The sequence below is a fragment of the Excalfactoria chinensis genome, chromosome 1 (genome assembly GCF_039878825.1).
Source record: "Excalfactoria chinensis isolate bCotChi1 chromosome 1, bCotChi1.hap2, whole genome shotgun sequence".
NCBI lineage: Eukaryota > Metazoa > Chordata > Aves > Galliformes > Phasianidae > Excalfactoria > Excalfactoria chinensis.
This window is the reverse complement of record NC_092825.1, coordinates 52,484,921-52,619,455: the sequence shown is the minus strand read 5'-3', so window position 1 is coordinate 52,619,455 and position 134,535 is coordinate 52,484,921. Positions and strand designations below refer to the sequence as shown.

The following is a 134,535-nucleotide window of genomic DNA, read 5'->3' as shown; positions in this document are numbered from 1 at the left end:
TGTGAGAAGGCATATGGAGGTAGAAGAAACAGAATATTCCAAGTTGGAAAGAACCCACACAGATCACTGAGTCCAACTTTCTGCTCCACAGAGGACCACCTAAAGTGTAAGCTGTACGTCTGAGAACATTGCTAAAATACTCCTCGAATTCCAGCAGCTCAGGGCCATGACCACTAACCCAGGGAGCCTGTTTGGTGTCCGTCACCCACTGCTGAAGAATCTCTCCTAACACCTAACCCGAAGCTCACTTGGAAAAAGCATTAATTAACCTGAAAGAGCTGATGAAAAGAACTTAGGCTGGTATGAGAAAGTTCTGTCTGCAGAATGGATTACCTGAGCTCTCCCAGATATCACAGAAAAGCAGAGAGTGAGCAGAGTGACAACCTCATACCCAGAGCTCAGTGAAACTTGAGCCATAGAGGCAGACAGTAAGGTTGGTGGAAGGAACACAGCCTTGTTCTTTGTACAGAACAACCAGAAAGATTAAGTCTTTGATCTCTTGAATGCTCTACGTTATATAGCAGCTGTTTCCTAGGTGCAATAAATCTGTATGAAGGGCAAATACAGAAGGAGGAAGGAGTAGTCAAATTTATGCCCCAACTCGATGATGACCTGAGTGCAATTTAGCTAAGAAGCTTATCCCCACACAATAAAGGTGGAATCCAGATCTGAGCATCATAAAAAGAAAGTAGGGACTTTACCTTTGTAGGGACTTTTCCTTTCTCACCTGGTTTGCAGAAGCAAAATACTGTGCTCACTATCACACACTATGAGCACCTTTACTCACCTCTGCTTTGCAGACACATCATGCTGATAAATAATAGGACATGAGGAAATAGTCTCAAATTGCATCAGAGAAGGACTGAATTGGATATTAGGAAGAATTTCCACATGCAGTGGGTGGTCAAACATTGGCATAGGCTACCCAGGGAAATGGTAGAGTCCCCATCCCTGGAAGTGTCTAAGAGTGGATCTGGTATTAAGGGATATGGTTTAGTGGTAGGACTTGGTAAGTCATATTTATGGTTCGACTTGCTGATTCTAAAGGTCTTTTCGAGCCTAGATGATTCTGTGATTCTACAGTCATGCAGTGAGGGAAAAACACTCAGCAGCTTCTTGGACATAAAGTAAGCCGTCAGCAATGGGTCTCCATTTATAAGATTTCCACAGCTGACTAACAGCTGGGCTTGCCTTTCATTCTGTGTGTGTGTGTGTGTGTGTGTGTGCGTGTATGCGCCCATACAGTACATAAATGTGTACTCAGCAATGGCTTGATGAAGCCTGGCAATCATTAAAGTCCTTTGTATTGCTGCAATATACATAAATGAATGCAATTTCTATATTTTGTAAAAAAAAAAATGAATAAAAATCACTATGTTTTCCAACAAGTACTGTGATGCAGAAAGGGCATGTTGCATTAAAAGGGAAAACAGGCTACTTTCACCATTGATACGTGTATAGTTCCTTGTACACAGTAGATGGCGGTAGGAGACCACACGATTGAAATATATTTCCCACGTTCAGGGAGACGTTATTACCACTGCTAACAAACACAACAGCTTTACAGCTTTACAGGTAGCTCTAGCTGGTTTTAATGGTCAATGGGGAGATGCAACATTTAGTTTCACAGCAACTTTAATAATCAAATTAAAGGAGCCACTTGGTGTAGTTAGCAATGGCATGAGTTGCAATCCAGCTTTAGTTTTTAAGCCGCCTCCCTTGGGAACTTTCTCCTACCTCATTGCATAGCAGGTACATTTTACTCAATAGTTTATCTATCAGATTCCAACAGAGCACTGGAAGATAAGATAGACTTTATATTCATGTGTCAGTAATGTAGAAAAGTCAAGCTTTCAACATTTCAAAGCTACAGTTACCTGTACCTGGAAGCAGTGACATACCGGGTTGGTTGTAAAACAAATGAACAAAAAGATAAAGTAAATTGAAGACAGCTCCTGCATTTACTTAAAATCCACTTTTGTTTATGCATAGTAAGCCTGTTTTCAGTTATTTCACTGCCTGACTAAACAGCTGAATGGCATTTTTTGCATGTTTTCTGTGGGGTGTAGCAGTAATTGGGGCCTCCAAGCATCCATCATTTTACATGGAATTACAGAAGTTCAGCATTCTCAGTCTCAAATACTGAGCACAGATACACTTCTAAAGACAAACAGCGACAGTGCTGCATGCTTCTTCTTGTTTAGTTTTGCTTTTTTAAACAAATATAGAAAATGCTTTTACAGAGTTTGAGTACTTTATTGTTGCTAGACATCTTTAATGCAGTGGGACATTCTTACTTCACAACGTCCTCTCCCAAGATATGCTCATAAAATTCCCTGCTAAGTGGAAGCTATATTTAACAAGGCTTCTCTGATGAATGTCTTGATTTCCATCATGAGTTCTAGTCAGGGGAAAAATATCTCTGTCAGCCTACTTGTAATAGAGATATTAGCAGTTGACAGATCTCCATGTGAAGAGACCTCTTTCCTTGCTCTTATACTACATCAAATAGTTTACACAAATTAGATGATCTTCAAGTTTGTTGTGGCAATGGGAAGGATGAGGGTGGTGGCAGCATGGATTGGTAAAGTGGTCAAGGTGACTCAAATGCATAGTGGGTTGGGTAAGCATGAGAAGAACATCTCTGCAACAAGGGTTTTGCTTTGTGTAGTTTCATTTGGTAAAGGCAGAAACCACATCAATGTCTATAAACAACTTCAAAGGTTCTGTAGAGGGCAAAGGAAATTATAACTAGGAAAAAAGGAAATAATACTGGTAATGAGATATAATGTGCCTTAGCTTTGGTCTTTGCACACAGAAGCTCTTTTAGATATTTGCTCATGTTAGACAGAATCTGGAATCTGGAAGTATTTATTTTTGTCTGTCTATGGGTAACTGTGTAAAGCAATTCTCGAGTCATACAATTCAGAGGTGTCATTTTTGTTCAAACCAAACTGATTTCCCCCTAAACTTCCAAAGTACAGATATTTCAAAAACCTTGTCGGTGCTCCAATCAAATGATCTGAAAGAAGGTTTTACACTGCCAGGATCTGTCATCCCAACATTTCCAGGCTGGTTGTGTTTCTTCTAGTAATCTGTGCTAGGCTTAATTTAAATAGGCTACCTGAGAACGCTTGTTATTGCTTCAAGCATTTGTTGTTCTCTTACCCAGGATAGTTCCTCATAGTATATTTGTAAGTAGAATATTATACAGATCTGGACTTGCATTACACTTACACGTAAAATCTTGTAGACTTCACTGCTTAGAATGGTTTTTTACCATAGCTCTTGATCCTAGGGTGGAAATGTAATGTTCAAATATTCCTTCAGATGGAAGATCATTATTTTCTATAGAGTTAGGCAATCTTTGCAGATCAAAATTCAGTGAGAGAAGAGCCTTCATGTCAAGGAAAAGCAATATTGCTTTAAATCAGCCAAAATCAGAGTTCAAGTGTTTCACTGGCTTTAATGGTTAGTTTATCTACTTCTCTGCAAGTGCAAGTTCATAGGGCCTGGGGATTTTTTTCTGGATAGCTTCTTGAGTCTGTAGAAGAAGCTCTGGAATGGATCTGGAAAATAACTATTTATCTGTGAGGAGTTTGAAGGAGATGTCATGCTCTCAGACTCTGCTTGCTCTGCTCTTGTTCCTTAAGCTCGACTAGTTTTCCTATTGAAAAAATGGAAACAGAGTGTTCAAAGTCAAGTGTTCAAACCTGAGGTATACCAACCCCACAGACTGCAAAAGGATGTTGTTTTGGCTGATCTCTAATAAAATTTAATTCAAGTGCAAAAGCTATTGTGTGTAGAGATGATCACAGTGTGGCAAGATCTGAGAAGTCCCCAAGTAGCTGTAACAGTCTTTGAAGCAACTGAGGAAATGAGAGCCAGGGATCAGAAAGCATTCATTTTCTCAGGAGTGTGGAAGCTTTCCATTGGCACGGGTTCTTGTTGGTTTTGGGGGCACAGAGATGGCGCCATTTCTTATTTCTCCCTTTGTCCTCTGTCATTCTGTGTTACATAATACTCAATTCACACAAATTGTATTGGCAAACAGCTCTCTGAGTATGTTAGTATTAGGATGTGGTTTCTATGATTCTGCTCCAGAACTCATCTTTCTTCATGACAGTCAACAAATTAGCCTTACTTTCCTCCATTTTGTGGCCTCCATGCGACGCCTGGGGAATTTGAACCTATGCAGGTAGTAAGTCATGGATGTTCTCTGACCTGACTCTCTACCAAAATCAACTCCAAACCAAGATATTACCTAGAGCTGGCATAGTTGCTTAGGTTAAAATTGTTTAAACCAAATATTTGGGGCAATTATAGTATTACAGCAGAGTTTAGAGGGTGATTGCCAGTGCTGTCAAAAGGTGAAGCTGACATTTTTTCAGTATCTCTCCTTGCCAAAGAGCTTTAAAATGTGAACGTTATTATTGTATTAGTGTAGCTTTTTATTCTTGAACTGAATTTTAAACATGCTTACCGTTTCGGGTAGGCAATACAAAATCCCCTTTGCTACTTTCCTGGAATTTCAACCAAAAGGAATGGTATAACATTATATAATCAGATTTTTTTTAAAATCAACTTGCAGTTTTACATGGCATCTTGTGTTTGCTCATGGCAGCCAGAACTGAGTGTTGCCATTGAAAACAGAGAGTCATGGCAGTATATGCACTCCAAAAATACCTTCTGGTTGCAAAAATATTTAAGAGTGTTAGGCCAAAAGAGGAGTGAGAGGAAAGGAAACAAAGGCAGGATTGGAAATTGTTCATTGCAGTGTCAGATAAAATTCAACATGGAGAACAATTTGTGGAATAAAAACACAGCCCTGCAGAGCGCTGAGTCCTCCTGAGTATGGGGAGAAGATGAAAAAGGAATGACTCTCAAACCACCCCATTAAACCTGGTGAGCAGAAAGCACTGTGCATCATTCAGCTCAGGACTGGTGGAAGATACGTCTCTCCCTGCTTTCTAGAAAGAATAGACACACTGTCTCTAAGTGTGTCTTTGGGTTCTGAAAGAACGAAAGTCTCAGAAACCAAAATTCTAGCTATTCCATGGTTGGGTTACTGAACTGAAAGTATGCCATAAATCACTATACAGTTAAATGGTCTGGCAAAATGAGAAGCAGTGATCTTTTGATTTGCCTCAAAGGGAGCTGGAGATGGGTCATTATCTCTTATAATAAGTGATGTAACTTTATGACAGAATCAGCAGTTCTCTTGCATCTTTGTCACTTGCTCTTAGAACATGCAGACTCAGAACAGATCTGCTGTCTAGAAGATGAGAGAACAGGTACGATAGAGTCCTCACGTAAGGAAATGGGGGAAGGAAAAGGACTACTAGAGTTTGATTCAGAGCTGTTGGGGAAAAAAAAAAGCACCGCTTGTCCCTGACCTTAATGGAAATAAAGAGAAAAATAGAAAACTCCATATTATCTCATAAAGAATATACAATCAATGGTATGAAATGGCAGCAAATTACACAGAGGAAGCAGGAAGCACTTGTTCTCCAGTTTGCCTAGATCAACAGCTTAGTAGGTTCATAGGAATTAAGTCACCCTATAACTGCAGTCACAGGACCACAAGAAGAGGCATCCACTCACAGTGTGATAGGTCAGAGCCAGGAAGATTTCATCTGCCTGTGGGTTTCAGTAAGGAATTTGGGACAGTGGGAGACTGCTTACTTGTAAAGGTCCCCATGCATCTTCTGATGGGAAGACACCAACTAGTCTGGCAGTTCTGTTGGGAGAACGAAAGATTTCTTTTTTTGGCCAGCAAAATGGCAAAACTAGAAGAGGAGGAGCCTCTGAAATGAAAAACAGAAAAATCAGTTACATAGAGATGTCTGGAATGATCTGTTCCCATCCATCAAGTGTGCTGCCATACTTCATCCAAGCAAACCTACGGAACTCTCATCTGCACAGGAAGGAACTCTGTCAGCCTGTTGCTACTCCACTATTTAACGCAAAACACTGCTAATCTGAGCTCACTCCTTAGTTTGTGTTTGTTGATGTCTCAGTTGTTTACTTTGGGGATACTGTGAATTGTCGGTATTGTTTTCTTTAAGCAAGGGAATACATTATTCAGAAAGCACCAGACAACATCTTCATAATTATCATGAAGTCTCCTATGGAGTTTCCTGTTAACTTTCACAGTGTTTTTGAAGAAAATTCTTTTGAAGGCTTTTGTAGGCTCCTGTCCAACATATCTGTGGAGTCTGTATTTCAGCATTTAGTTTTAGTTTTCTTTAGCTTTTATTTATGGCCACTTGAGTGCCCATAACTTCCTCGTATTTTAACACATTTTTTAACCAGCTTGTCTCAGATTTGCACAGATTTGTGCAGCGTTCAGCTGATTCACTGGTAATTAAAGCATAATCATAGAGGCTGTTCTGAAACCCACTTCATTTGCAGCTTGTGATCTTCCTGCCAGTGCTGTGCATAAACACGCGCACAGAGCTTACTTTGTTCAGTTCCGTACAGCTACACCAGAACTGTGCAGAACGTGGACAGGAAGATATAGAGGCTGAAGTTTAGAGCAGATATTGTAAACAGGACATAAATTCCAGTGAAACTTCCTTTCAGGAAGCCTAGCCATCTTTTTCACTTATTTTCTTCCCAGTATTTTTTCTCTAAACCACCTCATTTTAAAGGATACAAATTAGTTTTATCTTCCTCCAACTGACTTTTCTCCCACTCCTTATCAGAACTGCAATTTTAGAACATACTGAGATGAAATGAACTTACATTATTTCCTGGTGGCTTATGAAGTTCCTAAGAGCTGGCTATTGCATGTACCTACAGTTACGAAGAGGAGAGCACACATTTTTGTAATAAGTCCTCCAATTGAGATAGAGATCCAACCACGTTCTGAAACATCCATTCCCTTGCTATCATTTCATGCTTGCTGCTGCTTTCTATTCTCCATATTGTTTGTAGCAACGCTTCTGCAGATGCAGTGCAAACTGTAGTTTTCCTCTGCCACTCAACCCTGCTCAGCTCCTTCATTACTTCCTAACATCTATTCCTAAACAGGGACAGTGCTGTTTCAAATAGGGCAGAAATGACAAATCCCACCATCCTACTGACCAGGTAGCCTTGAGATAGCTTCTCTCTCTACAGACCGTAGTGCAGCTGACATCTGGCATCCCACACAGATGGACACGCTCCTCTGCCTAATGGCTGAAATGTTCTCAATCAGTAAATACTTCAAAATATCTGGAAACTGGCAGAACACAAGGGGTCTTCTGTTAAGTAAGACATCTGCCTGCACAATAATCTGAAAGAAGGCCCTAGGTATAAAATTTATGGAGTGAGAAATTGTTTGTGTAAAGGCTAAATTGTTCAAAAAACAACTATTGTTATTAGATCTGAATTAGCTCCTCTGATGTTACATCAAACCTTATTAGCCCTCTTTTAGCAAAAAGCTAAAGTTGTTGCTTAACTTGCTGGAACAAGCCATGAATTCCATTGTTTTTCAGAGGCTGTGGTTTGATTCCCAGAACCAAAATGAATCTGATTCTTGAGCTGGCATATACCCTTAAAGCATTCCTAGATCAGGGCTCTGAAAAGGGAGAATTTGGTTTCAAAACCTTATCCACGCTAATGGGTTCCTTATGGGTGATAACGGTGCAATTATGATGGAGAATCAGACTGAGCCCAGTAGCCACCCTGTTGAGATTCATTAAGAGAAGGAGCAGAGAGTGAGGGTGCTTATGTCTGGCACTGTGAGGACAAGGAGAACTCATAACCTCTGACTGGTAACGATGGTGTTAAGAAAGATGTTTACTTGAGGACTTACTAAAAAACACTGCAATCCTGTGGAATCTTTCCACTTCACTCAGATATAAATCACATTCTGTTCCTGTCACGCTTATCTGCTCAATGTTAATTACCTTGAAAAGACCTTTGAGAGCCATTTGTAGAAAAAAACTCTGCTTATTATTTCTGGTTGATAGTTACTTATGAGGCAGGTAAACAACAGTGGTTACAGATGTCCCTTTTCATAGAATCAAAGAACCATAGTATCATTAAGGTTAGAAAAGACCACTAAGGCCATCTAGTCCAACAGTCCACTTACCACCAATACTGCCCAGTGACCATGTTCCTCAGTGCCACATCCACATAGTTCTGGGACACCTCCAGGGATGGTGACTCCACCACCTCCCTGTGCAGTCTGTGCCACTGCAGCACCGCTCTTTCCATGAAGAAATTCTTCCAGATACAAATCCTAAGCCTTCACTGGTACAACCTCAGGCTGTTTCTTCACTAACTATGACTTGTCACCTGAGAAAAGAGACTAATCCCCACCTTGCTGCAGCCCCATTTCAGGTACCTGTAAAGAACAATGAGGTCTCCTCTCAGTCTCCTCTTCTCCAGACTAAGCAGCCCCAGTTCCCTCAGCCACTTCTCATAACTCTTGTCTTATCCCTTCAACATTTCTTTTGTTCTTCTCTGCACGTGTTCAAGCAACTTAATGCCCTTCTTGCAGCAAGGAGCCCCGAACTAAACACATACACAAGGTGATGTCACACCACTGCTGTGTAAAAAGGGGCAATCACTGCATCGGTCCTACTGGCCACACTGTTTCTGATGCAGGCCGTGATACCATTGGCTTTTTTGGCCACCTGGACTCTGCTGGCCCATGTTCTGCTGGCTGCCAGTATATCCAGGTCCTTGTCTGCTGGGCACTTTCCAGGCAGTCTTCTCCAGGCACTGTCATTCAGACAACAGATCTTCCAGTCTCACTAAAGATGCATGGAGGTGGAGAAAGCAGTGAAGAAATCACCTCTGGTTATGTTATCTGTAATCCAATACTGTTAAATACTCAGCTTGTTCTTGCAGTTCACAAAGTAACAAGTGGAGACAGATGAAAAGTTCTCCTCATGCAAATCTATACTCCTGGTCACTAGAATTCATTTAGACTAGATCAGAAAAGTGTTTGTTAGACAAGTTTACAACCATACAATGACAGAATCATTAAGGTTGGAAATGACCTCTAGAATCATCAAGTCTAATCACTGCCACACCCACTACATTTATTCAAGCCAAGAAAAGTCTTCCCTGAGAACAAAGGAATTTGGGGGTGATACCTACTATCCTTAACTGTATGTATGCCAGGTTACACCTCAGCAGATGCAAAAATGCTGGTTCTTCTGGGAACGACTGTTTTATTCAGGAACAAATGGCAACATTATGAGCAGCAAAGCCTGTTCATTCTGAAAGAATACACCTAAAATCACAAACTTCAAAGAAAGTATTTAGTCCTTTTCTGTAGGCAGGCCAAATGAAGAAAATCAAACTGTAAACTCCATGAACTTTGTATGATGCTGAGATTTGTTTGTTTAAAACAAAATGGAGGAAAATAAGAGCATCTATCTTGTAACATGAACTTTAAAGTGTAAAATAAATACATAGCTAAGAAGCAGTCAGGCCCAGGAATCCAAAACAAAGTTTATTCAAAATGTGAGCAGTGGTACAGCTGTCACAATGCTGACTTTGCATTCTTCAGGTTTCAAAGGAAAGTTAAGCCCCATCACTGTTTCCATGTCCATGTAAATCCATCACCAGCTGTACCTGCAGATGCTGCACTCGTTCACAGCTGTTCATCAAGGAAGTCACCAGAATGGCAGTCGTCTTTGAGCAAATAACACATGAATAGCTGCATGGTGGTATTGTAGAATCATAGAATCATTACAGTTGGAAAAGACTGCTGAGATCATCTTGTCCAACTGACAATCCATTCGACAATCTATCACTGACCACGTCCCTCACTGCCACAGCCACACAGTTCTGGAATGCCTCCACAGATGGCGACTCTACCACCTCCCCAGGCAGCCTGTGCCAGCACATTGTCACTCTTCCTGAGGAGAAACTTCTCCTAATATCATACTTCTCCCTTTCAGATGGACACCAATATGGAGTTATAAGTTGTTAAAATTTCAGTTTCAGTTGGGAAAAGAGATTCCCATGCAGAATTTGCAGATCAGTAGCCTTCTGCAACCATCCTCAAAAGGACCGATACTACAAGCTCTCGGCAGGTAAGAACATAATAGGTAACTTGATTGCTCAGTGCTTTAACTTTTTAAATTATTACTGATTTGGGATATTTTTTCTTTCAATTGATTTTGGAGAAGCTAAGTTCATTTTGCAGTGCTTTCAGGATCACACTTGGGTTTGGAGCATGTCGTTCATGAAGCGTATTTTTCTCCCTACTATGTAATCAGCTGCAGGTAATGTGTTCTTCCAGGGCGAAGAACGCATTACCTGGAGAATACAGGCTTTACTTTTCAATATCTGTATAATTTCTTTAAAATAGTAGGTGAAAATTTACATTGTGTATTTCCAAAGTGTCATTATTCTGTAAATAAAACTACAGCAAATCAAGAAAACTGAAATCAAAATACAATTTGAGCAACGGTCTCCATTTTACCAGAGAAAGAATTCACACTGAGTATTCCCTTTCCTAGCTCAGAGGCTGGCAGGGCTGTTTTTCAAATTTGAGCAGGCACATGAACGAGGTGTTCCCACATCTGCCCAGTGTAAGTAGCAGGAAGGATGGAACCACGCTACATTTAGTTCATCTTAATTCTTCCAAACATGGCTTGGGCTGTGGTTCTGAAGAAAGAGCAGAGCTTGGAGCCAGCAGTGTCTGGAGGAGAGGGCAATCCAGTGCAAGGGCTGGAAGCAGCATGTGTCTATCTGCTCTGTGCTCCTGTTTGGTTCCTGCCGGACAGAAGGATCTATGCCATTGGTGAGAGCAGGACAAATTCCAGAGTAGGTGTCATTGTGGTAGACTGTGAAGAAAAGCCAGTCTTTGCCATGTCCTCATCCTAACTTGCACTTTTCAATGCTAAAGATGTGATACTCAAGAGAGTATTTTCTCCTTTTACTTCCATTCTTGTTCCTCCTTGCTTAGGTGTACAACAAAATGTGCCCAGATGCTTTCCTATACACCCTACAATGGGAAATGTGCTTTGGCAGGGGGTTGGCCTACGTCATCTCCTCAGGTCCCTTCCAACACCTACAATTCTGTGATTCTATGACAACATGTGGTGTGTCTGAGTAGCACAACTCCTTGACAAATTGCAGTTGCAGACCTGTGCTTACATACGTGGGGCCAGATGGCAGCCAAAGCTCTGGCAGCCCTGAGGCCTTCACTCCATGAGGACTCCTCCTGACCCTGGTGGACCTACACCAGTGGAAGGCAATCGTTGCTGTTTTTAGCAGAAACCCGAGTGCAAGAACCATAAACTGTCTGGAAAGATCCGAGATGTGGAAAATCAGAAATTCTATAAAAGTTTGGGTTTAGTCCTCATTTATTGTCACAAAACAACAAAAAATGATTCCAATCCCATCAATCCTTTCCCACTGACTGGTCTGCCATACAGCCCGGCACCTTTTACCACAGGAGTCCTTGACACGAGGTCTGTGTCAATAATTCAAACAAAACAAAAATTTTAAATACCGAGCTAGTTTTGTTTGAATGTGACTTGTGAGCACTTTTGGGCTGATTGCCATTAAAAAAGGCAGTAAAGAAGTAAAAAGGAATTTTAGATTTCTGCAGTAAAGGCAGTTAGCTCTCTTCTGTCCCACCCCCAGCCACCCTGTGCTTTTACTCCAGTGTTTGTATTACCATTTTGAGAATAAGTTCCTTATGATTTTGCTTTGTGGAAAACTATGTGCCAACACTTAAGCTTCTACAGTAAGATTTTATTTATGAGTCATTTGTACCAAAACCAGGCACTTTTGGAACCAAATGCCGCCAAGTCAGGACATCTAATAAAAACACAACTGAAAATTTAACATTAAATCTTTTCAAAGCTCCTTACAGAGATCTGACAGCAGAAAAGCTCCCATCCCTCCAGACATTTGGAATTTCACATTTTGACATTTGTTTGTTTGCCTCGCTGTATTGAAGCAGTAGGATGTGTCCGTTTCCATTTAGGTACCATGGTTGTGCTTTTACAATGCTCATTGCTTTAAACCAAGTGATGCCAAGCACGTTTCTGGAGGACTCAACCTCTAGCCACATGTTGATGTGGGACAAAGGTTTTCTCAGTGGGAGCCCCACACTTCCCTGAGAAACACTGATCATGCTGGCCTACGTTGCGCTCTCTCTCTCTGTCTGGCCATGGTGAGTGTATGGGCAAAGCAAGAGATGTCAAAAATCCAAAGGACTCACATTTGCACCACAGTGTTACACAGTCACACTTTTCCCTTGAATCTTTCTCAGAGATATGCAAATCATCCTCTATGAGAAAAGGAATGAATGAGATGAACCTGTACAACTATGTACATCAGAAAAGGTTTTTCTGGTGTAAACCAATCCATCCTTTTGCAAGCAGTAGTTCTTTCACTGCATGGATGCTAGGGAAGTTAATTAGCAGACATTGCAAATGTTGTGTTGATGATAACAAAGACTTACAGCTTTTTGAATAGGCCAAACTACGTAACACAACATTTTCTATTTGCATGTTTTAAATAAAATGCAGATTCTCTTCATCATTCAGTCAGCTTCAGTAATAAACTGCTTCTGGATTAAGCATGAATTCATCTAAAATGTGACATATGTAAAACAAACACAGGTCTCTGGACTCCTATTTTTAATTTAAGACAGGTGGGGTGAAGAAGAAAGCCAAAAGATCTCACAGCGTAAATATAAAAAGAATAAAATAATTGTATCCTCATTAAGACAATCTTTACACAATTCATAATATTCCAAAGGAAATGAGAGAATAATTGCTCTTGCAATGTTTCACACAAATCAATTACACCTCCTCCCAAGTACTTCAAAGCCTTTCAAAACTAGAAAGTTGGTTAAAAAAATTATTATTTCCAGACCTTTCCATTAAATCTTTCAAACATTTACTTTGCCAGATAAACTGAACTTGCTTGATGAAGGCAAAACTTCCACACAAAGGCTAAGAGTTTCACATTATTTGTGGAGCTTAAGCCACTACCTCTATCAAGCTCGAATGAATGACACAGAGTTGTGCTGGCTGCTGTTTTACTAGATTGCTTGTTTGTTTGTTTTTATGCTGTGTTTTTAGGGAAAAACTAACTTTAATATGTCTGTGGTTCCACCTAAGTAATTACAGAAAATGTGCTACTGTATGGGTCGGACGTCACCACTTCTGTCTTCCATTACTTGCTAATATCTTTTTTTCTCATTAGGAATGCAAGTCACTAACTGTGCTAGATGGAAAAATACAAGTTTACTGAAGACTACAACTGAGTTTTGATGATGAGGAAATGCAGCTCTAACTCATTTCCTCAAGTGCCCGCCTATACATTTGGGGATGGCCAAGATACACAATTTATACCGTTCAGGGATCCTGCAGACATGCAAAGTGGGATGCGATATTCCTCAATCCTCAATTTGCCTTTTTTTCCACTTTGTCAGCCAAAACATGTTTAGAGGATGCATTATAGGTGCCTGTGGCAACTAGGTATGTTTATCAGGGCATCTGTTGTTGCACCTTTTCATGGCTCTGTCAGAAAACTATTTCCTTTTATTTCAATTGAAGCTTTCAGTTTTCTTTCAAGAAACCCCTCCAATATTCAGTGCCAAAAAATAAAGCTTTACCAGCCCTCTTCCCAACATCTTAATTTATATGCACCGCTGCCTATTTTTTATTAGGTGCTATTTGGTATCTTTTCCACACTATCCTTCCCCACACAAGAAGAATGAGTCAATCCTTTTCTCTTGGTCTCCGCTGCTTATACGTATTAAAATTTCAAGCCAAAACCGGGCTTTGCAACCATCATGCATTTTTTCCCATAAACGTCAAGTTGCAATTTGCCAGTTTTAAAGCTACCTGTGTGAGAATACAGTCTGAAACTTCTCTGCAAAGACACTGAGATTTGGATCTTAATTTTGTACTTAAACCCTGCATTTCCACTGGGAGCCTACACTCCATAGAAATTCATTCTCCATCCTGGACGATAGCATGGGCAGCCACTGCTTTGTGGCTTTTTATAACCTGGCACATTGATGCTTCTCAGCTGAGGCGAGGTGGTCCTGACCTGCAGATTCAGTTTGGCTTCAGACCTGTCTCATCTCCTTGGACTTACTGGGTGTTTAGAATCTTAGTCAACATCAGTTGATGCTACTGTGTGATCAACTCCATGCTCTGCTCCTGCTTTGCCACCCGCCTCTGCTCCCCCTCATCCTCTCTTGGGAAGGAAACATTCTTCTGCTGCTCCTTGACAGAGGTTTCTTCTCTGACCTAAAAATGAAAACTCAATCTTCTCATAAATACATATTTTTTAAAAATATGGTCTAAACCAACTGACCTTTTCTCCCTAACTTTTCAAAGAATCCATTTTGAATGAAGGTTCTCAGAAAGAAATGATCCCAAGGATATTTCACCCCAGCAGCTGAAATGTGGCAGCTCTACAACTCTGCTTCAATCATAGAATCATAGAACAGTTTGGGTTGGATGGGACCCCAAATATCATCATGTTCCAACCCCTCACATTGGTCAGGGTTGCCTCCCTCTACATCACAGGGTAATTGATGTTGGAAAAGACTAGTCTACATCTTACAGTCCAACCACCAGCCCACCCCCACCATGCCCACTGACCATGCCTCTCAGTGCCACATCCACATGGTTCTCCAGCTCCTCCAGGGACGGTGACTGAACCACCTCCCTGGGCAGCCTGTTCCAATACCTCACCATCAGGCACTAGACTAGGTTGAACGACTCTGAAATTTTTATAAATGCAGGAAATGGAACCATGGAACAAGGAGAAGAACAAAACAGGCTACTGGGAAAGGCAGCGAGGTGTCATGAAGAAACCAGAGGAAGAAAAAGGAATCAGCTGGTCAGGTTTTCATTCCCTGGGAGACCCAACCATTCCAATCAGAGAAACATAAGCTGAGAATTGACTCAAGTTGCTGCAACAAACACAGGTTCACCACCACAGTGTAACAGAAGAGGCAGGAGCTTCAAGTGGCATGTGGTTAATCACAGAGCTGATGTACTTCTGAGAAACAGAGCTGTATGCCTCAGCTGAAAGAGCTGAACATTGTTACTACAATCATCATGGGACTGTTCATGTAAATGAATCACAAACAGAAGAGGCTTAGAAAGAATGAAGACTGTGACAGCCTGTGAATCAAAAACTAAGTAGCTGGAATGAAAAGGACACTCCTATGATGGGCTCCAAAGCTCAGTCCTTATTTAAGCTGAGTTTGAGATATATCAATGGGGAAAAGTCTTTTCTCAGAGATTTCATCCTTTGCCTTTCATTGAAAGCCCCTGCACATGCAACAAAGAAAAATCAGAGTGATTTTATTTCCAGTTCACGTATAAGTATGTCATCCTGGTTAGTAAAGATGGAGCTGACAGGTCTCAAAGCAGCAGTAACTGTCCCCTTCTTATATACCAGAGAACCAAAATCTGGAGCCTTCCTTCCTAAAAAATTAAACACTTTAAAAATACTTATTTTCTGTGCTCTGTCCTGCAGTTATTGGGTTTGTTGTTGGTGGTGATCGTGTGGTTTTTTTGCTTTCTTTTTTCCTTCTTTCAAACACAGCACACATCATTTACAGAAGGAATTACAGGTGGTTTCCTGACTGCCATCATCCAGAAGAGGAAAGAGGCAGAAGCCTCAGGATGCTTTCTATTTACAAATCCCAACCAAGATGTTTCTGTTCTGTCTCGTGCAACTTTATGGAACAGTCTTGAAAACAACCACTGAGCCACAAATCTATTCAGCTACAACTTTTCCAACATGACTACGAAATAATTCAGATATTACATGCTCTACTGTTTTGCTTTGAGATTTATTTTTCTCCGCATTTGTTTTGTTAAGGAAGGATTTTTGCAAGGGTGACCTAATATATTTGTGCATTCCCTCCAGGACCTTTGAATGGAAGTGTGAGGGAAGAGAAAAACTTTTGTGGCTTTTCCCTTCCCTGTTTCTTCATTTCTGATCTACACCCGTCCGATCTTGGCCTGCAGCTGAAGACGGACAGACCATGGTGTAATAACCACGGTGTAATGGTTTCAAAGATTCTGCAGAAGAAGGTTTCATCACAACATTCCCCCTCCTTCCCAAATCTTGAGAAACAAACAAACAAACAAAAAAGAAAGAAAAACCATTTCAGACCAAGGTGAACTGAAGCCAGGAAGTGGTTTGTGATGATGGGAAGTAGGGACACTTACTTGACAATAGGAACGATAATGTGCAACGCTATCAGCTTGTGACTTAACGAACTTCAGCAAGAAGCTTGGTTATTTTTAAAGGCGACTGAGACAGCAGAAAAGAGAATTTATGATCTCTGAAAACACCGAGGAAATCTTTTAAGTTCATTTTTTCACACCAACTTACCAGCTGGCTAAAAACAAGCCCTGCCATAATCTATTTTACTAATTCTTTTGTTTTTCAGAAAAGTGTATAACTTGTAGACCAAAACCTTATGTAGGTCACTAGGGTTGCATAAAATACTGTGTAAATGCTGCCATAAAACCAAACACATCAAACTTATTCTGCCGTAAATAACATGTGGTTACCATTTGTTTACAATTTAGTCCAGCTATCCAAACAAGCTAAACGTTTTGATAAACGTTTCACAGTCATTTTGTACAGAGTGCAGATTAGGGGAAGTATATCCCACATCTGCTCTCTCAGTGTCAGCAGCACTGCTCAGCCCTCTGGGATGAACCCAACTGGGCTGACTGGGTATGCTACTCACTGATGCACCGAGGAGCTGGTTCCACCAAAGCCATCCTTATATTTTAAAAAGAAAGGGAGAAATACAACACATTCTCTCTTCGTTTCATTTAATTCTTTATGAAAGAAGGAATTTATAGAGAGTAATGGGATTTGGGGTTGACAGCACATCATTTTCTCTGTACGCAACTGACTTAAGATCAGCAGTTATAATTTGTCTGGAGGATAAACACGGAAATATGCTGCACTGAAGAGCTGTTGGAAGTGATGTGCAGAGGGGATATGTCGGGCTGCCTGTGGAGGCCGAAGGGAGGACTGCTTCAAAGCCAAGTTTCAAATATCATCTGTTTTCACTATAACACGATGTAACAAAACAAGCCTCAGTAAAATTCTCATTTAAGTGGGAGATAATTTAATTGTTTTGCTTTTTTTTTTTTTTTTTTTTCCTTCACTGTCATCTCCCCACTAATTCAGAAAGATGTCTGGAGGATTTTTGTTTGCTTGGATCTCGGACATAAAAAAAAGAACACACAATGCTCAGGAACAGACAAAGTGTTGCAAATGGGAATGGAATATGTAAACACGTTGGGAAGGCAGAAGTGTGCACGTGAAAAGCATGTACACTGAGATGCATTTTTGTGAAGTGAAAGAATTTATATAATACGAAACTATCGAAACTATTGAAAGGAAAAAGATTCTGTTCATAATCAAATAAATTATCCACAAATGCTCTTTTCTCTCCACTGTGTTTTCATATGTAGGCCAGAGAAAATGAGATTAGGCCAAGCTATTAAATGAAGGTTGGCAACAAAGTGAATCTGCTATGTAGACTTAAAATGAGAAATCCTATCTGTTTCCTAGCTGTAAAAAGCACACGTGTTATCGGGGAAAGGACACAGACTACATGGGGAAACAACTGCTTGCAACCAACAGACGTGGAACCTGACAGGGATGAACAAAGTGACGGCCAATGCTAAATCAATCTATTACAGCAACATGATTAATCCTGGTGGGTAACTCCTCTGTGATAAGGAATCTTACACAATGACAGTGCATATCGAAAAATGGCAACGTGGCATTTAAAACTGTATAGCTGATAGTATGATTTTAACTGATACAGCTTGACTGTGTGCTCAGTATGTGAATACAATGGTAGTTAAGATGCCCAACAGAGACATACTGAAAGATAATAGCCAAGAACGTGTCAGAATGTATTTAAAGAAAGGAAAAGGGAAGTCCTCTGGGGGAAGGTGGGGCTTGAGGATCCTGGAGTTAGGTTATTGGGTCAGCAGAACCCCATTGTATATAATATGGGAAATCCCCCTAGACTGACAGTGCATCCATTACTTATCACACTGCCCTTGTGAAGGCATCTGATGAAAGAATCCAGAGACAAACATTTGGGCAAGATTGAGCAATTCAGTCCCTGGGAGAGGTGAGATTAGAAACACAGTGTGCAGTTGCCAGCTGGGGCCTGACAATGGGTAGCTGTACTTTCTGCTGTTGGTGCTGAGGCTCTTTGTAACGCCTGAAAATCCTGTGGAGGGCAACAGCACGTCATGGAGCAAAGAGACGGATGCCCAGGAGGGCAGGTCCTGGAAAAAACAGCTAGAGCAGTGTGTGCTGGTATGTATGATGATATAGACACAGTATTCAGATGGAAAAAAAACATCCAGAATAGGAGAAAGACAAGTTGTGTTATGCAACCCACTCTGTTTATATGGCAAAGTAAGTTTTTACTCCCACCTGATTTACTGAGGACTGCCTTACACAATACTAGCACACTGTGGTCCGCAGTATAAATGATTCCCAAAGAGAACTGTCCTATTGTTTCTGACCTCTCTGCCAAAGCTTCGGTCTCCACAAAATCATGGCAATACCTCTTCATCCAAACTGGTCACATTTTGAAATGTTTTCTGGTAACTGAACACTAACAGCGAGCATTAAGGGAAATTAACACAGTTTGACTTCCTAGGGAGCTCTAATACATGTCCATCTGGTTTTGATTTCTAAGATGGTAAAGGTATATTTCTTATAGAAGGGTAACAAACCATGACCCTACACCCACGGAAACACAGCTTAGAAAACCTCAGATTCTTGCAGCCAGACAGATTGGCTGCCACTGGTCATAATCTCCCTTGAGATGGTTCATTGCTCTGAGGTTCTGCTAATTGATATAGACAGAATAAAGCAAATTTATGAGGCAATCCTAGAATTGAGTCAGGGCTATACACCCAGAGAGGCCTATAGGTTTCTGGCAGATAAGAGGGTCTGGCCTTAGAGGAAAAGCATACATGGTACTTTATAACACCTCTTTCTGACATTGACTGGCCTTCTAAGATAGAATGAGACCTTCTGTGATAGGGTGACAGCACTGGTGATCAAGAAGGGCAAGTGAAATCATCTACCTTGACTTGTGCAAGGCTTTTGACATTGTCTCACACCACAGCCTTATCTCTAAATTGGAGAGATATGGATTTGAAAGCTGAACTGTTCAGAGGATAAAGAATTGGCCATGGCCAGAGTGAGTCCAGAGGAGGGCCACAGAGATGACCAGAGGGCTGAAGGACCTCTCCTACAAAGACATCCTGAGAGAGTTGGGACTGTTTAGCTTGGGGAAGACTGATGAGAACTCACTGTGATCTTCTAATGCTTGAAAGGAGCTTACAAGCAGGAGGGGGACCAAATTCTTACACACATAGATTGTGATAAGACAAGGGGAAAGGGTTTAAATTGAAAGAAGGGAGGTTTAAGTTAGATATCAGAAAGAAATTCTTCACTCAGAGTGTAGTGAGACACTGGCACAGCTTCCCAGAGAATGGTCCTCCCCTAAAGGCCAGGCTTGATGGGTTCCTGGGCAGCCTGATCTAGTGGTTGGCAACTCCGACCTGCCCATGGCAGGGGGACTGGAACTAGATAATCTTTGAGGTCTCTTCTAACTCAAGCCATTCTATGATTCATTCTATAATTGCGTGGGGTCTAAGAAGACTTGAGTTAGGGATGCAGACTTTCCTCAGCTCAAACGCTTTCTCTCTCTCCTACTCAGTTACTTACTACATCAAGTCCTCAGACTCATCAATTTTGAGAATTCTTACTCTCTCCCTTACCACAACGTCCAACTCAACATTTGAAGAGCAAGGATGGCAGAAGGCTGGAAGGACAATAACAAACCTTAACATTTACAGCAGAGAAAGAAGTCAATGTGAAAGCCAAGTCAGAGGCCAAGAGAAGTCACCATAAGAAAAACATTAATAAGCATCCCCCAACAAAGATATTTTTACTGTATTCAGTTGATATGAACTTGTCTTTGTGACATATCAGATGCTCTTGTGTGGATAGGCAAGATTTTGACATCAGTTCTCTAAAATTCACCAAAGACATCATAAAGCATTAAGAACCATTTTTCAGTTCATCAGTTATTACAAAAACATTGGCTGCCGCCTACTTTGCTTTTTGCATTTGATGATGCCAGGCACCATGCTGGGAAAACGATAAAATGCTGTTCAAGGTTTCTCAGGAAAAAAATCTCCATTGTTACTATTTGGCAGTCACTAATAACACTGTACTGAGGAAACAGAAAACGATAACACTGAGACAAACAAACACTCATTTTCTCTGCCCATCCTCCTTACTACTTCTACTCTAGCCTAAAACTGGTCCAGAAAATCACAGAATCATCTCAGCATGCAAAACTATTCCTTTTCAAAGGGATGTTGGAAATCAATATGGAGAAATCAACACATATTCTCTGTGTCCCTGAAAAATATGATCTAAACTGTGACACAAGAAATCACACACAGATTACGAACTCTGCTGAGAGAGTAAAATCAACTGAATATTACAGATAATTTGAAAGCAAAAATGATAAGCCCAATTGGTAGGAGATGTATCAATTGTAACAGGCCTCTTCTGCTATCCAACTGCTAACAGCAGGGTAATTGAAGTAATTCTCATAACTACAAGTAACATAAAGGATAAGGTTTGTTAAACAGTTGACGGCACATAAAGCACTGTTCACATACATGTAAAAACTTCCCACATCCCCTTCTTCTGATACACCCTTTTCAGCACTCAGATACAAACCCTTTCCAGTAAATTTTGGTCCCAAGCCTAGCATCCACTTTACTGCAGCTTCTGGGACAGAAAATGATAATGAAGTACAGAAGGCGATTTCTAGTTCCCAGGGAACAACACATCTTCAGACAGAGCAGCCAGCATTCATGTACAATCTCATACACTGGATCGATCATATAAGAGCTTGATTAGCAAAACTTCCTGAAAATGGGAAACACATTCTGTCACTCATTTTCAGTACGGCATGGAGTAAACCATTTTAACTTTCTGCTTTGTTTCCTTCGTAACGAACCAATCCTTGGAACTGCCTTAAAACACTAGCAAAGCTAGACAGCCAAACACAAGACAAGAATATCGAGAGCTTCCAGCACTAATGCAAATGTTTTTGGAAGCACTAACAATCTTGTAATCTAGCACTGGGCATCAATCTCTGCTCACAGTTGGTGGCAGACAACGGGACTACAGGAGCGCTGTGGTACATCTCAAATCTTCTGTTAAAGCACTCAGCAGTGACTTTTACAAGAGACAGAACTGCAAGGCAAAGTGAGTCACAGGCCTGAGCTGCGTGGTAGCTCCTATCTCACCTACGAAGTGTCCAAATGGAGACAACATCACATGAAGTATCACGAGGATAAGGTTTTGGGCAGTAGTGCCAGCATTTGATCTGCAGTTATCAGACCAAGAAGTTGCCAAATTTTCTGGGGAGCATAAAAATACATGTCCTGTTTTGCAGGCAAATGTACTGCAACACTGGACTCAATGACCCTTATGAGTCCCTTCCAACATGGGACATTCTATGATTCGACAATCCTTGAATCAGTTATTCAGGAATAAAGCTGTACTTCTTCCAAAATAAAGATAGTGATGAACTTCAGTTTCTTGCTAAATATCATCACTGGAATTCACATGTGATTCAAAGCGATGATCTTGGTGATGTTCTCTTTTTCAAAATACAGCCCATAGCTTCTTATGGTGGTCATTTAAAAAAAGTCAAACTCTGCACTTAATCACTGCTGTAAACAAGATGAACCGGGAAGAAAAACATGCAAGAGGACAAGACACGCTTTCAAAAAAGACAATCGACTTTCTTTTCAAATGCAACAGGACAACTGAGATGAAACAGATCAACAATTAAGGTGCTAAACTGGGACTTCAGGATAAAATTGCCTTTGACATTTGAGGTTTAACCATAACATAAAAAAAAACTATGTATCAAGTCTGAAGCACCTACATGCATTTAAAATGCTTGTCTTTAAAAACTAACCTCTACATATTCTGCATTCCATTACCTGCAAAATGAGAAAGACAGCAACATGAACATTTGTTTAAAAACAAACTTCATAATTTACGAGCAGTACAAGGTTTGTACTAACAGGTGCTTTCAACAGTTATTCCAGAAACAAGCTGAAGCAGTTATCATGCCTGCAAATTGCAGTATTGCCCTTGATGATGATTTTAAATCCACGTAAATTTTGGATACATTAGATGTATATGACTGGCATATTTTGTTGTACACAGTATTTTTAAGAGATAATTGCTGCTGAAAGCTTTCTGAAAATTAAAGTAGCTTGAAAACAGACTTCTTCCCTTGAACAGACTATGTATATCTGATCACCATGCAGCCAAGCTGAAATAGTCCAAAATAGACGGCAAATAATGAGCAAATTGGAATATTCCCTGCTTATAGCATTTAGCCTGTGGTTAAGGATTTTCCAACTTTCTGGGTTAGCACCAGCACACTAGAGAACTGCTATAGATCAAGAGGGACTAGCACAGCTGACATAATACAGTCCCAAACCAACCTTCCCGTACTGAACAGATTCTTGTGTCAGCATGTGTCCTTTGCTGAAACATCTCAAACTGAATTTGGCTACAACCTAAGAGCACTGGGACGAGTTGAGCAGATGAGGCTAATGGAAAGAGAGGAGTTTGATGTATTCAGAAGGTCCAAAGGCAGTGGAAGAAATATGGATGCACCGAAGGTAAAAGAGATGGCTTTATCTTCTCTTCGTTTTCCCAGTTCAATTACTTGGAATTTTACTGTAATGTGCATCATCACTTACACAGCAGAGAAAACAAAGTGGCAAGATTTTTCTTTAGGTTTCCAAAAGCCAAACGTGATCAAACTGCACCAAAGAATATAGCTACCCTGAAAATAATATCTTAAGCAATTAAATTCAGCATGCTTATATGAACAGAATTACCATTTAATGATGAATATATGAATATGTAACAACTGATGAATTCTCTCTCGTATAAAAATGGACAGTAGGTTAGGGGTTTCTTTCACTCCACATAAAAGGTAACAGCAGAGTTGTAAAAGACAACCTATTTTGTTTTCTTCAGTCTGAAATTACTTAACAGAAAAATCTTCTTCAAAATGATAACCAAAATGATAAGTCAGGTTGAGTTTTCCTCTAGTCAGAGTGCTAACATAGCCTAGGTAATACTCCAAACTCCTACTCTCAAAACTCCCTCCTTCAGCTAGAAGATTGTCACAACTTCTTTATAGCTGATCATAAAGAAACATGAATTCAAGAGTCTTCAGAAGAATTTTCCCAATTTTGTTTAAAACACAAAGGAGTAAAATAGCACTGCAACATTGGTTTACAAAACATCGCTTTTATTACACAGATTGCTTAAACGAGGTTTCAAATATAGATTTCAAAAAGTGTTAATATGTTTCTGAAATAACATCATAGCATTTGCTTCTGAAATATTTACTGCTAGTATGTTAATATTTCTCAAGTTTTGCCAAATATTATTGAATATTTTTGTTTGTGTTCAATAACAATTAACTCATCACTGAAATGCCACCTCCAGACATTTTCTAGTGCCTATTATACCTTCCTCCAACGGATTCAGGTTATATTCTGATTTACAGGTTTTGAAGAGCTTGAATACATCTGTTTGACTCAAATGGCAGCTTAAGTTACAGGAAAAAAGAGATCAGCTAGCCTATTGAAGTGACATAAATAACTAAGAGAGGAGATAGTGACTCAGTCATAAAGGCCACCGAATTTACACACTCAGAGATTCAGTTCTAGTATTTTCTTGGTCTTAGGAAGAATATGAAATACCAGAAAGTGACTGACTGCCTGGCCACACTATTCTGGTGTAATCACAATAGTCTGGGGAATTCAGATAGATTTTGAAGAATTTAATGTGGAACAAGTTATATTAAAGAAGATTCTTTAATGAAATGTCATTTTTGACTCATGCAACAGATTAACTACTTTAGAAGGAAGTCTTCAGGGCCAGTCTGGCTCCAAGCTGGTATCTTCATGTTGTTTCCCAATGCATCCTCAAAAGGTAGCAAGGTAGTTTCACCATTATATAAACTGAATTTTGACTACTTCGCTGAAAACATCAGCCAGGGCACCAAAGTGAAGGCGATTTTTTATGCTACGCGAACTGCACAGCAAAAACTCCTTTCCAACAAACCAAAAGCTCTCATTAAATGGTTTTTACTGACCCACATGAGAGTGAATAAGAAGTGAGAATCTGGTATTCTGTTAACTGTGTCCCAGTCATCTGCTTCTCTCAATGTCATTAAGAAAAACACCTTGCAGTATCTGTAGTTTCCTTCATTACTGTAACCTGAATTTGATAAATAATTACACTAAAGAGCAGGAATTTATTTAACAGATTCGTATAACCTCTAGCATGAAATCAAACAGTAGCATATACTTCAAAAATAGGTATCATAAATGTGTAGCCTAGGTTCTTTCAAAACAGAGCATCAGTGATTCGCAAACACTGTAAGATAGGTGGCTTCTGTGTAATTCTTGTCATACCACTTCAAAAATATAGCATATTTGAAGGAAAAAATATAGCAGCTTATAAGTTTACATTTTGATAAGTTACTTCAGCTAAATGCTGTAGGACAGAAGGCAGCTTAGGTTAGAAGTCCTATATAAAAACCCAAGAATGAATAGAATGCAGTCTTACAAACCTGGAGGTTTAAAGGAGCAGAATTTTTGAGGGTTTTTTTAAGGTAACTCCAGAAGAATCAGAAAGAACCTGAAATAACGAAGGATAAATATCACAAGGATATCGCAATCCATTTTCATGATGGAAAGGTTCAGGTCAAACACACTGCCTGCCCAGACTTCTCAGGAGAGAACACAGAAGATCTCAGTGCTAAGAAAAGCTGTCAGATAAATCATGTCACCCATGTGACGCACACAAAATCATTATTTGCAAAAGCTCCAAACACATTAGCACTTAACGGAGGTTTCCAAAGGCTGAAATCAGTCTCTTTAGTCACTAAAGGAAGATGCACTATCAGAATTGTCTTCCGCATTCCCATCATCTCCCCAGGCAGGTACAGGGGCGTCTGGAGTCCTGCAGGCAAGAAGAAGTGTTTATGTTGTAAGTCCTAGAAGGTGGTTGAGTAATTCACTAGGCCATGCCTTCTGCTATATTTACATGCAATTTATATCCACAGCGCTTAACACATTGTTATGCTTTACAAATGCACACCTTGTCAATGTTGCTTCACCTAGAACTGAAGGATAAATACTAGAAACTGCAACTCATTGGACACCAAAATTCTGCAGACATTGGATTGAATGCACACCTTCAAGGTTATTGGAAATTATGATAGATCACTAAGAAGCAGCAAACACTTGAAGAGAGTTGAAAGCAGGCAATACTGATTAATTCATTTTTTTTTTTTTAATCAGAGGTTGTAGGGCTGAAAGGAACATGCTGTACACCATTAAGCAGTGTAAATAGAACATGAAAAAAACAAGACAGGAAATGAACAATATTGTATCCAACTAAAACTGCAGGGATAATTTAGAGAAGCAAAGAAGAATTACTCAGAGTGGAATTTGGCTAGAACACTGGGTTAAATTTGACATGCAAGAGCAGCCATGGGATTTTTATTGACTATAAATGATCAGACTTCTAGTATTTAGTTTTGAGGAGAATACTGAAGACGGACCTCAACAGTGTGTCAAAACATTTACTTAGGGAAATCCACTGGGAATGAAGGACAGAGAAGCAAGTCAGCTACAGAACGACCAGTACTACTGACCACAGATGCTGGTTCTCCCTGGTGACTTCACTTCTATGTAATGAGTTTGACAATACAAGCAAGATTGACCCTGGTAAATTCTGAAACCAGGGTACAAAGTATACATGCATCTGTACCTGGGAAAGGGAAAAGAACCATCTTTACAGAACACAGGTTCTTATAGTTAAATGTTCTTTTTGATAAAACATTTAAAGTAAGGTAATAATTGTACTGTTTTTTCCTGTTGTTATTTATCTTTGGGTTCCCACTCTGTGTCACGCCAGAGAATTTTTTACCCAACTTCAATTGTTTATTATAATGTCTCTGCTGGATTTCCCTAAGGTACATTTAAAGTACTTATAAGCATTCTGGGACAAAAGTAAGAAGTGCATTGAAGAATTGTAAGAGAGCCTTCTCCCACCCCCCTGCACACCTCCAAAATAAATTAAGAAAGGGTTTTCTTTCTCATGCAAATACCACTTCACAATATTATTCCTTGTTGCCACGGTAATGACAAAACAGAAGAGCTGTGCAAAGACATGTGATCTGGAGAGAGCAGTGCAAGAACTCTCCTCTAGTAAGGAGAGGATGATGGCAATGAATCCCTTTACTTCAGGAGAGCAGGACAAAATCTCCTGGAATTGCAGACAGGCAAGAGAAAAAGGATAAGAAACAAAAGTTAAGAATTAGATAGACTAGCTTAATAAAATAGGCAGTTTTCAAAAAAAAAAAGGTTTTAGAAAGCTGAGAAAGGAGTGATAACAGAAGTAGAGGTAAAACAGCCAAAAGAAGAGACCATAAACATTTCATTATTAGAGTCAGCTTCTCTGTGGCCACAGAAAAAACACACAGTCACCAACAGGCAGCTGGGACAGTCTATAGTAAGTGACGCAGCATACAGCAACATGTAAACTTCATCCAGACTTGGCTAATAGGCCTGAGCCCCGTGACGACCCAAGAAATGTAGTGTGAATGGCAAGACATAATAATCAGCTTTCTTTAACAAGTTAGATAGGCATGAAAACGTTCAAATTGGTAACAACTTAAAGACAATCTGCCTGAACTTTAGTGTTTCAAAGAATCCCTTAAGATGGACTGAGACCAAACCCCAATCATATTCTGTGAGCCTCAAGTAACAGTAGTAACATTTCTGTCTTAACTCCATCTAAACCCAAACCTGAAAATCCAAAAACAGATACTTAAAGCTGATTATTTTCCTTCTCTTTTAAATCTACTATTAGAATCAATCCAAATATGAACAACTAGCATTTACATTAAAGTATGTACCAGGAATACAGAGTAAGAAATAGAACAGGTTAAACAAACATGTAGAAAACCCCCATTTGATTATCCTTTCTAAGACCTGCATGAATTCTTACTTGCATTTCTTGTTTGATCAGTAAAAATATCAAATTAGGAATAACTACTTTAGGTTTATTAGACACCAGGAAGCAGATGGGAGATAAAATGACTTAATTATGACAGTAACTCAGTTTCCCAGTATTTTCATTTTACTATACAAACTGTAAAAAGGCTTCACCAAGAAGAAGACTTTATAATACATCAGCAGTTTCTGCAGAGGATGCAAGTATTGCAAATGGTTTGGTGGCTACAGCATAAAAATGAAACTCACTGTTCATTATTTCATCATTCTTGGTTTAACACATTTTATGAAACAGTGCAATAAAACTATAGCACATCTCAAAATGTAAGATTCTAAAATCCGTGCTTTAGATAAATTAGTACTGAAAATGACTGTCTGTTCTTAGTGGTCCTTACATTAGGTTGGCTCAATCCAGTTACAGCGTTGAAATGTTGACTTTAGCTTACTTTATGTTGAGCTTGTACACTGTTTCAGAACACCCTACCGAGAGAATCTGATAATAAGCCTATTACTCCTCAGATATAAAGCAAAATAAAATAGAACTTGTTCTTATTACTCTACAATGACGACGTTTTGGCTACTAAAGTGTTGGAAGAAAACTTCTGGGACATACGTCATATTGAAAACAGTACGGTCAAAATGGCAACTGACATATTATTTGATTCCCTATTGCTAGATGCACATTGACAGATGTTACCTTGTCACTGCTGTATCCTTTTCATTGAAACTGTGCTTGGATTAGAAGAAGTGATTCTTAAGTTTGGTAGGTAATGTTCTGCAGTTTTCTGTTTGGGAGGGTGCAATATATGTTCACCTGCACTCCAAGGTTGGCATTTCTTGGGCCATGCCTCATATTAGACAACACTGAAAAGTTATCTCATACTTGAGATTGCATCCTTCATCCTATGATGCCCTTCTCAGACCACCCATTCAACAAATAGTTGCATCGCAGCCCTACTGAAAGTTACACTTTGGAAAGGAAACATTACTTACTCAAGAAGATCTGGATTTAGCCCCTCAGAAATCATTTTGTTTCGTATGGCCATAACAGGAACACCCTGTGTAGGAGAAGTACAATGTAAAACTATTGGACACAAATTAGTGAACTCCACAGGTTCTTTTGGACTCATTTTCAGAAAAAAATATATGCGTAATCACACAGTGAACAAGAAAATGGATGGATCATCTCAATTGCCATCACTATGAACCTAAAAGCGACTAATGTCTGAGATCAAAGCCCTTTATTAATTCTTCTTATCTTTACTGCAAAATGTCTCAAAAAAGTTGAGGGAGGGGAATCAGCAATGGACAGATTTATCTGTAGCTCATGCAGATAAACCCAGCATGATGAAGTTGTATCTCCGGATCAGAATATGAAGAAAACACAAAGTAGCACAAAGACAGCAGTGAGTAGCTATGCTGGAAAGACAAGAAAACTCAAGCCATTCAAGGGACAGCTTCAGTAGGAAATGCATCTTTCATTGCTCTGCAAAGGTATCTCACAGCACTGCTAAAAACTGGAAAAGTCTTTGTAAAGCATGCAGGAAAAAGGCAAACTGAACTCAAGAACAGAATCACAATTTAAAAGAGAATCCTCTGAATACAAGTACTTGTGAAGTCAGGGTTGAATCTTCTACGAGGTGCAGACAGATTTCAGCCAGCTAAGAAAAATTTCTTTTTTACTCTAAGTCCTTCCACAGCTCTTACACTTTGTTTTATTCAGCCTCTCATCTTAGATCGCACTCTGAAGAACACTTTGAGCCACACAGTCTTACAAGACACATTCCAACAAACTGTTCCTACACTTCCACTACAGTTGCTCAAAGAAAATGTGTTGCTTTGCCATCTCCTCTCACAAAATATCAGAAACACCACCTGAACCACGGCATGCCAATGCAGGGGGGTGGTGGGGAAGAGAACTGAATCTCTGATCCCAAGGGACAAAGATACTAGTGGTCTAGGATAGGCAGGAGAGGCCTAGAAAACTAAAGAATTGTAGTACAGGATTCTTTTGGCATAGGACAAACAACTTTTGTCCAAAGTAAGTAAAATAGTGATGAAGTAATTAGCAGTGATGACGAATGTTCCAGAGAAGCATGCAGTACTAATGACAGTTGCAGTAACTAACCTGGCAAAGTGAGAGTTAAGCAAGTTGCATATAGTTAGCAGTCTACCAGGAGTAGGCAAAATCTGACTCAAACAGTTGTGAGGTATTAGATTATGATACAGAATTTCTCAGTAAATAACATCTCATGCACATCAAAAAGGGGAAAGCAACAGGTGAGTATTTTATGATTGTTTAATGCATTCACTTATTCTTGGACACCAGGGATTTGGACACCACACACAGTACTGTATTAGTAAATGTTTTTTTCCCCCAAGATTGGACACTCATAGAATCCTTTACCTGCACTGAATTGCTTACATATCAGTTCAAGCCAACTGAAAACAAGATACTCTTATTTGCTCTCAATGAAAGGGAGCCTAGAATACAAACTATTAACAGTGGAGACTGCTATGCCATAATGTTCTCACTTGGATAAGTGTTTTATTCCAAAACTGTATGCATCAACATATGCAAGAATCGTTTTAAAACACAGAATCTATTATCTGATAAAGATTTCTCTTTTTAAATCAGTATGTCAACCACTAGATTTATAAACTAACAAGTTTGCTTTGTAGCTAGTGGAAGAAATTTAAGGTCACAGCTGCTGGAGAAGTCTCTTCAATACTTGCAGACTCGTAACTCAGAGGCTTCGTAGAACACATTCTCTTCAACAGTTGTTAACAGAAATAGATTTTGTACTAATCATAAAATAGAGGAATTCATGCAATACTATCTATCTTTCTCACTGCTGTAGCATCAGAAACACTGTGATCATTCATATCCTAGCACAAGCTAACTCATTACTTCTAAGACTGTTCTTGTGAGAAGTCACAGCCATCTTAACTTCTTAAACACCTTTAAAGCATCTGCTTATAAACAGAAACTCCGTATTCCTCAAATAACATTCTTCCCCTATCGGTAATTCTGCCCTATTCAGTTATTTTAATATTTGTAGCCCCAGACCAAGTTAAAATTCAATTGAATCTGAAAGACAATATATCTGAAGACTGGAAAAAAAAGTTCCAGTACCTTAATCAAAATTCCCCTTAATGCTGTACACCTTTTCAATCAAGGGAGAATAAATATGTTTATATCTGTTTATAATTCAATTAGGGTACTACAATTACTTTATCCTTCATATCTTCTTAAGTTTAAACTGGAAAATCAGAATATAATACTGCTGTGAAATAAAACAATTATTTTTAATCTAAATATTAATTATAAACTATAAACACTCCAAGCGTACAGGTCAGCTTAAAAGTCTAGCACGAGCCAACACTGAAGTCCTATCCCAGCCACCGTCCAAGTAAGGTCTGACATAGCCTAAATTCAACGCTCGGTACCCCAGCCTATATCCAGGCTGGTCCTGTGGCTTCAGAAGTGTGCAGATCCTGAAGAACCTATAGTGCAAGTGGCAACTGCACTGTAAAAGAGGTTTTGGTCCTCCTTAGTTCAGAAAGAGGTTAAATATCATTACTGCTGCCAACTACCTAGGATCAGTGTAGCAATCAAATTCTGCTTTTATCTGAGCTCTTTAAAGCAAGAATCAGTCTATGTTAGGCCAGTCAGTATCTTGGCCCCTACGCAGTCATGTCTGGTGTTTAGAATCTAGCAGAAGCACACTTACTTAAAACATACTGTGTATCTGAAGTCCTAGACTGTTCTTCTCACTCTGTCAGGACAAGAATTCTGAACATTTACTGCAGCAAACATGATACTGCTTTTGTAATGTTTACTTGAATACTAGTGCTGTGTATTTAAGAACAAAGAATTTATGCTCAACTGCACTCCATCAAAATGAGTTTGTTACAGTTCCACAGAACAGCTATCCTCAGCATAAAAGAAATACCACTTCCAGCACTAATCCTCCAATACTACAAATACTGTGGGCCATCAATAAGCGATCAGTTCAAATAAATCTTCACCTAGAAACTTAATTTGAGCAAACAAATGACACCAACTGCAATCCTCGACTGGGCGAGAAGACTAGGTTGGCAAACAGAAAAACACACATTAGTATGTAGTATGTTAGCTTGACTTTCCTACCACACTGTTTACAACTGGCAGAAGAGTCACCAGGAACTGCCAGTACAAAGGATAAATGTGGAAAGTGAGATCTTACTCCTCCAGCAGCCACCAAAAAAAAAAAGTCAAAGTAATTAGATCGTCCAACACTTTCACATCCACTTTGAAATCTGGCATCAGATCAATACGCTAACAAAGTAGTCCGCTCTTTGCCACTATCCCATCACTTGGCTTTCCAAATGATTTGTAATAAGCCAATTTGTGATTCAAATGAAAACTAAGCTCTGGAACATCATCCAAAGCACTAAACTCACCAACTGTAATAATTGCTCTGAAGAGGGAACAAAACCGTGCAGTTAGTTTTCACATAAGCAACATTTTACTATATTGTGAGTTAGTAATGTTTTCCAGGATTATCGTATACATTTAAGAGGATATTTTCCAGCAATCATTGGAAATTTAAGACAGACCTTTTTTCTTTGCTTCCAATGCTGTTTTTAGTTTTGTGGATGTAAAAAAAAAAAACGAGCTTAACAAAAAAGTCATGAAGAATCTCCTAACAATCTTTTCACTCCTTCACTTTCATGAATGTAAGTATTGAGATTATACTTATTTTCTATTTATCCATAGAAAAGAATAGGATGGAGAGGGAAACTAAATGTGCATCAGGAATAGCAGGGAACTGAAATGGGAGTAATTAAACAATTTTCTACCTCTATTTTGAGGCCTAGGAGAATAACAAACTCTCCTGCTCTGGAGTATACTGGCAAAGCTTTGTTTTGTACCCTACAGCAAATAAATCTTCAAGCATGTCTGTGTGCAGGGAACGACACCAATTCTGCCTGAGTAACTACACTTCCAGTGGAATCTTCTATAACTCCAACTAATATCACTCTGCTTTCACACATCTTCGCACCCTCAGTTACAACTTCATTAGCAGAAGTAGAAAGAACTTTGCCTGAGGCTGTCAGCAGGAATACATTACATCTTACCATTTCTTCAAAAAGGCATGCTAAAAGCATGCAGTTGGCTCCAAAAGTAACGCCTCCTATTTATTTCCATGGAATTAAGGACACAAAAAAAGGACACAATAACATTGATTTGATTAAGCAAATTCTCAGCTACAAAACACTGTTTTTCAATGTCATTAGCTGTGCCTTTTTTCTTTTCCCTTTAACCAGCAATGAACAAGAGCCTGCATTCCGCACTCTTATGAATCCACAAGGCTGTCCAGAACATGACTTGATGACTTGTGCTTCACAACATTGTTACCACTCAAATGCACCACTCACTGCCTCACTGCGCTCACATCCACTGCTTGGTCTCCATTAACATTCAGTTAGAATTGATAAATGTAAATGGATACCATTTTTCCACACAGAGGAATTCAGTCACACACCTTTGCTTCACACACACTTTTGTATCAGGCACCATTTTGTCAGACTGCCCCTCTGCCACCATCTGTTGCACAGCAACAAAATTTAACAGAATATTGGCGGGAAGGTTCAAACTCTACTACCATATCACCACCATCTCCTTGTGACACTGTGGGACATTATAAAATAGGAGGCATTGCTTTCAGAACAGTCCTTGCATGTTTATGTTACTCTAGCTTAAAGATTACTGATGCAATACATGCCTTCTACATTCACTTACAGTTGTACTTGAAGTTTCACCTAAAAATAACTGACTACCCAAAGAATGATATGACAACTGACTTACCACTTGTACCATTTTGAGATATCTGGCATATCTTGGGTCTTTGGCCACAGTTCTCACATTTTCTGTTACTATCTCTGTTTTCTGTAGTGCTTCTTCATGTTTATTGTTCTGTTGTATACAAAGAAGGTAAGGCTTTAGTGGTTAGGTACACAGACCAGAAGCACTGAGAGACTTCAATCCATTAAGTTTGAAACTGAAGAGTAAAGTATAGCTCTTCTTACATCATGATTACTCTGATCTATACTCACAGAATCATAGAATTGCAGGGTTTGGAAGGGACCTCAAGAGATCACTGAATCCAACCCCCAAATATTTTTAGCAACAATTTATTGTAGAACATGTAGAAAAAAACATTCAAGTCAATACCACAAGACATCCATGTAGCCTAAAACAGCAATCAACTATATTTAATAAATAAAGTGGGACTAATTAACATGTGTTCTTTGTAAGAGAGATTTTGTTAAGATCATATTTATTATATTTCTCTTCCCAATTCATTTTGGCATCACAGTAATAACCTCAATTAAAAAAGTACACTAGAAACTTCAAGTTGACTTAGAATCTCACATTCTAAAACATGAGAAAATAACTGGAATTATGTGACTTGAGCTGCTCCTTTCATTCATGACCTTTCCAATCTCTGATGTAATTCATGTATATATTTTAGTGTGACTGAACGAAGAAGGTGAAATCATTTTCTATTTGATTTGAGTTAGTTCTAGTTATTTAATCCACGTATTTATGAAAGGGTATGGCCTTGTTTTAGAAGTCACTTGTTTAGTTTCATTAATGAAAAATGTAACTTTAGATCTTTACAGCTGGTGTGACTGCCCTCTTTAAGTAAACTTGGTTCTTCCATTTGCTTTAAATGAGATTAGAAATCTGATATGGAGAAGTATATTCCTTCAATACACAACTTATCATCATTACTTACTCCAGATTGAGGTGACACAGCTGCCTGTTGATCCGTAGTGGGTGGTGCCATGGGACTACTTGTAACACTATTGAGATTCGCACTGGACACTTCAAATTTGACATCTTCTAAGCCAGGAATAGAGGATAACTGATTGGACAAAACATGATCAGAATAAGCAATGAGCATATTGTTAAGTCTACACATAGAAGAAAATCTGCAGTATGGCACTTACTACATATTCCAACAGGTGAGTTTCACATTAATGAAACTCTAATATTTTATCACTAGTTCTAGTATTTCAATTGTGTCTCAACACCTGCCGCCCCCCAAAAAAAAGAAAGAAAAAAGGAACTTCCTTGTGCAGGTGGCTTTCATAAGAAAACACCAAAATGCTCAGTTGAAGCCTTTACTGGTTACACGGAGCTGCAGAGCAGGAACGGTTTCAACACCTTCCCAGCATTTTGCTGCTGCCAACAGAAACTGCTTCTGTCACTAACAAAAGAATTGTTTAAAGTTCTGGCTATTTTTTTTCTTGCAGCTAATTAAATGATAATTCATGACTACTGGTAATATCCCTAGGTCATCTCATCTAAAGAACATACATCAAACATAGCATCTGAACTAGTTTAAAGCTCTCTGAGGCCACAGAAAAAAACAAGCTTAGCAATAAAAATAACACAAGTAACTGCCATGTAGTTCAGTTCCCTTTCCATGATCCAAACGTACTTTTTCAGTTCTGTATCCTAAAGATGGACAAAACCAACATTTCCACAATATGCCATTCTTCTCCTCCATATCTACTATGTGTTCAAATGTTGTAAGTGTAGGGAATGCACAAAGAGAGTTTGCCCTGTAAGTGCTTCGTATTAGCTTCCTCCAATCATTATGAAAACCTATTTGCTCAATTCAGACTATCTTTCTTTTCTTAGCCATGTAATCTCAGAAGCTGTCACTGCTCAAAGTTATAGTCTGGACACATACAAACCTTTGCATCCAGTATATTGAGTGTTGTTTCAATTTGCTGGATACGGAGAGAGAGTGCTGACAATTTCTAGAATAGAAAATAATTAAGATGTGAAAACACTCTCCTGGGCCACTAGTATACATAAAAGCATTCACATGTAGTTAAATAAAATCTCTGTTTCAACCTGCAAAAGACAGTAGAGTATAAATGAGATAATATACATGAAATAAACGAAGCAATGCCATCATCCCTTTTTAGTACAGTAGCTAGAGTGGTTCAAATTGTAACCAATTTCACTACATGCTATTTGACAGACAGAAATGAAGACAAATTATGTATAAATGGCAGCCAAAGTAAATAGGGTATTACTTTGGGCAACCAAATAGCAGACTAATGGCAGACACACTGTACTCTCACAGTTGACCAAAATAAATTTCTTCAAAGCTTTTTCCAAATGTGAAAGAAGATACAATGTGCACATACGTAACCGAGCATGTCACAGAAATGTTTGATAAAGGCTACAGCAGGTGAATGAAAAATCTTTGATAGTCACTACAAACCTGAACTAACCAGAAGGTTTATATTCTCCAAGCGTACGTCAATAAAATTTTGATATATTTTTCTTACAAACAACTTAAGTTTTTCTAAATTACTCTATAAGCACCGTCACTCTGTTAACTAATCATTACCATACTCCACCAGACCTGTCCAAGTGAAGTTGGCTTAGCATGCAGGCTGGCAGATATGTACCACTCTGACAGCTCTCTGGCACGTGGGCAAGATTCTGCCTGGCTCTTAAGCAGAGCTTTAACACCCTAAGGAAATGGCAGTTCTGCCAATGTGCTGGAAAAGTAAGAAGAGAGTGACAAAAGTTAGCCTTTTTGGATAGTACGCTGACTAGGAAATAAGGAAATATATGCTCTGCAAGCAGTGGACAAAAGGGGAGGAAAGATGCTCAAAAGACTCATTCCTAAAACTTGCTATATCAGCTTGACAAGAACTTAGAAGCAGGCCGGTGGCAGCCTTAATTCTGAATTTCCTGACTTCTGCTGATTTACACTGGGACCATTTACACTAAAAACACTTCTGTAGTTCGTAAATGCAAAATCTTTTCAAGCACGTACAGTAACCACTTAGTCTCTTCAGTAAAAACACATTTATGCAAACTAATAACTGTTTTATTAACTAGACTTCACAGCATTGCTCCATGCTTGAGACAGTATTCTGTATATATGCTTCAATCTCTGCAGTGCCTATGTAATAAGTAATATTGAGTTCTCATGAAAATTCAGTTCCGGGCAACTGATAACTTCACCAGGCAGTGAAAGGACCCCATATACCAAATCAGGAAAATCCAAACTTATTTATTTATTTTTATTTAGAAACTCTGTACGTTAATATGGTAGTCAAAACCTACTTGCCAAGAGTCTGGCTCTAACCTTCGCTAAGAAAAGTATTTCTCAGGTTGCATTGCTTACTCTAACTGGATCTGACAATCGCTGTGAGCTAAGGCTGCATAGTGGCTTTTGATGAATAACCTAGTGCACAGCCTCAAAAAAAAACCCCCACTAATGACAGAAAGGTAAAGCTCAGAGCCACATCAGAGAACATCATCTCTACAAGGGAAAAAGCGTTCTTTTCCTGTCCTGTGGAGAATTTTAGCCCTAGTAAACTTCCAATGATGTTAAATTCAAGACAAAAACTTACCACTGATTTTTAAGAACTGTTTCCCCTCCCTCCCCCCCCCACAAAACGTAAATTACTCCATGTTCCAGAGTAATCACTTGCAAAAAACACCCCTTTTTCACATAATAAAGTGTTTGCCTCCAGGGATTTTATATCACCCTTTTAAAGTAAAGGCAGAGAAATCCGAAAGCAAGTTTTCACGCACTGCCCTATGACACAGATGAAGGGGACAGGGACTGTCAGAATGGTTTCAGCACCACAAACACAGAGCAGCCTCTTTCCAAAACAAGACTATATTCACAGTAGGAGGCTGTCAGAAAAAGCTATGCCAAATACAAAAGTTCAACGAAACAAGGTTAAGTGAGGCATAATCAGCACGTGAATTACCCCAGAGAAAAATAAATAAATCTGTCTTAATGCCTTCAAGATGAGCAGAAAGCAGACTGAACTCTAAAGCTACTCATGTGAATGCAGCAAGAAGAGTGAAGTGAATGGTTCTCATTTCTAGGAATCTTTCTCTTCAAATAAAGAGAGGGATGGAAAGCAGCAAACATACCTCTTCACAAACAGTAGAAAAGCGGTTCAGAAACTGCACTGTGTGAACCACAAACTGGTTTAGGAATGCTACAGTTCTTTTCTGCTGGATAGCAGGAACCTGCAATAAACCATACCAGAAAATGAGATAATTTGTAGGTGTTAATCCTCACGTTTGGACTAAAATATGTATTAAAACATGCAAAAATTCAGGAAAAAAAAAATATTTAAAGATCAGCCTTTGGTGTGTTTGCTATGGGTGCATAACAACAAAATCTATGTAACGTATATAAAGATTGCTCCAGAATGCATCCAATGTTATGATGTGGGCCCATGACACCAGATGTTGGTGGTACAGCAGAGGCCAGACCTTCCCACCCATATTCTGTTACATGTTGTGCGATGCTGTTTCCATGAGGGAAAAAAAAAGGCACCTGTTGATATTCACGGAGGCTTGCAGAATGCTTCTGGAGACCAAACAGGGGATGGGAGCACACAAAGAGGCTCTGGTGGTGTGCTTTATCTCAATGAAGGAATGTTATCTTATTTAATTAGTTCTTAGATGGAACAGCAAACTCTCCTTTAAGTTAGAATTAAGAAACAAAACATAAAGAGGGCAAACCAGAGCTGTTCCTTCTGACGATGAAGTAGTAAAGTGCTGCACGTCAGATCTGACCCGCGCACACTTTTCAAACGAAAAAGGCTGAACGAGAGGAAACCTTCACAACCAAACCTTCACAACCAAAAAAGCCGAGGGACGAGGCGCCAGGTGAGGCGAGGCGCAGCCGTACCTTAGTGAGGTCGATGCCGGAGCCCACGATAGGCAGCCCGTCCTCATCCATACCCGCAGGCCGACAGACCGCCCGCACCCCGGAAACCCCCCTGCGTACCACAACGTCCTCGGCCCGGAAGGAAAACCTCCCTCCCCGCCCTCCAAGTCGGAACTGACTGGTCTGCGCATGTGCGCTGCTCGCGCGGTGCAGCATGGGAAATGTAGTTCGGGGAGGGAGCAGGTTGCTCAATGCCCCATCCGGCCTGGCCTTGAATGCCTGCAGGGAAAGGCCATCCTCAACAGCACTGCGCTTCCTGATCCAGCGTCTCACCGCCATCACAGTAAAGAACGTCACATAAACAGCCAAAGCCCTTTTCATGGGATTGCAACTGTAACCATGCATTGAGTTTCTTAATTCGATCAGCCCTTTCCCTCCCCATTCCCGTAACCTGAAGGACTGATGACGCTACCCCACGCTCTCAGCTCTTTGTAGACTGTCCTGATGTTCTTCATGTTGCTAACAGCTGTGTCACCGACGGCCATGTGAAACAGCAGCAGCAGGTAGTGATCTGTAGGACATATGAGGTCTGGCCGCCTCTGTGTCACATACCTGATGCGGGCCCCTGGCAAGCAACAGACCTCCTGAGATAGCGGGTCAGAAATACAAATGGATGCCTCTGTACCCCTCAGAATAGAATCACCCACTACAATCACCTGCCAGTATTTTCTTAGTTGCGTTAGTTTTTATGCAACAGGTCTGGCTGCCTTACTCAGTTCAGACAACTCACCTGTTTCTCCTTTCTTCTCAGTCTGTAGACACTCCAAGCGGAGGCTCTGGGACAGGCTTCTTCTCCTTGTTAGTCCTTCTCATGGCTATTTGCCATTTCTCATCACTGTTGCCTTTCTCTTCAAATGGGTGTGCCAGTGGAGGAGTCTGGGGCTGCCGCTGCCTGGCCTCAGACTGTAGATTCAATACAGGCTGCATGTGAATCTGGCTATTTCTGCCTCCCTGATAGTACACAGCCTTTTGACTGTCTCCTGTAGGTCAGTCAGCTGTCGCAGCTGGCTATTATGGACTGTGAACAAAGACAGAGATTGTTACTTTGCAGCACAGCCATGTTGTGCTCGACTCAAATTGACGGTCCCTGTTAAAGATTCAGAAGGGGACCTGATCTCCTGGCACTGCCGCCCACATCCACTATTCATGCTAATAACATTTTGAATGTGCTACCTACAGTTAGAGAGTTATAAATGAAAGACCTTGAGCTGAACAGAAAGTATATTTGACTCCATGTGGTTCAATAGTAAATAATTAATTTCTGCATCTTAACAGGTCCTTTCTGGTTTAAGCCATCTGTTCTCTGGGATTCATCTGCCAGACAACTGTTTGAGACCAAAGTCGTAAAAGAACAAGTCATGAAACATAAGAACATGTTGTCTCTATTAAAAGTCAGCGACTGCCAGTACATCATGCATCTAATCCCTAGGCTGATGAACTACAAATGACAGATGAGAAATTAGTTGTAAATCCCCAAAGACGTGGCTCCAGACAGAGCATTAGGCACACTCGCATTTGTAAGTAAACCTCAGCTTGAACACTATATGCAAACTGCATCCATTGGCAAAGTCTATGAAAATTCTCGGAGACTCAGAACTTATGATAGCCAGGAAGAATCAGTTTGAAATAGAATCTATCCTTTGGAAAAGGGATGGGAACACTGAATTCCTAGTCTTCATATCAGGGGTCAGTTTTGGAGTATCTAGGCTAAGCAACCAAAGGTCCCAGAATGATGGTATGTGCTACATTGGTAATCTTTCTTCCAATGGAACAAGAAGCAGCCCGACTCGCTAAGTAAAGCTTCATTTCAGTTCTAAGATTGTGTACTACTGGAAGGCAAGAAAAATCAGGGTGATATGGAGCCCTTGTTTACAGCAGTGAATCCAACTAGCATGTAGCAGAGGAAATTCTTGGTGAAAGTTCTTCCTGGCTACATCTGAATACTGCTAAATCTAATAAAAAGCTATCTAAATTTAGTGCAGTTAAGAATGTACCATAGTTGGAAGCTGTCAGTAGGAAGCTTCTCATGTGATGAAGAAAGAAAAAGACACTATTTTTTTTTTTTTAATACTCTGAAGATTATAACCCCAAAACTGCCCTGCTGCTTTTCAAATGTTCAAAAGAAAAATGAGTTTACTTCCAAATGATTTCGCTTTGACAAGCATTTTACAGACCCCACATTCAGGACCTGTGATTGATAGCTAGAAAGCTGCAGATAGAGCACCTAGATCTGCTACTCCAAGCTTATAGAAAACCCAAATTCATCTAGAAAGCAGCTTTTCTTTTATTTCATGCTTACAACTTTCTTTAGCTAATCCGCTGTCAAACCCCTTGTTACTTTTTAGTAAAACATTAAGTAAGTAAATCTGCTCACCTATACTGTTTGAATTGTTTGAATTGTTGAACAAACCGTATTTCCTATTATGTTGTGGGGTAAGGACACGCAGTTGGCAACTTCCTAATCTCTCAAAAGCAGGGCAGGGGCTAGCCTATGAAGTTCAGTAGGTTTAATCTACTTTATAGGAATTTTGTGAATTATTTCTTGGGAAAGGAAATGCTAAACGATCCAAGCGAATGCTTCTACTTTAATTACCTCAAAAAATCCCTTAGTTATATGCAAGAAGCATTAATCTCATTTACCATAAAATGCCTGTAATGTTTTCCAGGCAACGCTAAAGCAATTTAATAACGTAAACGCTTAGTTAAATCTTATCTGAAACTCTTTTGTCTGTAAAGTTGGACAAAAAATATCTCACAAGAATACGATCTTCTGTGAACTTTCTGGTACTTCCTGCTTTTAATTTGGCAATGAAATACTGCATAGAAAGCTGCAATACAGCACTTTTTTTTTTTTTTCCTTTTTCTTTTTTTTCCCAGCTGGAATTAGGAAGCGCAGGGTATGAAAAGTGAAAAACAGAGTAACTATTAATACTTGAACCCTCAGTGGGAGTATTTGTTAAGAAAGTATCATAGAATCCTTAGTGTTGGAAGGGACCTCTGAAGGCCATCTAGTCCAACTCCCCTGCAAAGAATAGGGGCACCACAGCTACATCAGGTTGCCCCGGGCCTGATCCAGCCTCGCCTTGAAAATGTCCAGGAATGGGGCATTCACCACAAATATACAACTGAATGATAATATCCTAATTTATGGATATTACTCAAACGTATTCTGTATCAGTGCCTATACTGGATGATAAATACCACATTAAGGAATAAATACTGCACAGTACTGCTGGCAGTTCATACCCTATTTATGTATGTGTACGTACATACACGTGTTAAAAGGTGGAGTCATGAAGGAAAGATTAAAGACTGATTTACAGCTACTGAAACATATTTCAGTTGAACATTAGCATAATGAAGATGATAAACTTAGAGATGCTGAGGATAACTTGCACTGCAAGCTGGAGTGCAAGTTAGCAGAGGATAACAAAGTTATCCACTGCTAACCTGGGAGTGTAAGAAAAATCTGTGTGTATAGAACATAACTTTGTCATCATTAATGAAGATATTTTGTCATATAATCAGCATGCACTAGAAAGTAAGGAGAACAGCACAAGCTTCAAAGCACTGAAAGTGCTTTGCTACATATATTTTTATATTGCACAAAATCAGAGCCTTTAGTCAACTGCAAAGCAGAACTGCACAGGCTGAAAAAACTGGCAAGTGCTACTGTAACTTACAATGTTCATATTCATTTTATATGCTTATATACTGTTACAAGTCCCAGGACATAAAATTCTCTTAGAATCAGCACTGAACTCTAATAGCTATACAATTGAGAGGTAAGTTAAACAGATACAAAAAGTTGGTCCAAAAACATTTCCAGACACGGTGTTACCTGATCCTCCATAGGGGCAATAGTTGTTTTTTACTAAGGTGGTCCAATGAACAGCAGAAAAGGTCAAAGTGTGGATTAACATTTTTTTTGATTTCCCATGGAGTCTTCTAAATCCGTGCTTACAAATGGAATTCTGGCAAAGCTTTCCATACTAAACTTGTATAGCCTCAGTGATTTTCCCCCGAATGAAGCAATAGAAAAAAAGAATAATCTACCTCAATGGTATGTCAGAATATGCATGCAGCCAGCCAACAGAAGGGTCAGAGAATTACCAGCCCCATGACAGTTAGGCAGACTGAGTAATGCAAATCTCAGGTGTTACATAGTTTCAGTTTTACGAAAAACAAAATGAAAACTAAGCGATAAGTGGGGTTACAGTTGACTGAAAGCGGCTCTTTGATTTTCAGCATTCCTGGTACAATGCTAAGGCAACATCAGAGACTTAACTAACTTATTCATTCTGCAGGGAAGAACTTGGGGAGCATGGTAAAAACATTAACTGCTTGTTTCCTGCTTCTTTTTTTCTTTTAAATGCTCTTCTTATACAGGAAAGAAATGATAAGAAAAGCCCTGAGCTTGGCAACATCATTCCAATTCTTGGTAAATCACAGAATCACAGAATTGTAGGGGTTGGAAGGGACCTCTTGAGATCATCGAGTCCAACCCCCCTGCCAAAGCAGGCTCCCTACAACACGTTGCACAGGTAGGCATCCAGGCGGGTCTTGAATATCTCCAGAGGAGACTCCACCACCTCCCTGGGCAGCCTGTTCCAGTGCTCCGTCACCCTCACTGTAAAGAAGTTCTTGCGCACATTCGTGTGGAACTTCCTATGCTGAAGTTTCAGCCCATTGCCCCTAGTCCTGTCCCCACGCACTACTGAAAACAGACCAGCCTCGCCACTATGGCTCCCACTCTTCAGGTATTTATAGACCTGGATCAAGTCCCCTCTTAGCCTTCTTTTCTCAAGGCTAAACAGACCCAGTTCCCTAAGTCTCTCCTCATAGGGGAGATGCTCCAGGCCCTTCACCATCTTTGTGGCCCTCTGCTGGACTCTTTCCAAGAGATCCTTGTCTTTATAAATAGTTTTAAGTAGTTCTTAAAAAAAACAAGAGTACTGAAAACCAAGGATCTTGGCTTCTTAATTACACAATAAAGGAATTTCTGCCTCTTGCCTCCTTGCAGTTTGAGCAGCTCCAAAAAATGAACAAATGAAACAGCTGACTCAAAGTGTACATGTATATATCTAATGGAAATTTCTTTGTCAGTATGTACTCAGCATACTGTTATTTGGCATACCAAGATGGTACATTAAATTTTGCTCCAAAGGACAAAATAAATAAATAAATAAAAAAGAAGAAAAAATAGGCAGCTTTCACTTTCACTGTAGTAGAGGTATGGCCGAATTCCAAACTTTTCTTTCAGATCCACAAAGATTTTAACTGTCTATGAGCCAATTACATCTCCTGTTTTACTTTACTTTTTACTCTCTAGTCAAAAGCTGGGGCTAAGAGGTGAATTAAGTGTTGTATCTTGAAACATCCTCTGCTTACTTTGCAGATTAAGTAAGCACCAGTCAAGACTGGACAGTCATCCAAAATTAGGCTAATGGTAACAAATTGTGTAAATTCAGCATTTTCTAGTTTCTTGCACATGGAGATTTCCTTTCGGTTACTTTTTCTTTTCTGTTTTTCTTTTTTTTTTTTTTTCAGCCAGTTGCTTTTAATTCTCTACTGTCCAAAATAAAAAAGGGTAAACTTTTTATGGCTGTTAGTCAGCGGAGTCCAAATGGAAAACTGCAAGACTCTGACAAAATGAACACAAAAGAGTTCTATATTCTATGGACTCCAGGGACTCAAGTCTTGTAGTAGCATCAATTACTTGCACTTTCCTAGAAAAGATCATCTGGATGGTGACAAAGGAGGAGATGAATCAGTGTGCTACTCACTGCGGGAAGTATATTAGATGCATTAAGTCTACTTGCTACATTACAAGGGAAAGTGGTAAAGGTCCTTGCATTTCTGAAAATTCCATCTGTATTCTGGTGCATCATTTGTATAGGAAAGAACCCAGATGAACTGCAATGTGATACTTTAGTTTGAAGTAAGAATAACTAGATACAGATAGAAGGAAAAACAGAACATAAGGAGAGGATGTGGAGAAATGCGGTATGCTAGGACATGGTCAATGGTGAATTGAAAAGGTAATATCAGAGGCATGATGATGCTACTCAGGAACATGCAGCTCTTAGGTCATAGAATCATAGAATGGCCTGGGTTGAAAAAGACCACAATGATCATTTAGTTTCAACCCTCCTGCTATGTGCAGGGCCGCCAGCCACTAGACCAGGCTGCCTGGAGCCCCATCCAGCCTGGCCTTGAATGCCTCCATGTATGGGGCACCCATGACCTCCCTGGACAACCTGTTCCAGTGTGCCACCACCCTCTGTGTGAAAATCTTTCTCCTAATCTCTAACCTAAACCTTCCCCGTCTTAGTTTAAAAGTCTAGCTCCATTGCCTGAACTTATCTCTCATGAACTACCAGAATCCAAAGCCAACAGGCTCTGTCTGACTTCAACATTAAGACAAGTGATGAGATGCTCAGTGAAATGGAATAAACAAATGCAAACCATTCAGTCTGATCTTGCATGACCAAAGACAGTCCAAAGAATACAGGTCAAAGTCTTTGAGAACACTGCTTTAAGATTTTCTTGGTTGCATGCTGAATAGCTACATGCTTCTCAGATCCATTTCCACTTTTATCCACTTCTCAATGCTACTTTGCTTTTTCTGAACTATTGGTGCTTTCTTAGAAAGAACTTAGATACCCAAATGGTTTTATAAGGTTATCTGAATACTTATTTTTATTAATGAATCTGGTTTGGTTGTATTGTATGTGGTTGAGTGAATGACTTCGAACATAAGAAAGGGGCGAAAAGGTTGCATGCAGCTGATTCTGACTGGACACCAAAGTAACGCCAAAATGTTTACCCGCATTTAAGTCTGTCAGATACTCTCACACCAATTCTATCAGCCCTTCATCCGTGGCATCCAAATGTTGGATTTTAAAATTTTCTTGCTTTTTAAGGATCATAAATATAGTTTTAATAACCACCTCTTTCACAGGCAGCCTAGAAAAAGTGAGCAGTCTCTCAGATTTCACTATTCTGGACTCCTCTATCCTTCTATTTACAGAAGCTGCTTAAATTTGAGACTTGGAATAAAGTCCACCAAAATCCGCAGAAGTCTGTTAGAATTGCAGGTTTTGTTTTGTTAGTAAGGAGTAAAAAAAATAAAATCAATTAAAAAGAGGTCTTCCAGATCATTTGGAATTGTCTAATTACATAACAGTGTGTAAACAGAGGTATTACCAACTACACAAATGAAGTTCGTGATGTATGCTAATTATTTGGTTTTGCTTGTTTTGGAGCACACAGAAGAAGATGGTGACAACACATCTTCCTTGTTTAGATGATGGCAAACAACCTCAATTTAGCGTACATATGACAACTCTAAAATATTAAAAAGACCTTACAAATTTAACAGTAACAATTTAGTCACTGAACATTCTTTCTAAAAATATTTTACAATGATTAATATAAATCAATAATTTGAGTATCTTGGAATACGTAGTAAATGGCTCTTAGATTGCTGGAAACCCAAATAAATCTACAAAAAAGTACGGTTTTTGTAGAGTTCAATTTGATTTTTTATCTGTAGGTATTACAATCATTGTGATTATACCATCAGGTTCTTCACCATTTGTGGTAACTACTTTAATCAGCAAACACATTGACAGACAATATTTTACGACAGTACATTACTGTCTTTCTTTCTTAAAAGACAGCAATGAATCAGGAAAGTGAAGACAAAGACACGTGTTCATGCTGTAGGCACTCTGAGAATTTCAAAGTATTTGTGCAGGGTTAACTGAGAGACAACCGAGATTGCCAGATACAAAATCTCTTCAAATGAACAAAAAAAAGTTACCATTAAGAAACAAACGCCACACCAAATACCATGTTGAAAAACGTGTATATTTTAAGGGAAGTAACATAGGTTCAGATTTATGGTATCTGATTTCACAATAGTTTTTGCATTTGCAAGCTGAAAATGAAACACAAAAGGTTTCTTATTTTACTTTTTCTTATATCCTGCAAATGAGGAAATACCAATCCAAAGAGTAAATGATTTGCTTTGCTATGAAAAAGATATCATACTCTGAAGTTCAATACTGAAGGCAAATGGCAATTTTTACATTTCTGTTACCCAGAAGAAAATTTTATGGTCACCTCCAACTGCACATAATGGAAGGGTTCTATGCCATGTCAATCCAGATCCTACAGCTGCAGTACCAGTAAGGATGGGCTTAAAGAAAGAATAAAAAATAATAAAAAAAAAAAAAAAAAAAAAAAGAAGAGAAATATCAATAGAGGTTACCATGTACACCACGTGTATCAAGTTGCACAAACAAGCTTTCACATATGTAATATTCCTTAAAAAAAAAAACAACAGTTAAAATACATCAGAAACGAAACTGAAATAACTGATAGTCTCTTCCTGTGTTCCAGTAGCGGCTTACCATAAGTAAGATGTAGCAACATCTTTCATGATAAATTTTGCAGCTACTTTTACTGCTTTTAAGAATACTACTATGATAAAGGTATGCTTTCAAACCTAGAAATCTTTTTAATGAAATAACTTCCTGCTATTTAAGTGTAATCACAGCTAACTAGTATGTTTGGAGATAATATCTTTTACTGTAAGCTCTGTAAATGTATACTAATTTCAGCAAAATCAAAAATACTCGTTGTGCTTGACATGCAGTCTTGATACATTCTTGTTAATAATATACTTAATTCAAAGCTGAGAAATACACAACGATCTGATTTTCGTATCTTTCTAATTAAGAATACTGAAAAATTTATTAAATAACAGGCTAAATGTAGGTTTTTTTCCTCCTTTTTGCATAAATGGGACATAGCAAATGGGTAGATCAATCAGCCTTTTAAATAACAGGTTAAGTATGATGTGCAATATTTCTATAGCATGGATGAAACAATAAATAAAACAAATAGGCCAAGCAGCATTTCTGGATGGCTTTGGCTATTTTTCAGTTGTAGCTTTTAGCTAATTATGAGTTTGATTTGAAAGGAAGAGATGCAATCCCATCCAAAAACCAAATTCAAAAGTTTACCTGGGGATGTCCTAAGTGATGAACAAGCAGTTGAGTAGTTGCCTTTCCTGGATATCCAACAGTTGCAAACAGATTTTCATTCACTCGGGACCACCTATGAATAAAAAGAATGTACCTTTCAAATATCCCTATCAGACTATCAGAAGTGCACACAAAATGAAGATTTCTCACTTGCGATTAATTGTGTGAAGCCATCAGATATTCCACTGACACCAAAGAAATTCAGGGAAATGGCTTGTAAATTATTTACTACCAAAACCTCTGTGTGTATGTTATCATGTAACAGAAAAATCATGGTCAATCACAAATTTCACGAAGCTTATAGACCAGGTCCCCCTAAAAAATGATTTAGGAGACATATGTTCCTTAACTCACAAATACTTGATTACACATAGATTTACATTAGAAAGAAAATCACACAATAAAGACAACGCTTATACCTGAATAATCTGGCTCGATCAACATGGACGGGTCTCTTATCCTGTGGATAACTAAAACAGACATTCCACGTAAAAAACCGTTCCGCAAACAACTGCAGATCATACTGTAAGTATCAAAACAATTATTTTTTAACACCGAAGAGGAAATACGGTCTACTGTTTGTGAAGAAGTTGATGGAAAACTTGAACTTTTCCTCAGCTTACATTTCACTTTGGAGTAGGAAAAAATGAAGTAATTATTGACTTTATTATGTTTCAACAACTAGATATTTATGACTTAGAATGAAATGTTAATAAACAAGCTTCACAAACAGGAGAGATGTTGTCTCAAATGGACAAAAAGAAACATGTTATTTTAACAGATAGAAGTAAGCATGAAAAAGTATGGCAGGAAATAACCTGTACTGATTTTATAATTTTTGATGAATACTTACTATTAACTGAATAGGTGATGCAATACATACTGCAATTAAATGCTATATTAGCAAAGTAGCCACATCTTTTCATGTGCTGCTTAAGGAACAAATACTTTCCTACACGTAAAAAGTACCTGGAATGAGTGATATCCCAGATTAGCCAGTCACTTCCAGCAACTGCTCCAATTCTGAGAGTATTCTTTAAACACCAGTCTGCTGACATCAGCGGTGTTTGTTCACACTCTAGGGAGAGAATGGCCTGGTGTGTAATTAGATCATAGAATCGTATTGTTCCATTTTTCTCTGCTACCATCAGCTGTAAGAGGAAATAATAAAACCTTGTAAACTTAGCACGTAGAGAATCTTTTCAAGCTTTTCTACTCTAAAGCAAACCTAGAGTCCTTTCAAGGACATACTAATATATGGACTTCAGCACTTTTAATTATACTCCTATTACACTGTACACAGTGATTACATGATTTCATCTATATATACATACACATACATATGTATATGTATGTATGCTTTGGTGTTTAGCAGCACAAGTTCTCAACCACGTTGTTCTGAGTACAAGGAACTGACTAAAAGAGATTGTGCTGTACAGGAAACAATGATACCAATCAATGTAACTGTAATATCTGCATTCACACTTACTGATCTGGTATACCTACACTGGCTAGTGGCAAACAACAGCATATATTCAATTTTGATGCCACTTGAATCAATAGTTCTCCTGGTTTTCTTAGTAAGGACCATATATTGGTGGGAAGCAGAAGGAGTCCCCTGCCGCTATTTAACTATTTTTATACCTGATTTGATTGCTTTTTCTTTTTTCTGTTAGAAGCGTGCATTTCTATAATAATCTGAAAAACTATGTGTAGATACTTAAATAATAAAAAAAATAATAATAATTAGAAATAATAAATCCTAAATTGCAAGGATTAGACCATTAATGAAGTTGAATAACTTGCTATATATCAACAGACTAATCCCTTCTGGTACAAAAAACAGATAAGTACAAGATCATAATTTTTTATTTGATTTTTCAGCATGTTTCACGTATTCCAAGCAAGAAAAACAAAACCAAAAATCTCTTGGTAATTTCAAACAGATATTTGGCTTGCCTTACAGGAGTCTGTTGTTGGTGAGTCTTGTTACCATGACCAATATTAACTTTTCTTTGATAACTGTAAGTTAACATGCAATCAGCAGAATAGTAATCAACAATAATTGATGCACGTAATCAAGAAAGAGCACTTCTGATGGGAGGAACAATGGACTCAGAGCAAAAAGAGAAGAATAAGCATGGCAAGCTATTTACAGTGACTTCACATTAGTGGATTCTACCAATACCCAACTATAATGTGCAAAGGCTCCCCAAACTTAAGCCTTAGTATAGCATCAAAATTCATAATTTAGAGAAGTACATCTTCCTGCTATTTTAAAGGTGGCAGTGATGAAGAGCTGCAAAGTACAACCTTAAAAGCCTCTTCAGGATGCCAGCAAACACTCATTCCAGGGGAACGTAAAACAAAACGGGCCTTCTCATTTCCTTCCAAATCCCAGACCCTAAAGAAACAAACAAAAAAAAAGAATTAAACTATGCATTAGTCTGGTAATACACTAAAATTTGTGCCTCAAAACATTCAACAAAGGAAGTGACTAAAAGAAAAAGAGTTTGTGCTTAATCACTTCAAGAAGAAAACAAATGGATAGAAATGTAGAATGAAAGGTGCAGATGCTTAATACTTGTGCATAAGGAACTCATGTGCAAGCTCCGCAGAAAGAAGAAAGTACACGATATGTGAAAAAAGGGTCTGGCCACTTGGGAACAATATAAGAATGTAGTCAGGGACTGCAGAGATGCGACCAGGAAGGCTAAAGCCCACCTGGAGCTGAATCTAGCTAAGGAGATAAAGGATAATAAAAAAGGCTTTTTTAAGTATGTTAACAGCAAAAGGAAGGCTAGGGAGAATGTGGGCCCCATACTAAGTGAGGGGGGTGTTCTGGTAACGGGGGATGCTGAGAAGGCAGAAATACTGAACGCCTTCTTTGCCTCTGTCTTTAGTGAAAGGGCTCTCCCCCAGGAATCCCAGACTCTGGTGGTTGATGAGAGAATCTGGGGAATGGGAGATTTCCCTTTAGTCAGGGAAGAGGTGGTCCGTGAGTGCTTAGGAAACACTAATGTCCATAAATCCATGGGACCTGATGGGGTGCACCCGCGGGTGCTGAGAGAGCTGGCGGAGGTTATTGCTAAGCCGCTCTCTGTAATTTTTCAGAGGTCTTGGAGAACTGGGGAGGTGCCTGAAGACTGGAGGATGGCCAATGTCACCCCGGTCTTCAAAAAGGGCAAGAAGGATGACCCGGGTAATTATAGGCCAGTCAGCCTCACCTCTGTCCCAGGGAAGGTGATGGAACAGCTTGTGCTGGATGCCATCTCCAGGCAACTGGGAGTAAAGGAGGTTATCAGGAGTACTCAGCATGGGTTCACCAAGGGGAGGTCGTGCTCGACCAACCTGGTGGCCTTTTATGAAGATGTCACTGGCTGGGTGGACGGGGGGAGAGCGGTAGACGTAGTCTACCTTGATTTCAGTAAGGCTTTTGATACGGTCCCCCATGACATCCTTATAACAAAGCTGAGGAAGTATGGGATAGATGAGTGGACGGTGAAGTGGATCGAGAATTGGCTGACTGGCAGAGTGCAGAGGGTTGTCGTTGGCGGTGCGGTGTCCGGCTGGAGGCCTGTGACTAGCGGTGTCCCCCAGGGGTCTGTACTGGGTCCAGTCTTGTTCAACATCTTCATCAACGACCTTGATGAGGGGATAGTGACCACCCTCAGCAAGTTTGCTGATGACATGAAGCTGGGAGGATTGGCTGACACACCTGAAGGCTGTGCTGCCATTCAGAGAGACCTGGACAGGCTGGAGAGCTGGGCAGTAAGAAACCGGATGAGGTTAAACAAAAGCAAGTGTAGAGTCTTGCACCTAGGTAGAAATAATTGCATACACCAGTACAGGTTGGGGGAAGACCTGCTGGAGAGGAGCTCTGCTGAGAGGGACCTGGGCGTCCCGGTGGACAACAGGTTGGCCATGAGCCAGCAGTGTGCCCTTGTAGCCAAAAAGGCCAATGGCATACTGGGGTGCATTAAAAAGAGCGTGGCCAGCAGGTCGAGGGAGGTGATCCTCCCCCTCTACTCTGCCCTGGTGAGGCCTCATCTGGAATACTGTGTCCAGTTCTGGGCTCCCCAGTACAAAAAAGACAGGGATTTCTTGGAAAGAGTCCAGCGGAGGGCCACAAAGATGGTGAAGGGCCTGGAGCATCTCCCCTACAAGGAGAGACTTAGGGAACTCGGTCTGTTTAGCCTTGAGAAAAGAAGGCTGAGAGGGGACTTGATCCAGGTTTATAAATACCTGAAGAGTGGGAGCCATAGTGGCGAGGCTGGTCTGTTTTCAGTAGTGTGTGGGGACAGGACTAGGGGAAATGGGCTGAAACTTCAGCATAGGAAGTTCCGCACGAATGTGCGCAAGAACTTCTTTATGGTGAGGGTGATGGAGCACTGGAACAGGCTGCCCAGGGGGGTGGTGGAGTCTCCTTCTCTGGAGATATTCAAGACCCACCTGGACGCCTACCTGTGCGACGTGGTGTAGGGAGCCTGCTTTGGCAGGGGGGTTGGACTCGATGATCTCTAAAGGTCCCTTCCAACCCCTACAATTCTGTGATTCTGTGATTCTGTGCATAAAGTCAGTAAAAGCAGCCAGTGCTAAAGATAATGTATTCTGAAAATGATGAACTGGACGTACACCCTCTATATGAAATGGCAACATTCCAATGATTTGACAAGCTTAGATGTTTAGGCACAAAATCTAGAGGTACTTTCTCTCTTTATTCATAGTTCAATTGACAGACACCACCACAAAGTGGGAAGAGCACTGCTGGTCTAGCTGATACAAGCAATCTAGACTTAAGTACCAAGCAACTTAAATCACCGACATTATCATGAAAAAGATAAGATGATGCACTGAAGTATTTTCCTTATATAATACATGCATTTTCATTTCTTTCCTGATAGGACAAGACTGAATAATCGAAATACAAGAAACTATTTGTGGCAGCGTTGCAGTAGCCAACTGGGAGTTTTGGCAAGCTTTCAACAAATCAATCACACGAGTCAGTTTAGAATTTTCCTTTAGAAGCACCTACAGTATTTATCAGGCAGAAGTATATAATATTAAGAAAAATAAAAACAGACAGCAGTAATATGGATTGACAGGGAACTGTATGTTGAAACATCAAAGATAGGTTAGAGGATGATTGGATTTTTTTGGATACATTCCATATGAGCATCAATGATCCATGAAGCTACTGGGTTTATAAAATGTAGCAAAACCAAAATAGAGACTACTTATCTCACAGCTACTGCTCAACTGCCTCTTTTTCTATAAAAACAGCATACAGTTGTGTATATCGATTTCAAGCAAAGGGCTGTACATCCTTCAAAGCAGTTTTACACGCAAATATATATATCTATCCTTATTAACACAAAAACCCTTAGAAGCCACCAAATTTTTAAGCACAGTGTTCTGCTCAGAGTTAGATGAGTAGCTATGCACTATTATTGTTGATTTTAGAGGATTTTTTGCTGACTTCCTCCAGACTTTTTCAGTTTATATCTCACCAGGGTGCTCAGAGCACTATATTTTAGAGATTACAAAAAAAAAAACAACAAAAAAAAACCCTCTTACATAATACATCATAAGTCTAGACAAAATATATGGGAACAAAGTAAGTATGTTTAATGAACGATGTTATTTTCTTATGCCAAACCACAACAGATCAAATATTTGTTTTCTCTGTAGAAAATACAGTCTCTAATCTTGAAGGATCAGTGTCCTTATTAAAAAAAAAAAAAAAAAAGTCAAAACAAAAACCTGACAACTGTTTAAAAAATGAAATATCTACTTGATTAGGTAATTTAGAAACATACAATACTTTCTTCTATTGCCAGAAATTTTGCCTTGTAGATTTGTCCAAGTCAAATCAACACTTTGTGTGTGTATTTAATGTGCAGGGAGAAAATTATGATATAACAGAAGACGGTGAATCATTTTGGCCAAAGTAGAATGCCATCATGTTTCCTTCCCTGAAGTGATTAAGGTTATTAGGTGCTAAGACAAAAATTTATGCTTTCTACCTCTGTAACTTTGTTATTTATAAAATGCTAAACTAGTATCTCTTTTTGTCAGAATGTTGAGATTGTTAGTACAGAAAGAAAAAAGGATAAACACCTCCTTCTTTATTTACTGATTTAAAACAACAACAACACAGAAACAAAACAAACAAACAAACAAAAAAACCAACAACATGATATCATTTAGGTTTGGAAAGAAACAGACAGTACACATCAAAATGGATCCTTGACTGAATGCATCAAGTCCATGTTGTTACGGAAAATTACAATTACAAATACATTTAATTAACACTTCAAAATATTTCCTAGTGACTAACACAAGTTACAAAAGTGCAAAGACCAAAATGTTAGCCAAACTGAGTTTTTGGTTGCTCAGTAATAACCAAATCAGCTACAGATGCTATAAAAACCCTCAGTTTTTTTCTACATTTCTATCACATAAATCAATCTGTAAAGACTGAACCTCTTGGTTTACATTTAAACCCCATGAAATCTCACTAATATTACCCTATTTTATACTAAACCAAACTACTGTCTACTTTTCCCCAAATATTTTTATGTTTTGTACCTCTGCATTACATCATCCTTGTATTGATCCTACTCCCTCCATTGAGTATTACTGAGCAGATTTTACTAGGTTTGTGTCCAAAATATCTGAAAGAAGAAAAGTCTGAATAACCACAGTTGAAAAAGGCCAAAGCTGGAATAGTGGAAAGCCTCAAAAATTACCTATACATCTGCTCAGTAAATTCATTTATTTTTAAACAACTAAGGACTGAGAAATTATATTCTGCAGTGTACGCAGTTTTAAACTAATACAAAACTAGAGACAGCTACAAATGCCATTCAAGAGAACTCTTGGAATGCTGGCATACATCTCTTATCCCTTACACTGTATGGGTAAACAGATGATAACTGTAGTTATCTCAAAGCATGGAGCTATTCAAACTACTTTGAAACAACACTATTTTATGCAGCGTGAATGAGTATAGATAATGACATGCTGTATATGTGTGGTAATTTCACCACAAAACAGACTTATTTTTATATATTTTTTTTCAAAGTTAGGAAGGTATTCATTAGAGCATCTGAAAACCTGCTTTGTGGCATTGACTATTACCCTTATTCTATATTTTGATTTCCAAATACTGAATAATTCTAACTAGAGAGCAAAACCAAGTTCTAAGTGAATAAAAGGCACCTTGGAATAGCATAAGAGCAGAAACATACCGTAACTTTAAGGCCTTTCTAAAATCCCTAGAAGATGGAAGTTTAAAAAAAATAAAGTAAAAACACCCACCCAATTTCTTTCAACATAAAGTTTCCTACAATCTCAGAGAACAAGGAGGAACCATAGAATATCCAGTGTCATTCAGTGACTCCTTGCCTCAAAGCTGCATTAGCTACCCTTGCACTCAGAGATTACTGCCTGACCTACTCTTAAAAATGATCGACAAGAGATTTTATTATTATTTTTAATAACAGCTAAAAATATCCTTTACTGAAGTCCCCTTTGTATCCCCAGCAGACATATTCCACATGTGAGACAAGTCTTGTCACTACTGAAAAGCCTAGAGAACCAGGAAGAGGGAAGATAAACAGCTAAGTCATTCCCCATTGCGCACAAGGTGGACAAATGGAAGTGCAGAGATTGGCTAACTCTGTAGGGAATACAGCCATCAACTGGGTCTCTTGTCAACTCTCTATGGAGGTGGTTACCAAAGACTGAAAGAAGACTCTGGGTAGGACATGAAAGAAGAATCTTTCAGATTCAAATTCAGCATTACAATCTATGGTTTCTCAAGCTTCTTGCAATATTTACTTGGTTATGCAAGCATTGATCAGTGGGATGGAATCCTGATTATGTCCTGCAGCATTGTGAGAAGTGTGAGAGGTATGAGAGGTATGGGAACTGCACATGCACCATCTCAGCCATCTTAGCCAACTGTTCTTCATGCACGATCAGATTAAGAGAAAGTAATACATGCCAGCATTACTCCTGCAATACCCTTACAGCTACCCAAAGCAAAGGCAGAGACTAAGCATCTTTGCATTAACATTAAGCTGAAGTTACATTTGTTCAACCAAAAAAAATTAGCTGTTCTGAACTACGTGGACTGAGTTGTAAAAGTAGACCACCTAAAACTAAATGCTTCTGAGGGCTGACCATTACTGGAAATTCAATGATAATTCTGCCAGTGAGTTTCTAGAATGTAAGGTAACTGCCAAACAAATCAAATGCAATGATTTATATTTAAAACAATTTATATGCTAGACTACATTCTAGGATAGTGTGACCCTTCACTTAAGTCATAACAAGACACACAGGAAATTGCTACCATGTCATAAAATTTCTATGAATACTTTTAAGACTTTGTAACTAAAGGCTTATTCATCCATACCTAAGATCAGTCTGAAATAACATTCCAAACATTTGATTTGGAAAGTGGCTTCTTTTTCTTTTCTTTCCTTTTTTTATACTGACTGGATACTATAGTAGGAGGCTGGTTAATATTTGCATAGTGATTGGTAAGAACAACCAGAATTGTTGGTTAATAGATGGGCCACAACTTTTAAAGTATAAAAGAAATCATGGAAGACTTCAAATGGGGAACATACAGGGATACATACAAAAAGCACACAAAGCAAAAGACTAAAGTGCTAAAAATATTCCAAGACCTTCATTTATTTTCATCCATTATAATGCATAACTAGTGTGATAAATGTGATCAGCACACCTCAAAAAAGATGAACATTTCGGTACGAGATTTATAATATCACAGAATCACAGAATCACAGAATCACAGAATTATAGGGGTTGGAAGGGACCTCTAGAGATCATCGAGTCCAACCCCCCTGCCAAAGCAGGCTCCCTACAACACGTCGCACAGGTAGGCGTCCAGGCGGGTCTTGAATATCTCCAGAGAAGGAGACTCCACCACCTCCCTGGGCAGCCTGTTCCAGTGCTCCGTCACCCTCACCGTAAAGAAGTTCTTGCGCACATTCGTGCGGAACTTCCTATGCTGGAGTTTCAGCCCATTGCCCCTAGTCCTGTCCCCACGCACTACTGAAAAGAGACCAGCCTCGCCACTATAGCTCCCACACCTCAGGTATTTATAAACCTGGATCAAGTCCCCTCTCAGCCTTCTTTTCTCAAGGCTAAACAGACCGAGTTCCCTAAGTCTCTCCTCGTAGGGGAGATGGTCCAGGCCCTTCACCATCTTTGTGGCCCTCCACTGGACTCTTTCCAAGAAATCCCTGTCTTTTTTGTACTGGGGAGCCCAGAACTGGACACAGTATTCCAGATGAGGCCTCACCAGGGCAGAGTAGAGGGGGAGGATCACCTCCCTTGACCTGCTGGCTACGCTCTTTTTAATGCACCCCAGAATGCCATTGGCCTTTTTGGCTACAAGGGCACACTGCTGGCTCATGGCCAACCTGTCGTCCACCAGGACGCCCAGGTCCCTCTCAGCAGAGCTCCTCTCCAGCAGGTCTTCCCCCAACCTGTACTGGTGTATGCAATTATTTCTACGAAATAATATGAAAGGATACTGGGGAGCTCTGCTATAACAAACACATTAAGATAGTGGCACAGTGGTAAAGGTGTTGCTTGCAACACCGGAGGCCCGGGGTTCAAATCCCCCCTGTGGCGCAAGTGGTACAAGTGCTGCTCTGCTACACAGAAAGGCTCGAATCCTGGGAGTTGGACTCGATGATCTCTAAGGTCCCTTCCAACTCGCACGATACTGTGATACTGTGATACAGAATAACAGAATAAAATACTCCGTTTATTTTTTTGTAACCCATAACTGAGTGCACTAACCATAGGTAGACACATAACAATTTGGTGAAAGAATTAAGTGAGAATGGCGACTGCTTGAAGCAAGGTAAGATAGGTGCAACAAGCACTGACAACATATTAAAAACAAATTAAAATCAAATGACCAAAAACAAAGAGTTATCACTGTTTTTCCTCACTACTGTCCAGTGAATTACGTATGTAGTATAACTAAGATATATGAGTACCATATAAACAAACACACTACAGGTCCAAAGTAAACCACATAAAAAACACCACAATAAGTTTAGTGAATCTATAGTTAATTTAGTTTTCAGTGGTATCAAACCTTCCACCATAAATGTCTATATAGGAACTAAGTCTAACTTTCCAATCACAGAACGTCCTGTTAGAAGGGACCCACACAGATCATCAAGTCCAACTCTAGGCTCCACAAAGGACCACCCAAAATTCAAACCGTATTTCTGAGAGCGCTGTCAAAATGTGTTTTTGAACTTGAGGTGTGGGGTATGACCCTTTCCACAAAAAGCGACCATAAGAAATTGCCATGCTGTCATCAGTAAACTCCTGATACTGACAGTAAATCTTTCCGTTCAGTGAGGAAGGAGTATGAGGTGGTTACCAATCAGATTCAAAATCCACCCCTGCAGTCTGGTCCAGCAGCTTAACATTCATGTTCATTTTTAGGATGCAGATCAGACTAGTGATTTTGAACAGGATGATATTTGACATGAAATAATTCAAAAAATATTAGTGTCAAGAACTACCAACCAAGAGCTAAGTGATGTCAAACTCTTTGTGTTTCCCAAATGTATCCTGTGTACTTTTTTAAAGGAGCTTTATTAAGTACCAGCAAAAAAGAATGATTTGTATGCATGAATCTCTGCAGAACCATAACTGTGAAAATATTCCGAGTTCCTATAGATATATATTTTTTAAATGGTGCACATAGGGTTCTGCTCACCAAGTCCTTACTAGCAGAGAGGGATGCAGGTGCTCCTACACTTTATGCAAATGTTCAGTGTATAGCAGTGTATAATTCTTTCAAATTTTAAGGCACTAAAATCACCCTAATTATTTTTTTTTAATTATTATTTTTTTTTAACCTTGACTTTACAAACTGATCCCTCTTCTTTTGTCTACGAGTGCACTTCTATTCACAACCAGGTAGCATAGATGGCTACTGCAATTATTTGTATGCAACAGTAACTCTTTCATAATCAGTTCTACTTTGTGGCTGGTCTCGTGTTACAAGACCAACAAAATGACACAAAAGAAGCAAGAAGAATCCCTGAACTATGTGATACCAATGTAAAGGTTGGTCATAGTTGCAGTAGCTTGCGGTAAGATGGTTTAATACATGAAAACTCATACCCACCTCAAGTTGCTAAACTTACTGCTGAGTGAAAACTGAGGGAAGATCTAATGAGTCCCTCTACATAATGCCCATACTGAAATGTAGTGTTAATTATTTCAAGACACAAGTCTTATTATTTCAAGTGGAACCCTGACAGAATACTGAAATACTTGAAACTCCATGTTCTTGTGCTAATTGTTCTAGTACTTCATTCCAAAGGTATTAGCAGATGATGTATCCTGAGAAAAATTTCAGGGTAGAAACTAAACACAGACAGAAAAATTATTTGTCTTCTTACATTACTGCTGAAGCAGATTACACAGTAAGTAAGGAATGATTTTGGTAAGTCTGAGGGAATGCATTTTCCATTAGTTTTGAAAGCGTAACCTTTAAATTCAATAAAAAATGTCTTCATGCTCCACATGCATGAATGGAAAAAAATAAGAACACAAGTAGCCAGAAAAAAAACAAAAATCTTACATACTTCCCATGGCTTTTAAACATAGACTTTATGGCTTACTGCATAACCGTCTTTCAAGGTTACCAAGTTCAACTCCTGACAATATACATTAATTAAATCCATCCATTCCCTTTCATATTTAGTATCAATTAGACTATTGGTTATAAAACAGTTCTCTTTCATACCAGGAACGCTGATCATTTTATAACACAAACAAAACATTCCGCATTTTCAAATAGCTCTTTGCTGAATAAACCCAACACTAGATTAGACTCAGTGAAGAAATGAAGAATAGAGAATCAATCAAAACAAGCTAAGATATAAAGTCATACATTTCTACTACTCATTCCTAATCATTTTGTTGGAAATATGGACAGAGCAGCTCTCAAAAATCTGCTCACTGGTCAGAGTACTATTTCTGAATTCCCCAGAGGCATCTAAAACTCACAAGCCTTTTAGATTTTAAATTTGAGAACAGAGTAACTCAGCTAAAGCTAATAGTCTGTGATTTACACCAGCTGATGATTTGCCCTTTACCAAATCTCGTACACAGAATAATCCTAGCAGCTATTCCCTTTTCTCTTAGTAGGTAGCAGATTGCTTCAGACACAAGACCTTTCCTTCTTAATAAGTAGCCCTTTTCCCCCCCCCAAGTCTTAAATGATTATTTCCATAGCAATCAATATGCTGAAAACTTCACATAATCAGAGAAAAACTAAAGGAGTTTCTTAATTGAGACAACTTTTGTATTCTCACAGCTATATCAAGAAAAGACAAAGATGCTTCCACTCTTTCTTCCACTATTGCAATGATTTGTTAAGTCCGCACAGCTGCCAGCCTACTTTCTCAAAATCTAAGCTGCAGTGTGTGGCTGTAGAGTCGCAGCATTATACATCCACAAGCAACACCAGAAATGCGGGATGAGGGATGTTTCAACAAGGAAAAACTTGTACTACAAAACCTTAACCAGTATTTTTCAGAGTATTTAACCACGTTTCCCTTGTCTTTTGTTATTTGCAATTGGAAATTAATGGGTTTGGAATAACTAAAATCACTGTACTATAAGCTGCCTGTATTGCTGTACCAGTAGGACTCTGCTCTTAGGTGACATACTCACAACTCCCAGTAAGGTTAATAGGTTTGTGTATGTGGACAAGTTCACAGGGTTGTACTGGTTTTAAACTTAGCTGATGACAGAATAGATTTCTTCCAATTAGTATTAACTCCTTCCAACTTAGTATTAACTGCAAATATCATGTACACTAAGTCTTGTGTTCAGATCACTTACGTTAACATTAAAGAGAACAGGTTCTAAAGTGGAGCCATGTAAAACCTCTCCAGTAACTGGGCACTTGTTGTAACCCACAAAATGTAACCCCATGTACTATAACCCTTTGAGTTTAATCCTTCAGCCAACTGTTCATTAGCTGCATTACATTTTTGTGTAGCTGCATGCTGGACATTTTGTCCAGAAGGATACTGTGAGAAACAGCTGCCAAAGCTCTGCAGGAATCTAAAATGATTCCGGCAAGGTTCTCCCCCTGGTTAGTTAGGTGGATAACTTTGTCAAGAAATTAAGTGAGTTAAATAGGACTTTACCCCTCATGAACTCACACTGGCTGTGATCAATGACTGTGTTGTCTTTTACATGTTTTTCAATAACCCTCAAAATAATTTTCTCCATAATTCCAAGACAGTTTTCTTCCCATTCATCTATTAAGTTTAAAATACTGCTTTGAAAACAAACAAACAAAAAAGAAATTAAAACACAAAAATCAAACAAAAACCCCCATAATGCAGTTAACGAGACTAATTTTCCCCTTCAAAATGAAGGCTCAATAAAAATGAAATAAGTGAGTGTAAAACACACGTAATAAAAAAAAATTAAGCAAGCATGTAAATACACACATAAAAAGCCAGTGCTACTATTCAATTATGTCTTGAACAAAATACATACCTGCAGGTGTGATCATCACTTACACTTGCAACTTCTTGACCTTCTTTAGGAGCAAACACCAGATCATTAACATAATCTGAGTGGCCATCAAATGTCTGCCAATCCAGAAAAACCATATTGTTACTGTTGAGCTGACTGTTCCATCAACATCTCCATCCAACAACGTGTTAAATAGACACACAGTTCCAACAGGAAAACGCGTGAGTGTAAAACAAAGATATCACTGTACATGGAAGGAAAAAAAGACCTCTACTACTTAATCCTTTAAATTATCACTACACTAGAACAGTTTTATCCTCTTTCAAGCAGTGAATTTTGAAGGCAGAAGATAATCTCAGATAGAAAGAGGAAAATAAGCAAGAAGTAAATGTACGCATGAATGTATGTCTTGAAAAACTCTACTTGTACATAACTCTCTTTTCTTAATAAGAGTTCTTAATACAAAGTCCTGCAAGTAACAAGAGGCTTCTTTTTCCTGAGGGAGCAGTAAGCCAATCATTTACTCAGTATACTCCATTTCCCAAGCAGTTAGCATAAAAATAGCTTAAGAACAGATGCCAGCGAATCAAAAGATGAAAGGTAAAGGAATAAAAACATGAAAAAGTCTCAATAAAAGAACACGTAACAGAGGGTAAGGCATGCTGGAGGTTTTAAGAAAACCGAAAGTGAAGAGCAACACATGAAAAATAAGCAAGACACACAACATTGCAGTAATTAATCACAATTTCTTTTAAACATTTGAGAGGAACAGACATAGTGCCTTGCACTCTTTGCTTTATGTTCTTGTGCTGAAGAATAAGGAAAACTGGGTATAGTGCAGTCTTACTGTAAAACTAATAGGTCATCCATTCTCAGATAATAGAATATGAGCATCCGTGGTGTGAATGTAAACTGTCACTCAAAGCCAAACATTTATAATTGTATCATAAAGGACAAAGCCATTTCAAAGGGAACTATAGCTGTGCAATTGTTCTCAGATGAAATTCTTAATCACAACATATTTATTTCAAAGTACAGAGAACTGTTTAGCTTTAATGAAAACCAACATAGCAATATCACTTCTCTGAATGAAAAGGAGAATGTCAGTAAAAATTGTTTTTGTTTCTTTTTTTAATATACTTTGAAGGGTTTTCAGCTTTCCAGTGTTCTCCCATGATACCAAGAGGCTTTTTCCTTCTCCATTCATTTAATCATTTTGTACTTACCTACAGACATCAGAAATCTTTTAAGCTTTACATTATCTTTAAAACCCACATTAAAGAACAGATATACATACAGCAGTAAGCATGCAAAACTCATCACACCTAGGGATTAGTCAAAATTGGAAGTACTTTCAAATTCATTCACATGGTTGCTCGGTATGAATAATTCATTTCTGGTCTCACTAAAAAAACCTGTAGCTAATAAAGAACAGTTCAGTCAGCCTGAGCAGTTATATGTGCTTTCTCTCTTTATGGCCTCACTTAAATTTCAGGTCAGTCTGTTCCATCCTCTTCACTCCCAATGAGTAAATCACTAGGTACGGCTGCTTTTGTTTTGCCCAGCAAAGTATCATAAAAAAGACAAAAATATCCACTACATAATGGCATAACATGAAGATGTTCCAAAGAAAAACAAGGTCAAATGAAAACAATCATCTCTGCAGTTTTCTAAAAGGAAAAAAAATAGTCTTTTCTATGAGTTTGTCACTCAGAATGAACTACACAACTGATAAATAAAAAAAGAAAAATAAGAAATCTGTAAATGCACAATAACCAAGCTCTCCCTCTAAAAAGTTATGAATGCCTCATCAGTTCAATGCAAAGCCATTTTCAGCAGTCAACTTTTTTTTTCCCCACTAGGCCATAATTTTTATAAAACCTTGTGGATTTTAGAAGAATACATCTTTAGATGATGCTAAACTATTTAGACAGAAATGCAAGTCTTCTAAAAATTTCAGCATTCCAAATTCAAATATCCTACCTCATTTTACATCTACAGCTCTGATGAAATATGCTTTTTATTATACAAAATTTGAAGCAGAAGGAAGCCACAATTCATTTCCAAATGAAAACCTCAGAACAAGAAAAGATTTCACAAAGATCCATCCGTCGTATTTTACCTTTTGTTTGTTGTTCTGGGATTGATCCAACCCATAAATTTTGGATTAGTGGTGTTGACAAAGTAATGGAAAACTCAGTATGCTTGAAGTTCTTTGTTGATAATTACATCAAGACAGTTTTTCCACTGGGCAAAAAAAGTAAGATTACCCTGTCTGTCCCTCCAGAAGCAACACATACTAATTGTTTACCATAGAAGACAAAAGTATCAGAGATTACACTTTGACTGCAATCACATAATTCCTTCAGCTTTCTTGCACATTCTGTACCTGTCTTGAAAATCCCTTGTGTAAAGTGTGCTCTGTACAATGGATCAAAGTCTTGCATGTGCTCATAAAGCACTCAACCTCAGCCTTATGACAAAGCTTTTCTGAGGTTTAAATTGACTAATGCCAAGAAATAATTGTATCAAACTACTTAGAATTAATTCAGCACAGCTAACAGCATATTTGTGAACATCTGAAATTTGAGAATACTGTACAAAGGGATTTAGGGGTAACGTTTTTCTTAATGAGAAGTATACAGTTCAGTGGTCATCCAGTTAAATAAATTAAGATGATTATGCAGAGAAAGCATTTTCTCCACTTTTTAATCAAACAAACAAAACAGAACATGCTCTCATTTTTACCAATATAAACACACTACAATGAATTTTTCTTTTACACTACTGAGATCCTAACTGTTGAGGCAAGGATCCAGACTTGTAGCTGTTTGCTAATTTCTTTAAACATTAAATCAAGCCTGATCCAGTAATAGCAAAGATATTTAGTTCTTCAGCCTTAGACTAAAAGCTTCACTAAGGAAGTACTAAGTTCAAATGATGAAATTGTCATAAACAGAACTAATAGCTTTATTGCTAAATACTAGTCCACAAAATTTATTTGTATTGCATAAGCCCCAAAAGGTCTTAAGTATTATGTTGTGTCAAAGAAATTAAAAATAAAAAAATTTAATATCAAACTTCATGATCCCTCCATCTGCACTGGACACTGGAGTAGCTTATTTATATCAACTGGAGTTCAATTAAATTACTATGACTGTTTTCTTTTGGGTAAAAATAAGCCCCGTAATTCTAGAATTTATAGGTGGGGTCTTTTGGTCTTTATACTGTAGTTTCATATCAACCTCCCATTGTATTAATAAACTCTCTGTGTTCTTGACACTCACTATGCCATAAAAAATGTTCTGATGTGTTAGGCAATGGACATACGTTTGCAGTAGAAGCTTATAACTGCAAGTTGTGCAGTTTGTATTAAAAAGAAGTCCTAAGGATGAGAGATTCTGAAATAGTCTTTTTTGTATAAAAAATATGTCTTGCCTTAATAGACATGTAAGTGTGGCACTTTGATTTATTTGTAGGCACCTAGTCAAAGCTACTGTGTAACAAATTCCCCTAAATCAGAAGAGCGTGTTTTAAAGTTTCATTTGTGTTGGTCAGCCACCAGAAAAAAAGTCTTGTCAAAACTAGGAAAACTGTAACCATCACAGAAATTCTATTCTGAAAGGAAAAAAAAAAAAAAAAAAAAAAGAAAAAACATTCATCAGACTGCGCTACTGAGTTGACTTTTTGCTTCTCTGGTTTTAATATTGATAGTAAGCTAGAAAATAATTGTGTCTAGCATATTCAAAACAATTGTTTTGGAAGTGTGCTGCTTATAATCTCATTCTAATCAGTATTGAATAGTTTAATAGAATTTTGCTTTAGAATAAACTTGCTTATTGGAACTTGTAGTTTGGAAGTTTAATTAATTACCAAAGGTGTGTTTATGTGAAGATATATTATTATTTCTCTAGAAGCAATGTGTTCCTACTCAGCAAAACAACATATCCCGCTGAGAATTCCTAGTGTTGGCCTGGGTTAGGCTGTTGCAGACTGAAAGCTAGTACAGTCATGAAGTCTGGTCTGGAAGGTCCTTTTGCTAAGGAACAGATGATATACAGTGGCTGAACTGAATGATATTCAACATTCAGAGCAGCCCCGCAGAGAAGGACTCAGAGGTTCTGGTGAATGAAAAGCTGGATATGGGCAGTGTGTGCTTGCAGCCTGGAAGGCCAACTGTACACTTGGTTACACCAAAAGAGGGGTGGCCAGCAGGGCGAGTGAATTTGTCTTCCTTTACTCTGTCTTCACGAGACCTCATGTGGTGTCCCCAGCATGCAAAAGACATAGAACTGTTGGAGAGGGTCCAGAGAAGCGCCACAAAGATAAGATGGCTGGAGCACTGCTCCTACCAAGAAAGGCTGCAGGAGCTGGGTTTGTTTAGCGTGAAGAAGTTTAGGTTCCAGGGAGATCTAATTGCAGCATTCCAGTATTAAAAGTGAGTTTATAAACAAGATGCAGAATGACTCTTTACACACTCTGATACTGATAGGACAAGGGACAATGGCTTTAAGCTAAAAGAGGGAAAGTTTAGGGTAGATGTTAAGGTGAAATTCTTTACTCATGTTTCAAATGCAAAATTTTCGAGTAGACATCCAAATGATGTAGGAGTCACTCAGTCATCTATGTCTGTAGGTGCCTTACAGATAAATCTCAGTATCTAGACCTAACACCTCTTATCGAACTAATTTAAGAATGGGAAGTGGAAATGTATCTGAAGTAGACAATTCCTTTATTTTAGTTAAAGCAAATGATGGTCCGAGGACACGTTTTGTGACATGTCTGAAGGTATGTACTTAATTCAGCATTCTTTAGGTTTTCTACTTTATTAAATAGCATCATTACAACTTAGCAGTTCCCAATAAAAGAGAGATTAGAAAAGTCACTTTCCATAATAGAGGAGTTCAATAACCAAAACGATGTAATACTTTAAAGATCTCTATCTAAAGGAACCTTTTCTAAAACAGTACTTGAAATTCACCTGTACAATATTCTCATCACAAGTATATTTTGGACTATGCATAAGGCCTTTAAAGATGATGGATTTGCCACAGTTTAGTGCTCTGCCTCACAAAGGACATTAAACAAAGTGAGGCAGAAGCATAATTAAAGTTTAGACTCCACTAGAGAATAAAGAAATATTTTAAATGAACCGCACTGCCCTTACCTTATATTCATTCTTGTCCTGCAGATCTGAAGTAAACAGTCTTAACTTCCTATCAGAAGCTGCTGTACAAAACCTACACTCAACAGACAAAAAAAAAGCCCGTAAGTCAATCAATACCCCAATAGCTGACTTCAAACAAATGAACATGTCACCCCAGTTTAAACCTGTAAAACAACATGCAAAAGGAAATTCAGACTATGATAAAAACAAAAACATAAATTCTAACTTTTCTGCTGTGGCAACAAGCATTCAGAGATATAACTGGAACTTATCTGTAAAAAAAACGCAGCGTATCAAGTACAAAAAATATTTTTTATTGCAAAGAAATGCAAAATATTTTACAAATCTAAACCTGAATCAACTGTAAATTACCTGAAATCTCTCTCATAATTTCCTCCAAGCTAAGTTTCAACATCAATTAAGGGGCTGAATGTAAAAAAGAAAACTTATTACAAGAATTTTAAATATTTAAGCATTAATTACTAAATAGTTTCCAACCTATTTTAAACAAAATACTCTAAAAACATGCAGCAGCAGACAATCCATAGTTTCAAAGAGACTTACAAGCCACTGAGGACTTGAGTTCTTGTTGAGTGCATATTTAAGACTTTGCTAGCAGTTTCTCTGGAGTTACATTTCACTCATACACTTTTAACTTAGTTCAATATTAAGGATTTAGGGAAAACAGATAAGTGACAAATATTTCTTGTACTCAGTTATTTTACATACCTTATCTGGGGAGGTAAAGCATCAAGTCTAGTTTCTGGGCTCCATGCTATGGCATCAACTCGGATTCCATGATGAAATGTTCTTAGAGTCTTATACTGAATGCCTTCCACTTCTGCATCCTCTTCCTATAGAGATATGACAATTAACTAATTCAGAATAACATCTTTATGACCTCTAACAATTTGGATTGATATGAAACAGAAAGGCTTTCCAAGTTTGATGTACCTACTGCAATAAAGAATTGACTAGAAGTACATGAAAAATCCATGAAATGACTGCAGTCTCAAGTCAGAGTCAAACACTGGGCACAAAAATCAGATATTTGTGCTACAAATATGAAGTTACTATCTCCTTAAGTTCCCAAATAGTACCACTTGCAAATGTTGGCGATTGCTAATATTAGGTTATCCTCCAGAAAAGCAGTGCTGCTTTCATTGCAGCCAACTTGAAGGCATACTTGCAACAGAGTATTTTATTCTAATTTGTATTTCTTAGGAAATATCCCAATTCATTAATATAGTAATTAGTTAATCTAGTAAACAAGTACAGTGCTTCCTGGTAAAAAAAAGAAGACAGGAAAGCAGCTTTAGTCAGCTTTGGGCTTCACCAGCAGAGATGCTGTCTGAGTTCCAAGAAGAAATGAATAAAACCAACAATCTAACACAAACCTACCTGAAATTTGCATGTCCCAACAACCACGTAATTGTTGCCACCATATGCAATGAGGGAGCATGCATCTCCACTATCAAATGGATTGAATGTTATCACATGCACATAATCTTCACAGTCCACAGTGTAAGCAGCATTTCTAAGAGAATCTTGCTTCATTTTCAGGGAACTATATCAAGGTATCACAGAAGTGATGTCTTTCACAGGATGAAGTTCTACATTCCTATACAGAAAGTATTAAAGAAAGAGTATTACACATTCACATAAGAAAAAAGGCATTTGTGGCACAACAAATCGAAATTTCCTATAACACTGCATTAATGGACACAAGGTGAAATTAAGCTCAATATTTATAGATTTAGCACATAATTCCAACTATCAAGGAATTAACAAAACTAATTAACCTAAATAACTAGCATACATTCAAAACCACTTCTAGAGACTCAATCAATAACTACAGATTTTGTGCTACTGCTGGCAACCTAACAACAGGATTAACTACATACACCAGAAAAGTCACATTCAGAATGCTTTAGTTTTCAACCAAATGACAAATAACGATGTATTGTTACCTCCACGTTCTCTACCCTGTTGTATTTGCTTTTAGAGGACATCTATTTATCTAATTAAAAGCACAATTAAGACTGAAAAAACTGCAGATGGGAACACTGTCCTGCAGAATACTTAACTGTGACTTCATGACTGAAGTCAACCCATCTGCACACAGAGCATAGCCCCTATGCCTCTGTATTTCAACAAAAGTAGTTAGCTTTCACCCGGAGCTGAAGTATACCTCAGAATAAGTGCTGTACTGTATTCAAGCACTTTTCAAGACAATCAGGCTCCTGGAAAAATAGCTTTAAATTTCTCAATGTATTTTGCTGTGTTAATGACCTGATGGTCTCAGAATCCAAGTCACAACATTTTGCTTGAGTGCTACCACAGTTTGTTGTGGACATCACAGATACACAAAGAGACTCCTCATATCTGCAATGTTTGTTCATTAATTAGCATGATACACTATCCCACTGACATATATGTTTCAGGCATATAACTTGCAGAGACATGCTCCTAAGGCCAAACACAACTTGTAACCCAATCTGTAACTGTTTTCCTTAAAGCCTTCCCAACAACATAGAATCATAGAATGGTTTGAGTTGGAAGGAACTTCCATCTAGTTGAACTCCCCTGCAATGAACAGGGACATCCACAGCTACATCAGGTGCTCAGAGCCCCTCCAACCTGACACTGAGTGTCTCCAGGGATGGGACATCCACCGCCTTTCTGGGCAACCTGTGCCAGTGCCTCACTGCACTTACTGTAAAAGACTCATTCCCTTACAGCCAACCTAGGTCTCCTCTCCTTTACTCTGAAACCATTTCACCCTGTCCTGTCACAACGGACCCCACTAAAGAGCCTGTCCCCTTTTCCTACAGCCCCCTCCAGATACAAAGAGACTGCTGCCAGGTCTCCCCAGAACCTTGCAGGCTGCACAGCTCCAGCTCCCTCAGCCTGCTAAAACCAACTTTAGTCTAACTTTAACTAAATAAAAACCAACAAAACAACCCTGATATTCATTCTTTACAGAATCACCACATGGACAACTGCGCGGCGCAGGTGCTCGTTAACCACCCCCTCACACACGGACATCTCCCTACTGCTCCATACAGGGCTCAGTACAGCTTACTGAGAACGCATAGCCCCACAGCGCTACAGGGCCTCAGAAGGCGGCCCAACCTCCTGTCCGCGACCCGCTCACCCCCCGGGGCCCGTCCGACCGAAGCATTGCACTCCCTGCCCCCCCCCCCCCCCCCCCGAGCCGCCCCACACACACCTCCACAGCCCCAGCCGGCCATACGCACGCTACTCCCGCCAGCCGGCACCTCCCGCCCGTAGGCCGCCGTGTGCTTCCGGGTCAGGGCTCGAGCTCCTTATTGGGCATCTACCGAAGGTTTAAATGAAAACCGCCGACAGAGGAGAGAGGCTGCTGGGCTTTCCGAGCGGCTGGTGGAGTGCTGGGTTTCGTTCTCCTGGTTGTGCAGGTAGTGCCTATGGGCGAGCGGGAGCGCCTCAGCCGGCTGAGAGGGGCTTGGGTGCAGCGTTAAATGGCTTAACTTTCTTCAAAGGGGAGCGACTCTAGTGAAGCATAGCCATGGAATGATTTTAAATCGAGAGGAAGGGAGGTTTGGATTAGATGTTAGAGGGAAATTTTTCACTCAGAAGATGGTGAGGCACAGAGAAGCTGTGGGGGTGCTTTAGCCCTTGAGGTGCACAAGGCTGGGTTGGATGGGGGCTCTGGGCAGCCTGAACTGGTGGGTGGTAACTGAAGTAGATAACAGAAATTTGCTGCCAAAGGGAATAGTAAATATGGTGACTTAAGGAAAGGAATGCTAAAAAGGCTTTGTATGTAGGTAACAAAAATGTTCAGAGGTGTCTTTGTTAGTAAGTTGTGGAAACAATAGCAGATCGCTTGTTTAGGGAAACTGTTCTAGTAGATGCTGGTCTGAATGTGATATGGTGAATATGAAAGGTGCTCTCTGGTGGCATTAAGGATGTCTCTGTAGAGAGAAAAGACTGTCCTGTCAAATTACTGACATAGGATGTCCTGGGTTGAAAAGGACCACAATGATCACCTAGTTTCAACCCCCCTGCTATGTGCAGGGTTGCCAGCCACCAGACCAGGCTGTCCAGAGCCACATCCAGCGTGACCTTGAATGCATCCAGGGATGGGGCATCCACAGCCTCGTTGGGCAACCTGTTCCAGACCTTCACCAACCTGTGTGGAATAACTTCCTCCTAATATTTAACCTAAACCTCCCTGCCTCAGTTTAAAACCATTCCCCCTTGTCCAATCACTATCAACCCTCTTAAACAGTTTTACCCCTTCCTGTTCATATGCTTCCTTCAGATATTGGAAGGTTTCCCAGGTGTCTTCTCTAAGCTAAACAAGCCCAGTTCCTTCTACCTCTCCTCACATGAGAGGTGCTCCAGCCCTCTGATATTCTTTCGAGTTAGTAAACATGCAAGGAGGACAAGAGGTCTTTATGAATGTGTCATTCATGAGCACTTTTTATCCCTTTTCCTAGTAGTTATTCTATTGTTAGTGAGGTAAGTCTTGCTTGACAATGGGTTTGTGGGATGAGTGCATTTTGTGGACTTGATATGGAAGAAGCAATAGCATACACGCTTAAGGTGAAGACATGCACAGGCCTCTCATGTTTTTGTATTTACAATCATTTCTCTTAATTCTGTGTTCTACTTTAGGCAATGATTTCTTTCCAGCAAAAGATTTTAAACTTAATCAAATATTTCAGAAGACAATGGCCCTTATTTTCAAACTCAGAAAGAACTACTGTGTGTGGAGCAGATTGCATGCTGACAGCATTACAACTGTCCATGGCTGAAGTCAATAAACAGGTTAGCATTCTTTCTATACGTTCTTGGAACTTCGTGTGTTTCAAACTTGGTTTGCTTACTAAACTTTCGATTTATCTATGTAAAACAATTGCTTTGGTCATTTCACTGTTGTTTTTGATCTGAGGGTGAGATGCAGCAAGGTGTTGTAAAATAATGATGAAGCACTTCATCAAACAGAGCTTACAGAAAGAACACCAAGAATAGATGTGTTTTTAAGTTGTTTGTTTGTTTTAGTGTAAATCCACAACTGTAGTAGTAAAATCTGATTGCTTCTGTAGCAGAGTTGGGGATTGAGATGTGTGAGGTGAAGGGTTGTCCTGCACTCAAGGGTCCTCAGGGTGAGAAGAACGCTGCTAGGAGTCCCCAGCCCTTGTGAGCACAACTGAAGAGACATGGGAGAGGCCAGGAGCAGCAGAAGCCACCTATTTATGTCCTCTATTGAATTGCATACTGCAATGACTGGGCTGGGGTTGTAACCTAGGCAAGGTGGCCACAACCTTCATGTGCAGATATATTCATCTAAACAGGCTTCCTGAGGAGTGAAATTGCTGCCGCGTCCTTCTGTTATGGGGATCTCCAGAATCTGCAAGTTTTGATAGGGGCTGAGAGCAGAAGTGGATGTCATAGATACAAGTGTGCCCATCTCAACAAACTTTTCCAACAAATGGCTGGGTTGAAAGAGGAAATTGCCAGGCAGCATTAAATCCTGGGTCTGGAGAGAATTATGTGCAGTATTGTGTGCTGACAGGCTGAAAGACAGTGGTGACTTAAATCCCTGCAAGGGGAGGGAGCTAAGCTAGCTTTTTGGTCTGGAAAAAGGGAGAGTGTGGGTAATGATTCAGACTCAGGAAGGGACAACCCCATAAAGTTGGTCTAACCAACCACCTGCATTAGAACTGGCACAATCAAAACAAGATGATGAATGTTAGTGACTGGGGATTCCTTGATGAGAGGCACTAAATTACCCATTTGCTGTTTGGATAACTTCTCTAGAGAGGTTTGCTGCCTGCCTAGAGGCCTTCATTTGTGATATCAAGAAGAAATTACCATGCATGGTAAAGTTGGAGTGCTACTGTCCTGCTCTTCTGAGACTGGTTTCATGAGGCTGAAGTGTAAGAGGCTTTATCACTCAGAAAGATGTTTCAGGATCTAGGAGTGCAGATAATGTTTTCCTTTAGCTTCTCAGTTGGAGGCTGAGACACAGGAAGAAGGAGGTTGAAGGTATCAGGTGAATCATTGCCTTTGTAGATGGTACCACTTTCAGGGTTTTGTGTTCTGTGCTCTCAGTTGCACCTTAAAGAGAATGAGTATACTGATGCTAAATGGAACACAATCGACCAGGTCGAGCAAGACTGTTTTGTCCTACATGCTGGCTGGACTGATTAACAGAGCTTTAAGCTAGATTTGATGGAGGAAGGGGAGGTACTTTGAATGACAGAGAATCATAGAATCACCAAGGTTAGAAAAGACCTCTAAGATCATCTAGTCCAAACATCCACCTATTACCAATATTTCTCACTAGACTATGTCCCTAAGTACAACATAGCAACATTTCTTGAATGCCTCCAGAGTTGATGACTCCACAATCTCCCTGGGCAGAAAAGCCAGGAGACACTCAGTTTATGAAGCAGCAGAAAACGAACCTCAGATTTGTTCTAAAGGAACTGAGGAAGGCTTTTCAAAAAATGATAACACTGCTGATAGCCCAGCTGAAGTGCCTCTACACCGATGCATGTGACACAGGAATTAAACAAGAGGAAATAGAAATGATGGAGCAATTAAAAAAATATGACTTAATCGCTATCACAGAAACATGGTAGGAAGTATCATGCAACTGGAATACTGTAGTCAGGAAGTTCAACTTTTGTAGAAAAGATAGGCAGGGGAATGAGGGAAATGGGTGTTGCCCTTTGTGTTAAGAAATTGATAGATTGCAAGGAACTGTCCTGAGATTTTTTTTTGTTCCTTCCCAACTACTTGGGTCACCCTACCAGCCTTTTGCTGAGAATGTTTGGCTCTGAACAACACTGCTTAGCAGCAATATTGGTGTGTTATCCACATTGTTTTTTTCATAGAACCAAAACGTAGCCTCATATCAGATGCTCTGAAGAATTAATTATGTCCCAGCTGAAGCAAAGAGACTGTGGAACGTAACGCTGCCATGTCCGTCATGGAATGAAAATCCAGAACTTTTTGAACTTCCTTTGGGTATTAGTCTGCTGGCATATGCTTACTGCAAAGCATCATATTCCTATTAACATTCCCTTTAAAACCAGGTACTCTTGACAGTTGACTGTGTAAGGAATAGCAGGCACTGTCACAGTGAGTGTCTGATAGTGGAAGTTAACACCTGGAGTGCAAGTCTTCTTGAATTTCAAATATTCTTGCAGTGCTACTGTAAACTTTGCTGATCTCTGCAGGTCCTTTGTCTTGCAAGAAAAGGTTTTGATTTACTAGGTACCATATTTAAACTGTACTGTAATTTAGCTTGAAAAAATTCTTTCAGAAGTAAGGAAATAGTGAGACAACTCCTTTTCTCCTCCAACATGCTATTGTCTTGATTTTCTTGAAGGTGGTTACAATATGGTTACATATCTAGTTGTTTGAGAAGTTGGAGTGGAAAATGTGTGACCTAATTTTCTTGCAATCTCTTGAATAGCGGGCATTTTCATGGCACTGAATTATGCAAAAAACCACATACAAATTTGAAGATGGATATAGGGCCAATTGTTGAATTGCAGAAGTTAGAATTATGTATTTACCCCTGCATCCCAAGCCTCATCTTTTGTCTCTGTTACCTTAGTTCAGTCTAACTAGTAGCAAATGTCTCTGCTACTGTGTAATTTCACTTACATGCAGTGTCTTAGCACAGTTTTTTTTTGTGTGTATGCAGTTTGGCTTGCATGGATTGAAACAGATTCATTGGCTTTCTCAGTGTTGCAGTCTTTAACCATCGACAATATTCCTCTCCTTCGCTGGTACCTGTGATGGATAAGCACAGTCACTAACATGGGCTGCCACCCACACTGATCTGGAAAGCTTAATTAAAGTGTCTAATTCCCCACTCACAACTGTAAAGCACTTGCTATAGAAAAGGGTACTCCTACTGAAAGTAGAAAAGACAACAGAAATGAAATAAACAGGGTTGGAAGATAAGTGTAAGATTGTTTTATACTATACAGTTAATGTTAATTATGGTACTGGATCACTCCAAACTAGTGCCTTCTATTTATGTCTATGGAAACTATGACAGATAGAAAGATCACAATAATGCTACTTGATAGTGTTTTGTAGCCAAGACTTTATTTTTCAACATAGTCACTGTGCTTTTTCATAAGTGATGAACAGGAGATTGCATGCTGCACTGGTAAAAATCGTCAGAAACGGAGGTGTGACCCACTGTTGCCGTTATTGAAACACATCACCTATTGCCTCACTGTGCTCACATCTGTTGAAAGTCAGAGTGCAATTTTCTCTACATGGAGTAATTCAGTTACACACCTTTTCTTCATCCACACTTCTACGTCAGATGCAAATTTGTCAGTCTGCCCCTCTGCTGCCATGTCACACAGCAACAAAATGTAATGAAATACTGGCAGGAACGTTCAGCCTCTGCTGCCATACTACTGACATATGCCTATGATGTTGTGGGCCAACAAAATAAAATAGGAGGCATTACTTTTGGACCTGCCCATGAGCTTAGGTGTGTCTTGCTTTAATGCATTCATTAGGTCTGTGGCAACACTATCAATATTCTGCAAGAGTAGAAGTGTATTAACATTGGGGGGGGGGGGGGGGGGAAGCTCATTTTTTATATTTGGACATGAGATATGTTTTCTCAGATCACTACTTGAAGGAAGTTAGTAGGGCTCTGTTTACTACTTTTGGAATGCAAACATCTTTCGCTGTGAAATCTCTTTCTGCAAATAATTGATTTTGTGTTAAAGTCCTATGAAAGTCAATGTCCGTTCCTGTCAGCAAGGTTCAAAATGTATGCCTGGTATTTTAAAGATCGAGAACAAGGACTGCAAATTCCAAATAGTCAGCTGTAAGGCAAAAGCACTGAAAGAACTTCAGTTATAAATAACACTTAATTCATTACAAATGCAAATATTTAGATTATAGTAGTTTTTCTTTGAAGATATATGTGCATTTTGTTTTAAAGTAATTTTTAAAACTATTAAGTATAATACTTTTTTTTTTTTTTTTTTTCTATTAGCACCATGGAGATTTCACAGTGTCTCTCAGTGATGTGTTGGAAACTTGGAAATATTTATTACATGACAAACTAGGATTATCGTATGAGAACATGAAAGAACCTGAAAATTATGCTGACTTTAAAAAGGCCTATCATACCTTCTTAGCAAGCAGCAATATGTTAGATATAATAGACATATATCAAAAGTGCCGTGATCTTGCACTTGTGTCTGAAGATGAAAGCATAGCCCCTGTAAGTATTTTGTTCGATTAAGCTCTGATACTATTTTGATGCTTCTGGTAATGATTATGGATTTACAATGCTTCTAAAGTATGCGCGGAAGTCCTGAAGTATCCACAAGTTACTTGCTTTTTCTGTGTGGGGAAACAGGTGTGTTTAAATTATTAAATCTTTTAAAGACTGATAAGACTATTCAAAAATTACTTTTTTCTATCATCCTGCTGCATGTGTCAATCTCTTCTCCTGTAGTTTTTCTGCCAGAAAAAGAAAAGCTGAACTGTAGAGGTTTGATATGACTGGATCAAATCTTAATAATTAATGTGTTATGGAATTTTGGATGTATGTTGCTATGCAGTCCGAATATTTTTTTTGTCCTAGAAATAACACATTTTTAAACACAAAGTCCTACATATTCTTCATGTAACTTCTTTTGATGCTTTTTGAGAAACCAGAAGAGATTCCACTTCAGCTCAAGCGTCTGTTGCAGTTCATTGCTGTTCAGTTATTGTAATTCTGCACATAAGGCCATGCTGTAGGTTAGAGAAGTTACAGTGTGTAGTAGAATCTGACTATTAAAATAGCACAAATTCAAATAATCTTTCAGATCAAAATACATTGAAAAATATTAGCTGTTGGAAGGTACCTACAAAAATTGAGTTCAACTGTTAGATTACTTTGGGACTGATCCAAAGTTAAAACATGTCATTAAGAACATTATCTAAATTCCTCTTAAGCATAGACAGGCACGGAATGTCAGCCACCCCTTTAAGATTCCTGTTCCAATGTCTAACTAATCTCTCTGTTAATTTTTTTATAATGCCTAGTCAGTACCAATCCTGATACAGCTTTGAACTGTTCTCGTGTGTCCTGTCACTGAATACCAGGGAGAAAAGATGAGCAACTCCCTCTTCACTTCCTCTCCTCAGGAAGTTGTACAGAGCAATCAGATCATTCTTCAACCTCCTTTTCACCAAGTTTAACAAACACAGCGTTCACAGTTGTTCCTTCCAGTTGTTGCCTTCCAGTTCTTTTAACTAATTTTGTTGCCCTTCTCTGCACACAGTCAGGTATCTTAATTTCCTTTTTAGAATGTGGAGCCCAGAACAGCATATTTGAGGTGAGACAGCATCAGTGCTCTATGTAGTTGGAGAATGACCTTGCTATGCTGTGTTTAACGTACCCCAAAATGCTACTTTCCCTCTTGACTGCTAGAGTACGTTGCTGACTCATGTTGTGCCAGCTGTCAACCAGAACCCCCAGATCCCTTTCTGCAGGATCCCCCTCCAGTCTCTTGTCTCCCATTCCATATGTATGACTGGCATTACTCAATCCCAAAAGCAGAATCCAAAATTTGTTCTTGCTAAATTTCATGCTATTGTTAATGGCCCAGTGTTCTGATCAATGTAAATCTCTTTTAAAAGGCTCTCGTCTCTTCAGAGTCAACAGCACCTCCCAGTTTAGTATCACCAATAAATTTCAGAAAGATGCATTTAGATCCATATGAATCATTGATGAAAATATTGAATAGAACTGGTGTCAAGATTGAACCTTGGAGAATGTTGCTGGTGACTGGCCACCAAATACATGTACTCCTCTCTTTACTGCAACACTTTGAGCCCTACTGTTCAGCCAGTTGTTCACCCAGTGTACTATGTGCCTGTTTGTTTCAAACCTGGACAATTTATCCATAAAGACTGTGAGAGGGACAGTATCAAAAGCTTTGCTAAAACGCAGAGAAACTACTTATGTTTTTTTCCTTTCTCCCCCAGGGAGATCTTACTGTAGAAGGATATAAAATTAGTGAGATAAGGCTTTCTTATCCTGAACCCATGTTGGCTGGGCTGATGATTGGGTTGTGTTAGTAGCAACTAAAAAACTTTAAAATATAAGTGTACCACATGAGTTTGATTTTTGGGCTTTCTAGAGCATAGAAAATTTCAAGACAGAGGATGGTGATAATGAGAAAAAAAACAACAAAAAACAAAACAACTTTGGATTTAGAGTCAACTATTTCTATCTTGTAAGAAAAATCACAGAGAAGAGCAGTCTGCTCCCAGGAAGGTAAACTGAATTAATAGATTAAAAACTAGAAAATAAAAGATAAAATATTTCTGTAGCTTTGAAGAACTCTTCCTACTGAGTCGGGAATAAAGCTGTGTCCATGAAAAAGTAGTCAAATACTGGAACAGGCTCCTGAGAGAAGATATGGAATCTCATCTTCAGAAATATTGTTATATTTCTATACTTCAATAAGATTCAATGACAGGTATACTTATAACAAGTTTGCCTGCTTCCTTAAACTCAAAGAACCTCCACTCAAGCATTCGGATTACTGGATAAAAAAGAAGTTACAAGGAGGACTGAAGTTCAGGAAGCTCTAATTTCTTTTTTCAGTGTAAAAAACTTGAGGTTAATGGGCTTTTCATATCCATGGTGTAATGTTGTCTTTTTTGTGAAAGATGAACAGCTGCTTTTAGTGCAAGTATCTTACAAATGTGTACAAGATCTATAAGTTAATTTGAATCTTACGCATCATTTCTGTCTAAACATTTCTGATTCTGAAGACTAAAGAAGAAGTAAGCTTTGGGTCTCAGAAGACTAGCAAGCTGTGAGCAATCATGGTTTCATTTGGTTTTAATAGTACTTCTGCTTATTAGTCGCCTTTAAATTGATTTGATTCTTTTTATTGAAGGTTCAACTGCTAGAATTTATTTCTGGTGTAATGAATGTGTCAGAAAGTAATGGCTCTGTTCTTCCTTCTACACCAGTCAACAGACAGGATCAGAGCAGTGTGAAGGTAAAAAATATTTCTATCTTTTTTGTAATGCTGTGTAGATATGGGAAACTTAACACAAGGTGAAATGTAACATTGCTTCCATTTTTCAATTATTGCTGTTAAAATATTCCAAGTTTAAAAGTAATAAACAAGTGTATTCAAATTGTATCACTTCAGTGTGTGTATGGGGCAAGTACACAAACTTATACTCTGTTGGACAGTCCTTTTATGGCAAGCATTTGGTATGTAATCTGCCTTTAAGCACCTTTAAACATTCTGCATGTATACTATCATTCAAAGGCAGTCTTTACTGAGAGTTAAATGATTTGCCTGATGCTGCCAAGTGAAGTGCTAAGTGGTGTAGACTTATTAGGTTTCATCACCTTGTTTTCATTAGCTCATATTTATTTCCTTACAGAAGAAATCTGAATAGCAACTGTAGTGGTAGCTGTAGCAAAGCAAGCAAGTCTTGTTTATTCCAGTAAGTGAGTAGAGACTTTCTGGGAATATGTGATTCAACTTCCCAAACAAGAATCTGAGAATACTGTATTGCAGTGCTTGAAATGCTAGAGCTTTTGCCATTTCCAGGCTTACTTTCCTCACCAGAAGTAGAAATTTCAATACAGTGTATAGGTACAAATCAGAAAATAGTTCTCAATGTGTGAGCAAACATTCTCCTAGCAATATGATATTGGGCTGAAAAAATGCTTCAATGAAATGGAGTTTGGTGCTTTTCTGTTTTTTTTCCACTACAGTTCTTCCCTAGATAGCACTTCTACCACTAAGCTAATGGCTTGCTTGACATCAGCTTGGGTAGTAAAAATATTTCTTGCCCCTTTTTCTTTCTATTGAATCTGTCCTCTTACACTGTTACATATTTTTGAATTCCTATTGAACAAGAAAAAAATCAGTAGAAAATAAAGGCTTTCTCATTAGTTTTCTTTCCATCAGTGGTCTTCTGTTCTTTTTTTGCTTATGATAAAGGTAAATTCTTCAATTCTGGGACTGTTGTTCTTACGGGATCCTGAACAGTGCTGCAGTATAAATAACTACATTGATATAATTAGGCTATGTGTGTGGAGTTAATATAAAATTTTAATTCTTCAGTCAGTGAGACTTCTATGATTGATATCCCTGAGAATCAAGGGGAAAATTAGTGAATCTGAAGTGGAGCTGGTGAGGTGATTAAAATTTTAGCCTACTTGAAATTAATGTAAATTCTTTATGCGGTTTCATGGTATTAGAATTTTACTTTGGGATATAAAAGGAATATCTGTTAGGAGATTTCTAAGCAGAAATAGATACCCAATTTTAATAACTAGATGTCACAGAATCATAGAATGTCTTAACTTGGAAAGAACATTAGAGATCATCTAGTTCCAACCCCTTCTGTGGGTGGGGCTGCAACCCACAAGGTCAGACTGCCCAGGGCCCCATCCAACCTGACCTTAAATGCCTTCAGTGGTGGGGCATCCACAGTGTTTCTGGGCAGCCTGTTTCAATGTGATTATTCAAATATAATACACTTAAATTTAACACATATTAATCATGCTGGCTTTTGTCAGTACTTCCAGAATTCCCATATATGAAGTAATAATTTGAAATTATGAAAAGTGAGACACTTTTATAAAGTCTCATTAGTAGCACAAATGTAAGACCAATTAATGTTGATGCTTTCTTATACAGGTGATGCTCTTTGCCAAGAAGTGTTTTTATTCGTATTTAAGCCTGTTGGTGAATTCTAAGGATGATCTGGCATTGGCTCGTATTCTAAATGTTCCCGATAGAGGACTTGGTAGAGAAGCCTTCACTAAATTAAAGCATGCCTCACAGGAGAGAAAAATGTCAATTTTCCTGGTATGTGAATCCAATAAAACTTACTGTACATCAGAGATAATGAAATAGATTTATAAACATGAAATGTTGCTTTAGTCTCATCTGCAAGACTAACATTTGCAAGCCAAGTCAATCACCATCATAAAGAGAGTTTCAGGGCTTTAAAAAAATAAAATAAAACCAGCACAACAGATTTCATCTGATAAAATTGATGATTGCTTGGTCATGAGATCTAAAAATACACAAAAAATACAAAAAATTCTGCATGTGTTCCTCTAGAGTGCTAAAATATGATCAGGTAAAAATAGGAATCTCTCAGCAAAAAGAATCTAATAATAATATATTTAGAGTGCTGCAAGTACATACTTTGGTCTATGCATTTGTTAATCTGTAACCTAACATTTCTTTGCACAAAATGCCAGCAATCTGAAGAAAAAAAAAATTCCAGTGTTTGATGTGTAGAAAAAAGACCAAAATTTGGAGAAGTATTGCTGTTTTTTTCAGCTCTGACTCAGAATTTTTGGAGTGTAATTCTTGCCATTCATTTACAACTTGATCAGTCTTGAAATGTTCTCCAACGTGTGATTGATATGGGATATTCTTGCTCATGTTATTCTCAAAGGCAAAGAGCTGGAAATTAAAAAGACAAATGATGGTGTTCTCCCTTATACAGGAACAAAAAAAACCTGCAGCATAAATATATAGTACTCAGAGAGGCTTGGACCTAAAGAATAGAATTTTGTATGCAAAGTAAATTTAAATTTATAATTAGAGCAGTTATAGCCGGCACAGAGCCTTCTCAAAAATAGATGAGTAAGATTTCTTTCTCCAGAGAATCACTGTGGTCCCTCATATTCAAATAATCTAATTTTGCATACGCAGTGGGATCTGTGCAGTCAACAGTAGGCCAAGGAAAAATAGTATGGGTATGTAAAAGTCACTTAAGCAGCTGCACTGTTGCTTCAGATTTTACAGTTGAAAAATATGGAAAATTTGTGAAATCTCCATTCCAGGATTAATTATTTGAGCTCCTAACGCTCTGTTAAAATTGTATATGAAAAAAAATGTTGTGTTTGGACTGGATTTATTGCTTCTTACTCTCAGCTGCCAGAGGGGAAACTTCTCTACTGCGTAAAGAAGTTGTCTTTTCTGGCATCTGTGTCTTGTAGAAGTCCTGCAAAGCCAGAATACTTTCCACTGGAAGGCAAGGTCCTATGAACTATACTTTATCCAGAAGAAATCTTCAGTGCAAAAGCAGGAATACTGGCAGGTTTATTCTCTTTGCTAGAGTAATTCCAGTTGTATTCTTTAAAGTCCCAAGAGCTTTATGATTTAACTGTGCGGTCTGAAATTAAATTGTATAAGTAGAATTAATATTACTGTATCTGTTAAGTGTTTTAGGTTGTTATCTTTAACTTTTATGGAGAAATTTTATTTTACCTATTGTCTTAAAATCTGAGGGGTTACACTTTCAAGTGTACTGTGCTGTTGTGGTTTAACCTGGCAGACAGCTCAGCACCACACAGCTGTTTGCATGCTCTCTTTGTCTCTTAGTGGGATGAAGTAGAGAATCAGGGAAAAAAAAAAGTAGGTATCATAGGTTGATATTATAACTATTACTAAGATGGAAAAGGATGAGAGAAATAGTTGTAATGATAAGAACATTGATATATGCAAGTGATTCACAATGTAATTCCTTGCCACCCAATGACTAATTCTCAGCCAGATGCCGAGCAGCAGCAGCTCCCTCACCCCAAATTCCCCCAGTTTTCTATTTGCATGATGTCATATGGTATGGAATATCCCTTTGGCCAGTTTAGGTCAGCTGTTGTGGTTCTGTCCCTTCCCAGCTTCTTGCGCAACCACTGCTCTCTCACTGGCTGAAAGCTGAAACATCCTTGGCACTGTGCAGCACTGCTCAGCAGCAACTTAAACATCAGTGTGTTATCAATGTTGTTTTTCTACTAAAGCTAAAACACGGCATTGTAGCAGACAATATGAAGAAAATTGACTCTTTCCCAGCTGGAACCAGGTCAATATCCTTATTCTGCATTGTTTACGTAATGCTCAAGTCCTACACTTTTCAATACATCCCAATTACCATCACCTTTTCTGCTTTCTGATGTATACACACAAATATCGATGTAGACTTTAGGCCATTTCTCTATATTGTATGTGGAGTTCACTTAATCTGTGACTTTGGGCTCCATCTGTTGTAACAGTCCTTCAGGATAAGTGGGTTGCTGGTTGTTGCATGCATCTACCAGACGCTGTAAGGAAAATCAGATCCATCCCAGCTGAAACCAGGAAAACTGCTGCTGGGACATCTCTTATTTTCAGTGTCTTTATATAAAATATATGGAAACTTTCAGAATGGAGTATCTGTGGTGCTAGAACCTTTAGCTATCATAATTTTGTTTTTAGAAACTTTGAATATTCATAGTATTTATTTTTACTCCTAAAAATAAATATAATTCTCAAGTCAATTTTTATGTGTTTGTGTTAAATGTTCCCAGGCAGTAAACAACCCTCTAAATGTAAGCTTTGTTTTTGTTATGCCAGTATATGCGTTTAAAGAGCAGCAACAGCAACAAAACTATGCAATGTTAATAAAGTGAAAGTTTTTCTTTTTCAATTATCAATTTAAATATCAAATCACTTGGGTCATTTTCATTAAACTTGTAGCATCATAGTATTGGGCTTGCAAATATATATGGAAAAATGTTAACAGCTTGCAATTGAAAGGTATTCTGCTGATTTCAGTTAGTTTTCTACTATTATCCAGCTGTTGTGCAGTTTATGTATCTGTGGGAAGTAACTTCAAAATATGTACATTTTCTAAATATTTCTCCTAATAGATGGCAACATCTTTTATCCGAACAGTAGAACACGGAGGAAAAGGCTTTTTGGCTTCGTTATTTGATCCACTAAGAGCCCATGTAAAGGGGCTTTCTAACTTCATTAATTTTGTTGACAAGCTGGGAGAAATTGTTGGTGAAATCCCAGATCCAAGGTAATAGAATTTCTATTGTACTTCTGTCTCTTTTGAGCAACTTTTTATTTTTTCTTGCTTGTCTGTCTTGAGGAGGAAGTCAACAAAAGAAGATCTAATCACTTATGTAGACATTTTCTTTGAAGTCTTTAATTTTTAGCTAGAAAAATATATAAATATTTGAGAAACTGCTTGGATAAGCTTCTAGGTTTTGAGGCTAATAAATTGTATTAAAGTTTTTCTAGATTGGTGCATGTATGTGTATTTGGTTAGTTCCTTAATTGTAAATGAATTTCCAAAAGGGTTTAAATCATGTTGGTCTGATGAAAACATAATCATCTTTTTCTTCCTTATTTATGACTCCTGTTATGTTATAGCACCATATTTACTTCTCTATAAAAGACTCCATTGTCACTCCCTTGGTATTAAGAGCTGATAAATACTGACAGGTTATTTAGCCTTTTAGTTCTCTTATTTTTAACAACAGAAGCTGGTTGTATTAATTATCTCTTGGGAAGGCTCTTGAAGTTTTTTGGGTTGGGATGTTTCTGAAGACTTGAAGTTAATCTTGTGGGCAGGGTTATAAATGTAAGTTAAGTTACACACAAGCATCGGTATAGAAGTTATTTAAATTAGCAGCTGCTAGCATTAGGACAAGTGTTGGTGTTAGGGTGGAGTAGTTTTTTAAATGATAGAAGTTAGCAACATTTTTCATTTATAGTCAGTAATTTTTTTGTATAGAATTTTAGCCAATTACCTATTATAGTTCCATGCTCAAAAATCTGTTTTAGTTTAAATAGTCTAATTTATGCAGTTCTGAAAACAAAATTTTATAAGGCAACAAGTCTTATTTAAATTACCATTCATATTCCATTGAAGTTGGAAGTATTTCTGAAGTAGTTGTTTTTTTTCCCCTCATACAGTTTTTGTTTTACTTTTCAATGCTGTTTCTTGGTTCTTTCATTTGGACATTCTAGGTACCAGAAACAATCTGCCTGAGTCTGTAATCATGAAGGAAAACTTCTGACTCAACTTCTAACATATGCTTTTTTCCTTATTTAAGTAATGTCTGGCATTATGCATTCATAAAAATGAGGGAAGAAAAAACATTTGTGTACCAGATTATATTTTAGGATGGACAGACTACTTTCTTGTATGTGTGATTCAACAAATTGTAACGTAAAGTGTTACTCGCATTAGTTACCCTTCTGTTAAAAATGTGAGAAAAATCAGTAGTTGCTAGGGAAAATTGGAATTTCTAATTGGGAGAATTATCTTGAGCTTGGGAATTATTTTCAACATTCATCTGTTTATTCTGTTGCTTTCTCTTTTTTTTTTTTTTTTTTTTTTTTTTCCTGTTGCTGTACCTGCTGTCCTTTTCACTACTCTAGTTCCTATTATAATTCTGTATAGATGGTATGAGAATCTATATTATTTTAGGACATAAATCTCATTAACCAGATTCTGGCACAGTCAGTAGATTACATATGTATATGTAGGTGTCATAGTTTGTTTCGCTTGCCAAGAACAAAAGCTAGCTGTGTTGTATTTTTTTGCTGTTATCTTTCTTGCACTCTAAATGGGTTTTATAACTGCGAGATATAAAAAAATGAACAAACAAACCACTGCTATCGTGTGTATATGTTTCTATATCATGTAGCTAAATATTTGCAGGACAACTTATACAATTAGATACCAATTTGTTAACTGTCTTCAAAAGAATATTCTTTAGAATGCTGAAATTCTCAAATTTAAGGATCACAAGGTTTGTTAACAAAAGGAAACTATGCCATTTTCCTTTTGTGAGTACAGACAGAGTCCTGCCTGTAATTTTACATTTACTATGAATTCCAAAAAAAGCAGTTTAACAAAAGAGAATTCTCTCATTCTGTTACTACTGCGGAATGAGGAACAGGAAAAAAAATAAACTAAATGAAAAGCCAAGCAACAGTGCAGCAAGTTTTTAGTTGCTTACTCTTTAGGAGCCTGCTCAAAAATCTGGGAGGAAACTGAGCAATATGTCTGCAGCATTGCTGTTGCTATGCTGTAAAGATCTCAGTATTTTCTATGCTACAAGGCACATAAGATGTTTTTTTCATCAAGTCGTTCCACTAAGAAAGAAACTGAACAGTAGATGAGTAGAACAGTGGACTCTTAATGAAACTGTGATTGTTTGATTCAGGTGAGACACAAAGTTTAAGGAGATCTTATAGCAGGAGATAGTAAAAACAAACAAAAAATGCCACCAAAACAGTATTTTCAAGGAGTATTCACTGAGCGGAATAAACATTCTGACAAATCTCTGAATTTTTCTTCTCATTCTCTAGTCATGTAACATTAGAAGGCATCACTAAACTTTCAACAATCAGTAGTAGCATGAACATTCCTTAAAGTTGGGGGATGCTGTAAAGCTTATAACCCTAAAAATACTTAAGGATTCTCTACATCTTGGACAGTGTTTATGAAGTAAATGGAGAACCTGGATGATCTACTTGTTTCTGTCTCTAGACAAGAAACATAAATGTTGCAATTTCTAGTGAAGTGGATGATTGTTACACACCTACTGAACCGGAGGCTCTTTTATGATGATATAAATTAAAACCTGCATGATTCATCTATTATTTTTGAAATCTTCCTCATTAAGACCAAACGGTAAAATGATTCTTGTATCCAGATAGGACTTCTATTTCTGGTATGACATTTTTCAACTTCATAAAAGCTTTGTATGACTCAAAACTGAGTGATGGAAAAGTATTTGTATTATTGATTGCTGCAATTGTTGCTTCCTATGCATCTTTCTATGGGTGTATAAAGTTTAAGTGTTCCAACTGGTTCGATAGAGTAGCAAAGTTGGTAGATAGCAGATATTTCTTCTTGAATGGGGCCCTCACTTTGTTGTGAGTACTGTCCACTAGGTGACACTATTGCACAGCTCACAGTAGAAGCAGTTCAAACCGAACAGCTGTAGTAAGTGTTCCGTTCATCACCTTTGAGTGACTGTGATGTTTTGGGCTGTATCTTCATATCAAGTCCGTGAGCAGTCTTCTACATTTGATTTACAGTTTGACTTGATCATGCTTTGATCATATTTATTAGTGCACTGAGCTTTCAGATGGTAGGGAAAATACTGTTTCTCGTATTGCTTTTGTAAAACTATGTCTGCATCCTAAAATACAGTAGTATTTTGGAGAGAATGCATATGAAGCTTTATTTGATTTTGTCCTGAATGTTTGGATTAATTGGGTTTGCTTTCATACAGCTCTGGAGTTTTGTGTTCTAAACTTTGGGAAAGTTGTGCAAGCATGTGCAAAGCACTATCTTTGGAACTATAGAATCATTAAGGTTGGGAAAGACCTCTAAGATCATCTAGTCCAATGGTCAATCTGTCTCTGTTAACCATGTCCCTCAGTGCCACATCCACACATTTCTTGAACACCTCTGGGGACTTGAGTACCTTCCTGGGCAGCCTGTGCCAGTGCAGCACTACTCTCTAAAAAGAACTTTTTCCTACCTGAACTTTCTAACCTGAACCTCCTGTGGTGCAGCTTAAGGCCATTACTTCTTGTCCTCCCACTAGTTACCTGGGAGAGTAGGCTGACCCCAACTTTGCTATGATCTCCTTTCAGGTCATTGTAAAGAGTGATAAAGTCTCCTCTGGGCCTCCTCCAGACAATCAGTTTTCTCAGTCATTCCTCATGAGGCTTATTCTCCAGATCCCTTATCAGCTTTGTTGCTCATTTTTGGGCACACTGAATTTAAGATCATGAAATAATTTCTGTGGAAGTAGCTTCAGGAAGCTTTTGATTCAACATCATACTCAAAGCAAGTCAATTATGGGGTTGGACTGGGATAGTTAGGGCTTTAAGCAGTTAAGTTTCAAAAACCTTCAAGGATGGAGACTGCAGCATCTTTCTTGGCAACTTGTTACACTGCTTGAGTGTCCTCATGACTTTTTTCATATATCCATTTAGGACCTCTCTTATTTCAATTTATGCCTGTTGTCTCTCTTCTGTCCACTAACTGCCAACAGCCTGTCTTCATCTTCTTGATCACTTCCTTGTAGGTATCAGAAGGCTGCTAGTGGATCTCCCAGAAGCCTTTTCTTCTCCAGTGTGAACAATCTGTTCTCTTAACTTCTTGGATGATATGTCTCTCTGACCATCTTGGCATTCCTTTACTAAACTTGCTCCAGTTTATCACCAGTTTATCAGTGTCTATCCCAGACTGGGGGCCAAAAACTGGATGCAGCATTCTAACTTCAGTCCAACAAGTGCTGATTAGAGAAGGATAATCACATTCCTTAGACTACTGGCTAGGCTACTGTAGATGCAGCCAAAGATACTGTTGACCTTCTTTGTTGCCAAGACACACTCCTGGCTTGTTTAGCTTGCTGAACATGCACCAAGACTCCCAAGTTTTTTTCTACAGAATTTCTGCCCAGCCAGTAACATTGCAAGGGCATATCTCTTTCCAAGAATTTGCATTTCCTGTTGAATTTTTTTATGGTTCCTGTCTGCCTTTTTCTTCAATCTGTACCTATCGATCGATAGGTACCACTCTGCATGGCAGAACTACCCTACAACATATTGACTGTTCTGCCTGGTTTTGTGTCATCTGCAAATGTGATAAGCATATTTTTTTATCGCTGCCTCTAGTTCACCAACAAAGATATGCATACATACACATGAAATCATAGAATTGCTTGGGTTGGAAGGGACCTCAAGGATCATAGAGTTCCACCTCCACTGCCACATACAGGGCCACCAACCTCCATGATGGATACTAGACCAGGCTTCCCAGGACCTAATCCAACCTGGCCTTGAACATCTGGGGTGGGGCATCCATAACCTCTATGGGCAGCCTGTGCCAGCACTTCATCACTCTCATAGTAAAAAACTTCCCCCTGATATTCAACCTAAATCTTTCCTCTCTCAACTTAAAACCATTTCCTCTTGTCCTGCTGTTATCTACCTTTGTAAAGAGTTGACTCCCCAGCTGTTTGTAGGTTTAGGTCTGGAAAGGCTGCAATGAGGTCACCTCTCAGCCTTCTCTTCTCCAGGCTTCTCTTTGTGGCCCTCCTCTGGACCCACTCCAACAACTCCCTGTCTTTCTTGTATTGGGAGCCCCAGACAGATGCAGTATTCCAAATGGGGCCTTGTGAGGGCAGAGTTGAGAGGGACCATTACCCCCCTGTCCCTGCTGGCCACCCCTCTTCTGATGGCGACTAGGATGCCATTTGCTTTCCAAGCTGCAAGAGCACATTGCTGGCTCACATTGAGTTTTTCATCTACCAGGACCCCAGGTCCTTTTCTGCAGGGCTACTCTCAAGGACTGCTCCTTCCAGTCTGTATATATGCCTGGGATTTCTCCAGCCCAAGTACAAAACTTTGCCCTTTGCTGTTTTGAACCTCATTAGATTCTCCAAGGCCAACCTTTCAAGTCTATTGAGGTCCCTCTGAATGGCATCCCTTCCTTCCACTGTGTTATCCACACCACTCAGCTTGGTGTCATCAGCAGACTTCCTGAGGATGCACTCAATTCTGTCACCAATGCCATTGATAAAGATGTTAAAGAGCACCAGTCCCAAGACAGTCCCCTTGGAGACACCGCTTGTTACCAGCCACCACCTGGACATTGAGCCATTAATCACCACCCTTTGTGGCCTTTCAACCAATTCCTTATCCACTGAGCGGTTCATCCATCAAATCCACATTCCTGCAATTTGGAGATAAGGATGTGGAGTGGTACCATGTCAAAGGCCTTGCACATGTCCAGATCAATAGCATCAGTTGTTTTCCTAGGATCTTGTTCCCAAAAAATATTTAGTCATAGCTTCACCACAGGATTTGGGGAGCATTGTTTGGTATGGAGAATAACACACATTAATCTTGGTTCATGAGCACACTGACAGAACACCAACTATGTTTCTGGCAGTAAATTCTTGAGAAGATTCCAGATCTTTTAGATGGTGGCATATCTCCTGAGGGATGGTTATTTTTAGCTCAGTGGAAGAAAGTAGAGGTAAGCATTTTTGGTAATGCAGCATAAGTGTTGGTAGGAGCATGAAAAAATACCTAACATATGTAGTACTGGGTTTTGATATAGTTAATTCTTTCTTTCACAGATATTTTAAAAATATGGATAAGTCCACTGATAAAATTTTATTTTCAAAATCTTATTGAAGATGAACTGCTACTTTTTCCATTTTTATGCAAATAACTTAGCTACCAAAAGTGGGTTTACTTTAAAGGCACAATTACTACTCTGTTAGGAGCAATAATAGTCCATATTGTTTCTTACTTCTATTTTATCTAGTTTTTCTCCTCTCTTAGGATGAAACTAGTTGAAATTCTGTTTTGGGGTGTTTTTTTGTTTGTTTGTTGTATTTGAGGATAGAACTAAATTGCTACTCTTCGTCTAATTTCAAATTTTTAAAAGTAGATATTTCTTCAGTTCTTAAATTCTGAAATATTTTCCTAAATCTGTAACGAACAAAAAGGCTGTGATTTCTAACCCTTGATGCATGACCACATCTTTGTAACCTATTAAAATATGCTTTGTCTGAGTGCATAAATTACATTTGTCATCTCTTTTTTCCTCAGTCAGACATTCTTATCTCAATTTAGACATCTGTTTTTTCTTTATGGCTACAGGGTAAATGAGAGAAATCCTACATGAACAGTGTACTCTTTTAGTGCTGGTTCATGTTCACAATAGTAAGCTGTTCCTTCTGTCAATTCTTATCAAATCTTAAATGTCATAGGTCTTTTGCGTTAAACTTCACTGAAAAGGAGGATACTGAAAAAAGTTCATGCAGAATCACAGAACTGTAGGGGGTTGAAAGGGACCTCTAGAGATCACAGAGTCCAACCTCCCTGCTAAAGCTGGTTCAGTACAGCATGTTCCACAGGAAAGTGGCCAGGCAGGTCTTAAATATCATGAGAGAAGGAGACTCCACAGCCTCTCTGGGCAGTTTGTTCAAATGCTTCATCACTCTGACAGTGAAGAAGTTATTCCTTGTTTTAGTATGGAACATCTTTGTTCCAGTTTCTGCCTGTTGCCCCTTGTTCTATTGTTGCTCACCACCAAAAACAGTCCACTTCCATCAACATGATTTCTATACTTCAGATGTTTATTAACAGGGATGAGATTCCCTTTCAGCCATTTCCAGAGTCCCTGCCTGAAATCTTCTAGAAGGTAGAATTTAGAAGGTAAGAATGGTCTTATTTCAGAGCTTTGTTCATTTCTTAGGTAGTTTTTCCTAAGCAGACTTACCAAACAGTCATCTTGGCATGACAGAATTGTAATGGGATGGCTGTCTCCTAGACTGAGGGAGCTCAAAGAGAAACACTGTAAGGAGGAAGATGGGGGAAATTTATAAGGGAATAGGGAAACATGCGATGTTTCTGGTGTATGTTTTACTCACTGCTGTCAGAAACTACAGAAGGGATTTAAATTGTTATTTCTGAAATTATGATCTTGAGGTGTTTATGGTAACAAACCAAATTTACTTTTTAGATTGTTTTCATAAGTCTTTCTTGTTAGACATTTGATGATATGGGTAATCAAAGGTAAGAAGTGGCCAATGATCAGTGATCAACTGATCTAAAACATCTGGGGATTTGTTTGCTTAAAAAAAAACCAACAAAAAACTTTAACTAGACATTAATTATAAAACTAAACACAGGTCTTTCCTGTGAAGTCTTAAATTCAATCACCTGAGATGCATATTAATTGCTCTGAAAGTAATGCCTCCTATTTATTTCCACGGACATTACGGCAGACTGAAAGATCACAATAACACTGTTTCATAGAGCCAATTCTCAGTTACAAAACAGTATTTTTCAACATAGTCACCTCCATTAGCTGTGCATTTTTGTCAGTGATGAACAAGAGCCTGCAGGCAATGCTCATGAAAATCTGCACCAGTGAATGTGACCCACTGCTTCACAGCTGTCCATCTTTCAGTGGTGCAAACAGACGGAATTCAAAAGGTGCCAAACCTGGACAATACAGGAGGTGTGGTAGGACAGTCCAGCCAAAATTGGTCTCCATGGTCTTCAAACTGATATGGCATCTGGCATTATTGTGTTGCAAAATAAAGATCTTCTTGGGCCTGACTACAGAAGTTTGAGCTTCCTATTTAGTCAGTGTCTTGAAGAAGCAATCAGAGTTGATGGTTTGTCCATGTTCCAGGAAATCCAGAAGGATCACCCCTTTCCTAACCTAAAAAACAGTGCACTTTAGCTACTGAGGACTGTGTCTTGAACTCTTTCTTCTGCCACTCCATGGACTGCTGTTTTGACTGTCTCCTAGTGGTGACACCGAGTCTTGTCTCCAGCGATGATGCAATCCAGGGAACCATCACCTTCAGCCTTGTATTTGCTCAATGAATACAGCATTCTTTCTGTTCTTATGTGAGCATTTGCTTATCCCACATGGCACACATTTTGCTACAGTCCAGAATTGCCACAACTGTTTCCAATGCACTGAAGCTGATATTCAGCTCTGTACACAGTTCACTGGTCACAATCTGCCAATTCGCACAGATGAGCTGATGGAGATATCCTTCACTTCATGGTGTGACAGCTGTATGTGACCATCTGGAAAGTGGCTTGTCTTTCATGTTGCTGTCACCACTGCTGAAATGCATCACCCAGCACCTCTCTGTGCTCATATCTACTGCTTGGTCTCCATAAATGTTCAGCGAGCATCAAAGTATGTCAGTGGATGCCATTTTTTCCACATGGAGGAATTTAATTTCATGCCTTTTCTTCATATGCAATTCCATATCAGATGCCATTTTATCAGACTGCGCCTCTGCTACCATCTGTCACACAACAGCAAAATGTAATGAAATATTGGTAGGAAGGTTCAGACTCTAATGCAATACCGACACCATCTGCCTCTGATGTCATGAACCAACGTAATAAAATTGAAGGCATTACTTTCAGAGTTCCCTCATATCAACATAGCCCTGAGGTGTCATTGCATGCTTTCCCTCACTCACTTGCCCAGCAGTCTAAACTATTTTGGGCAGGAAATAGAAGAGTTAATTGGGACTGTTTTATGAAAGATGGTGATATTTATGAGAGCCTTACTTCATGTTTCAGCAGCTGGGATGATGCAGCCCAGCAAGGAATCTCCCCGGTGCAATTTGAGGCCATTCCCTCTTGTCCTATTGCGAGCTACATGGGAGAAGAGGCTGATTCCCACCTCACCACTACCTCCCTTCATGTTGTTGTAGAGGGTGATAACGTCCCCCTTCAGCCTCCTCCAGACTAAATAATCCCAGTTCTCTCAGCTGCTCATCTGGAGACTTGTGCTCCAGACCTTTCACAGCTTTGTTGCCCTTCTCTGAACATGATCCAGTGCCTCAATGCCTTTGTTATAGTGAGAGGCCCAAAACTGAACACAGCACTAGAGGTGTAGCCTCACCAGTGCTGAGTACAGAGAGATTATCACTTCCCTGCTCCTGCTGGCAGCACTATTTCTGATACAAGCCGGAGGGCCATTGGCCTTCTTGGCCACCTGGGCATTCTGCTGGCTCATGTTCAGCCAAGCATCAACCGAAACCCCCAGGTCTGTTTCCTCTACATAGAACAAAGAAATCTTGTTGCACGTGACTCTGATGAGAAAATCATATTACTAGAGTACTTAAAAAAATAAAAATAAAAAAAAAAAAATTGCTATCTTACAATATCTATCATAGTGATAACTGAGAGATGTTTGCTCTTAATTGGATTTGAAAGGAATCCTCACACAATATGACTTAAAGGACCAAGGATGTGAGACTTATGCACCTTGTTTTAGAATATTTCATGGCAGCCACCTGAGATCTGAGAATTCTTATCAGGCACCCTGACTGAAAAGGACAAGGTTTCCCAAGTTCAACATTATCTTAGACAAATGGCATTACTTGGTTTAATGTTTATTCTTGGATTCACTTGGGTTTTGCTCTCCTCTTTTTGCATTAAGAAGAATTAAAATTCTTAACATCTGCTGATGTAAGAAATGATTTTAAGACAGATAACTTGGTTGATATAATTTCATATTGAAAACAAACTTTTACTGGCATTCTAGCTGTTAGGAATTGCAAGGTGGGTAGCAGTTTTCTACCCCATTTAATTCATATAAACATTTACTATCTAGTACTATGCCAGATATTTTACACTCCATTTACATTCAAATGGTTTTCTAGGAAATATGAATGAGAGTAATCTGGCATTCAGACTCATTTTTCAATAAACAAAACAAAAACCACCAGCATAACCCCCAAAAGCTGCATTTTTTACAGTGCTTTTCATTTGTTTTCATACTTTGAGGTAAACTTTGCTTGAATGTCAGTAGCAGTAAAATCTTCCTGGCAGATCTAGAAATTCTCAGGTCACTTATTTTATTACTTGAATTAGAAGTATTACATTTTTTATTTAATTTATAAATCCATCTTCAAGATTATTGCTTTTTGAAACATTTGTGATCCAATGAGTTGTCTTTTCTGATGGACAGATGATAATCTATCACAGAATGGACTGCTTAAATTTGAACAGCAGCCTAGCCATCTCAATCTATGCTAGATAACATACATAACTGCCTAAAGAATGCCTTACTTGCTTTTCCACCTCTGACTAGTCTGATCATACATTATGAATCTGTAACACTTAGTTAATTAGGGCTTTTTATAGTAAGTTTGTGAATAGCACCAATGAGAGGTGTATACAGCATTTCATATATTTATTCAATACTTTAATAAAATGAAATTCACAGTATAACTTTATTCAGTATCATTTCCTGTTGTAAAATGCATAAGTTGTGGCACAGTGTTTGAGTAACTGATCCACACACATTAGGTGAATATTTTATACCTTGACTTATTTGTATAAATTCTTGTTGAGGTATGAATAAACTTTTCCTTGCTCCAATTAGTACTGCATATATCAGACTGGGAACTGGAACTCTTTCCTGGAAAAGAATATGGGGGGAAAAGAGATTAAATTAACTTTATTTATAACAGCTAGTATCCTTCATTGGCACTGAGTAATAGAAGCAAAAAAATACCAAACAAATAAGCATAGAAAAATATTTTTATCATATTTTCTTTTTCCTTGGAGACAAACTGCAAGGTAATCAAGAATTACATACTACACATAGCATTTTCATTAAGGACACAATTATCATTTTTTACTTTGTGTCCAGTGTTATGTATAGAATAATCCTTCTTCAGCATATACACACATTACGTATATATATCTGTGTATATGTATATATATGCACACTAATATATGTACATATACATATACACATACATGTAATATATGTGGAAAGTATAATGATATCTATATGCTCAAAACTTCCCTACGCAGAGTGTTCTATGCTTTCAAACACAGCTTCAACTGATCTCTTCGCCTGCAGGTTTGTTCTAGACTTGTAGGTTCCATATGGTATTTATGGAGCAGATACTACTCAGTTAATACAGTGCTTTTCTCATTTGAGGGTATTGTTTTGGAAAACAACACTTTAGTCTTGAGGAAATAAAACAGTCTGGCAAGAAGTATCAGGAGGCTTGGCTAGAGTTCCTGTATGTATCTCTGAGACAGTATTTTCTTCAACAATACTCTGTTACCTCTTGACAACTTGCGTTGAATGATTTTTATTTTTTCTCTCCTTGAACTTTTCATTCTCTTGTGGTTAAACTGAACTGTGTTTTTTGGAGCAGAGGTAGACGAGCATTGTTTTTTTCCTCTCTTTAAGATCTGGTATGGTTCTTGAGCTTTGTGCTAAGGGACTTCACCTGGTGACTTTCCCTTTGGCTGAGTTCATGCGTTGTGCTTAAGCTTCTGGAAAGCTAACGTTTATCTGTTTAAACAAGCCTGCAAATTCTAATGTGAATTGAATAATCTTTAATCTGTAAATTTAAAGCTGAGAACTGCATGGAAATAGTTGTTTCTGACCTGGAAAAAAGCCAAAAATGTTTCACATTAACTTCAGGGCTTCTAAGTTATTTACCAGGATTTTTGTTCGGCCAGAATAATCCAAAACAGCAAGATGCCTGGCCCCATTCCTTCCATGTATTTTAACAGAAAACAATATAAACAATCTTGTTTTCCTCTGGTTCAGTCCTTGTTCTTCATTTGCCCCACACAGTTATTTTGTATTTTGGATTATAAATCTAGACAGGTAGAGTTTCAGTTGCTGGAGGTGTCCATAGGAGGAATTCTACGATTTCTCTTCAGGATTCAATGTGTGCAAAATATGATTGTCCTTGTATTTGCAAGGTATCCTTTTAGGAAAATTAGGCGGGCGCTACTAAGAATGGAGGAAGTTGGAAAGTTGGCCCTGCTCTTGGCTACAGCAAAACAAATATTTTGGCATTCAATTATTTATATTTTGTATATCTAACTTCATGGATGTGTTTGGTCTTAGCATAATTATACTCTGTTTCTTCTCTTGATGACAAAGAAGATTTGTACTGTGTACCTTTACCTACAAAATAGTGTTCATCTAGTCTGATTACTAACTACTTCAACAAAATTGAAAGCAGACTGATATTGTGAAGAACCTTCATGAAGCACATAACACTCAAAATCTGAAATGGATGTTAAATTAGGATCCATGTTCCAGCAAACCATTTTGTTCACTTAACAGCTTATGAGCAAAACAGTAACTATAGGTTTAAAGAAAGTGCTTTTCTTTGAACTTTATGGAAAAGTTAGTTTTGTGTTGCAGGTCAGAATAGTACTAAATGCTGAATTCATTACCTTTTCTTATAATCTCTGTTTTTCTTAAGCAGGCTATTATGTTGGACAATGCTTCCACACTGCTCTTTGATTTGAAAGATCAAAGCTGTTCTCTGAAGAGTTTTGATTAACTGTGAAGACTAGCTATGTTCAACACTAATAGGTATACTAAAGTGCTGCCAAGATTAATGTGGAGATGACCCTCTGCCTATTTTCAGAGTCGCAGGGGGGCAAATTCTGTCAACAGTGAAGACGCATTTGATGAAAGGCCGAAGCAATGGGGATCCTTTCTATCAGGCAGTAGAGGAAGTTGTACAAGATTTGGATTTGAAGATTAAAAATATTATCGATTCACAACATGAAGTCTTGACTGCTAGCACCACTGGAGTCAGTCCAACACGGGTAATGGGCCTTCTTTTGTTCTTTTTACTATTTAGCTTTACAAGAAAGCAAGTGTCCTTCTCCTGGTTTTGTTGTTCTGTGTTTTTGTGTTTTTGGTTTTTTTTAAGACTTTTATACAGAGTATTATCTTTTCCTAATAATAGAGCAGTGTCATTTCCTCTACAGTTAGGTTTTAAACTTGCTGAAAGACGTATACTTTAGGATTACAGCGTGGATTTCAAAAAGCTGATTTATTTAAACTTCTTACATTGAAATAGTAAATTAAATGCTCTTCAAAATTTATTTTGTTCTTGCAGCAGTTCTAAATGTAAATACTTGTAGCTGTTAGATTTGCCAGTAATTTCAAAGCAGTAGACCTATAACATTTCCAAGCAAAAAAAAAAAATAAAAAAAAACAACCCTCTTGAAACTTGAGTTAAGATTTGAGAACATATATCTGCATTTCAATTAAAGAATACAAATTTTAATTATCTCTGAATCAAGTATTAAAGGCAAGAAGCTGAAAATGTGGTTGAATATGAAAGAAATCGAGAACAAGGTGAAACCTTGGCAGGGTTGAGGAATGAAAATCCAAATACTCTGTGTATGTTTTTCTCTTTCAGTGTTTCAAGACACTGACACAGTTACTAATCATTTTGGTTTTTTTTCCTGTTTGTTTGGTTTTTTTTTTTTTTTTGTGTGTGTGTTTTCTTTTCTTGGAGGGAATCAAAACATTTAAAGTTTTAAAAGAGAGGAGAGTACACCCAAATACATGTTTTTATTTGTTATTTCTCTACTTTGAATCTACATGGCTTTATATTATGGTATTTTTCTAATGACTGCATCAACCAGCTTTATTTTGTGTTGTTGATAGATATAAAACAATGTCTTATATCATGTGTTTTTGTCTAGGAAACTGCTGAACACTTTTATGTCTATTTTTAGAGTGCTTGGTATTGCCAAATCACCAGAATTACCCCAGGGTAACAAGATTTCTATCTGATTTTTATAAAACTTCCAATATCCTTTTGCTTTTCAATAAGCAATAAAGGTCTCCAGATCTTAGTGGGCAGTTAAAGTGATTTGAATACATGTTTCCACAGGTTAGCGTCCTCATTTTACTGCATCTCCTGAAACTTCCATTACTTTGTATTTCCATTTCCCTTTATTTTCTTTGTCTTTTTCTTTCTCTGCTCCATCTGAGAAGTTTTCAGCCCTATCATTTCTGTCTTTCTCTTGATCTGGCTAACTGGATTCCTTGTAAAAAAAAAATTACAAAATCTTAGATTTTTTTATCATCTAGGGAAGATTCTTCTGATTTAGCAAGCAATGCTTTTCTTACACAGCTTATGTTTCTTATTGTCTTCTGTAGATTGAGACTGTTGTCTAGTAATCTGTAGAAATGTTTACTAGCATCCTTGTTGAGGCAGAAAATAACAGGATGGTTGTCGAGAAACGTGGAAATATTTAATTCTGTTAAGAACAGTATGAAGTTGTGTTAAAGTGGGCATCTGTGGTCAGCTTATTGACTTAATTACATTACTGTGAGTCAGTGGTACTATGCTGAAATTTTTCCCAATTACGTTTTTGAATTTAATCTCTCTGCTGGAACAACCAATCTGCTTTTGAGTGGGAAGATTCTATTATAGTTCTTCTGTGCAAGAAAACTTGAGTACATATCAGACAATGATGGGCTTTAAGCTAATCCTTTTCACTGTACACACCAAAGTACATTCATACACATAATATGTACGTCCAGATATAGCTAACAGCCTTGAGAGATGACTGTGGTCTGAATGTGGCTGATATGCTGGTTGGCTTGAGAAATCTACTGCTCGCTAAGAAGGCGTAGGCAAATGTTAAGCAGTGATACCAAACTGCAGGCTTTAGTGGAGCTTTCAGTAGAAAAACATTTTACTGAACAGATAAATTATCAGGTTTTGATTGTGGATTTTGAAAATAAAAAAGTTCCATACATTTTCCAAATGAATTTGAACTGTAAAGAAAAATTGGAACATCTATATTGCTCCATTAAGATCTTAGGACAGCAAAGGTTAAAGCTCTGTGCTAAGTTTCATATGTATCTCATATTGTTTTGTTATCTTTAAAGAGAATGCTGTATTTTTTTTTTATATTATTTTTTTTTTAAAATACTGCTGTAATTTTTCGGAAAAAAAGATATCTGTATTCATAGTAAGTTCTGCCTTTGATGGGGTGTTAAGGCTTTTCATATGGAAGTAATTGACTTGTTACTCTGAGTACAAATTGAAAACCTGAACTTAACAGTAGAGCTGAAAAGAATGCCTCCAGCAGCTCTTAGAAAGACTGGCACTACATAAAATATACCTGAAAGGAGTTATTTTGTTGGAAAAATATTTGCTTTTCTCTTATCAGTTTTCTTACGTCATTGCTCAGTTTTCCTGTAAATATCTGTTTTATACAGTCTAAAGCTGTATAAAAAATCAATATTTTATGCAGAAGGAAGCACTACTTTTCACTGAAGACTTCATGAGTGACTAATAGCAAATGTGATTAATTTCCTCCTTAGAAATTTACTGCTGTAAATCGAATCCAGTTGGCATTTCTGGAACTGGCTAGAATAGTCTGGAGTAGGTAATGGTCACTACCCTTGAAAGATTAATAAGTAGTTTACTTGAAAAAATATTTAGAGCCATTATTTTAATAATGAACAAGATTTTTGTGGCAGAGATTTTGTCTTGCCTGAAGTTCCTATTGTTTTTTGGACAATAGTATTTACTCCATGGTTAGTACACCAAGCTACTGTTGTAGTAGTACGTGAGATTTCTGAAGGTCATCTTTTGGCATTTAGGAAGTTATGCTATGTTCTACATGTTATTATTGTTACATTTTCTTTGTATATAATCAGTTGAGCTGTTGTCAAACTCATACTTTTTTCATTAAGATAAATTTACCATGACCCACATGGCGGTTTATAAAAATCCACGATGTGGATGATGTGGTGATGTAATGACTGAAGAGGTTCAGAATAAATTTTGAGGAAATTAAATGTTACTGAAATAGACCAATTTTGTAAAATCAAGTATAACAACCATTTCTGTAATAGCTATTTCTAGCTATTGATTATAACTTATAGTAACTGACTGACGTGTTGCTATGGCTTCTTGAAAGCTACATACACTAATTGATATAATCAAACAGGGAGAGAAATAGAATTTGATCTTTTCAAGGCTGTGTTGAAAACAGTTAACTGATTAGAGAAATGCAGTTTGTTGCTTGTCCAGTTCTAAACAAACTTAGGCTACTGTATGTTTCTTTGTATTGGTAATAAGAAAGACTGCGGTTTTTAAACCGTAATGCTGTGTATTTAGCACTACATTTGTTTAGAAAACCCCTAGAACTTTATGGAGAAATGCTATAAACTTGCAACTCTAGCAATCCTATGAAGTTCTGCATCTGCTGGCTATAGCATTGAACTCTTCCAGATGTGAATTGTTATTTTGTTTAAGTACTTCTTAATTCTTGTGGAAAACTGAGGAATTTATTCTGTTACAAACAAGAGGGGATTGTACCTCTTGTTATATTTTGGTGGAAATCTCTCTTCTAACCAACTGCTTTTGCAGATTCAGTTACAAGATTTGGACTTCACTAGAATGTTTGTGTGGCACTCAAGTTGGTTGTAAGGAAATAATATGTTAGTTTCTGCAGCATGATTTTAACATAGATTTGAATATTTGTGTGACTTGCTTTTCAGTGTATGCCTCTAGCTGGCAATGATCTAAATTCTACTCATTGCTTGGGATGAATAAGAATCTTCCATGTACTCACGTTACCTGATAGATGCTTACTGGGAAAGGGAAGGAGGAGGTTCTTGCATCTCTGCTGTTATTAGTTGCTTTTGGTAGTGAGCTGTTGATTTCACTTTTTGACCTTTCCTTCAGTATGTTCTCTTTAATTTTATTTCCTTTCAGCCAAAATTGCATTCCATAAACCACGGCACTGTATATTGTGGCAGAGATACTATAAAGGTCCTACTAGTTCTTCTGGATAAAGAAGCAGTCAGTGCTCCTACCCAGAACAAAGCGGAATTGTTATATGATGATTTAAACTCAAATATGTTTGGAATCACCCCTTTTTTGACGCTCTTCAGGTGAGTACTAGAAGACATTTTGTTTGTTGTTTTTTTTTTTTAAAGATTTTATACTAACTGATTTAAAGCATTCATATTTCGTACACTGGATCTGCAGCCTCATGGCAGCATAGATGTAAAAGGAAAGTGTCAAGTTCTCAAAAGTATTCTGCCTCCTCATCTTTGCTTACTGTTATTTCAAACATGCTTTTGTAAGACAGACTTTCTGGGCTCATATGTTTCTGGGCTGCACAAGACCCATGAAGGGAGTATCCTTTGCAACTAGTCTTCCAAATACTCATCTATATTCTTAAGTTCATGTAACATGTGTTCAGTAACTGACTGCATTTATATTCAGCTTGAAAATTCCTCCTTCATCTAGCTTTAGTGCAAGATATTTGGGGATGACAATCTGTTTACTTCCTATATAGTAATTATTTTGTAGAGGCTTTTAAAAATGGCTAAATAGATTTTCATATTGTGATACGCCAATCAGTATTATACAAAGGATGTTGAAACAAATTCATGTGCATGAATATTTACTGGTGATGTTTGTAGCTTGTGGCATATACTGACTGTGATGGTGAAATTAAAAGAAGAGTAGAGGAAATAGAAAAATTTCATAGTAATCAGCTGGGAAGTAAAGCAGCCTGGGTTCCCAGACAAGCATCCTCTGCAGTACAGCAGTCTATTATTCCCATGATAACTATGCTGTTTTCATAAGGAGCTGCTAAAACCCACCGTTGATTGTCCCTGGTTTTTGATGTGAGTAGAGGTGATTTGAACATCTGTTCATTAAGGCCAGGGCTGCATGTTTCTTAAGGTTTTTGCCTGCACACTATTGGACTCCCTAATATAGAAGGAGAGCTACAGTGAAAGACTGAAAAGTTGGGAATTAGAGATGCTGGTGGCGGTTACTTTACATGAGAACCCACCATTACAACACAGTCAGAATGTGTTGGTGCAACACACTGAGAATAACAGAATAGGAAAAGAACAAGATAAAGACCTGGGCAAAAGAATGCAGGGCTGTGAGTAGAAAGCAAGCAACACAGTTCCAGATATATGTTCCATAGCAATACATTAGACAAAGGCACCTAAGATACCGTACAGCTGTTTGTTACTGATTTTATTTATTGATTGTTAATGTCCCAGACATTAAAAATGAGTCCTAGACTGGAAGACAGGATCCTAAAATAAGGAGAATTTGGTGGTTCCACCAGATTTGTAGTTCAACCTCTTTTATGATACCAACCAAACTAACACATTCCAATAACGTTCAGAAAAAAATATTTTTCCATTATTTATGATTCAGGAAAATTAATTCATGTTGATACTAAAATTGTTTTGTTAAATTAATAAAACTCAGACAGGTGTGTTTTATCAAAATGAATAGGAGCTTAATTAGATTTAGGTTAGTGTTCATTGTGAGTGTCATCAAAGCTCAACTGAAGTTTTCTGAATTAAGCATTGCTGTTATTCATAGCTAGAAATCTATTATTTGTTTTCTTAAACAGCTCTTCAAAACTGAAAGAAAATTTGATGGACAGTGTTTACAGTCTTTTGGTGGTCCATATAGTTAATAGTAAGTCTGAAATAGATTACAGGATAAACAGCAGTAGGTTTGACAGTAAATTTCGCTGTGGTGAAAATTATTTTTGCTAATCTGATTCTATATATCAGATTGTCACCTCATATGGTAGTTTCATGGTTTTAGATCAAATGGTAGTTTTTATTTTGAGGATTTTCACAATATTCCTTGTTATTTCTAGTGGTTTTACTAATGAAGAATCCCAAAATATGTTTAAAAATCTTGGGTAAAAATGTTGTATAGGATATAGTAATTTGAAAAGAGCACTGTTCTTCTTGGTTGAACGCGGAGGATAAATGAAAGCATTTCCTTTTCATAACTTCGGCATTCCTGGAATTTTACTTTCTTTGATTTACTCATGTTTTAATGAACTTTGAGATTAAATTAATTGGGTAGATTTATCTGTCACCTTTGAAATCCTGTTAGAAAGCTGCTGCTGAAAAGCAGCTATTGTGTGATGTTCAAATTTTTATTACTTTAATTTAAAATTATATTTTTGTAATTTGTAAAATGCATACATATTTTGATATGGAAAATGGAAGCAGTGATGACATAACCTCATTATTTTTGAACAAGCTGAAGTTTTTCTCAGTTAATGGGACCTTCAGTACGCACCTCAAATATTTTCCTTCCACAAGAACCTCATTTTAGTTTTCTTGACAATCATCCTTTTGAATATACATTATAAAAGTTTGAATGAAGGTCCGAGACTTGTTTTTAACTTTCTTCCTTTTTAAATTTTATTTTGAACCTTCATACATCACAAACACGCTGATTTTCCTTCAGTATTACTAAAATTTGTAATTAAACAAATAGGTAGTGATCATATTGAAATCAAAGTAAGGTAATTCTGATGCAATTAATTATATTGCTTACATTTAAAATTTACATAAATATAAATAATATATATATATGATATATGTGTTATGTAAATAAATGCAAATTAAAATTTGCATAAATATGAATGAAGTATTTTCATAATTTCACAATAAAGTTGTTTTATTTATTGATTTCTTGGTTCTGCTGGTTAACCAAGCCTATAGGGCTAAGGGCAATTTTATATTTGCTGTTGTGTTTCATATAATGCCTGTCATCTTATCACGTTACTGCTAAAGCAAGTCTTTCATTAAAGTGTGTGTGACAGAGCACTGGAACAGGTTGTCCAGAGAGGTTTTGGAGTCTCCTTTTACAGAGTTATTCAAGACATGTCGGGATGCCTACCTATGCGTCGTATTGTAGGGTACCTGCTTTAAAAGCAGTGAGTTTGGACTCAGTGATCTCTTGCGGTTTCTTCCAATCATTGCAGTTCTGTGATATACTCCTTGCTAATTTCTTTCTTTTTTTTTCTTTCTTTTTTTTTCTTTTTTTTTTTTTTTTTAATTTAAATGTTAAACATGTATAAAGTATATGCAAGTTGATGTGAGACACAAAGCAACAAATCTCTTTCAAAGCATTTTTTGTTGGAAAAATACACAAATAAATCCATACAGTGGAAAGGCAGTAATGATTTAACTGATTGCTTATCCTGGGGAAGCACCAGGTGTTAGAAAAGTGGTACCCTAAGGATGTTGTCACTATGGGTTACAAGGAGACCGCCTGAGCCATAAAAATGGAGTAGGTGGGAGCATGCAGAAACTACATATTTTGGCATATTTAAATACATTGCAAAGGCAGGCAGATATTTAGTGCTGCGTAAAAATGGAAAGAATGAGCTAAACAAAATAAATGTTATTTATGGAGTAATTAAATAACAGAATGATTGAATAGAATGAGCAAAATAAATGAAATAAAGAATGAGTTCTTTTGGAAATAAACAACTATCTCTACATGAGCAGGCCTACCATGTACATAGGCAGAGAAGTAATTATTAACATGTGAACAAATTAACTGTTATTATTTTCTGATTAAAAGCAAAAATGCCTCTCTTCAATACAGAGAATTTATTTATGTATTTATTTATTTAAGAATTTTAAACATCAAAATTTGTCATTCATTTGTGTAACTATTCACATAGTGGAGGCATTTTGATTGAGTTCTTCTAATGAAAAGTATGTAAGAAGGAGGAAAATGTTTTTGTATGTTAACGACATATTTGAAGAGGTAGAAATAGAGAACTACAATACTCTAAATACACTGCAAAAGGAGAGTGGAAATTGAAACTGTAAGTCTGGTTTCATTATTGTGCCTTCAGTAGTCACAGTATATGTAGATACTTTAGGAAGGAAAAAACAAAGTAAGATTTAGAAGACTGAGAGGGGACCTGATCCATGTCTATAAATATCTGAGGTGTGGGGGGCAAAGTGGTGAGGCCAGACTCTTCTTAGCAGTGTGTGGAGACAGGACAAGGGGAAACAGGAAGAAACTGGAGCATAGGAAGTTCTGCATGAATGTGTGCAAGAATTTCTTTACGCTGAGGCTAACGGAGTACTGGAACAGGCTGCCCTGGGGGGTTGTGGAGTCTCCTCTGAAGATATTCAAGACACGCCTGGATGCCTACCTGTGTGACCTTGTGTAGGGAACCTGCTCTGGCAGGGGGGTTGGACTTGATGATCTCTGGAGGTCCCTTCCAACCCCTACAATTCTGTGATTCTGTAAGTTAGAAAATGTTTGGTTTCCTGTTTCGAGATACAGCATATAATAATTATTTTTCTTAACTGGTTGAATTTATTTGTTATGAATATTTCATATCTCTTTTGAACATAGATCTCCAGAACAGTCTAAAGAATCTTCTCCAAAACCTCTTAGACAGCGTATTCAGAAATCTGTGGATGAAAAAATAATTAAGGTACTGTATGTGAAGCGCTATACACATATGGATGCATTGAAATAGTCATGCTAAAATGAAAATAATAGTTTTAAAATTTTCAAATATTTGTCTGAAGGGTATTCCATAGCTAAATAATTGGTTACCTTGTGTTTAATGGCCTAACTCAAACTGTATTGAATGAGAACGTGCAACATTACAGAAAAGTCTTTAAGCTTACTAAAAATGCTTTGCAGTGAAGATCTCATAATGACAATGTATTGCATAAATCTGTATCTCCTAATTTAGCTATCTGTGCATCTCAGGACTATAGAATTAAATCTATTAATATATAAATAATATATATGAATAGCATAATATATATATATATACATATATAAAAATATAAATAATATATGTGTTAGAATTAAGTTATGTGAAAGCAAAAACAACATTGAAAAGGGACCAGATTTCGATTCTAAAATAATCATAATGATTGCTTGTTTTTTTTTCAGAGTACTTTTTGTTTGAAACATTTCATTGATGTTTCCCTTATTGTATGCACTATTGCGCATACAACGAAGTGTAGTAATGCTTGCTATTTTGTAGAGGAAATCAAACATTACAGTATACTGGTATTGTAAGCAGCTCTATTTAAGAAACAACTTCAGTATTTCTGAAAATTACAGCCTTTCTAAAATTGCATTTTACAGAGTCTATTTTCCTCAAAATTATCAAATTTTAATGTTGGGACTATGGAAAGAGACAGACTATATATCTTCCATGGCATTTCAACTATATGAGAGAACTAAATGCAAGTACTGACTATTTTTTATAAATTTATTTTTGACAACAGATGAAGACATACATAAAATTAGTATGTAAAGAAGGAAACAGAAGTTTTATAGGCCATCAGAATTTTGGAAAAACACAGTGGAAAATACATTTTTGCCAGTGAAGATGAAGGGAATTTTCACATATTACATGTATGAGAAATAAAAAGTCATTGAAAGGATATAGGATGAAAATTACTGTCAGTATTTCCAACAAGTGCTTTAAAAATACTTCAGTTCCACACAGAGTATGCTTTTTAGCAAAGTAGAGGAGTGAGGGGGTTGGTTTTAGAGGCATGCACTAATTAAAGTGAAATCTACCTTGAAACTTATTGGACAACATCTGAAGATTGGAGCTGATAAACGATCTTCATGATAATTTTACTGTAAATAACATATTTAAATTGCAGGTTTATTCATCAAATAGCAAAAATGTAATATACCATTTATATACTACATTGAAATACGGTTGTTGGTTTTTTTTTGTTTGTTTGTTTGTTTGTTTTTGTCTAAACTGAGGTTTTATATTTGGGTTCATGAAGTTATGTTCAGTGTTAAAGTTCTAAAGACATTCTAAAATTGATTGCCTGTCAAATTTGGGCTCTTTACCAGGAACATACAAAGTTTCTCACGTAAACTATCAAAAATATGAAACCTGAGACTGATTCCTGTTATGAAATCATTCTCTCTCTTTTTTTTTTTTTTTTACTAATCAAAACATGAGATTAGCTACTATAGAGTATTTGTATGTAAACTGTATTTCTCATCAAAGGTACCTGATCATGGCAACCACCTGAGTTGATTCTATATTGCCTAAGAATGATATTGTGATTCCTATATCCCCCATTACTGCAGTACAAGGGGTGACTTTTGTCTCAGCCTTGTTTTCACTGTGATTGATGTCACAGAACATGTCTGTAGCAGAATAGAATGAAATATCTATTATTTTTAGCCGGTCTTTGTTGAAGTCTTTCAGTCTACTTCTAAAACTGATATTGACATCTGCCCTTTGTAAATGAGAATGACTATGTTGAAATGTAAATTACCTTTTATCTTAAGTAAATCAAAATACAACGGGAACAAGCAACAGGTATAAAGTCTGTGGTTTATCCTTGGAACAATCACAGAACAATCATAGAATCATCATGGTTTAGAAAAGACTTCTAAGATCATCTAGTCCAGCCATCCATCTACCACCAATACTTACCCACCATGTTCCTTAGTACAACGTCTTCATTTGTAAAGATTGCATATATTGTTTTGTAGATTAAACCTGTAAAATCGAACTCACTTCTAATTCAGCAGAATGGATGCTAAGGTGAATATGACTAATTTTAAACTATAAGGCCAGTTGGAACTACACAGCTCATGTCTTAAAGGAACACTGGAGCTGCTGAACTGTCTCTTGTAATCACATAAGCATTCTTCTTCACAGCTTTATTCCAGTGTATCCTATCATACCAGTGAGAAAAAAAGCACTGCATGGAACTAAGGCCAACTATCTCAAGATGTTTTTCCACATTGAAGAAGCATAAATAAAAAATAGTAGTGTTCAAAATGTAAATGGGCTGCAAATATGTATCGGTACAGAGTCTTCTTATTCAGACTGTTTCACATTCCTGAATGTTTCACTTTGCTTGCAATTCTGTTTTCTGTGTATTAGCCAAACTTTTATCATCCAAACTATACTACATGCTTGTAAAGTCTGAGATTGTTCTTTTGATATTCTTATGCTCACTTTAGTATTGCTATTCCTTTCAGTTAACCAAAATTGCTGCTACCAAAACAGCTAATGACTTTTCCAGATGAAAATCAGAGATAATTCTCCAGCCTTCATCTTTGATCTCCATTCTCTCACAGAAGATCTACATTTTCTTTTTTGTTCCTCTTTTGTCCATTCCTGGTAGCCTGTCTAACCATTTCTACAGGGATTCTTTTGCAAATTTTTTTTATCCCTTTTCTTACTTAGAAGATGTTTGTGATAATGTCTTTCCATCTCTTTCCTTACCTTCTTTGTGAAGGAATACATCTACAAACAAGTTCAGCTATCAGCCATATATGAACAATTCATAAATCTATACGTAACCTAAGAATCTCTTTTGTAACAGCTGACAATATTTGTAACTTCTATAAGAAACTTCTTTCAAGTGTACGTCTGTCTGTCTTAGTATATTTAACTTTGAGGATAGTACCCTATCTGCTACTTTTTTGCATCAAAGCAACTTTATTCTTCTTTATCCATACGTCCACTTAACTGTAAGTTACTGAAGATTAAGCTTGCATTTTGATCACAATGGTGTATTTTTCTTGGACTTGGTGGATGATATATGCAGCTTTAGCCTATCTTCACCGAGACTGACAGCTATTGAACAGCAAAGCATTTAGAAGGTAAATGCCATTCTCATGTTTGTATATCAATCTACTCCTTTAAGTTGTAGTAGATACAAACTACTTGCGTTTACCTATCCTAGCTACATTGATTATTTCTGATATGCTGTTCTGAGATACACGTTCTTACTTATATTCAGACTACAATACCAGTTTTCATTGTTGGTTTGTTCATTTTCAGTCTGGCTCAGTTTTTTTTTGCTTTATACTATTTCTTATAACTGAGGAGATTTCCTATAGGTATCTGCAGAACTCATTATCCTCTTTTAAAAGCTTTTTCAGTACTTTAAATCAACCTCTCCTCAAAATTTAGCAGTTTTATGTATTGAAGGGGATGCCCATTACAATGACTAATTTGGGTTCCTTTCCCTATGAATCCATATATTTCTTGTCTTAGATTTTAATGTCCCTTGATAGAAATATTTTTTGTTCTGTCCTTACTGTGCAGCACATAGTACAATGAATTCCTTGTCCCCGACCATAGATCTCAAGTACTGTGTTAGTATTTATCACCTTCTTATTCTGAATATCAGTTTTCACATTCCAAAATTGCTGTATGAAATAATAATTTACAGGTTGCCTGTAAAATTTGCACTTGTAAATTTTGCTATGCATAATACGCAGATTTCAGAATTGACTCAGAAGAGATAACGTACATGTATTCTGAATTACACAGTAGAAACATGATGCTCCTTTTCAGTGTCTCTGATTCTTCTCAGAAATTTCTTATGTGACGATAACACTAGTTCCATTGTCCTAAGGACTCTTTTCCGCACTACCTCTTTTGAAATGGTTACATCGTTAACCTACAATGCTAACTCACCATCAGCCATTTGGATTTGTAATAATTTGTGATAAAAGTTTTCTTTACTGTGATTTTTGAGAGGGAAAGTGATAATTAGCTAACTTATATGCTGAGCCCCATCATGAATTGTATGTTGAGCAAGGAATTTAGGGAAAATCCAGTAAGTGATGGGAAAAAAGGGAACTTCAATAAAGTAAAAGTTGCAATAATAAAAATAAAAACAATATCCTCTCCTTCCATAACAGGAACTGACTTTTCTCATCTGCAGAATTGCAAAGAACTGCAGATCAATACTTAAACCTGGAGCACAATATGGTGCACATGTGTTTTGTATCTAAGAATATAGAAAGTGGGAAATGTAAGCAGGTAGCTATGAATTGTAACATGCTTAAAAATAAGGTAACTCTATGAGTATTTCTGTTTTTCCAAAACCAGTTCCTGGCAACAGTGAAAAAGAAATATTTCCTCTTGCAGTTCTCGTTAAATTCTAGAATAGATGCAAAAATATTGCCTAACTATAAAAGCATTTGTTAGAAGGCAATGCTAGCGCTCAGCTCATTGAAGAGGAAGAAGTTTGGATAACTAGTATGTGGCAGAAAACAAGGCAGAAACAAGGCAGAATAATAATGAGAAATTTGATTTCATCTTCCAATGAAAGTTGATTAAGAAATGAGCTGTATTTCCAATTTTCTATCCATTTTTAAAGGGAAGTATCTTAATGACAAGTGGTATTTTATGGAAAAAAATCTTTAATTCAGAAAGGTCCACAGAATATCTGTTCACTTATGTCTCTTGCAGACTGTTTTTCTTGCACACAGTTTCTGCTTCATAAAAGAAAATAGACCGTTTAACTGGAGAAGAGAGAGCTACTTTATCTAAAATGAGTTATTCCAACCTTATGTCTGGTAGTTTGAATCATACTTATATTAATTTTAAACCATTTTTTAGAAATTTATTTTGTTGAATACATTTGGGTTATTTAAGTAGTAATTACTTGTGTGTGAGAGGAATGGAATGATTGTAATAATCACCTCCTTTGATTAGGTTAAAGATCAACTTAGGGCAATAAACAGATTGCATAATGAAGATTTAATCTTTCCTCTGCACCTCAGTTTCAGTCTTTGGTGCCTTGTGTTAAAAATCCTGCTACACTGTTAACACATTTACTCCAAGGCAGCTGCGAGAACTTTCAGTAGCTTGGCATGTATTTTTTTTTTCATAATGGAACTGGAGACAACCTTTCCTATCCCAGACACTGTTTTCCTCCAATTGGGAGGATAACTGTAGTTTTAGTTTAAAAACAATCTGTGGCTGAAGAGAACTCGACCAAATGTTGGCATGTTTGATATTCATTGTAATTTTACTGTGTATAGAAATCCTTCCAAAGAAAAAAAAAAACAAAAACTCCACAAAGCAAACAATTCCAGTCTGCCTTTCTCATGTGACTTGTTCATGCCTGTACATGACTTAATATCTAGATTCAAGCACTGATGTTATTTTTCATTGCCCCCATAAATGCTGTTACTTGAGAAATTTATTTTGCCTGTTTGTGATTCCAGTACAAATAAACTGTAACTTGGAGAAGTGTCAACAGGAAGTTATCAAGAGTTTTCTGCATGCCCATTGTAATTGGGTAGAAAAGGCACAGCAGTAGAGAAAACAGTTCACCTCAGGTATTATCTATTGTAAAGTAAAATTTCTGACTGGACTGCAATTTTGGAATGTAAATTGATCATTAGTTTCCATACTTATGAAGTGTGCTAAAAACATGAATACCTGAAGGAGAAAGGGGAAGGGGATATATGGATTATGTTCAATACAAGATCTAAAGACAGGCTATTTTTCTTAATCAGGTACTTGATAAACTATACTTCTGAGTGAAATGCCATTGTTATTACTATGAGACCCTTGAACAACTTTCTAAGGATTCCTAGCTGTGAATTATGAGCACTCTTGAAATAATCTGTGGCTGAATTTTTTCCAAACTGTAGTAAGTTATTTAGGATAGCAAAAGATTGTTACAATGTCATGCTAGAAAAATGGTCAGATTTGGTAAAATAAAAGCTTTCTATTTCTTGTGCTATTAGCCAAGACAGTTTTTTGTGGTTGAATAACATGATGCCTTACTTTGATAGTGACATTTACTGTTTTGTTTTTGATATTTTCTTTCTCTTAGCATTATCCTTCTTTCAACTTACCTTTAGTATAGTTTCTAAAAGAAAACAAGTAAAGATGCAGAGAATACATTTTTCTCTACTTTTTATCTCTCTCTTCGTCTTCCAAATAGTATTCTAATTGTTTGGCTGGAAAATAAAAACATGTGTTTGTTGTTACTGATGTAGGTTTTCAAATTCTATTAAGCTATTCCAGTGTATAAAACCCAAATCTCAACATTCTTACTGACTAACTATTGGCAGTACTGACTGTATGCAGATGGTGGAAGGAGGTCTGGAATAGATTATCAACTAACTTTCAGAAATAAATAGACCACGCACCATTAATTTTTTGTATAACTGTGAATGTTTTATATTGGCATCTCAATGAACTGAAAATCTTGAGGTACAGAAGTTGAGGTGGGAGAATATTCTACATATTCTGTTTGTTAGTACTACTATCTGACCTACATGTGCTAAACATGGGATGTTTTATATTCTGCTGTAGTTTGTTCTGGCTAAACAATAGTAACAGTAAACCCCTATATCTGAAATTCAGCAGAATTTCTTTCTATGTATAGGTATAACAGGAATATCCCTCTTGCTTGTATAGAGGAACAGGGACAGCAAGCCTGAGTCCATTTCACACTACTTATGTGCAGCTACTTGCTGAGGAAGTTGAATTTCCAGCATCTTTTCACTCTTGCAGAGTGGTCGGTTATTGGATTGGTGATGTGGGTTCCCTCAAAGCAGTGGAGTCCGGGGAATTTAATGTACAAAACCTCTCATTTCTAAGACTACTCCAAATTGTTGAAAGCCTTCATTATGTGTACCTCAATCACATTTGAAATTAATATATTTTTTTAAGGAACATTCCAGAAGAGCTTTACTTTTTGATTCAGCTGTAGACTCAACACTGTTTTGTTCTGCCTGTTGTACTAGCAAATTTATACTCCTAGACCAGCTGGAAAGTTTGACTGTCTCGACAAACAAGTCTAGTTTTGCAATCTTGATTCATATATACCTTCTAGCTTCATACTAGGATCAACTGAAACAGTTCTATTTGGTAGAGTTTTGTGTACTGCTTGTAAATGACTAAATAGCATGTGATATGATGCAAAATTATGAGGCATATTTCATGCTTCAGTGCAGTTGAAATACAGACAGATGAGTTTGTGATTTTTTTTTACAGTATTTGGTCCTTTGATTCCACATATTCTAATCCCTGAAAACTAAGCTTGTTAAGTGTCTTGTAGGAGTGGTAAAAAAAACGAAACACTCTGACTTCCCCAGTAATAATTGTTTATAGTATGTTAACTATCAAGCTTTCTTGACTGCTTGATGGGCTTTTTTGGTGCTGTATTTATTATATCTTCATAAGCGCAGCACAAAATGCATCTTATTTGCCTCTTGCAATATGAATGTGATAGTATTTTTTGTGCAGGTTATTGTTGTGTAGTGTGTATTATTTAATAAACAGTTGAGGACTGACTGAATTTTAAGGGATTATGAGGAAGTATTGAAGAAATAGCAAAACCAGGAAACATCATAGTACAGTAATATTAAACTAAAAAAAAAATAAATATTAAGCCATGTGTATTCTGAGCATTATATAAATAGGTAAACAAGATTAGACATGCATTATTTTGCAGTTTCAAATACTTTTTCTGAGTTGTTGGGTATAGTTTCATCCTTCTGGGTTCATATGTGATGGAAGTGGCATAAACTGTGACTGAAATTTGCAGCCTCTGTGAAATGAGGTTTTCTGTTATTCTGTTTGAATTTGAAAGTTTGAATTGGAACAAAATAATCTATAGAAGTGAAACCTTGGAAATAGAGTGTTTAAACATGCTTGTGCATAGAAGGAAAGTATAATGCAAACTTCTAAATCCCGAAGTTGTCTGCAAACATCCTACTCAACAAAACCAACTGGGGAAAAAAAACAAACCCCAAACCTACAGTATTTATTTTTTGACAATGTTTATCATATTTTCTTTTTCCTGATGTTTGCACAGTGTTGCTCATTCAGCTTGTATTTATTAGAATTCACCTGTGACATTTTAACAGATTTATTAGCTAGAAATCCTAATTCCTACTATACCTTTCAATGTATTTTAAAGAATTTAATAGACTTTCATAAGGAAGTGAGGGCACAAATTGTCTTGCAGACTCTATAGAATTTCTGATGAACTGGCCAGCAAATGTGAATTAGAAGTGATAGTCAGAGAAACTGTAGCCTAAGTTTAAACCGAGGAAGCTTGACCTGGAATCACCAATTTCCGTAAATATAATTATATTGACTATTTTAAAATTTTCACATAATTTTTATAGTTGAACTACATATTTTGAGTTGCCTGTGCTATAAAACTAAGATTATCTGTGTCCAAAACTGGGAGAGGGAGATGAACATAGAACCAGATACAGTAGTTTTCTTCACCATTGTAGCTTATTGGCAATGTAGGCTATGCATGTTTTGAGAAATGTGGTGTTTGACATCATCGTTCAGTGTGCCAGTATCTTGAGATTAATTGCAAAATCTGAAGATTAACATAGACAGATTTGAAATAACGTTTTATACAGAAGTTTTAGACAAAAGTGTGTTGAAGCCTAATTTATATTACTTTTTCAGTGTTTCACTATTATTGCTGTAAGTATTCTTGAAAGCTTGTCTATTTTGTAATTAAATACTTCATATAAATATTTTTTATGTGAGTGTTCTCATTTTTTAGTAAAACTTTTGAGACAACAGAATGGAAACAGTATTTTACTAGTCTTGCAGGTGTTGTATTTGACTTCTGTAAATAAAGCTAACACAGCTTATTTTTGGCAGATGAAGCAATCTTCAATCAAATCTCAGTTTGCATGTACATACAAAAATGAGCCGAGTAAAATAAGGGGTCAGCACTCCCTCAGCAGTAGCCGAATGCCAGCCTGCATACGTCCTGCAGCAAAGCAACATTTACAAGGTAAATGTTTCACAGGCAAGCCATAGTAGAACTGAATATGTGAATGTGATATCAAATATTTCAAGTGTTATCAAAGAAAGATTTAGTAAAATTCATGTGTAAATAAGTTTTCAAGAAAGAAATAGATGTCTCATTGCTTTGTATATACTGTGACCAGCTAAATGCCTTTGCATTAAAATTTTAATGCTAATATTTCAAAAATTCAAATTTGGTTGCAACACGTGTATTGATGCTATCTTAAGGTAAAAAAAAATGTGATACTTTTTTCTAATGTTACTTCTTATTTGACGTATCTTTATATTTATATCTTTATCATTAAGCAAATAGTTTATATTTATATCTTTATCATTAAGCAAATAATCGTTTGGTTTATTTCTCCATAAGCCATATCATATATACGTACATATATATATGCACACACACATATAGATTCTATATCCTATATATATATTCTCTCTATATATAGTTTCTATACCTTATATATATATTCTAAATCCTTTTTGCATATTTTCTAATATTTCAAAGATTTAAATTAATTTCCCTAATTTAGTTTCCTTCGCTTATTTTTGAGCAATGCAATTTTAAAATAACAGTTTAGTTAACATGTTGCAAGTGTAAGTATAATTAGTAGAATAGTTTTGTTCTGCTTTATAAAGCAATTGTTTTGATTAAAAATCACATGATAATCCTGATAGAAAACAGATGAATAAACCCAGGTAACTTCTATTTCTTCACATGTGTTTTTGATATTCTCTCATGACAGAAGGTATGAATTCATGTCTTGACATACCAGTGCTTGGAACTATTTCTGAAAATGTTCATCAGAATAGAAATTATAGAGAAATGGGGAAATTGAGTTGTCAGCCAAGAAGCAAGAACTCCAAGAATGAACAGATGGATGTGAATAATGACAATGTTATCTATGATGAGGAAAGTGAAACATCTTTGCCAAAAAATGCTAAGAAACGTAAGACTTCAAACAACCTTCAGAAGGAATTGGACAGCAAAGTTGATGGAAAAAGAAAGAACAACAGAACTGCAAGCAAGAATAAATTGATTGTTGGTCAGGCAAAATTAACTCAGTTTTTTAAACTGTAAGTTTTTATTTTGATCTGCATTGTCTGTTGAGTACTTCAGAAGTTGTATGATTTTGGGAGAAAAAGGTGAAATTCATTATTTGCTTTTCTTCATGCTCAAATCAATGAAAATAGCTTGTGTGTATTATTAGAGAAATACTTACAAGTCTGATTGTGCAGATATATTTTATTTTTGATAGGAATACATCAGTGTTTACAACTATGTTCTGTTTTGGTAATGAATTATGCTTCTCTCAACATTGCAATGTGAAAATAATGTTAGCAATACATATCGCAAAACTAAGACACAATAGCTTCCAATCACATTAAACCCATAATAAAATGCTTAATCTTTTCGAAGAAGGTGCTGTGAGTCAGTAGTTTTCAGACTTGCCAACAGGGTCGATAGACTCTTCCCAGCATACATCTGAGCACTACAGAAATACAAAGTGAAAGTTTAAAATATCAAAGAACTGGAATTCTGTATGGCCTACAAATGCCTACGCCTCGACCCTCCAGGCTATTTACAGTAGAGGTAAGTTGGAATTGCAGGATTTAAATAGTACTAACAAATCCTGGATATTACATGGAGTTTCTAACTGGGCTTTTAACAAATGGTTTCAGAGGCACTGAAGTATACTTACTGTCAAAATCTCTCCTTCGTATGGGGAATTTAGCTGAATTTTCTTCTTCTACTGTCTCTCTTTCCTGTACTGATTCAATCTTCTGAATTTCGGCGTCAGCTGGAAAAGCAATGGCTCCCTTCAGTGCAAGGTAAGGTAATTGCTTTCTGCCTGCACTGATTGGTACACCATGATTTAAGAAGTCATATCTGAAATCGGTGTCCTGTTTTAAGAAAAAAACATGAGTATCAGTTAATCTTAAAAAAAAAAAATAATAATAATAACATGCTGAAACATAGGCATTTTCCCTCAAATTTTTTATTCTATTTAAAATATTTTTTATTTTTTATTTTAAATTTAACTTCCCAGATTAAACATTTAAAATCTGGGAATTAGAAAATTCAAAGAGGAAATTAAAGTAGGAAATCTCATTCAATCCTAAACTGATTTTTTTTTTCCTGTATCCACCAAGTCATTACTTTAAATTACTTGTCCTCTAAAGGGCTATAAAGAGAATTTCAATTTAACACTTAAGTGATAAAAAATGCAAAACTGAAAACTCACAAAAAACTTTGATTTTCTGTCACTGTCTTCATCCGAGAAGCTTTCCTCAATCTTATAGCGTTTCAGTGAAGGCGTTGCTCCTCTCTTTTCAGTTCTATCTCCATTTTGAAGGGCTTTTCCTACACTGAATGCAGTTAGCAACATATCTTCATCTTCTGCTTTTTGCAGAGATTTTGAAACTGAGATTAGAAAACCTTGAGAGAAAAGAGAGAGTATTAACATATATGATGAGATGCACATTCTTAGTTACTTAGTGCTTTCATATAAGGTAAGCAGTTTTCAGGCTCTAAGCTTTTCAGGTGTAAATTAACACGTTCTCCATCTGTGCCCACTTTATATATTTTACAAACTGAATGGAAACTACTTCAGTGAGTGATGAGTTCAGTCTTTTAAATGAGTCACATTAAGGATTAGGCTTTGTATAAACCTTCTAATCCCATCTATTGTTTACAACTACTTAAACATTTCTTTAGCTTGGATAATTTGTTTCTTACAATCTTTTTCGAACAGCAAGATAGTTCCTTTGAAGGACCATCATAGCAAAGCTCAAATAAAACTGTGATGTCCATTTGTGGTGTTTAATAAGCTTCACATTCATTTAAAGCATCTTACGAAAAGGGACTAATTTACATAAGTAAGCAGGACTTTTGTGAAGGTGTGATTTATCACAGTCTTTGAACAAAAGTGATTTACTGAAGAGTTGAAAAACTTGGAATTTAACAATATCTTAGACTGCTACTGTGTTCAAGTTGAAGTTACCAATTTGTCCACTATCTTTATTCAGTTGAGCTCAGGTAAGAAATATTTTTAATACTTAAGTGATTTTCTAAATTTTCTTTTTGGAATTGAACATTTCCCAAACAAATACAAAATAATCAGCTAGACTTGCTAGGAAAGGTAAAATAAACTGGAATTTCATTTTTAAATTAAAAAAATAATAATAAAATTGAGGTCTGTCTACTATTTTGTGGGAAAAAAAGCAGGAATTTAGGTATAATATTTTTTACTTCATCTGGAAAGAAAATGTGGATTTAGGTAATCTCTTAATGTCAGTGATAGAACACATATATTCAGTGACTGTGTGCCATCCCATAAGTTCATGCTTATTTTAACCTTTTTGGATAGGGCATAGAACTGAATATCATCCTAAATGAAGCACACTAATAGAAAGTTAACCAAGAAAATGAAAAGGTTAGGGTTAAGGGTGGTGCAAAGTCTCCCAGTAGGAGTCCAGTGGTGACTGGGGTACCCCAAGGGTCAATAATGGGTGCAGTCCAGTTTAACATCTTCATTAATGATCTGGATGATGGGTAAAGTGCACTCAGTATATTTGCAGCTGGGATAGTGGCTGACTCACCAGAGGGCCATGCTGCTACCCAGAGGGACCTGGGGAGGTGGGCTAAGTTGAGTGTCATGATGGTCAACAAGGTGTAGCATCCTGCGCTTGAGGAAGAGCAACTCTAAATATTCGTACATGCTGGGATGCCACCCAGCTGGAGCTTAGCAGAAAAGGTCTTGGGCATCCTGGTGGACACCTAGTTGAACATTAGCACGTTAGCTGTCAAATGCCTTCTGCTAAGAAGGCTATTGGCTGTATCTGGAGAAGTATTGCCAGTAGGTCAAAAGAGATTATCCTGCTCTGCTCAGCATTGGTAAGGCTGCATCTGGAGTTTTGTGTCCAGTTCTCCCCCTGCTTCCCACAAGTACCTGAAAAACGTAGGCAGACTGGAGAAGGTCCAACAAATGACCACCAACATGAGGTTACTGATGTGCCTCTCCTGGGAAGAGAAGCTGAGAGAGCTGAGAATGTTCAGTCTAGAGAAGTGAAGACTAAGGTGTGTGCGTGAATACCTGAAATGAGAGTACAATAATGACAGAGCCAGGACAAGAGGCAGCAGGCACAAACTGGAACATAGGATGTTCCATCTGAACATTAGGAAGCACTTATTTACTGTCAAAACAGCCTGGACAAGGCCCAAAGTAGCCTGCTTGACCAAGGAGGTTGGATAAGTGATCTGCAGAGGTTCTGACCAACGTTAACCGATTTGTAATTACCTTAAGTAATCATACCTGTTAATGCCTTAAAACCAAAGTCCGCATGAAACTCTTTTTACACTTTTGCAAGTAAAAGAAGTAACAAGGGATTATAGAACAGAAAGAACTATGAGGATAGATTTTAAAAAAAAAAAAAAAAAGAAAGAAAAAAAAAAAAAAGTGAATTAAGCAATATCACCTTTTTAGTACAGAGATAATTACCTGAATATCCAAGGTCTGAAGACTTGATGGCTAGCATCTAACCTGGTACATTTTTGCAAGATCTGTGTATGAAGAGTAATCAGGTCTGAGATTTGTCCCATTCTCATATGTGAATAATTATCATGTGTGAGGTTTTGAGCCTAATACTTAGTGTTAACTAATGAGCAATAAATAAAACAGGTATAAAGCCAGATTTCTGTTCTTAAAATAGTATCAGAACTGAAAAACTTCATAATGCAAGATAGTATTTAAACAACCTTAAAAAATAATTTTACTGAATTTTAGAATAGCACAAAAATACAAGGTCGGTGTTGATTTGCCCAGTAAGATATTAGTTTTGGTTTAAAAGGTGGCTTTCTATTTTAATTTGGACTTTGTAATGTTTATTTTAGACCAAAAGAAAAAGAAAAATTTGTTGTTTTGCATTCATTTTTGAGAGCATTTGGAAGATACCTGTCATCTTAACTGAGAGTTTAAAACCATAAACTCTTAATAATGTACTTGTTCATCTGTGTGATCCTCCAGAAGTGGAGATGGAAAAAAAACAACAAAAAACAAAATGAAGACAAAACATGTATTTCCAATGAAGGCAATTAGAACACTTGGATAGTTTTGAGTAACATTATTATTTTCTCACCATAAGTAACTAAATATTGTAGAATCATATAATCATAGGATGTCCTGAGTTGAAAAGGACCACAATGATCATCCAGTTTAAATCCCCTGCTATGTGCAGGGTCACCAACCACCAGACCAGGTTGCCCAGAGCCACATCCAGCCTGGCCTTGAATGCCTCCAGGGATGGGGCATCTACAGCCTCCTTGGGCAACCTGTTCCAGTGCGTCACCACGCTCTGTGTGAAAAACTTCCTGCTAATATTTAACCTAAATCTCCCATCTTAGTCTAAAACCATTCCTCTCCTATCACTGTCTACTCTTGTAAAAAGCTGTTCCCCCTCCTGTTTGTATGCTTCCTTCAAGTACTGCAGTATGTTAGATTTAAAACCAGACAAGCCCATAAAATAAACCAAACCAAACCAATCCACAATTTAAAAACAAACAAACAAACAAACAAAACAAAAAAAAACACAACTGAAATCTATATATAATTTTTGATTAAAGACCCATTTTGACAGACCCATTTATGCTCGGCTGAACATGAGCCAATAGTGTGCCCAGTTGGCCAATAGGCCCACTGGCCTTCTGGCCAGTATAAGTAATAGTGTAACCAGTAGGAGCAGGGAGGTAATCAACCCCCTTTACTCAGTAATTGTGAGGCCGCATTTCGAGTGTTGTGTTCAGCTACACTATTGGGCCGTGATTCAGTGGCAGAATTATAGATATTGTCTTGTTGATTACAGAAAATTACATATTTTTTTTCCTCCTGCTGTTACCATAATGAAAAGTCTAAGGAAGACCAGAGCCCCTTTTCTTTATGAAGAGGTGAATAGATTTTGGTAAGGGAAAACACAGAAAAAAGTAGAAGATGCAACTGAGATTCTGAACTACCTTTTAATACTTGGTGTCATGGAGATTCCGTGAGGTTGGCAATCCTGTTTAAGTATGCTAGAATTCCTGCAGTTTCTACTCTTCACTATTACCACTGACACAGTATTGACAGAGCTGAGGTGGGTCATTTGTTTTGTATAGCTGTCACTGAGGCAGGAGAATTTCTTTAGAAGATTTTCCTCATGAAAATACTGGTCCATCATTAGTGAATCAAGTCGCATAAAGGGTGGTGAGTACTACTGATACACAGTGATCCTAAGACTGACCATAGCTTGGATTTGAGAGGAGCAGTTGGAAATTGTTCCAACTTTGCATGAAAGCAGTCCAGTTAAGATGAAAGAATTTTATTACCAATATCATCACAGGTCTTTTACTTAGCCATAAATTCTACTGAAGATGTATTTATGTTCCATGCATGTGGGTACAAATGCTTTCAGAGAGCTGAATCCTCTGAGTCTGTTTGCATGTTGAGAGATGACATACTGCTCACATGGGTGCTGTAAGATAAGTGAGCCCAGTTCTGCCACATTCCCTTTTCACAGACCAGGCATGTAGTAAATCAGCACTTTGTTTAAAAAAAAAATAAATAAAACCAAACACTTGGCTGTTTGTTACCTGAAAATTTTATCAATTGTTTTACTTATTGATAATATACATGTATATAAATAAAACATATTTGTAAATTGCTTGATTTTATTCCCCTTTAAAAAAGAATTGCATTTTTGTCTGAATGGTTTTTGGAATAATACTTTTTTTTTTTTTTTTCTTTTTTTCTTTTTTTCTTTTTTCTAGCAGCAGAGGTTTTAAGAAACTTGGTGCTTGTGAAGCAATAACATTACAAGGCCACAAAGTATTTTTACAGCGCTTTGGATGTGAGGCACATTCTTGAGATGTGCTATTTTGTAAGTAATTCCTGACAAAGGTCAGAGGTGTTTACAAGAAGTTGTGATGCCTAAAAAGATCACGGAAATGCTCTCAGCATTTTCATGTGTTAGGCTGAGTCACATACTTAAGGCATGCTTCTGTGAGTCTCCTGATGGGTTCTGATATTAAGAATCAGATATCTTTCCGTGTTGTTATTGTGAAGTGAAATTCAAAACCTACAAAGGTCCCACTTGGTATTCTATCTGCTGTTTTCCATTCCAGTCCTCTATACTAATGATTGAAATGTTTATTCCTTATCCATTCATGTGCTACTAGCTTTATTGCAACCAGAACCTTAAAATACTTGTAATATCCCCATTACTGCAGTAGGTATTATTCCAGTGTTAATGATTACTATCCAACATCTGGGATTCACATTATGATCTAGGAATTACTCCAGACTGAGTCAAATTGTACCAGTTTCTCTTATCTCAATTATAGTCAGGCCCTTTTCATCCCAAATGTGAGCACTGATGGAAGCATGTCTCAGTCTCTCAGTCACATACTTTCTACACCTTACCACCTTTGTCTGCAGATTCAGAGTTGAACCTGCATTGTTTCAGTTTCAAATAATTACTTGCTGATGGTACATATGATTCTATGCAATGTTATCAGTGTGCACCCTACAGCATACTCTATTCTTTCCTCTTTTATTTTTATGCTGGCACTTCCTGGCATGGAAACTGAATTGTAAGTGACACTGAAGGGAGCAAGGGTTCCATGCTCTTTGTGCTACACATGAGGCACAAAGAATAGAACTGATATAGATTACAGCTTCAGCTGGAAGTCTTGGTGCTCTTTTGGCTGTACAGTGATTCTTACTGGATGTATAATGGTTTGCAAATGTTCTTACGTTTGAGATCTGAACTCAGTGATAGGTTGTACTTTACAACTGTTGAGTCATTTGTTTACTGCATTGTGCTTTGAACCAGCTTACCCTTCAAAACAACCTTCCTATTACAAAAAAAAATTAAAATCGTATGCATAAAAAACATACAAAGGCTACTCCGAAAGTAATGCCTCCCATTTTATGATGTTGGCCCGCAACATCAGAGGTAGATGTTGGTGGTATAGCTGACCCTTCTTACAAACCTCTCATTACATTTTGTAGCTATTTGAGAGGTGGCTGCAATAGATCTTTCTGACAAAGTAGCACATGATGTGCAAGCATATATGAAGCAAATTGATCACAGCCCAAACCTCTGATTAACCACCTGTGGCAAGCAATGAGTCAGCTGCAGGAGCACAGGTGAAGGTAATTCAGCTGTGCTACCAGAAGGAGTGGAGCTTGTCTCTAACTCTCCCAGATCTCATTCAAGGGCTGATTGCCACTGAGGAAGGATCTCTTTCTCTGGTGATTGCTCCTTTGTGGAGTTTGCTGTGAGCTTTCAACACTGGTGAGCATTTTCCATTTATCATAGATTATCTTTCTATTGCAATAGGAACACCTGTTTAATCTCCTATCAACTATATAATTGTGTAATTGTACAATTGTGTAACTTCACAGTGGTGCACTATAAAATGTAATTAAACTTAAGATTAAAAAAAAAAAAAAAAAAAAAAGAAAAAAGGTAATGTGAGGGTGGTGACTAAATGTTGGAATAGCTTGACTGAAGAGTGGGTGGAATCTCCAATCTTGGAGGTATTCACATCTGAATGGACAAGACCTTGAGCAATGGGCTGTAGCTGATCCTTCTTTGGTGAGGGCTGTACTAAAAGGCAGCCTGAAGTCTCATCTAACCTCATTGTGATTTATGATTCTGAATTCAATTTCACATTTCAGTGTAATCTGACAGTAACTAAACTTACATTTTCTTAAACATTAATTCACTTTCTGGACTCCAGCAAATGTATAATTAATACGAATTATCTGATTTGCTAGTTCGTCTAACAAAAAATCTGGAATAGTCAATAAAAATGCTTTCTCCAGGAGATAAAAATGAGTAAAAACAAGTTTAATAGTTTGACTTTCATGTAATAGTAGTGTAAGGGAATTGTTATATCACAGCCAGAAATGATGACTGAGCACCTGTTGAGTGGGGAGGGGGAGGGATGTCTGGCTCAGAAAGCACAGGTGCAAGAAATTAACCTGCTTCCCACCTGACTGCAAAGTCTACCCCTCTCTGGGCTTATTTAAGGGCTAGCCTCCAAAGGAAAAATTTCTCCTGGATGGAAGTTGTTTCTGGAGGGAGAGTGTTCTATAGTTAGTGACCTTATCACCACTTGAGTGGGTCAGTTTTTTCCACTCTGTGATTATTGACATTCTGGACAATGCTTTACCTGGTATTACAAAGAACTTATCAGAAGCAATGTCATGACTTCCAAAGGCCAACAGTAGCAGCTGTTTTTGACTTTTTCTTTTTTAGTTAGTTTATTGTCTTGTTCATTTGCTTATTGAATAAATGTCTGAATTTAACACTGTGTAGGTATTTTTAACCTGAAGTGATGAACTTGTTCACTCTCTCTTCCAAGACAAAAATACTTATGCGGTATCGGTGTTTGTTTTTTGTAAGAACAGCTATTAACTTTTCTAAGCATTGCTGTTTGTGTTGCCTACTTCATACTTATTTATTGGGATGCTTAATTTTGTAATGGAACTGCACGGGTGTATTTTATGTTATGTGAGGTTATAGATTGTTCCAGGGAATGTACTACTAGGTGTTTAAACATGGAAATTTACTTTATGCTTATTGGTGGTGTGTAATACATGGGTGATGGAGAGTGGTTTTCTTGTTGTGTTTAATGAATGAGCAACAAGTTCTGTAGAATCACTGAGCTGAGAGAGGAAAAACAGAAGTAAGAGAAAACATAGGGAAGTCAAATCATATGGTACAGTTCCACATCTCTTCTCGGTTTGTTAAGAATATGACTTTTGAATCTGACTGAACTTATGATTGATACATAATATGTAACACTAACTCCAAACTCTGTGCTATAGACAACGTAGTTTAATAAGTGAAGAACTGTCTGGTAAGATACAAAGGTACTTTGGGGTACATTTTTTTTGCCTCCTTATGTATTTTTGTAGTAAGCTAGTGCTTAAAAGCACTGGTAATTTGGCCTCTATTTGACACTCTTCTTGTAGTGTTGTTTCTGGTTATGTAATCTCTTGAGCATTTTTGTAGATGAGGTGATAGATAATCTTCAAATCCATCAGTGTTTTGGTGTTAAGAAAATGTATTGATTGCAATCATCTGGATTTTTTCCTGTTGTTGAGTTTCCTTTTCTTAAATAGTCGAATGCTTCCAGAATGGCAAGGAAATTGTTTACCGTCATTGTACTAAAATGGCTACAGAAGCTCAGCAATTACATATGACATGAATTATATTGAATAAGTCTGCCTCTGCAGTATCAGCCACATGATGATTCTGCGAAATCCTGCTCTGATCATGTACTTAATTGTATTTAAGTATTTTTTTTATTTGGAAAAGGCAGACTGTTCTAGGTACTGTCATTAGCTCAACATATTTCTGTAAAAACTGTAGTGCTTAATGAAAAATTCATTAATTATCAAGAGATCCTTATATAACGCTTCCTTTCACTTTAAACACTGACTCACTACTTCTCAGAAACAAGTTATCATTAGACATTTGATAAACCAAAGTAACCCTTGACAAGTGTAATTGTAATTGGTCTTAGACTCGCACCTATTTTATGAAACAGCAAAATTTGGCCATCAGGTAATGAATTTTAACAGTGAAAATCAAATGGAAAACAGGTTGTTTTTATGTCAAAAGTGCCTTTAAAGTATAGTTTTAAATACAGACCAAATGCTTCATATTGATAATGCATGTTATTATTTTGCAAAGACTTAAATATTGGGTTCAACTTGCAAATAAAAATGATATGTTTGGTTGCCCTTGTGTATGACTAAATATGCAACATACTGCATTTCTGTTGCACACAAATTATGCTTACAAACCAAATAAATGGCATTCTCAAGTGGTGCTGCTGAATATACACTAAAGATACCTACTAAGGTATAATTCTTTTAAGAATTAAAAGAGTTAAGTCTGAATGCAAATGGAAAAAAAAAAAGGCATTGTTTTCTTCTGAAACAATGAATATTTCTAGTTTGGCCAGACAATGAAATACCTGATCTTACATGTTAAGATGTCACAAGTTGGAAAAAAATTAAAGAAAACTTTGGCATTAAACTGAATAAAACTCAGTCTTATGTCTGAGTATTTGGTATTTTGGGGGGCAAAAAAAATTCTCATGGAGAAATGTGAAGGTTTCTCTGTCAAGTTATTTATAATACTAATAAGAATAACAATGAAAGGCAGCTTGTTGAAATCCAGAAATCCTAGGAATGTTAGTCTTGGCAAGAGTGTGACAAAAGGCAGGTAATACAGTCAAAAGTCAGTGATAAATATTGTTGTATGAGATCACTTTTAAGTGTCGGGTGATATTCTGTCTTGGAGACAACCACCTACTTTTATAAAAAATGAAGAGGAGAGCCAGGTATGGATGTAAATATTAATACTAACTGTAAGCACTCTCCTTTGGAAAAGAGGAAATACATACTACACTGTGCAATAGAGCATAGGTCCTTGGAGGCTTTCAATGGAAATGCCTGGAAGATCACACAGCCAGCTGGCAAAGATGGGAAGTGTCAAGTCAAGAGACTGTAAGACTGGCTTGCAATCTAGAGATGTTTGTAGATCTTGCTGATGAGGAAAGATTATGCTAAGGTAAGTGAGCTGAATGTAGTTTTTGCCCTTTTGAGCCTATCATATGACTGCTTATGTTTTGCATATAAAGTGGCGGCTGTGTGACTGTGTGCAATTCCTTTCATAACTACTGAGTTTTTATGCTTATTTGTGGTTGATGATCCTTTCTTGAAGACATGTCTACCTGCTGGAGAAAGGGAATTTCTCTCTCCTTAGGCAGTTAAAAGGTACTTGATATCCTAACACTGTCCTTGTAGTTGAAAAAACCTCTTCACTTTCAGAAAACTTCATTTGTTTTCTTGTAATCTCTACCTATATTTGATTTTTTATTTTTTTTTTTAAATTCTCTTCTTAAGATGTTTGCTCAGCCTGGATATTAAAATCATGCATGTCTGACATGGTTTCCAATTGAACATCCAAAGGAAGCCCATTCTGTAATCTTTTTTTGATTTCAGCAAAGTTTTTGATGCTGTTTCTCACAGTATCCTTACAGACAAAAAGTTGCACAAGCAATTGCTCACCATCCCCCAACTGATGCCTCAGGTAGCCCTGCAAGCTACCTGAGCAAGCAGAGGAATAGCAACAGACAAACTCCCATCTCCTTCAGAACTCCTTTCACTTGATATCATATGGTATGGAATTCTCTTTGACCAGCTAAGTCAGCTGTTCCAATTCTGTTCTGTCCCAGCTTCTTGGGCCCTTTGCTGTATATGGCTTTGGCTCTATAAAACACTGCTTAGCAAGCAACTATAAATGCTGGTGTGTGGTAAAGTTTATTTTTTCTCCTAGAATCAAAACAGGGTCATACCAGGCACTCTGAAGAAAATAATTCTATCCCAGCTGACAGAGATTTAATCGTGTCATGGAAACTGAATTTTACAAATTGAATGTGTTTGTGTCTTTGGTTCACGGCCCAGCCTCAAGGATTTTCCCTCCACTACAGCCTATGTTTTCTTTCCTGTAAACTATCTTGAATGTACCCAGATCCATTAATTTATATTAAGCATTGTTATTAAGCAACTATTTTCAGAGTGTTTTCTGCTTGTCTTATGTTGGGAATCTGTGTTAGGGAGGGAAGCTGAACGAGTGAATTAGAATATTTGTGTGGTAAGCTGCCCATTGTACTGTCCAGGCAGAATATCATAATTTTAATTCATTCAGAATGAAAATATTAGCAGAGCTAAGTAATATATAGTAGGATTCACTCCATATTTCAGTTGCTGTGAGAAGAAAATAAACAAGATATTTTGTTTTAGTTAGTCTTTTTGATGTTTTTTATAAAAAAGTCATTCATACCAAAGTAACTTTGTGTTTTAAGGGAATCTAATCCATATCTTGTCAGCTGGGCACCTGCTCCATTCAGCAGTGGGTCATGTTTTCCCTTGTCTTCTGCAACTTCACTGCTTTTAGAAGCTCTTCCTGTTGTATTTGACACGCCTCACCAAATTCAGTTCCTGCTGGGCTTTGGTTTTTCTAACTGTCTGTGCATGTTTGAACTGTTTCCTTATAGTTCTCTCAGACTATCTGTCCCTGCTTCAACCTTCCATATTATTACCTTGCTGTTGCTCATAGTTAAGTATTATGAAACAATAAAGTCTTGAAAATAATTGAGAATGTACTACAAAAGAAGGGAGAAAGTCTTTACTGGTCTGTTGATACTCATTCAAATGCATTAAAAGTATGTTAACTTTGTGAATTAGTGTACCATATGCAAGAGTGCGACTATTTTCCAACTGTTACATCATATCTATTCAGTATGAGAGTAGCTTTAGGCATGATATAAAACTTTGATTGCCGTTATTTTAAACTTACGTGGAAGAATGTTTATGGTACCCTTGGAAATGTTGCAATGAATTGCACATATCTCCCAGATTTATATTCTAAGAGAAGTCATTAGCAATCTGCATTTTTGAGAGCATTGTTAGTACAACAGGGTGGTGCGACTCACCAAAAGCTTAGTGACATGAATAGTTAGAGCTAGAAGGAAAAAATGTATACCATTTGCTCAGAGTGCTGCATCTGAACTAGTATATTATGATCAGAGACTTAAATTGCCTTTTTATGTTTTGTTTTTCAAAATGTGATTTTAGTAAAAGTACTGACTGAGAAATTTGAAATGATTCCTCTCTGTCCTTGAACAGACTCAGCAGCCTTTCCAAATGTTATGAACAGTCAGTGCTGGGAGGCCTTGTCTACTAAAACTAGCCGTGTAGTATGGATTTTGTAGATATGGTGGTGTTAACATGATTGAGTCTACATATCTGTTGGTGCTGTTTTATTTTATAAACATGTGATACAAGTGTTCTACTTATAATGATGCAACTTAATGTTTTACACTGATAACTGACTAATATATTTTCATAGATAAGCTTTCATAGGCATATTCTGGAGGGAGATCATACATGTAAATAGCTGTTGTTTTTTTTTTTTTTCCCAGAATGTGAACATGGATATAAGACAAATTGTAACATCGAACATGCAGGTTCAGAAATGTCAACTCATAAGGCCAACTGGTTCATATTCCAAAAGGAGATGACAAGATTTCTTGTCTCAACACCTGGAAAAGCTGTACTTAGCATAATCACTTCATTTTCAGTCTTTAAAAGAAACAAAAACAAACAAACAAAAAAAAAGTTTAAATGAAGCCAAATACTACTTTTTAATTGCTTAAAATACCAAAAGCAGGCAAAAGAATGAAGTACACAGAAAATTCAAACCTAATTAAATCAGTGTACATTTGGAAGACTTGAACAAATTTAGATCTAAATTGGGCTCCTAGTCTCTTAAAATAGTGCATAATTTAATGCACAAAACTGTTTTTGATCTTGTTTGTTAAACTCATGGCAACTAGAAGCATAAACTGTGTCTGGTAATTTTATAGTTAGTAGAACAACCTTGTGGTTTTGGAATTTTTTGTTTTATCTCTGTGATACAAAAGCACTGGTGAAGATGAAAAGGGAAGTCTACAGAATGACTGTCACTAGCGATCTCAGGTTGTCATATACATGAATGTATCTTATTTTGTATGATATTGCCTTAAGAAAATAAGGCTCTAATCCCACAGTCTTAAATTGTCTTGAACCAGAGATTTTTCTTTTTTTTTTTTTTTTTTTTTTTTTCCCTGTATGAATGCATGGGTCTGGAAATTCACTAATAACTATGTTGTCATATTTCAAGCTTAAAATGATCAGAATAACAGTTTTTAGAACAATTTACCAACCATTATCCTTGATTTCTTGCATTATTTCATCATTCTGATCCGTTATGTGCTGCTTCATTCAGTTTTGGAGCACATACACTAAAAGTCTATCCTCTTGTCTGTCACATAATAAACTTTACTAAGCACTTTTCTTAATCACTGAAAGCATAATAATCACCTAAGCAATAAACAATTCCTGACACGGTAAGAGTGACTTTTGAATCAACATCTTCTTTCTAAGTTCTAACTCTTATGAAAATGTAACAATAAACATAGGGAAACAGTTCAAAGCATTTTTAAGCAAGGCATCTCGAGGGAAAAGCATCTTTGGCTGATTTTACTTCCAGAGCTGTTGTCTAGAACCCTCAGCATCGTGGCTGAGAATTATCTAGCTACTTCTGCATGACTTAGTTTTGACTGGAGGTGTGTAGACAGCTATGGAGCAAGAGGAAGGCAAATTATTCACTCTTACTACATTTAAGAAAGAATCCTATGGGGAAGCAAGTAGAGAAAAGAAAGCAAGTGAAGTGTTTGAAAATCTGAGTTTAGCTGCTAACCAGTTATTTCACTTTTGGGCTTCAGAGAGTAGACAGCTTCTTGGGTAGTGAAGAAGGGAAGATAGGCAAGAGAGATGTTATGCTTTGAAACTCTTCAGCTTTTGTTATTTCTAAATATCAAGACAAGTAATGTTACCTGCACTCAGGAAAATTCTAAGTTCACTAAAATTTTACTGTGTTTCTTATCATCAAGCAGATGGAAAAAAAGATTGTAAGGGAAACTGGAACTTAAGGTTGAGTGTGCTATCAAATTGATGGCCAAGTACAGTCCTTACAACTAAGAGGTGAAATGAAGTTAAGACCTTAAATCTGCCTCCATCTAGCAGGATTTGTGTGAAGGTTGACTGTGCCTTTGACCTTGGAGATAATGGAAAGATACCTGCAGACCCAGCAAAAATGATCTTATTTGGGGAAACTGTTGTAATATTACCTGTGAGAAACCAGACACGCAGCACAGAGAAGTGGTATTTGGCTCAACTGCACACTACAGTTGTTGCTTCTTGGACTTCAATAAGCTTTAAAGGCTGCCTGTTTTCAGGTTGTCAGTAACTTCAAGCAGCTATTTTTAACAATGCTGGAAAACTCTTGCTTTTCCATTTTTGCCTGCTTGATTCTGCTAAAGAATTTTACACTCAGTGATGATATGGTTTAGTTGTGCTTCTTATCCCATCAGTTCTGAGTAATATTAGCTAAGTTTAATATGTGAAAATGAAAAATTCTATTTTGTTCAGTCTTTGTGAACGCTTCATATTGAGTTTACGAGTTCTAGATTTCTTCAGAGGATTGTCAGAAAGAAAGCAGCATAAATACCTATCTGCATTTTAATCACTGTAGTACAGATGCAAATAATTTTGAGACAATATGACAGTTTAATTCATTAAAACACTTCCTCCACCCAAGACTGTGTTACTATCACTGTCAGGATTTCCATACAGATAAAATTTGACTCTAAAAATCAGTTCCAGAATTACTTATTACTAGGTGGCTCAATATTTTCCATTCCTCCAAGATTAGTGAGAGCTTACATAGTATGACAAATCATGTTTCTAGTGAAGGCCAGGAGGCACTTGTGGAGAGAGTGCTTTCTTTTCTCCAGCAGAAAACAGAGTTCTTGCTGAATTATTGACTGATTATCTGTTTTGATGCTGAAATAGACTATGCTACATGGGATGTCCAGTTTTCAAACTGCTGCCTTGGCAGTAATGCCTCCTATTTTATATGATGTTGTTCCATGATGTCAGAGATGGATGTTGGCGGTATGGCAATAGAGGCTGAACCTTCCTATTGCAACTATAGCAAGTGAGGCAGTCTGATATAATGGCATCTGATATGATATGGAAGTGAATGTGAAACAAGGGTGTGGAATTGAATTTCTCCGTGTGGGAAAAAGAAGGCATCCAGTAACATTCACTGTTGCTTACAGAAAATCTATAGAGACCAAACAATGGATGTGAACAGAGCAAGTCAGTGGGTGGAGCATCTCAGCTGTTTTGACAACAATGTGAAAGACAAACTGTGTTCCAGATAGCCATGCATAGCTGTCATGCTGTGAGGTGAAGAGCATCTTCATCTCATCTGTGCAAATTGGTGTCTTATAACCTAATAGCTGTGCATGTGGCTGAATATTGGCTTCAGTGAATTGGAAATGATGGCTGCAGTGTTTGAATATTGCGTATTTGTAGGGCGAGTAACACAAATGCTCACACAGAATCAGAATGTCATATGCAAGTTCATCAGGACTTACTGAATCAATATGAGGCTGAAGCTGACAATTTCAAGAGTCAGGCCTGGAAAGAAAACAGGCCCCGTTTTGCAGCACAGTAGCACCAGGCATCATACCAACTTGAAAGACTGTGGAGCACATTACCAGTCTTGGCTGGACTGTCCTACCACACCTACTATATAGTTAAGATCTGGCATCTTCTGATTTCCATCTGTTTGAGCTGAGGAAAGATGGGCTGTATGGCCCATCTTTCTAACAACAATACCATAGCATCTGTAAAACAGTGGGTTGCCTCTGCTGGTGTGAATTTTTGAGAACAGCATGCAGGTTCTTCTTTGCGAGTGAAAACATGTAGCTAATGATGGTGACTATGTTGAAAAAAATGCTCAGTAGCTGAGATTTGGTCCTATCAAACAGTGTTATTGTATCCCTTGTATCTATTGTAGTTTCCATTTACTTAAAAGGGAAACATTACTTTTGAAGTCACCTGCACATATTTAAACAAAATTGACAGTCCTGTTAGGACTTAGGAGTTTAGCAATATTTAAAAGTGACATCTGAGCTGTCACTGAAAGTTTGTCTCAGGAAGCAGATATTAAGGAAATAAAGTAAACTGACTCGGTTTAAAGAAATTTGCACTTAGATGTTGTCTCAATGCAATTCCCACTTCCTACTAGTTAACTGAAAGCTTTATGTAATTTCCAATAATGCATGAATCTCAGCTTATATTGTTTGGCCCTTAGATGGATTTCTTCTAATTTCTTTTCATTATCAGGAACCCTGTAGGCATTTTAAGAGATTTGCAATTTGTACTAGTCATATAATACAGAATAAGAGGAAGAGTCTGTGCTTGGTCTTCTGTTGAAGACAGCCTTCCTGTTAAACAGAAGTGCTTCACTGCTATTGCTTTTGAAACATATCATTACAATCAGTATCATTTGTTCTGTGCTTTTTCAGCATCTGTGAAGCAGCAGCTGGTTACTGCTTTCTTCACCATCAAAGTGCTTTCAAGGACATTGGGCTAGAAACTTCTAGGATAATTTTACTCTTTTTGTGATTAAAAATTAATATTTCAGTTTTGTTTTCAAATGTAGGTCAATTAAGATATTAAAAATATTGGAGAAGACTTGCCCACCAAGGGAGTTTGTTGATAAAATATAAAACGTATTTGAAGGAAGGATATCCTTATCACAATTTTGGTGATTCTTCATGATTTTGATAATTTTGATTGTTGTCTTTGCGATTTCCTTTTATTTCTCTATTTTGTCTCTTTAAATCTTTGTCTGACACACTGCACCTGCATTTAATGCACTTATCTCCTGGGTTTTACATATTTAACACACACAAAGTCTTGAAAGAGGGATCTGGGCACATTCTAGCTACTTCTAATCTGTCAGCATCACTAAAAATTGGTAAGTTAGTCTTAACTGATAGACACCAGCCTACATTTTACTTGTGGAACTTGACAACAAAAGCGAAAGTGGATATTTAAGTTTAGAAGTTGTCATGCTGTAGGTGTGTCCTTTATTTTTCTTATGTAATAAAATGAGATTCAGTCTTTACAGTAAATAATCAACATATCATAAAGAGGTAGCTACTCAACTTCTTAGTTATGATTTAATGTAACTTCAGGGAAAGGAAGGTCCAAAATGATTAAATGTGAGAAATGGTGACACAGGCACAATTATATTCAAAGTACTAAGATGATCTTATGTTCTTGTCACATTCTTCATTTAGCTTAGGCCATCCAATTGCAAAAAATACCAATAGTAGTGATAATGTGATAAAATCAAATTTTGTTGTGTTACTTTAGGGTGGCATTTGTTACACATAGAGATGCAACTTCATTCTTCTGTCCTAAGTCTTTTTTTTTCCTGAAGGAGTGGATCAAAGACATTGGCAGGAGATATAGAGGACACTTGCTGTTTAAATTTTTCCAGTTAAAATCATAATGCCAAAATATCTGTATTTTACTCTTGCCAAATGAGGGTCAATTAAATTTAAGGGAGTCCTTTAATTGTCTGCCTGTAATTTTCCCCTGAGAAAATACTTTGTTTTGCTTAATTCTGTTCTTCTGATAGCTATATATACTTTCAAGGATTTGGGCCAGCCAGGCAGAGAGTCTGACTGCAGCCAGAGAATGCACCCTCTGGCCAGCCAGAGTCATTTAAATAACTACTCTTGGACAGTAATATGTGCATTCAAAGACTTAGCTACTACAATTTCTGGCCACTCATCACCATGCCCCTGTCAAAACTAGGTGTGTCACAACCTACTGGAGGGTGATGGAGTTGTTCCTTATGAAGGTACAACCCTCAGCAGATTCAGTACAGCTCTTTTGTCCCAGCAGAATCACAGCATGTCACCGTGATGTCCCTTTGTCATAGAGAAAGACAGCCTACTGGACACAGGCCCTCATGATTGGCCTGCATAAGTACTTAGGCATGTTGCCAGAACTTACTGGTTTGGGCAGCACCTATGTTGCTGTGCCCCATCTGAAGGCATGCAGCACAAGGCACTGTGTATACCCACATGGAATTCCAAATCACTCTGTAACACCTTGTAACAGCTCCTCCATGCAGCTTCAGCCTCGAGGCTGCTGTCTGTGCAAGAGGTGAGGGCAAACAAAAGTGCCTGTGGTAAAGGGACCTGAAGTTCTGCTGAGGTGTTCTCATTGCTTGTGATTCAGTATAAACCCAGCACATAAAAACACTGCTGTATAATGAGTGCATTAAAAATTGTGTTTCAGAAAGAGTAGTGGCATCTGGGAAATTCCAGCATGTAAGCTTGCAGTCATAATTACTCCATCCTGCATTCATTTCAACCCAAAGCCATCCAATTTACGTAGCAGATGCCACAGTCCTGTTAGAAACTGGAAAGTTCAAGAACTGTTTAGGCAGTGCTCCCAGAAATATGATTTGAATTCTGTGTGTTCCTGTATGGAGCCAGAAGTTGGACTCAGTAGTCCTTGCAGGACTCTTCCAACTATCTATGCTTTGTCATTTAATGGTTCTTTAGAACACTGAGGTGGAAGGGACCAACTGCTATAGCACGTGTACTCAGCTACAGCACTTTGCTGAGGATTGCATCTAGTTGGGTTTGGTTATCACAAAGGTGGAGTCTTCACTTCCACCCTGGTCAGCCTGTTCCAGTGTTCTACTTCCCTAACTGTAAGGTGATCTTTTTGTTACCTTGGAGTGGAAATTCCTTTCCCCTCTACCCCCACATTGTACCCCTTGTCTTTTTTCCTTTCACTAGACATCATCAAAGAAAGACTCTGTTGTCTTTACTGCCCACTTTACACCTGGTATTTATACATGTTGATAAAATCTCCCTTGTAGTGATTCAGACTCTGTTCCTAAGTCAGAAAATGGAAATTACCAAACTACGGCCTGTATTTTTCTTCTCTGTGTTTGGTGAGATCAGTTGAACACAGAGAACTAAAGGTGTCCAGTAGATGTCCATAACAAGGGTTTTTTTGGAATGGCCCTGGGGAGCTGGACTCTGGATCCTTATTAAAAGACTGTGAGTGCATCACCTCTAGTTCCTGGCACTTTTAGTTTGTTGCTGGTCCCTGAATAATTTATAAGTCATTGTATTTGGAATGCAAACACGCACCATTTAACTGCTGTTCTCTCTGTACTGTCATTCAACAGGTAAATGTCAGTGAGTGACAAGAAATGAAAAGGACATGGCAAAAAGGACTGTATAGTGTTCCATACAGTAGCAAGTGCTAAATAGTAAGAATTTTAGCCTGTCTTTAATTGGTGTGCATGTTTAGGAGATGTCTTGTTCTGGTCAAGTACCTTAGTATTGTCCTGCAGAATTAAATAGATAGATAGATTAAATAGATAGAAGATTAAACAGATTAAATGGATAGATTAAATCTAGATTTCAATCTATTTCTTGCAAGTTTATACACCCACAAATATATACTTGCATATATGTACACATAATTATTACGAATGGAGCATTTCTTAAAAGAATCATTCTGCTATGCAAATTGCAAGATAAAAAAAAAGTGAATATACGAGTGTAAATTGAGTCAAGGTAACGTGGTTTCCTCAGTACTCTGGAATACAGATGCTGCATTCTCAATTTTTTTCTAGTGGATTTTAAAAGGA

At 37.5% G+C, this 134,535-nt stretch overlaps 4 protein-coding genes across 7 annotated transcripts; 1 reads left to right on the top strand and 3 right to left on the bottom strand.

Moving 5' to 3' along the window:
* Positions 1–23,361: 23,361 nt before the first annotated feature.
* Positions 23,362–38,028, bottom strand: WASHC3 (WASH complex subunit 3). Of its 2 annotated transcripts, none has more exons than XM_072338315.1 (7): positions 37,910–38,028; positions 37,141–37,239; positions 34,920–34,985; positions 33,953–34,081; positions 33,019–33,126; positions 28,158–28,222; positions 23,362–25,104 (listed from the first exon to the last, which is right to left on the bottom strand). In XM_072338315.1, the coding sequence occupies exons 1-7, from the start codon at positions 37,958–37,960 to the stop codon at positions 25,020–25,022; spliced, it is 603 nt and encodes a 200-aa protein (XP_072194416.1). In that variant the 5' UTR covers positions 37,961–38,028; the 3' UTR covers positions 23,362–25,019. The 2 variants fall into 2 exon arrangements, with proteins under 2 accessions (XP_072194416.1, XP_072194409.1); XM_072338308.1 differs by having other exon boundaries at positions 33,019–33,130; positions 33,954–34,081.
* Positions 38,029–45,802: 7,774 nt separating this feature from the next.
* Positions 45,803–69,101, bottom strand: NUP37 (nucleoporin 37). 2 transcript variants are annotated; one of them, XM_072356681.1, is made up of 10 exons: positions 68,979–69,085; positions 67,148–67,367; positions 66,476–66,600; positions 65,747–65,819; positions 60,601–60,695; positions 49,318–49,408; positions 47,974–48,155; positions 47,424–47,474; positions 46,984–47,077; positions 45,803–46,154 (listed from the first exon to the last, which is right to left on the bottom strand). In XM_072356681.1, the coding sequence occupies exons 2-10, from the start codon at positions 67,301–67,303 to the stop codon at positions 46,041–46,043; spliced, it is 981 nt and encodes a 326-aa protein (XP_072212782.1). In that variant the 5' UTR covers positions 67,304–67,367; positions 68,979–69,085; the 3' UTR covers positions 45,803–46,040. The 2 variants fall into 2 exon arrangements, with proteins under 2 accessions (XP_072212782.1, XP_072212790.1); XM_072356689.1 differs by lacking the exon at positions 47,424–47,474 and having other exon boundaries at positions 68,979–69,101.
* PARPBP (PARP1 binding protein) lies at positions 69,085–114,406 on the top strand. Of its 2 annotated transcripts, XM_072356661.1 has the most exons (11): positions 69,109–69,186; positions 70,409–70,561; positions 74,781–75,011; positions 77,692–77,796; positions 79,462–79,632; positions 82,470–82,624; positions 95,559–95,742; positions 99,672–99,850; positions 104,124–104,205; positions 113,173–113,308; positions 114,072–114,406. In XM_072356661.1, the coding sequence occupies exons 2-11, from the start codon at positions 70,412–70,414 to the stop codon at positions 114,404–114,406; spliced, it is 1,728 nt and encodes a 575-aa protein (XP_072212762.1). In that variant the 5' UTR covers positions 69,109–69,186; positions 70,409–70,411. The 2 variants fall into 2 exon arrangements, with proteins under 2 accessions (XP_072212770.1, XP_072212762.1); XM_072356669.1 differs by lacking the exons at positions 82,470–82,624; positions 95,559–95,742; positions 99,672–99,850; ... (1 more) ...; positions 113,173–113,308; positions 114,072–114,406 and having other exon boundaries at positions 69,085–69,186; positions 77,768–77,796; positions 79,462–79,596.
* Positions 114,407–114,751: 345 nt separating this feature from the next.
* Positions 114,752–119,717, bottom strand: PMCH (pro-melanin concentrating hormone). Its single transcript, XM_072356701.1, has 4 exons — positions 119,710–119,717; positions 115,572–115,812; positions 115,029–115,230; positions 114,752–114,818 (listed from the first exon to the last, which is right to left on the bottom strand). Exons 1-4 carry the CDS (start codon positions 119,715–119,717, stop codon positions 114,769–114,771), a joined length of 501 nt encoding a protein of 166 aa, XP_072212802.1. The 3' UTR covers positions 114,752–114,768.
* Positions 119,718–134,535: the final 14,818 nt, after the last annotated feature.

What these genes read in the sequence shown, in the direction of transcription:
- WASHC3 (XM_072338308.1), bottom strand. Translation starts at nt 37,960, where the DNA reads ATGGATGAGGACGGGCTGCCTATCGTGGGCTCCGGCATCGACCTCACT. An exon ending in TTTCTACTGTTTGTGAAGAG is followed by an intron (nt 34,986 to 37,140) that starts GTATGTTTGCTG and finishes TTTCTATTCTAG; the next exon opens with AAATTGTCAGCACTCTCTCT. An exon ending in GCTGTGTCACCTCAATCTGG is followed by an intron (nt 33,131 to 33,953) that starts AGTAAGTAATGA and finishes TCTTTGTATACA; the next exon opens with ACAGAACAATAAACATGAAG.
- NUP37 (XM_072356681.1), bottom strand. Translation starts at nt 67,303, where the DNA reads ATGAAGCAAGATTCTCTTAGAAATGCTGCTTACACTGTGGACTGTGAA. An exon ending in ATCCTGAAGAGGCTTTTAAG is followed by an intron (nt 48,156 to 49,317) that starts GTTGTACTTTGC and finishes TTCCTCTTACAG; the next exon opens with CTGATGGTAGCAGAGAAAAA. An exon ending in ATCACTTAGGACATCCCCAG is followed by an intron (nt 46,155 to 46,983) that starts GTAAACTTTTGA and finishes TCTTTCTTTAAG; the next exon opens with CCCATCCTTACTGGTACTGC.
- PARPBP (XM_072356661.1), top strand. Translation starts at nt 70,412, where the DNA reads ATGATTTCTTTCCAGCAAAAGATTTTAAACTTAATCAAATATTTCAGA. An exon ending in AGGATCAGAGCAGTGTGAAG is followed by an intron (nt 77,797 to 79,461) that starts GTAAAAAATATT and finishes TTTCTTATACAG; the next exon opens with GTGATGCTCTTTGCCAAGAA. An exon ending in GGTGAAATCCCAGATCCAAG is followed by an intron (nt 82,625 to 95,558) that starts GTAATAGAATTT and finishes GCCTATTTTCAG; the next exon opens with AGTCGCAGGGGGGCAAATTC.
- PMCH (XM_072356701.1), bottom strand. An exon ending in ACAGAAAATCAAAGTTTTTT is followed by an intron (nt 115,231 to 115,571) that starts GTGAGTTTTCAG and finishes TTCTTAAAACAG; the next exon opens with GACACCGATTTCAGATATGA. An exon ending in ACGAAGGAGAGATTTTGACA is followed by an intron (nt 114,819 to 115,028) that starts GTAAGTATACTT and finishes GTATTTCTGTAG; the next exon opens with TGCTCAGATGTATGCTGGGA.